Source organism: Acomys russatus, chromosome 10 (assembly GCF_903995435.1).
Source record: "Acomys russatus chromosome 10, mAcoRus1.1, whole genome shotgun sequence".
NCBI lineage: Eukaryota > Metazoa > Chordata > Mammalia > Rodentia > Muridae > Acomys > Acomys russatus.
Genome location: NC_067146.1, coordinates 64,684,837 through 64,812,539, shown reverse-complemented (window position 1 = coordinate 64,812,539; position 127,703 = coordinate 64,684,837). Strand labels below are relative to the sequence as shown.

Sequence of the window (127,703 nt, the reverse complement as noted above, 5' to 3'; positions counted from 1 at the left end):
TTGTTTAGAGACAAGATATTCTCTGTGTCACTTTGGCTGTCCTGGACTTGCTTTGTAGACTAGGCTGGCTTTGAACTCACAGAGATTCGTCTACCTCTGCTTCCCCAAGTGCTGGGATTACATGCATATGCCACCTGCTGGGCTGAAAAGACAGATTTTGGTTGCGCCAAATTCCATGTTCTCACATGGAAACAGTTTCAGGAGGTTTTGCAGTTTTAAAGAACAAATAAAGACATACATCAAGTCAAGTGTAAAATACATTGATGAGTACATCAAAGAGGTACTTACAGCAAGAGAGGGAAAGCTCTTGCTTCTGTCTTTCTTTTTTCTTGTCTTTTCTCTTTTGAGACAGAGTTTCTGTGTGTGATCAGCCCCGCTGTCCTGGACTCACTTTGTAGTTCAGGCTGGCCTCAAACTCACAGAGATTGGCCTGCCTCTGCCTCCCAAGAGTGAAGACTAAAGGCTTGAGCCACCATGCCCAGATGGGGAAGCTTTTCTGCAGAAAATAATTATTCTTCCTATATTAATTAATACAGTAAATTATGATAGCAGCTATTTTAAAAAACAATCTTTCCCCAATGACTGACACAGAGATACTATTATTTATTTATTAAGCTGTAGGCATTATGCTCGGCAGATTCTGAGCTACTCTAATCCTAGTACCTTTAAAAACCTCACAAAAGCCAATCATTTGCCAATCTGATGACCCCTGGAGGGCTTCTGCTTCATCAGTCTGTCCTTACAGCCATGTGCTCATCACCATCTTGTCTCATGGTGACTCTTCTCCCTCCTGCTCCTCTCTGCTCTGCTCCAAGCCCAGGTACCTCAAGCTCTGCCTCCCTCTCTTTTACCCAGTCATAGGCTTCAGCATCTCTACTTAGCCAATCAGGGATGATTAGGGAACATTCCTTATCATCACATGGTAACAGGAGATAGTTCAACATTCCTAACAATGCCCATGGCATGGTGGTAACCAGATCTCAAGGCACTGAAATCAGCATTTGAGAAGACAGTGGGCCTTCCCCCAACACCTTTCTGTAGGCCCAAGATGCTCTCTCCTGACATTCTTACCTTTTGGTTTAGTAGAACCTAGTTCCTTGCTAAGTTACTAGATTCTAAATGTTTTTTATTTATTATCACAAGATGTTAGTTCCCATGCGGAATGAAGGGAAGAATGGGTGTTGCAGAGGCTAAAACTAGACCAAGATAAGTTTAGCGTAAGAACTGACAAGATCCCAGCCTGTCCACAGTACTCATATTTGAATTAGCTATATCAGAAAGGCCAGTTGCAAACGCTGCCAGAAATAAGGAGCTGGGCTTTTGGCACCATTCCTTTGTTCAGACTTTTCTCAGTGAGGAAGGTTGGAAAGGGAAGGGCAGAGGTTTCCCAACTTGGGCAGGGGAGAACAGAGGTTCCAACCAAACACAATTAGCCAGGATTAAAATGTTAATTAAAGAATTTGTATCTTAGTAATAAGAAAGGGGGAAGGATAATACTTTAACGATTTAAAAAATAAGAAGATAAGATGCCAGGCAACAGATATTAGATGGAGAAGTTTTATTGTATGAATATAGGGAGAGAAGGATGGGGGAGTGGTGCCTGAGAGAGAAAGAGGTGGGGAGGAAGAAAGGAAGAGGAGGAGGGAGAGGAAGGGAGAGAGAGAGAGAGAGAGAGAGAGAGTGGAGAGGGGGAGAGGGTAAGAGGGGGGCAAGGTGGGTCTGTTGTTTTATATTACTGGGCAGGGCCACACCCCTCCACCCTGTGGCAGGTGGGCAATGACATCACAGTTGGTGGACTGAAGCAGAGTTGTAACAAAAACTACAGTGATTTCTGCCAAAGTCCCATTTCTAGCCACTTAAATACGTTAGTTCTTAGATTACTAGTAATTATAAATACAGGGAATTATAAAGTCAATGTAGTTATACAAATATGTAAATTTTGGCTTTAGAAATATGTTTGCTTTATTTGTTACTTTCACTCCATTAGGCCAAAGTGTGTTCTTGATTACTTAATTTTAGACATAGTCATCCTAGTTAAAATGCAAATGTTATGCCAGGTAGAGAGAGAATAAAAAATAATTCAGATCTGGATCATGAACTAATGTTTGATATGATGTGAGATTTTGTTTTTCAATGGCTTTAGCAGCATTCCTCTCTCTCCTGAAGGCACTGTCCTGCCCACTATCCAGCCCATCTACATCAGACCCTAGGAATGAACTTCCTAGTTATGAGGGAACTTATGATGTTTAACTGAAAAATATGTGACATCCCCCATGACCAAAATGTGATGCTTTGCAGACAAGGGGAACTGTGACTGAGAATCTGTGAAAGGACTCTGTGTCTGAGGCGGCTGACTGATTAGATCTGCACTGTGGAGAGACTGGAATGTTGCATGTCTAGAGGCTAATCGCCTAGTCCTGGCCTAGTTTTAGTGAGCCACCCTCTTAATAGCCACCCTTTACCCACCTCTGTGTCAGACCTAACATTTTGTGACTAATAGATAAAAACATCTGAAACTTGTTAACTTAGCAGACACCAGCCCAGAAGCTAAAAATGACATCCCTACCTTTCTAAATATATTCTAAATTTTCTAAATTTGATTTGTGACTTTCTTTGTTCTGTAAAATTATGAAGCTGCTTAAGGCACTTTGGGTCATAGGATCTGGGGTAACTTAAATCTGTGCTCCTGAGCCATGGTCACTTGAAACCGCTCAAGAATAAACTCTCTTATTTCCTTTAAGATGAGTGCCGTGGGTCTTTTTACACTGCCATTCTCATTCTCCATGAATTTCATTCTTTGTGTTGGAGAGATAAGTAGCCAGGGGACACTGACTCAGTGGAAGTTTCCTGAGACCATGGATGTCTGGCCCTCTATTCCTGAACTAAAGCCCATCTGAGCAGTGAGAGATAAAGCTTCTGTCAAACTCGAAGACTGGCCACTTTTTCTGCATCAGCACCAAGCATCTTTTAGCCTTTTCTACCTCAGCATGAGAATCCTGGGGGAATCCTGTTTCCTTGGTAACCATTTCTTCAACAGTCTGATAGCTCAAAAATGATGCAAAAGTTTCTCTATAGATGATCTTTGCTCCCACCAGGACTGCCACACTGCTGCATGCTCTCCCAGACAGGAAAGAGGAACAAGAAAGGCTCATTTTTCTTTTGTACTAATGAATTCTGACAGCTTAAAACATTAGTCTGGTGCTCTCTCTCTCTCTCTCTCTCTCTCTCTCTCTCTCTCTCTCTCTCTCTCTCTCTCTTCTCTTCCTTCTTTCTTTCTTTTTAAAAAGTTACATTTTTGTGTATATACGTGTTGGTGTACACATACCAAGATGCCTGAGTGGAGGCAAAAACACCTTGTGGGAGTCAGTTCTCTTTCCACCAATATGGGTTCCAGTTACTGAACTCAGGTCATCAAGCATGGCCACAGGTGACTTTATCCACTGAGCCATCTCATCAGCCACCCACCTTTTAAACCAATTAATGTATTTACCAGTGTGTGGTACACACATTCACGTGCTTGCACCAGTGTAAACATGTCACCGTCCATGGGTTGAGTGAGGTCAGAGTACAACGTTTGGGGATCTTCTTTTACTTTCCTTTTTCTCCTTAGATAGATTCCTCGATTTGTATTAAATTTCTTGTCTGAAAGATTTGAGGTTTGCAATGCAAGGCGGTACTGAGGGAGACCACCCTTTGTGTAAGTGACTTATTAGAAGAGTTATAAATTCCATGAGTAAACAGACGTAACAGCAGCATCGCAGGAGCTCTCAGCAGGTTCTGGCCCCAATGCTGTAGGAGGACACCCAGCACCACCTGGTTTCGGATGAGAGTTCAGATCGACGAAACAGAACAGGAGTTCCTCCTTAGGTCTCAGTGGAAGGGAAAGGTTTCCGTAATATGGTTAGTGAGTCATCCACAGTATGTGATGCCAAGCTGTCCTTGATTCCCAGGTCACCGTGGAGTCAGCCTTGCCTTCTGGGAAACGACTGTGTGACTCTGAGAACGTTGGAGAGGAGAAGGACGTCTAGTTGATATGTATCCACTAGTACCAGTTGTCCTCTCATAGCCGGGGAGTCTGGCAACCCAAGTCTGTAAACTCCCTTGGGGCAGTAAGAATGGCAGGCACTTGCCATTCTCCTGAAAGCCAGGGGGCCTGGGAAGTTTGCTTAGGGATTAGAGAGTTACAGACAGGCTCTTGTTTTCTTGTGATAGTTGCAGCTGGAAGAAAAAGCTTCTGCAAGTAGGCATGGCCTGATTAGCTGGTAGTTGAGAAGCTGATATTGTCTACATGCGGAAGTGATGTTTTTGATACCAAGCAGGTATGTTTCCTTTAGCTGACTTAGTAACCTATGGTGCCATGTTAGAGCCCAACTTCGCAGGCCCTCCTCTCAGAGACACTTCCAGGCACACTACGGGTACTTTTTTGAATCCCTTGCTAGCAGGCTCACCTTGGAGGTGCACGTCCATCAAAGTGGTGCCACATTTGTTCCCCATCCCAAAGCTTGACTGCAGATTCTTGCCATGTAGGCTCTGAGTCTCTATAGAAATTTCGCCGGGAGGTCTTGGTGCTGGGACACAAACTCTTCTGAGAGCCCCTGCCATGCTGCTCCTAACCGTGTGCTTGCCACATCAGTAACTCTCAGAACAAACTCCTCAGACCTCAGTAATCTATCTCAGTGTCCACTGGAATCACCAACCTCAAATCCAAAACCTAATAGTTGTGGATTTAGGGGAAGAGGGGTGGTGGGTTTGTTGCATATATATATATATATGTATATATATATTGTATGTGTGTGTGTGTGTGTGTGTGTGTGTGCGCGCGCGCGCGCGCGCGCTTGTGCGCCATAACATAAAAACTGGCCACAGAAACCTGGTAAGGGCTTATTAACAGTATTGAACATTTTTTCCCTTTGCTTTGGACTATGTATATTTTCATGTAGTGACCTGGGATGCCTGGCAGGAAGGAGAAGTTCTCAAGACACTTGTGCCTTTCCTTTCCTTTTGGCTGCCAGATTATTGAAACAGTGGATCCTAAGAAATAACAATTCACCCAAGAATCTCATGCTGGGAGAAACAAAGACAAGACCCAGCCAGGGAAGGCACTTAGAGCCAGACAAGGCACTGTGCCCCAGAGAGAGAGATTTACAGCTTCTCAGATGACCTTGTAGGAGTGTCTGACCAACAGGAAAGCTTCCCTGAGACAGTGGTGGCTGGACAGTTAAGACCCTGAAGCTTGTCTGGGGGGTGGGAGGGGGGGGGAGGGGGCAGGGTCGGCAGAATCCCTGGATCTCGTTGTCATTTTTTTCATGGTCTGATTCTCTTTTGCATTTTTTCGGTGATTCATTTAATAGACTTACTAAGAATGGGTGGCTGACCCTGGCCTGTTAAGGCAGCCAGAGCACAGGCTCTGGCCCTAGCTCTGGTAACAATGCGAGGCTATATTAAGCAGCTCCGTGTTGTGTTAAATGACCTTTCGCTTTCTGTACCACTGCTATAAAACACTCTCTCAAAATAAATTAAACCGTTATCTCTTTCCACCCTCCACTGTCGGAAGTCTGTAACTTGAGAATTTCAGAATTCTGTCAGCACAGTCTGACCAGCCTTTTTTGGTTTTTGTTTTGGAAAGGACCATGTGGCATCGCACACTCCTAGCGCAGCTTAGCTTGCCTTTCCTCTTAAATCTCTGGTGGGCCTTGCAGTGAAACCTAACTCTGTTTTTGCTTTGGTTTCTTTTTCTTCCTTTTCAAATGTATCTTCTTCCTGCCTGCGGTTTTTTTTTTTTTTTTTTTTTTTTTAAAGACAGAGCCTGGAAAAGGAGAAGCCCCTTTCCAAAGGGCTAAAAGACAGGAAGTTTACACGGGAAGCTGGGTGGGGGCAGCGTTGTTAGTTCGGTTCTGAAGTACAGTTGCTGCTGAGGCTGGGGATGCTGCGGCCAGAGCAGAAGATATAAAAAACGATCTCTCTGGCTGGATTTCCTCCTTTTCCAATCTCCTTGTTAACAACTCTAGGAAAAACGTCCAAGCTGGTTAAGAGGGGTGAGGTTGTCTTCATCTTCAGTTTGAATCCAGTTTCTTTCTGGATTCAAGATAACCAGCCAACAGAGACTCTACTTTGATCCAGAAATTAACTGGAGAACTTTATGATTTTCTTTTTTCTTTCTTTTTTTTTTTTAAAGTCTTGATTTTGCCTGTCACTTGGGGCAACATTTATCAACCTTGGGGATTGATAAGTTTCCCCTGCCCCCTACTTTTTCTCAACTCTCCTGCTAGCAAGAGTGGACACTACTCTTGGGGTGTCTTTTGTCTGTGTGGCTGACAGATACTAGCTGAAGTCATTTCTCCAATGTGGAAATTGCTGGCTCTCACTACCACTGTCCTACTGAGGTTTGGGCTACTTTCCTTTTCACATCTCATCACACAGAACTGAGGTAAGTTGTCATTTTTGTTTTCTACTGACAGAGGGCAACCTTAGGGCCTTGGGCATGCAGTACAAATGATCTACCTCTGAGCTATGCTCACAGACCTATGTTGTTTTATATCTTTATGCTAAGTAGAAACTATTATTCTTTTGACTTGTGCACTGAAAAGTGTGATTAAATCTGCAGCTTTTACACTTTATTATGTGTATAAGTCACTCTGGGATCTTATTAAAATAGGATAAAAGGATAAAAGATGGGGTTTAAGAGCAATCAGAATATGTTGCATGTATGCCTATAATCATTAAAGAACAAATTTAACTAATTACAGGAATAAAAACAGGAACTTGAGTTTGTAGCTCGGTGGTGGGGTGTTGCCTACCATATTTAAGGCCCTGGGTTCTTTCTTGGTGCCACAGGTAGTTGGAAATTTGAAATAGCCCAGCTGTGAGCCTGTTTGTTTTGTTTGAAAGCCCTTCTCTCACTATGTAGCACTGGTTGGCCTACAACTGGCTATGTAGGCCAGGCTGGCTTCACACTCACAGAGGTCTGCCCACCCACATGCCTCCTCACTGCTAGGATGCACCTCTGCATCCTGCCTTGACTGTCTTACTTTTATCACATCTGTAGGTCACTATCCTACCTCTGAACTGTATCCCCAGGTCCTAGATGCTGAATTTTATCAACTGCATTGCTGTGATCTGTATGCCAGCCTTGAGTGACAGGGGCTTAGCTTTCTAGAGATTTTGCTTTGTAAGAAGGGGTTGGAAATACATGGGCAGGATGATGGGATTTGGCTGAGCACTTGATTGACATTGAGCACTGAAGAAAGCAAAATCAGACAGTTTCTCTGCCCTGGTTGCCTATTTTGATGACTTATCTTTAAGTTAGAAGTTTCCGTTAAACAGTTCTAGATGTGGTAAGCCAGGTTAGTCAAGTTAGAGAGGATGTTAATCTTTGAGCAAAGCCCTTTCTTCCCTCTCCACACACTGAACATTTATTTACCCGTCTGTAGCTCCTTTCGTACTGCAAGACCAGAGAGGAGTGGTCAGGACAGAAACTACATGCTGACAAGTTTGAAATGGCTATTGCTGGATCTTTTACAGCGGAAGTTAGCCATCCATCCATGGTGTAGGCAGAGGTGCTGTTTACTCTTCAGTCCAATCGGGCTCTGACCCTGGCACTGTCTTTGGCACTGGCGATAGAGGACTGAAACAGAAATCCCTGCTTGTTTGAAGCTTACCTTATAGATCATGAACAAGAGGAAAATAAATGCGTGATATATCATATAAGGGATTTTCAAGAAGACAAAAGGAGTTTTAACAAAAAATAAAAGTGTTAAGGAGAAATATTTGAAAGAAGTCTGAAGAGACTAGCTGAGAGAAAAGCAGGAGTGGTGAGAGGCATAGGTGGAATCTTCTGGAGAAGCAGCCAGAAGAGCAATGCAGATGGAGTAACCACGTTATGGTTCCCACACCTGTTCATGCGGTTGTTTGCAATAGTTACTGCTGCTTTAAGGCAACTTCTCACATGGCACTGTTCCATGAAGCCAGCTCTTTCGTCACGATACAGGTATATAGTAAATTTTGGCAACAGGTGAGTATTTCCAAAACTCTTTTGCCTGTGGCAAGAAGCAAGGTTACATCAAATACATGCCAATACCCTTGCTCTAAGTTATAAGGCCAAGAAATAATGCACACTTGAGACAATAGTGTCAAGTTCATGAAAATCTGTTGGCTGGCAGGCAGGTCGTGTAAATTTCTACCCAGGGTATGTGATTATCCTTGGAAAGATTAAGCATTGTTTCCTTGGACTGAAAAATTGCATACATTTCCTGAAACTAGGTGACCACCTGGTCATCTTGGGTGATTGTATCACACTGACTGCTTAGCATTGGCTTTGGCTGTTGGTAGATTAGGGACCCTGCAAGAATGAGAGGCAGAGCGCCATGAGAAAAGTGAAAAGCATGTTGTAAGCTCATATGCTTGTATGCTGCTACAGCTGATTTGAGGTGTGGAATCACTGGACGATGCTGAGAAAGCATGGAGAAAAGTGCTATGGACATTCATAGAGTAGCTTGTCGTGGGCATCTGATATTTTAAAGCCTCCATCATTATAGTGTGTTTCAGTGGACATACAAATACCCTTGTATTCTGTGTCCATTCAAAAACTCCCACTCTCTCATCACATTGTTAACAGATTTTTAGTTAGGAAACATTTACTAGGCTACTGACTGCATCGTAGGTAGTAGATGCTGGGTTGTCTATAAGACTATAAATCTTAGTCTTGTGCTGCTTTGGCGACTGACATTTCAACCTGATTTAGGCTATAATAATCTAGTAATTTATCTGTCTTTTGTTCCTTCAAAGGAGATGAGTTAAGTAGGAATTGCAGGGAGGTTGCTGGTAATCCTATTTTTGGTATTGATTGATCTCTGCACTTCTCTTAGGGACACAGTATAGGCTCAGTACCTTTATCTACAATACTTGGGGCCAAAAGTGTTTCAATCTGGGAATACATGCATGTGTTTCTTAAACTCTGAGGACCAGACTCCAATCTAAGTGCAAAACTTATTCATATTTCATTACTCATATACACTTTGCAATATAGCCTGAAGGTGGGTTCGCCATTTTTACCGTAATGTGTCACTTTAGACTACTTGTGGAATTTCCAACTCCTTGTTACTCAAAAAGCTTCGGACTCTGAACTACTTCAGTTTTTGGACTTCTGAGTTTGGGATTCATACTTGTATTGTTCCCGTGTTCTTAGAAGTAGAAGGGCAGGTTCAGCGGAACCCATTTAATGCTTGCTACCATCCCAGCTGCCATGCCACACGGGATGCCACCTACATGCTCATCTACAAAGTTCAATCTTTGAATATTTTCAGGTCAGGTGGATAAGTTCAGAGGTCATATCTGATATCCTCTCTTTGGAGTGGTACTATTCATAGTGTATTTCTAGACCAGCATTAATTGACAAATGTATGACAATTATTACTAAGTAACAATTGCAAATGCAAATCCACAGACATTAGCTTTACCCTATTAAGTCAGAATCCTGGTGTGTGGTCCCATAGTGAATGTATTTTCTTTATGGCTGTGTGAGGGGTGGTGGCACTAGCGCTTGAACTAGGGTTGTTCGGATGTGCCCTTCTGCTGGCCGACACCCTGCCATTGAGCTAATCTACCCTGAGAACTGACATTTACTGAGACTCGCCACATGTAGCTATTGATAAATACTAACTTCTGTTAGTATTGACCAGGGTCAATTGTGATTTTTATGTAGGACTGTCAAATAAAATACACCTTTCAAAGTATATCTCCTGTGTAATAATTTAAATTTAAGAGTTGGCTTTCATCGGTATTTGTTAGTAATTCCACATCCGGGCTCATGCAAGCAAACCTAATTAAATACAGTGGGACACACACAAACACACACATACACACACACACACCAGCCAGGAGGTAGAAAACGAAGGGGATGAAGGGGTTTCGTGGTGGTATAATGAGCAGAAATATAACAAAAGTACATTATATATACACATATGTAGAAAATTGTTTAAAAAAAAAGGAAAAAAAGAAAAGAAAGAAAGAAAGAAGGAAAAATTTCACACATGTGCCCCTCAGAGGGGTTTTCAGTCTCTGAACTGACTCAGGGCTGCATATTAGGTAAAAGGCACACATTGGTCCCCTGGTTTCTTCTGCCTCACAGACCAAGGTATTTTCCTTCTTACATATGTCATGAGACTATCGGTCACTATGATAGGTGTGCTCTTGCCACAGAGCCCAGCAGGTCACAGAAGCTTGGTCCCCCCCCGCCCCCCCCGTCCCCCTAGCTACCCTGGAACTCGCACCACATTCTCTCTGCCCCGGCTGGCCTTGAGCTCACTGTTGTCTTCCTGGGGCTAGAGTGCACAGTGCCACATCAGTCACACCTACCATTCTTCCTGACTTACAGAGTTCTTCAGATTTAAGTCATCAACTTATTATTATGTCTTTTTTGTGTTTGGTTCACCAAAGTATTTCCTGGTTGTAAGTCATAGCCTTTAATAGGTGGGCCATCTCTCTAGCCCTCACCAAACATTTGAAAAATATTTTATTTATTTGTTTATACTTATTGGTATATGTGTCTATGTAAGTGCATGCACACTTATTTGTGAGTGCATACATCTATCTATGTACATGGAGGCCGGAAGAGGGCGTCAGGTATCCTCCGGTATTACTCTCTGCCTACTTTCATTTTCTCTGTAGGCTGGAAGCCAACAATCTCCAATGTCTCTGGCCACTCTCAGAATGGGAGTTACAGGCGTGCGCAAGATGCCAACTTGTTGCATAGATGCTGCAATTTAAACTCTGGTCTTCATGATTACAAAGCAAGCACTCTTAGCAGCTGTGATGACTCTCTAGACTTCAAACACTTACTTCGTGAGGTGTGTGCAAAGATGCCATAGAACCTGTATGGAGGTCAGAGAACAGCGTGCAGGAGTCAATTCTTTCCTTTTGGCCTGTGGGTCCTAGTGATTGATCTCTGGTCATTGGGCTTAGCAGCAACTGTCTTGACTTTCTTTGCCACCTGCTGGTCCTCATCAATGAATTGCTAATGTAGTGATGACAGTACTATCCCAGAGAGTCAAGTTGTAGATGGGATTTAGTACAAGGAGCTGCCCTGGCCTTCACATAGGAAAGTCAACAGCTCCTCTCTTTAGAATAATAAGAAAGGTAGCTAGGGTACTTCTGGCAATCTAAGAGTTCCCTCTTGCTTCAGTTTTCTCAATAAAGCTGCAAGTGACATTATCACAGGGAATCACACACACACACACACATGATCTCACGCATCCAGGTGTGAACACATGAACATACACATGCATGGACATGGGGGGATCACATGATGGACAGTATGAATGAATGACTCAGATGACTATTGAAATAGAAAAATTAGGATGGGGTGGAGACATGTTCCTGTGCTTTCAGCACTTTGGAGGCTGCGGGCACGAGAATCATGCAATTGAGGACAGCCTATTACATAGTAAGACTGTCTCAAACACACACCACACACACACACACACACACACACACACACCAGGAAAGGCTAAGGGTAGCAGCCATACTGTATCAATTGGTAGTTGCCAGTGAGACATTAGGATGAGTCATTATTATGTATTTCCCCAGTTTTACTCAGCTGCAGCATGAAGGCACACAGTAGGGATGTTAGTAAGAGGCAGTGGGTTTTGCCTAGAGTGTGGCTAGGCAAAAGAGGGAGTTTAGGTGTTCTAAAGGGTGGGACAGTAACAAAAGATTGTGGCCTTTCAGCAGGCTGCAAAGGATGAAGCACAGTGAAGCACTGGTGTGCGGGTTCTGGTGGAGTGTTAGGGCTGTTGGAATTGGGTCACTATTGGAACTGGAAGGGATCAGTGCCTATGGAAACTTGAAAGTGAGCCTGGGGGTGGCAAGCCCTAAGACAATACCTGGGAGAACATTGCAGAAGCAGGGAAGGTCATCCGTCTGTGTCCTAAGCTACTGAGACCCGAGGTAAAAGGAGTGCTGCAGAGTGACAAAGATGCAACAGCCACAACAAGCAGCCAGCGAAAAGGATAAAGATGTGATGATGTGGAATTGCCAAGCTGAGATTTGGGTGGATGGTTAGATGGTCCAGTTTGGAATGTGTGTATGTTTTGTGTTGGTTTCTCCTCCACGAGTAAGCAATATCAGAATGTGGACGGGCCGTCCTTATGCTTTGGGGGACACTTATTTGCATAAAGACTTTTCTTGAGTCAACCACAAGAGGGCATCAGAGTCAAGCAAATAATCCTTTTCTTCATACGTGTGTAGACTATATTATATATAGTCTATTGGCCCCCTCCAACCCTTCCAGAACTCCCCCTTAACACATCCTCTCCTCAACTTAATGTTACACACACACACACACACACACGAAACAAATACACTGTTAGTGCTGCCTGTACATCTTTGGGTACTTTTATTTTTCATCTGTGGCGGAGACAATCATAGCTACTTGAAAATGAAAGGAAGCTCTCTCTCTCTCTCTCTCTCTCTCTCCTCTCGCTCTCCTCTCATCTCTCCTCTCTCATCTCCTCTCTCGCTCTCTCTCCATCTCTCTCTCTCTCCTCTCTCTCTCTCGCCTCTCTCTCACGCTCCCTCCGTTCCTCCCTCTCTCTCTCTCTCTCTCTCTCCTCTCTCTCTCTCTCTCTCTCTCTCTCTGTGTGTGTGTGTGTGTGTGTGTGTGTGTGTGTGTAATGGAATTGAGAGTTCAGGGGAGGAGGATGTGTTGAGGGGGAGTTCCGGAAGGGTTGGAAGCAGGCAGTGAAATATGTATGTAATCAAAAGATAGTGTATACATTAATGAAGAGAAGAATAATCAGTTTGTCAACTCTGGCGCCCTCTCGTGATGGAAGGAAATCAACCAAAAGTGCGTGCTCGCTACATTCTCACAGCTTTGGTTACGTTAGCTTTTTGTTTTCTATGGCAATTTTTTTTTTCTGTACTTGTCTTAGTATTAGATTTACCTTTTATGTTAAGTACATTAAAACCCATATGTTCAGACCCTTTTGTAGTGAGGGTGAGTGTGGGAGGGGCACGGAGGTTCCTGCCCTGGCACTTGTGGAGGTCAGATGACAACTCTCAGGTATGGGTTCTTCTTGCCACTTCGTGAGATCCAAGGATCAAACTTAGATTGTCAATCCCAGCACTTCTACTGGCTGAGCTATCTCAGGGCTCCTAATGATTTTTCTATTTAAGTATTTCTGTTCTTTTTTAATCTTTTAGTTAGCCAAAATATTCTCATTCTTAGATACAGAAGAAATCAAATCTTGTTTGTATTATCCCATTGGAACTGCCTGCACACATGTGGGCTGTCTGCGAGCATCCCCCATTGGGGCCATTTTTATTTCTGTATTGTTTTTGCCTTGGTATATCATCCTCTGCCATCCTACCATCACTGGGGTAGACTAACGGGAGCAGTAGATGACAAATGTACATGGAAAGGCAAGGCTACTGGGGAGAATCTTTGAACATAAACTAGAAAGGGCTGGACACAGTGACACACACTTTCAACCCCAGCAATGAGAAGGGTGAGATAGGAGCATTGCCACAATCTGAGACTAGCCTGGGATACAAATTGAGTTTCAGGTCAGCTAAGCTAGAATAAGACCCTGTCTTAAAAACAAAACAAAAACACGCCCCCAAACCCTGAAACCCAAAAGCTCAGCTGTTAAGAGCATGTATGGCTCTTCCAGAGTAGGTGTGGTGTATAACGGCCTGTAACTACAACTACAGGGACTCTAATGCCCTCTTGTGGCTTCTGCAGGTACTGTATTCAACCCAAGGGAATCTGAACACTTTTCTGGACCCTGCAGGTGCTGTATTCACACTCACAAATTTACACAGAGAATCATTTATACACATAACTTTTAAAATGATAATTAATTAAAAATAAACATAAATGAATGGAAAATGAAAGCACCATCCCAAATAAAAGTAAACTAAAAAGATATTTTGTGATTTGTTTTGGTACTCGTCAATAAAATATTATATTATTGATATCTTTTCACCTAATCATATTGTAATGTTTAGTATTGATTGACAAGATCCTCACAGCTTGACAAAATCTTGAATAACTTCAGGGACAAAAGGACTTTCTAGATTGGGATAACTGAGATGGGAAGACCCACCTTAATTGTGGGTGACATCATGCCATGGGCTTATCCCAGATGAATAAGGAGAAAGGGAGCTGAGCACCAGCATCCAATTCTCTCTGCTTCCTGGATGCAGATGCACTGTGCTTAGCTGTCACATGCCCCTGCTTCCAGGACTCTGGACTACAGTCTCAAGCTTTAAGACGCATAAACCCTTTCTTCCTTGTCTCCTTTGTTAAGTATTTTACCATATGGTAAGAAAAGTAACTAATACCCATATTATTATTATTATTATTATTATTATTATTATTATTATTATTATTATTATTATTATTATTAATTCATCTTCCATCCCGGTTGTAACCGCGCTATGCCTGAATCCCACCCTCCCATTCCCACCCTCCCTCTCTTTTCCACTATATTCACCTCTAATAACATTTTTAAATACATTAGAGAATATTTAGTTGCCAGTTTGTGTGTGAATTAGTCTACTAAACTATGAGAACTTCACAAGGTGATGCTCATGAGCACAATGTTTAGGTCTTTGATGTCTCTCAAAAGTAAGTAAAGGATTACCACTAAGGCACAGACACAGGCAACCCTTTCAGGTCTCCTTTCTGTTGTTGTTAAGACTTATTGATTTATGTACATGTGCTTTGTCTTCCTGTACATCTGCATGACCAAAGAGGGCACCAGATCTCATTATAGATGGTTGTGAGCCACCATGTAGTTGCTAAGAATTGAGTTCAGGACCTCTGGAAGAGCAGCGCATGCTTTTAATTACGGAGCCATCTCTCGAGCACCCTTGTAATTCTCCCAAAATTCAGGCAAAAAGTCACCAATAATTAGTGAAAACAGCAAATATCAGAAAAAGTTTCTGCTTGTCTTTAAGCTTTCTGTGACAATGGTATATTCTGTATAGAATTGCTGTATTCTTTCAAATCTAAAAATTCTCTCTCCCATTGCCCCCACTGCATCATCAGAACACTTGCCATTTGCTTGAATAAACTAACTTTGCTTAAAGTTTACTTTTTTAAATCTTTTTTTTTCTCAAAAATTTCTGTGCAAGAATATTATAGGTACTAGAAATACAAAAAGGCAGTGACTCACAGTCTTTCCACAGAATTAGCAGGGATGTGTATCACCGGTTTCTTTCCACATCCTTAAATTTGCTCTTTCTTTCTTTTTTTTTATCTTTTTGTTAATTTTCTATGAGAATTTGTGCATGTATAAAATGAAATATGAAATCTCCCCTCTCCCCCCATTCTCCACCCCACCCCACATATCTCCACCAATGTACCTCCTCCCAATTACAGCTTCCTCCTCCTCCTCCTCTTTTTATATCCCACTAAGGCCACTTAGTGCTACCACCCATGGGTGTGGGACCAACCACTGGAGCATGTGGACTCTTCTGAACTACCTTCATCTTTTCAGTCTGGGTGATTCATCTGAGGTAAGGCTCCAGCCATATAACTTTTCCAGAAGTCTTACCAGTATTTTCAATATTGAAATTGCCAGGTGGAACAGTTGCCATTTCTTTTCAAAGCCTTACATTTACCTGGGTCTTCTGTGAGAGAAATGAGCTTGGTTTAGTAATAGGCTCCTCTACATCCAAACTGTTTGGTGAGTAGCAGTTCTTCTGGAATTAGACGTAGAGGTGATAGGCAGCCTGTCCAACATATCTTCTTGGCTTTGTGATGGTTTGAATGAGAATGTCTCCCCTCAGCTCATGTATTTGAATCCTGGGATTCTAGTTAATGGAACTGTTTAGGAAGAACTAGGAAGTGTGGTGCTGTTGGAGGAGGTGTGTCATTGGGAATCAGCTTTGAAGTTTCAAAACCTCTCATCAGGCCTAGTTTGCTCTCCTTCTCTGGCTCCACCTTGCTGACAAAATGTGAACTCTAGGCTACAGTTCTAGCACCTGCCTGTCTGCCTCTCACTGTGCTTCTGGCCATGATAATCATGGAATAAGTCTTGGAAGTTGTAAGCAGCTCCCCAATTAAAATGCTTCTTTTTATAAGTGGCCTTGGTCATGGTGTCTCTTCAGAGTTTTGGAAAAGTGACTAAGAAAGCTTTTGCACAGAACCTCTGCAGTTCCATGATGACAACAAATAGCTCTGACTGGATGCAAGTTTGCTATGGGCCTCTGAGATGGAGTGAAGGCAAATTTTACTCCTAAAAATACCAACCACAGTAGTTTTAAGAAAGCCTCCTTAGTAGCCCCAGCTGGACTGGAATTTAGTATATATCCTAGACTGGCCTCAAACATTTTATTCTCCTGTCTCAGTCTCCTGAATGCTGGGATTACAGACTTGTACCATCATGACCTGATCATTATTTTATTATTATTTTATATGTGACCACCAACAAAACAACTACCTACTAAATAACAAATAAGCAAACAAAGAAACCGAAACTCTTTTCTCTCACTTAGAATGCTTTTTTAAAAATTTACATAGCTGTAAGCTTTGTGTTTTAAGAAAAAGTCATGTGTGCGTAGCTAAAAAGGAAAACAAAACAAAACAAAAAATTACTTTAATTCAGTGATTAAATTCTTCCTAAAAGTTCATCTTCAGATTCTGGTTCCTTAAGTTGCCTTTGAATCAGTCATGATGATGTTGATATGCTCACAATACTGATTTCTGCCTTTAAGAGTGTTGGGACTACAGTCAGTTAAATAATCCAAAAATGGTATCAGCAGGGCAGCGGGGTAGCTCACTGGCCCAGGGAACTTACAAGCAAGCTGGAATACCTGAGTTTGACCGCCAAGTTTCACGTTGTGAAAGGAGAGAACTGAATCCCATTGGTTGTCATCTGACCCTCACATGTCTATTTTAGCTGACTTTACAGTCACATAGTATTGACCCATATGGCCAATCACCCCAGGAACAGTAAATAGAGTCATATACTGCATCATGTTGTTTTTGTCAAGGACAGTGGTTCCATAAAATTATATTGTCTAGAGATATCTTGTGAATCTTTGTACAAGCCTGCTCCGTGATCTGATGGTGAAATCGCTCAGGGACTGGAGACCTTACTTGCCATACTCCTTCTGGAATCTGTTTGATTTCAAAAGGTGAAAAGTGACAAATATTTTTCCAGCACTTTTCATAGGTAGAGAGAATAGAATTCTCACAGACAAGATGTTACTCTACAAGCGTTCACAATGCCAACTGTGCAGCCCTTGCCCGTCCTCTCCTGAGGTGGAAGGAGAACAGGAGCACAGGTTCAGTTTCTGCCACTCCCTGGCTGCTCTGTCCCAGAGACACTGAGGACAAACATTGGTTTCCTTGCTGCAAAGCAGGGACAATGGTGTTCACTTTCCTAGTGACTGAGAGAGTTATGCTGGCGTTGTGTCCACACTGATTTCTTTTTCTGCACCTGTGTATATTAACTTAGTGTGGATTAAACTCATGACAGCTACTAGGGTAGGTTCTTCACAGGTAACAAATGAACCGATTTGGTGTGGCGTGTTGATAGGATTATGTCGTGCTTAAGGCAAGACAACGAAGGTAAATAGAACTCGTACCTGCTCCAGTTTGCCACAAGCACCAACCAGCAGCCAGACACAACAGTACCTACAGTTCTGGCTAATGAAGAGGCTAGCTAGGTACAGCAAAAAGTCTTTAAAGCAGTGCGGGGACACTGGAGAGCTGACTCAGTTAAGAGCAGTTGATGTTTTTGCAGAGGGCCCAGGCTTAGTTCCCAGCAGGCAGATGACGGCTTGCTGCCAACTGTAACTCCAGGCCCAGGGGATCCAATGCCCTCTTCTGACAGCCTCATGCCCCAAACACACACTTGGCTCACATAATATAAATGGCAAAACACTCCAACACATAAAATAAAATAAATGATTCTAAAACCACATTATTATAAAAAGTCTTTAAAAGGGAAACAAAGAATATTTAATGAGCCATGTGCATGGATTGGTATAAACAATGTGGAGACCAGTAGAACAGAGAAATTAGGTAACAAAAGTTTTGGCCTTCTGATCCTATTCTGCTACCTCCTATGTGTATCACCTTGGCCAGTGCCTTAGTTATCTCTTATGTAAAGAGGAGACACCTGCCTCCAATCTTAGGTTGCTAGGAGGACAAACGATGCCATGTGTTTTGAAAGTAGGCATTCTACGTTCACAATAAGCATTATCTATTTTTATTAATAGTAAAAGATCAACAAATAAATACATTTCATAAGGTAAATCATTTCAAGAGACCAATCTCTTGCCTATAAAGAAAAAAAAAGTAGGCACATTTTTTTCAAAATAGCACAAAGATTAAGCCCTAAGATATAGTGGAAAATATCACTTTGTGACAACATGTGATACATAAGCCAGGTACTCTCTTTTGACAAATTCAAAATAAGGATACTCAATGACACTGCTGTAGATTAAGTGAAAATCATCATACACATACAGAGAGAGAGACACACAGAGAGAGAGAGAGACACAGAGAGAGAGAGAGGGAGGGAGGGAGGGAGGGAGGGAGGGAGGGAGGGAGGGAGGGAGAGAGGGAGAGAGGGAGAGAAAGAGAAATATATGTATGTGGCTCAGGTTGAGGGAGGCAGAGGCTGGTGCCCAACAGCTACAAAGTGACATTCTCTAAATAACTGTCATAAGTTCTCACACTTGTTCAAAGAGGTAGACAGGATAGCTTGAGAGACAAAATGCTTGCAATAGGAACTATTGTTTGAAGCCGAGCCATGTGTTTTTTACTACTGTCTTATTTAGGGTTTCTACTACTGCAATGACACATGGTGGCCAAAGAGCAAGTTGGGGAGGAAAGGGTTTATTTGGCTATATTTCTACATCAGATTGTCACTGAAGGAAGACAGAACAGGAACTCAAACAGACCAGAAGTCTGAAGACAACCTGAAGGCTGATGCAGAGGTTTCCTGCCTTCCTCAGCATGTTTTCTTATAGAACTCAGGATCAGCAGCTCAGGGGATGGCCCCACCCACAATGGCCTAAGTCTTCCCTATCAATCCTCGGTTAACAAAATGCTCTACAGGCTTGCCTATAGCCAGATCTTTTGAGGCACTTCTTAATTGAGGCTTCCTTCGCTCAGATGACTTTAGCTTGTGTCAAGGTGACATAAAACTATCCAGCACAATTGACCCGTTGTCACCTTTACATATAAGACATCACTGTTAAGCCACACCTTCACTTCTTATTCATTCCAGAAGATCTCACATTAAAAACATAAAATTACAAATTTTAACACAGTAAAAGTTTAGCCACTTTAAAATAGCCCATATCTTTTAAAATCCAAAGTCTTTCAAGTATAAGGTTCTGAAAAAAAAAATAGTTTCTTACTTCAAGAGGGAAGAATCAAGATACAGTCACAATCAAATCAAAGCAAAATTAAACTCCAAAATTATAAGTAACTCAACTTCCAATGTCTGGGATTCACTCAAAATCTTCTGGGCTTCTCTAAGGGCCTTGAGCCATTTCTCTGGTCCATCCTCTACAACCTACACAGCTTGTCTTCTAGGCTCCAGCTGTCTCCACTCCATGGTTGCTGCTGTTCTTTTTGGTCATCCCATGGTACTGGCATCTCCAAAGCTCTGTGGTCTTCTGCTGCATTTGGGCTGAACTTTCACCAATAGCCTCTCCTGGGCTCTCTTCATGGTGCCAAGCCACAACTTCTTTGCATGATTTATTCAATCCTGGGCCTTCAGCTGCCACTGAGGCTGCACCTTCACCAGTGGCCTCTCCTGGCCTCTCACAGTGGCAAACCTCAGCTACTTTTCATGATTCACGGCCCATTCATGCCTTCAAAACCAATACCACCTGAGTGACTTTTATAGTACTAAGTTCAGCTGCAAGTGCGAGGGACAACCGTAGTGACCTCTGGAATACAGCTTCTGTGTTCTGACACTCAGGAAACACTTCGCAGAAGATTCCACCTCAATGATGCTGGTCTCTTCTTAATCACAACTAATTTCTTAGCTTTAGCCAACCAGCCATCAAATATCCCAGCAAAACCAAGGTACCGCTTTAGTAGTTCTGATATCTTGTCAATCACAGCTGATGCTTCCATGTCAGCTAAACAGAACTAGAGAATCTTAATTCAAAACAACAAATGGCCCCAATCGAGTCCTTCGACTTCCCTCTGGAACTTCACAATCCAGGCTCCAGCATCTGCATTGCCCTCAACAGTCTTATCTTTCAAGTCCTACAAAACAGCTCAGAAACACTGAATACTCAATGTCTTTCCTTGGCCACAGTTCCAAAGTCCTTCCACAATCCACCATAAAGCAACATGGTCAGGTCTGCCACAGCAGTACCGTTCCAACTTGTCTTACTTAGGGTTACTCTTGCTGCAATGAATCGCTGTGAACAATAAGCAAGTTGGGGAGGAATGGGTTTATTTGGCTTACATTTCCATATCACTGTTCATCATCAAAGAAATTAGGACAGAAGTTCAAATGGGGCAGGACTTTGGAAACAGGAGCTGATACAGAAGCCATGGAGGAGTTTGCTTACTGATTTGCTTCAGCTGGCTTGCTCAGCCATCTTTATTATAGAACACAGGACCACCAGACCAGGGGTGGTATGACCCACAATGGGCTGGGCCTTCCTCCATTAATCCCTAATTAAGGCAATGCCTTCCTGGCTTGCCTACAACCTGGCCTTACAGAAACTTTTGTTTTTTAATTGAAAATAGATTATTCTCTGATACATCTTGAACACACTTTCCTTCCCTCCACTCTTTCAGATTCCCCACCACTTCTCCCCTTGTCCCCCTCCCTCCATCTTCCTTCAGAAAAGAGACAACAACCAAACATGTCAAAACAAGATACGATAAGTCTGTCTTATTGAGAACTACAATGTAAAAGTCCTCACACAGAGGCTAGACAAAGCAACTCAACAGGAGGAAAAGAATCCCAAGAGCACATCTGCTCCCACAGGTAGGAGTCCCACAAAGAAACCAAGCTAACAGCCCACAATAGATACAGAGAGGACCTGGTGCAGACCCTTGCAGACCTCTTGCTTGCTGCCAATGAGTCTCTGTGAGCCTCTATGAACCAACCTTAAGTTGATTTCGTGGGTCACGTTCTGCTGGTATCCTTCACTGCCTCTAACTCCTACAATCTTGAAACTACTCTTCTGTGGGATTCCCCAAGCTCCAAGGGGAGGGACTTGATGGAGACCTCCAATTTAGACTCCCTGAGCATAGTGTCTGACTGTAGCTCTCTGCACCACCTCTCATCTGCTGCCAGAAGAAGCCTCTCTGATGATGACTGGACAAGGTATCAAACTAGGGGGATAGCAGAATATCATTAGGAATCGTTGCGTTGTTTGTTTGTTTTAGATCAGTTGTGTTTGGTTCTACCCTAGTTTCTGGCCACTGAAGCAGTGTCAGACATGGCTGCCTCTCTGTGGAATTGGCCTCAAGTTAAAGCAGACATTGGTTGGCCACTCCCCCACGTTCTGTTTCATCATTGTCCCAGCACATCTTGCAGGCAGGGCAGAGTGTAGGTCATAGGTGTTGTGGCTGGGCTGGAGTTCACATTTCTTCTTTGGTAGCCTGCAGAGTTACCATCCTATATGGAAGGGACTGGAACTTGGGGTGAAGGCTCCATGGAGATAGGAGGTCACTGTCTCCATGTTTAATGAGCTGTGTGGGGGTTGTCCTCAGTAATGTCTATCTGTGTCCTGTCTATGTCATCTGTCCATTAGTGTGTGCTGACCGCCTCACCCCCGGTTTGCATAGAGAAACCCTGGGTGCATTTTGAAATTGAGGCTTCCTCCTCTCATATGACTTTTGCATGTATCAAGTTGACATAAAACTATCCAGCACAATGGTCATTGTGAGATGCCAACGAAACCTCATTATTTTGATTGTGTGTGTGTGTGTGTGTGCGTATGTGTGTGTGTGTGTGTGTGTGTGTGCGTGTGTATGCGTGTATGCACACGCGCATGCATGTGCTTGAATTCTAGAATTTTACAAAGGTTAAAAAAAGAAGAAAAGAAAGAGGAGAGAAAGAGAGAGAGAGAGAGAGAGAGAGAGAGAGGAGAGAGAGAGAGAGAGAGAGAGAGAGGTGGAACAGCTGTCAGTACATGCAGGCCTAAGGGATTTCATGGCTAAGGGCCAGCAGGCCTAACCAGTGATTCTTGTGTCTTGAGATGCTTCAAGAGACAAAGAAATTGAGAATTCACAGAGGAGGATAGGGCTTGGGCTTACGTGATTTTTCCCACATTTCTTAGGACTTGAAAAGGAATCAGTGTTTGATCTCTATCAAATTCCTCCTTTGATACTCATGGATCTGAAAGACCTGCAGAAATGCAGTAGAAATGCTGGCATTCGTGCTCACTCAGGTCTATACTCAAAATCTACATGTTCTTCAAGGTCCACAGTGACCCACGTACACAGTAAATATTGACAAGTATTGACTCTCAAGCTGTCTGCTCACTGCAGTCTTTTGGGTAGTAATCTGATTCAGTTAACAGTTCTATTGTTTGGACATTGAGATGAATGTGTGTGTGTGTGTGTGTGTGTGTGTGTGTGTGTGTGTGTGTGTGTGTGTGTGTTTATTTTATCAATGGGTGAATGTGTATGTGGCACGATGCATATGAATGTCAGAGAACAAATGCTGAGGGTCAGTTTTTCTTGCAACGTGTAGGTGGTGGGATTGAACTCAGGATATGATCCTTGGCATCAAGTAGATTTATCCTTTGAGCCATCTCACTGGCCCCCTATTGAATATTTTTGGCTTTTTTTTTTGTCTTTTGAGAAATGTGTATTTGGGTCATTTGTCCTGTTTTTGATCCAATTACTTTGTTTTAGTTCCTTATGTTCTAATCCTCTGTCCAATGCATAATTTACAAATATTTTTTATTATTTTTTAGATTATCTCTTTGCCTTGCTGATTATATTGTTCATTGTTTTGTTTGGTGTGCAGAGCGTGTTAGTTTGATATAGTCTTACTTGTCGACTTTGCCTGAACTTTAGGAGTCATAGACCTCTCCAAAATCTTTGCTCAGAGTTCTTGCAGCGTTCTCCTACATTTTCCTGTAATAGTTTCAGAGGTTCTGGTCTGATACTTAAGATTTTCATCTATTTCATCTATTTTGAGCTGTGTTTATGTGGTTTCTAGCTTAAGTTCTGAGTTGATAGCTTTCTAGTCTCCCTAGCACCATTTACTGAAGAGAGATTGCTTTGCTCTCTATAGGCTCTAACTGCCTCCTCAAAAATGTCAAAAGGTCGGGACTGAGAATGTGGCTCAGTTGGAGAGCTCTTAGGCAACACAGTGTGCCTGGCTTGACTCCCAGAACCACATAGCCTGGGAGCAGTGACAGATGCAGGTAACCGCAGAAGTAGAGAGGTAGAAGCAGGAGGACCAGAATTTCAAGGCCATCCTTAGCTATATAGCTAGTTGGGGCCATCATGGGATCCATGAGATCTTGTCTCAATAAAATTACATGGCTGTAGACATGTCAGTTTATTTATGAGTCCCCACTGCTTTGAGATTTCTTAAGTATTAAGCTGTTTTGGTCAGTATATCTTTGCTTTGAGATTTTTTTTGTTGTTGTTGCTGTTGTTTGTTTGTTTTATATTTTATTTTATTTTATTTTTTGGCATATACATTTATATTGTTACACATAAGTAGAAAAATTCATACAGCAAGAAGAACCATGAAACAATCAGGGATCATATGAATGTTACATTCAAGGTATTTTGGTTAATACCTTGTAGAAAACATCTTTCCTATTTCAGTGAGTCTAAAATTCTGAATGAGAATCAATATCTATCCTCTATTATCTCTGCCAACTCAAAACCTCTGTCTAGACCTAGAAACATCTTAACCCCTAAGCACCTTAGGTTAATTGTAAGATTAAACTATCAGGTCTTCAACCCCATCAGAGACTTGAGAAGGAATGAAAGTTAATTACTCTGAGTGAACTGGAAGTACTGGTTAGCAGCTTCCAAAATGAGAAAAACAACAACAAAAATGACAAAGACAGTTTACTGCCTGAACAGTCACCCAAAACTCTCTATAACGTTGGAGACTCTTCTTCAGCCTTCTGGCCCAATATAGATGACAGACATGTTTGTGAGACAGGAACTCTTGAGGCCTTGCTTATCCTGTCTTGACAAAGTTTGGCCATCGACTCAGCCTGCATCCACGCTTGCCCTTTTTTAGGCAGAATTCTGTCTGTGGTAGAAATGAGGGCATCTTGTTTATTTTATTTCATTTTTAATTTATTCAATTTACATCCCAATTAGAGCCCCCTCCCTCATCTCCTCCAGGCTCTACCTTCCCTTCCTCATACCTCCTTCCCTCCTCTCCTAGTCCTCAGAAATGGGAAGCCCTCCTCCCTTATCATCTGACCCCAGCCTATCTGCCTATTAAAGATGACATGTGGTATTGATTTTCTTAGTCTAGGTTAGCTCTAGTTATATTGTTTCATAGAATTATTTGGTTAATGGGGTTAATCAATTATTCAATTAATATATCATTAATGTAATATATATATATATATATATATCCAGTCAAATCCATTTTCCTGAAACTTTACTTATTGTTTATAATTGAATAAATTTTCATTGTACAAGTGCCAAATTTTTGTCCTCCAGTCTATAGTTAGTTGCCTAGACTTCTCATGCTATTATGAATAAAGTTACATAATTTTAAGATGGCTGGAAAGGAAGACTTATCCATAATGCACATTTTAAGGACTCAACTTTTTGTTATATTTGTGTTTTTTAGTATTAGTTTTCAAAATTATGAGTGATTGCGTGCTCAGATGTAGTCAATAGGCAGCGTAGCTTCCTTGTGGGTCCCATAATATGGGGAATAGGAGCTATCTGTGACATGGACTCTGGTGCTCACTTGTTGATCATGTCCCCCTGGTGGGGTGACCTTTCCAGGCCACATAGGAAGAGGATGCAAGCTGTCCAGACGAGATTTTTAAAAAATGACTACAGACTATTTAAAATTATTCTTTAGCTCAAAGAGCGTGATAGAAAACTGTGTCTACTTTCCTCTGCAAATTTGATAGGTTAGATTTGAAGATATGCTTATTTTAATAGTAGTATTTAAATTTGGAAGAATGGAGAAGTTTTTATGGAAATAAATTTGAAGCCAAGTCCCAAGTTGCTGCAGTATGTGCCAGTTAAATGAAAAACATTATTTTAAGTTCCCTGAAAACAGGAAGATGGGTCGGACTTGAACAATGTTGGAGGGTCATTGAAGGTACTGCCAATACTTGGTGTGGGCTTTGCTTTCTCAAAGGTGCTTCCTCCTTGGCCAGAAGCTCTTTGCTTTTTCCTGAAGCACATCCACTTGCAGGGCCAGAAAAGGAAATGCCCAAAGAATAGTTCTATTTTCTTTAGCGTCTACTGACAGGAAACTTGAGAACCTTCTCACTTCTCTGAAGTATAACCACCAAAGATGTTTCTATGTGATTTGTTTGAAAATCACTGAAAAGTCTTCCTCCAACACTAGTAAGTACAATGTATCACTTCATCAAGATGCTCTGGGTATTTGAATTCTTGGCTCTCTAAAGATTCTAATCTTAACCATTAAATGAAAATTATTCAATTACATTTCTAGATATCCTATCTTTTAACTTCTCAGTTAATACTCAGACTTTTAACTTCTCTTCCTCTTCTGCACACTGATTCCAATATAGTTGATCACAGCAATAAAATATAAAAAATATAAATAACCCATAGATGCACACTCTTTTTAAAAACCACATCTCTTCTACTTGCATAAAGATAATCCTGTTTTGTATGTGATCAATACTCTCATCATTCTTTCTCTACAATATTCAAGAGGACCCAGTGTCTGCTAAGAATATTCTTTACCCACAACTGACTATAGGGTACCAAGCCAGCACATCTACAATCCACACATAAGGTTCAAGGAAAATTATGAAAGAAAAAGTCTGATAGGAGACTGCATTTTCTGTATATTACAGCAGTGGTTCTCAACCTATGGGTCACAAACCCCTTTGGGGATCAAATTACCCTTTCATAAGAGTCGCCTAAGAGTATCTACATTACAATTTATAACAGCAAAATGACAGTTAGGAAGTAGCAACAAAAGTAATTTTATGGTTGGGGGGGGGTTACCACTACTGTTAACTGCAACAATAGGAAAGTTGAGAACCATTGTTCTAGATATGCCAAGAACCTTGAAACAGAGCTTACTAAGTAAAATGGTCTCACACAAACCTGCTTGACTAATTTGTTCCTTCACTCTAAGGTACTTCCATTTTCTAATTTAAAATCAAGCTTTTTTCAAGTATTCAAATAACCATACAAGGTAAATAAATCAAAATTATACCACTGTGGTGGCACACACCTCTATTCCCATATTTAAGAAATGGAGGCAGGAGTACCAGGAGTTCAAGGTTATCCATGGCCAGCTTGGGCCAAAGACCAAATCAAAATAAACTAATAAATTACTTAATTAACTAAAACTAAAATAAATAAGTTATAAATATGACTAATCTTAGTTCTCAATGTCCTACTACTATATATAATACTATTCCTGGATAGAAGTGGACAAGTGGCTATGCACTCCGGATAGGGAGCTAATGATAGACCAAAGTGAAGATACCACCAAAATTCAACTTGGTGAACCATGGGGTTTTATTGAGGTTATAAATATAGGAATATGGAATATGGATGAGGGATTACTTACAGGGCAGGAATGAGTCAAAGATAGACATTGCTCTAAAATATCATCCCACATGGGTGACAGCTTATGAAATGTGGAATGCACTGTATAGCCTAAAAGCACCCCAACTGTCAGAGAGTATTCTTTCCTGTTAGTTCAGTTGCTCTGAGCCTCTTCCAGGTGGCTCAGTTTATATGAGAGTCGCCTAAGCTGCTTAGCTGGTCTCTGTCTCTTTCAGGTGATCTGGCTGGTCCCAGAGTGTCACTCAGCAGTTTTTAGTGGTTATATTTGTTTCTGGAGGGAGGGACCTTGTGTGTCTAGTTGGTTTCAGGGACTTCCTGAAACATATAAATTGTTTACTTCCTGGGCTTAATGAGCTTTTCTGCAGGCTGGAAGGTTTCACCTACCTTGAGAATATCTGTGTCTTAATGAGTTTCCTTTTCAGATGGAGGGTTATCTCAGGGGAAATTGCTACACAGTACTTACTTATTATTTTATTTAAACTTGTGATACTCCAACACAAAACTCCAAATCAATTATTTAATTTTACATGTAAAAGTGCCTATTCCCCCTTCCTGTAAATCCTAGGCTGGCCTTGAACTTTTGATTCTTCTCCTTCAGCCTTCTGAGACACAGTCTCATGTGTAATAGACTCAATTCCAATAAATAACATAAACATACAACAAACAAGTAAAAATTCTTCAGACAGCTTGTGCACAGGTATCTGTGTCTGAATATTTGTGTATAGTGTTAGGAATTTATCACAGGGTCTTATATATATTGGAAAATCATTCTACCACTAAACTATATCCCCAGCAAGAATTATCTAATGTAAAAGTATTAAATGTGTGTTTAATTATTGTAAACCTTTCTGTGATTAATGATACATCTTAGAGTGAAAATTGTTTTTTCCACTTCAGAAACTGTAAGTCACCATGAAGACTATTGGCAGATTGGAAGCTAACTGAGCTAGCATGACTTTTCTTGCTCTGACCTCAACATGTGCTTGTAGGTACTGCAATAATGCTATGTTTATTGTATCTGTCACCTAAGTGTGATTGCTGAGCAAAGCCTATAATTTATTCTATATTCAGTTATTATTAAAGTCTCATTTTCCCCATGAGAGAAGAAATTATACTCTCATTTTGTCTAAATGTTGATCCTCTCCCCCAACAGATTTATCACTTATTTTGTAATTTTTATTTCAGAATTTTTATTTGCTATATTCTACAAATATCAAAAGCTGTTGTGTGGTTCTCCCCCAAATCCTTAACCCTGCCAAGACTGGCTCTAACACCTAAGGTTCCTTCAGGATCTCAGGCTTAGAGACGATAAGAACAATCTGAGTCACCAAGGGCAAGAAACCAGGTTAATACTCTAGTCTCTATAAACCACCCACTGATCTTCTAGAGCTGGTTGATGAAGATTCTTGTTACCAAGTGCAAAGAAAATTCCAGAGCAATACATGTAGTGGTTCTTTCCTGATGAGGAGTGCTGGGGTAGTCTTCCCCAGCTCCGGGAAGAGATGAGAAATCGTATTCTTCTGAGCCCGTGGCAGCGCTGCATTCCCTTGCTCATTCTCATCACCATGCTGAATGTAAGGATTCCAGGCAAAGTTCTGGCTGCTTGGTGGTGCCACAGCTTGACTCAGGGTTTAGCCTCTGAACAGGCGCCTGCCCCAGCTGGTGAAGCCACAGTGCTGGGAGCAAATGTGCACAGTGCATGGCCGATGTGTCCTTAAAGCCAGCTGAGATCTGCTGGAGACCAGGCCTTTTCTTCTCCAGAAATCATTGTACCTGTGTGTGTATGGGGGCGGGGGTGGCAGGGATCCCCACAAGGGACCTAAAGCAAAGGCAGATATCCCCCATATGTACCCAACAAGTTGCCTCAGCACAACTCTGTATGAAACTTTTATCCAGTTTTCCCTGTACTCTTTTTTTTTTTTTTTTTTTTCTTGCCACCAAAGTACATGGAAACTAACTTCCTAGAATCTAAAGACCTGAAACTTGGCATTTCCTCTGACAAACACTACCTTCTTCCTGGCCAAAGAGTAGACTTTGAGAGCCAGTGGTAAGCCTTCCATCTCTCCTTTCCTTCATTCTTTTGTGGTCTTGCCAGTTGTTCATGTTACACAACTTTTGGACATAAAATGCTGATTCCCGCAGTCGGGATTTAGGAGTCTGGGAGAGGTGTTTAGGTCTTTAAGTCAGGGAGAGTTGGTATGATGAGACTGGGATTCCCTTCCTGAAGAGGAGACAGGTGAAAGGGAGGCCGAAGGCAGGTGCAGGGCACGTGGTCCTTTGGTGAGTGGCAGGCGGTGAGTGGAGTTGCTAGCATGTGTTAGCATCTGTTCGTGCAGTAGGGCAGGCCTCCAGGTACAGCAGTGGGCCAACTTGATGAGAGTGGATGGAGTTGAGGTGGGAATCTGAACTTCCCAGCTACAGATGGGACAAGGGTCCTAGGTAGGGGTGGACGGGATTAATGGCTCCCCTGCCTAAAGGGGAGGCAAAAGGGGGCTTAGGAAGGTAGGTGAGCTGAGTGCTCCTGAGGCAGATTGCAGGCATGGGAAGAGCTGCTGCTGTGATTCTAGTAAACCTTCCCTGGAGAGGAGCAGACCTCAGATAGCGAGGGTGGGCAGCATGAGTCTGGTAGTTGGCTAGAGAAGGTAGCAAGTTCCTGCAGAGGGGATGAGTTGGTGGGGGGTCAATGGGTTTGAGTGTAGGGGGCATCTCGGTGCCTTGGTTAGGGATGGGACAAGCTGTGCTCTTTATGGAAGTATATATGAAAAAAATTACAAAACTAAAATTATATTATATATTAAATAAGAGAAATAAAAAAAACTGAGTGGGTGTGCAGTGTCTGTGTGTGTGGACCTTCACCTTGGCATGTGTTCCAGTATCCTGCCTCAGTATGGTCCTTCTCACAGGTGCAAGGGATGCACTTGTCTCTATGCCATCCCAGGGATTGAACTCAGGTCTCCAGGCTTGGCAGCAAGCACTTTCCCCCACTGAGCCATCTCACCCACCTGTTCTATGCTTTTTGGTCCAGTGCTTCATCATGTATCCCAGGCTTGTTGTATATCCTAGATGAGCTTGAACTCTTTGTCCCTCTGGCTCTGTCGGCCAAGTGATGCTATCACAGGCATGTGCTACCACACTCAGTTTATGCAGTGCTTGGGGTTGAACTCATGCTACGCAAGTACTATGTCATGTAGATATACCCTTAGCCTTCCCTGGAGTTTTTAAATCCTGATTTCTATCATCAGCAGAGCAGGAAGACATTTATTTCTGATGTCTAAGTCAATTGCTGAATGATGAGTTGCTGATTAATCAGAAGTACTTTGTACTTGATACAACACTTAAAAATCAATCAAGGTACAAGGGTGGACCGCACAAACGGAGGTCCAGGAAATGATCTTTTAAGTATACATGGGCTAAGTTCATGGTTGCCAACTGGTAATAACTAATGTCATAAGAAATTAAGGTATGAATCAGAGTGGTAATTAATCAGTTTCATGTGGGACACTCCTAAGAGACACTCAAATGTGCTCTACATAAGCACTTCCTGAGTAAAACAGAGTGGATGTGATTAAGAGCTCTTTCATCCAGGTAGTGAGAAAAATATTTGAATTATCTATCTCTCCCTATGAAAAACGTCTTTAGTTCCTGGAAATACCATAGTTCACCAGTCCAGTGTCGAAACTATGGCTAAGAATCTCAAACACTGGCAACTGGGATTGATAATAATAGATACCATCAATAAGGTGATTGTTTTTTTATAGTTGTACGCTAGGTTGTTACTCTCACAAAATACTTGGAAATGAATACCTTGATAGGATAGAAAGGTTGAGTAACTTAGTTATAGTCATCTCCACATTAGTAAAACCCAAAGGAGGAATCAAACAGCGAGGTCTTTGAGCTGGGCACACACAATCTCAACTCTGTAGTCTCTATATAGACCAAGCAAACCCTTTTGTGTTAGCACATTCGTTTAAACAATATTTGTTATTTTTTATTATTATTGTTATATTTATTACTTTTAGTATTAAATTGTGTGTCTCTGTGTAGGTATGGGTATGTACTAAGGAGTGGGGTGTGACCACAGAGGGCAGAGGCATCAGATCCCCCTGGAGCTGGAGTTGCAGATGGTTGTAAACATCCCAATGTGTGTGCTGGAAACTAAACTAGGCTACTTTGCAAGAGCCCCAAGTATACACTTTTGTTTGTTTGTTTTCGAGACAGAGTTTCTCTGTATAACCTTGGATGTCCTGGATTCACTTTGTAGACCAGACTGGCCTCAAACTCACAGAGCTGCCTGCCTCTGCCTCCCTGAGTGCCAGGATTACAGGTAGGCACCACTTGGCCAGCTCCAAATATATTTTTTATTCAGATAGGTTCTTGTAGTATAACTGTAACCCTTTTGAGACCAGCTAATAAAAGTGACTGATACTTTTCAATAAGATGTTATCATGTGAATAATATATATATATGTACATGTATATATCAGAGATTATTGTAACAAATATATGGATTTTTATTTTTATTGTCTTTTGGAGACAGTATCTCCTTATAAGGACCACATTGTCCTGGAATTTACTATGTAGCCCAGACTGGCCCCAAACTCAGGAATCGGCGTGCCTCTGCCTTCTGAGTGCTGGAATTAGAGGTGTATGCCACCATGCCTAGCTTGTATCAGGATTTATATAAGGGCATGGGAACCTAGAGATGGAGGTGTCTATGGGATGCCAGGGATCAATCCTCCATGAGTCCTGGGTGGGGTTGAGTGCCTGTACTATTCCATAGTTTCTAGAATTCTAACTTCTACTTTGTTGCTTTGAACAAAGAACATTCATTCCATGTTCCTGATAATCTTGGTTGTCAACTTGACTACATATGTAATAAACTAGAACCCAAGAAGCTAGCCATGCCTATGAAGTATTTCCTTGATTGGATTGTTTAAGGTGGGGAGAAGTAGAACTAGTCACCCTAAATCTGGACCATGCCATCATCACATGGCAGAGAAAAATTTTTGCTTTTTGCTTGCTTGCCCTCACTCTTGCTGGTAAGTTTTTCTAACCTGTTGCTGAGGTTTTTTTTTTTTTTTTTTTTTTTGCTGTAATTTGTAGTAGGATTTTAGCAGTATGAAGCGATGGCACCTAAGCTTTTGTCAATGATTGTTATCTGAGACTTTATGGGGTTGGTTTTGTTTTTTGTTTTTTTTTTCAGGAATTCTCAGAGCCTTTGCTTACCTGGGACAGGCCTTGCAAACCAGGAAGTGTCCTATGGCTGAGAATTTCTTAGGTGATGGGTCTTTCCATATAACTACTAGATCAGATAAGAAGTTCAGGTATGTGTACATTGACTTGCTAAAAGTGCCTTTTGTGTAACAGTGAAAAAAGCTTCTTGGAAACTGTCAGTATTCAGTCCTTTAGAGCTGATCCCTCTGCTGTTTGAGACACCTACATTTATCCTGCAGTGTCTCTTCTTCAATCGCTTTTACCCAGAACACTAACAGTTATTAAAGCCCATTGCCTCATGATTCCAGGGTGGACTTAAGGCCAGTAGCTCTCTGAGTATCCTCTTGCACTGCAGCACCATACTGGAACTATTGAGCCATCCAGTCTCATGGACTGAACTACTACTGGATTCTTGACCTTTCCATTGGGAGACAGCCATTGATAGAATACCCAGATCCCAGCCTTTAAACTACCCCAATAAATCATATATTAATTCTATAAATTCTGTTCCATGGAGGAACCCTAACTAGCACATTAATATACTACTATGAAATAACAGATAAAAGAATAAACATGACATTTATCTACTGCCTTCATAACAGCCTTATGGCATATTAATAAGATATTCTCTTTATCTGAAGTTGCTTTTATCAGCTCACTAGTAGAGATGTTGAGTTTGAATTGAGACATTTTGAGTTTGGCAGTAGAACCCACCCCCTAGGTCCCGCCGCCCACGCACCACATTTTAACGTAAAACTAATTGCAATGCAATATTTGAAAAACTATAATTATTGACTGTTATGTGGTCCATTTAGATCCAACATAACTCAAACACCTGGTCATTGTAGATGAAAAAATTTATTGTAATCAAATTGCTACTGGTCAGCCAGGGCCATAGAACAGACTCGGGAGCTGAGCTTCAACCCTGAGCTGGAGATATTTAGCTTGCAAACCACAAGCATCTATTCTAAGTTACCACCACTCAGGATAGAAGTTGGTTCCTAGGCCCAAGAACATGTACTAGTTTGACCCTGTCAGCAAGATGGAGAAGTTGTCCTTGGGATGGCTGAACTCAAACAGGGGTGTCCTTACAAGACAAGCTGCACAGCCATTCGGAAATCCCCAGCTCCTTTACATGTTGGTTTTGCTTGTTCCCAACATTCGCTGTTAGAGGTTGGCCTGATGTATTTTGAGGCTAATTACTGCTTGCTGTCTTTTAATGTACCCCTAAATTTTGTTGTGTAATCTTACCTAAAAACGTACTCCTGTTTGACCAAGAAAAAGCTGATACAAAAGCTGGGATAGGCGTGGCTAAGGTTCACAGACTTTTGAAAGACAGGATCTTGGGGGAGAAAAAAGGAGAGATGGGATGGAAGAAGAAAGGAGAGAATTGCCATGGGATAGGAAAAGATCCACGTGGGCCCAGAGAAGGAACTCTGAAGTTCCTCATGGGAATAGATGGAGAACATTAGCAAGTATTTTGGGATTATGGACAGGAGGTAAACCAAATAGAACATATTAGAAGCAAGGGAATGGGATGGAGACTGAAAGCTATTGGAGGATAGCTTGGGAGGTAATATCTGCCTTTCTCTGGATAAAGGCTTATTCTAAAACACATCAGGTATCTGTGTTTTCATTGGTTGATAGTGGGTTAGAAAACATCACCATAATAATAAGCTGGGCATGGTGGCACACACCTTTAATCCCAGCACTTGGGAGGCAGAGGCAGGCAGATCACTGTCAGTTCGAAGCCAGCCTGGTCTACAAAGTGAGTTGAGGACAGCCAAGGCTACCCAGAGAAACCTTGTCTTGAAAAACAAACAAAAATTGCTATAATAATAATAATAAACATTTCTTAGGCCATACTTCTAAATTAACCACAACAACTCCACAGCTCCCCATCTTTGTACTGTATTCAAATCCTTGATTATCTGTTTCTAAGTATAAAGAGTTGCATTGGGTTCTTAGGACCATGAGAATAATTGATTTGATTCTTGACTGAATAAATTTAACTAAAAGCATGGAGAATGCAAGGCCCTATGAGGAGTGGGAGGACGAGGAGGCCCAATCGTCCTGGTGAGCAATGTGATTAACCAAAGGGACCAATCAGAGATTTCTAGAACTATTGACATGTCTTCCTTGTTCCTCTTGATCTAAAAAGCTTTGTTTTATTTTTACTGAAGTATTTTGGACTATTCCTGAATGGATGGCATAAAAATAACAAAATTTCTCCAAAAGGAACTTATTTTTGACTTATCATTTCATCCTGTTAAAGGGTAGAGACAATGTACTCTTCTTTTGTAACTGCTTCCAGCTAAAGTTGGCCCTGGGGAGGCTGAAAGGCTAGACAAACAGCTGGGCAGTGGACCATTTTTTAGAGGCATCTGAATAGCTGAACCAGTTGAAGAGACGGGGAGAAATCACATTGCCTGGGCTGATCTATACCAGCTTTCAGCAAGTCCAGAGCTCAACAGCTTGTAGTTCACAGGTGCTCCCTGGATGGCGTCTGTCAGCCAAGTAGGAATCTGTTGAGACAAATATAGGCTAGGGACAGAAGTTGAAATTTCCTAGTAATTAGGGAGGGGGAGGAATCCCAAGACCATGGGAAGCTATCGTTCTCAAGAGCAGACAGGTGCAGAAACTTAGGGTGTATTTATTGGAGTCCATTTGATTTGTGGCAGGTGGATCTAAGTCTTAGGATTTTTTTGATTCCCAGATGCTTATATATGAATTGTTAGTTTACAGGTGTTACAGATTTTTAACCATACCCAATTAATTTATAAGCCAATAGTCTCTACCCAAAACATACAGAACTTAGTAAACTCATATATTTAGACTAATCAGAAGCAAACATGTAGTGTCTGGTCTGGGCTCCTAGCCAAGGGTGTGGCATTCCAAGGGTGGGGCCAGTTTATCAGGTTTGGTTTTGCGTTTTGTTTTTTCCCCAATTCATCACTTTTTTATTGGAAACTCTGACGTGAGTTAAAATGAAGTCAATGGGTGAATGGCCAGCAGATGAAGTTCATCCCATTTCTCCAAATATGAAATACAGAGCAACAATCAGGCAAATAAATAAAACTGCTGACACACTGGAGTGCCAAGGACAACCAGTAGAGTTGAGGAGGAGATGAAAGAGAACTGGATGTCCTACCAGTGGGACCCAGATGTCCAATTAGTTGAACCCAGATATCCTAACAGCAGGATCCAGAACCAGAACAAGGTGTTACCTCTTCAGTAGGAACCAGAGAAGAAGAGGAACAGTTTCCCAACTCTCCCGATCCTAGGTAACACAGCATCTGCTGTCTCCTTTGTTGGGTCCCAAATAGGCACCAACGTGAAAACAGAAGACAGGCTTACCTTCAGATATTTTGTACTGAAAAATGAAATTAAGAATGCATATGACTACAACCCATGGACCTGGGTAGGGGGATTCGAATCCCAGCCAGTGCATCAAATGTTTTGGGGTCTGCTTAGATCCAACATAACTCAAACATCAGGTCAATGCAGATGGAAAAATTTTATTGTAATCAAACCTCTATTGATTGATCAGGTTAGAAGAACTGAATCAAGCTCTGAACTGCAACTCTGAGCCAGAATATCACAGAATATTTAAGTTGGTAAACCACAAGCATCTGTGTCAAGTTACTGTTACATTTTTTCACCAAACAGCATAGGAGTTGGTTCCTAAGCCTGGAAATGTCAGCTTAGTTTGACTCTGCCAGCAAGATGGAGAAGTTGTCCCTGAAATGGCTGGACTCAAACAAGTGCCTCCTTACAACCGAAGCTGTTCAGCTATTGGGAAATCCGTAGCTCCCCTAGGGCCTGGGGCTTTCAATTTAGTTTCCCCCATGGTTAAATGGAGTCTGAAAACAAAATGCCAGTACTTACAACAAGTTTCTTTTGCTCATTCCCAACATGGACAAAAATACGTTGCCTCTTAAGAATTAATATATATATGTCATCTACTAATATATATTAATTAACATATATTCCTAAGAAGTTAATCAATGAAAATTGAGGTATTTGTGGGTTTTTTGTTTTGTTTTCATTTGTTTGTTTGTTATTTTGTTTTGTTTTGGTTTCTTTTTTAAAGGCAGGGTTTCTCTATGTGTAGCCTTGGCAGTCCTGGTCTCACTCTGTAGTCCAGGTTGGCCTTGAACTCAGGGAGATTTGCTTGCATCTGCCTCCCAACTGCTGAGATTACAGTTGTGTGCCACCATGCCAGGCTAAAATGGAATATTTTTGATGAGTGTAAAAGGGTTGTGGAATGAACTTGTGAGCTAGAGTTTATAGTAAAGCTCTAAATAAAGTTTAAAATAAGTTTACTTCTGCCTTTCTTTGGATATTGAGAAGTTTAATTCATGGCACAGCATTCAGAAATGGTTTCAGATTTTTGCTTGTTTTTCCTGTTTTATAATTCTCTATGGTTCTTAGGTTGAATAGAGATGACCGGAGATTATTTATTCAGAGACACAAACAAAAATATCACAAGCTAGCATAGGTTTCCAATAGGTTACACATATGTGTACATGTATATATTATACTATTAAATATGTTAAATAGGTTCCCTTCTGCCCGGCTGTTCTCCTGCACGGGAGGCAGCCATGGCGCCCAGCAGGAATGGAATGACCCAGAAGCCGCACTTCCACAAGGATTGGCAGCAGTGAATGGACACTTGTTCAACCAGCTGGCATGCAAGATCTGCAGATGCAAGGCCCGGCAGGCGAAAGTGCGCCGCATTGCCCCTCGTCCGGTTTCCAGTCCCATCAGGCCCATAGTGAGGTGCCCTACAGATAGATACCACACTAAGGTCCGAGTTGGCAAGGGCTTCAGCCACTCCGGGTGGCTGATATCTATAAGAAAATGGTGTGCACTGTTGGCATCTCTGTGGACCCGATGAGGCCAAACAAACCCACCGAGTCACCACAGGCCAGTGTGCAGCACATGAAGGAGTACCGATCCAAGCCCATACTTTCCCTCAGGAAGCCTTCTTTCTGCTCTGAAGAAGGGACATAGTTCTGCTGAAGAACTTAAACTGGCCACTCAGCTAAGAGGACCTGTGATGCTCATCCGGAATGTCTACACAAAAGAGAAAGCCAGAGCCATCACAGAAGAAGAGAAGAATTTCAAGGGTTTTGCTGGTCTTTGCATGACTCGTGCCAATGGCCGGCTCTTTGGCATCTGAGCAAAAAGGGCGAAGGAAGCTGCAGAGCAAGATGTTGAAAAACAAAAAGTAACCCGCTGTTGGAATGTTGCAGTAAATTTCCCATAAAGGAAAAAATATGTTAAATATGTTTTGACAGCTTCCAGTAAATAGCAAATACATATGTATATATTTAGAAGATACATATTTTTTGATTATTGGATTATATATGACTATTGAAATTTAGATCCCATACTTTTTTTTTTTTGCCTTTGTATGTTTTTTTGTTGTTGGTGGTGGTGCTACTGACTGTAACCAAGGCCCTTTGTACACTGTGCTGTAGGCTTTGCCACCGAGCCACACACTTCAAGTATTTCGTCTATTTTAGGTGTACAATCCAATATTACTAAAATACAGATGTTTACTGGGTACGTTAATTGTATAACAATGTCCATACATTAGAAAAACCTCAATTTTAAGACATTTCTTTCAGCTTACAAAGACTCTCTATTCTTATTGGAAGTCCCTTTTCTATCCAAGAATCAATGTAACTATAAATGTTTGCTTTCCTAAGAATTTCATAAGTGAAATACCAGAGCCTTTTGTGGGATCTTAATTTCCTTGGCGTATTCTGGGGTTTGCCTACTGTGTAGAATGACTTGGTATTTCTTTATTATTGCTGTTGTTGTTATTTAGCAGTTTTCCACTCTGGAGCTACACTACATTTTATTTATCTACCTCTGATCTGAGGAACTTTTTGATTTTTCCTAATTTAGGGCTATTATTAATAATGCTACTATAGCCAATTTATTGTAGAAATTTACTATGAACATGTTTTACTCTGAGATTTCTAACAGCATGTATGCAGAATCATGTTATAATTATATTCTACTTTTAAAAGAAAACCCCGAGCCATGTTACATACCCATCAGCTATGTGTGAATACTGCAGATCTATTCTCTCCTCTACCTTGCTACTGACTGTGTATTTTACTTTAGCAAGTTTAGTGAATATGAAGTGATAGCTTAGTGGAATTTCAATTTGTATTTGCCAATGACTGATGCATATATCCTTCAAATAGCTGTTTAGATCATTACCCTGACCTTTATTTCTTAATATCATGTTGCAACTGTTCTATATATTTTATGTATAAAAGTTGTTCTATCTTTTGTGCTAAAAAAATACAATACTTGCATTTTAATTTAGTTTATATAACAAAGCAAAACTTCAAGACAAACTAAATATATATGTGTAAATATATATATTTGTTGATATATGTCCTAGTTTGCTTTCTGTTGCTGTGATAAAACACTATAGCCAAAAGCACCCTGGGGAAGGAAAGAGCTGATTTCACTTATCCTTCCATGTCTCAGTCCATCAGTAATGGATGCCGAGGAATGAACTCAGGGCAAGAACCTAGAGAACTGAAGCAGAGAGCACGGAGGATGGAGGAGTGCTGCTCGTTGGCTTGCCTTCAGGCTCCTATTTCACTATTTTCCTTATACATTCTAGGATGACTTTCTCGGAGGTGGTACCACCCACAGTGGGCTATCATATATATTTACTTGAGCAAACACATACAAACACATGTTGCTCCCATTTGGCAGGAAATATGATGATATGGATTCAAGTTGTGTATCCTCCATTTATCTGGATAAATTCTCCTAGTTGCTGATGTGTTTTCATTTTAGAATGTTTAGCATGTGTTCAGAAATGATATGCACACAAAAAGTGTGCAGTCCCTTGAGCTTTGATGTAGTGTCCTGGAATTATTACACTACAGTGTGACATCTATTGCAAATGAGAATTTATTTCACTGATATTTAAATTCAGCATGACTTGGGGGATTACCTCGATTGTGTTAATTGATGTGCAGAGACCCCTATTGACTTCGGACAGGACAATTTCCCTCTGTAGAGTATATTGCATAATATAAAGTGGGAAAATGAAGGTGAGCACTTAAAGCTGGTTCTTGAAGGTAGATACCATGTGAGCAGGTGCTTCAAACTCCTGCTGCTTTCTTTCTTTCTTTCTTTTTGGTAGGGGGGGTGGTTAGGGTGTTTTACCACAGCAACAAGAAGAGAAACTAAGCCAGAAATAAGGATTTAAAATATTCTTCTTTGTGGGTGATGTGACACTATAATAAAGAGATCCTAAAGATTCCACCGGGCCACTCTTGGAGCTGCAAAACACTTCCCGCAAACTGTCAGTATATTTTCTATATCCCAATAACAAATACATTGAAAAAGAAAACTAGGCAATACTATAAGAAAGAGAATCATGGAGCAATATCTTTTATAAACATTGACACAAAAGCTCTTAACAACACACAAGCAAATAAAATCTAATAACATATTAAAAGGACCACACACAGTGACCAGGTGGGGTTTAACTATGCAAGGGGAGAATGGTATTTCTGTCTGTATGCTTGTTTTGGTAAAACTAGAATGCAATCAGACTTCATATAAATATTAAATGACTTTGTACAGGTAATGCAGTATTTTAAAAAATGCAAAATGATCTCAAAAGTTTTAATTTTAAATTTACTACAAAACCAACATAATGGAAACATAATGAAATTTATGGATCAATATTTTTGCTTCTCATCTCCCAAACATTTTATTATAACTTCCTTTAATTAGCTGGGATTTGTCACCAAGTAACTTTTTTTGGACTAATATTCTTTTTTTTGGCATGGCCAAGAATATTTACAATAATTTGATATGGTTTGTGCTTTTTTGTATGGTATTAAGACTCAAATCTAGGGTCTCTCACAAACTGGGCAAGTGCTGTTCTATTGAGCTACCCTCCAGTTCCCAAGTTTCCAGATTCATTACATTAAATGCTGACTAATGGAAGACAGAAGAATCTGGTGGTGACATTATGGAGAATGAATGATAAAGAAAACAGTAATCTAATTGCTTGTTAAATAAATTACAGATCTACTTTCTGGGGCATCCATGGCAAAATGCATACATAGACTGGGTGAAAAAGAATAGGAATTTATTTTCTTAAAGTGTAGGTCTAGAAGTTCCTCAAAATCAATGCGATTAGATCTGGTTTCTAGTATTTGCTCATCCAAAACTATCTGTGTTTTATCCTCACATGATCTTTATGTGCGCAAGCATCACTGGTGTCTCTGTAAATTCAAATTTCCTCTTATAAGGACATGTTAGACTGGATTACGACTCACACTATAAGCCTCCTTTTAATTTAACCTTTTCTTCAAAGACCCTGTGTCTAAATTTAGTCTCCTTCTAAGGTGTTGGAGTTGGTAGTGAACAATGGAAATTATGAGCAACACAGTTTAGCCCAAGACCAATTGCAAGGGCGTAATAGAGTATGAGCTTAAGAGATATCAGGCAGATGTAATGTGGACATTGTCTGGGCAATGACTTGAAAGCATGAAACATGAGACAGTATTGGAAATCTGAACAATGACTGGGTATTTCATGATGTTCAGGAGTTCCCAGGCTTTAGGTACAATCTTGTCTGGCATTCATGAGGCAGGGGTTCTCCTAAACAAAGAGCTCATCTGCTGTTGTTTAAGTGTGATACTGGTGTCACCAGAGCCTTTAGGTACAAACGCTGCCGCCTGTGCTTGATAGGCCAATTAAAAAGACAGGTAATAGAAAAGGTAGAGGCAGATTTACTCAGTGTGGCCTCATTGGGAAGAGAACGAAATAAAGTTGCCCAGTGCCACCCCTCCCATTTCTATCTTTGACATTCTGTCCTGAGGTTTAGTTCAAATGGAGGGCAGTAGATATGGCTAAGTAATCAGTCTGGGTTAAAGTGTAATCCTGGCTGTTGCTGACTTACCTCCTGGTTTCCAGTTGGTCCTGAAAGTTGTCTGTACTGTGTGAGATGCATTTTTGTAAGAAACAGGCTTCTCCTTTGGCTATTATCAGGGCCTAACTCTTTCCTTCCCCAGCGTGAGACCTCTGAGGCAAACTCTGGTACCCTGAAATCTGACAGCGAAAGAAAGGGTGTTGTAGTCTCTTTTCTGTTTCTGTGATAAAATACCATGAGCAAGGCCATCTTAGAGAGGGGTTCCTTCGTGCTTAGGGTTCTAGAGGGATAAGAGTCCATCATGGTGGAAAGTCATGGCAATGGATAGGCATGCTGATCTGAGGAGGAAGCTGAGAGAACACTTGCCGTCCACAGGCATGAGACAGAGAGAATGAAGCAGAAGTCTTTCAACTTCCGCAGCTCACCTCTAGTGACATACTTACTGTGGCAAAGCCACGCCCCCCAAAGCTCCCCAAGCACCACTACCTGGGGACCAGGGATTACATGTCTGAGTCTATGGGGGAACATTTCACATTTGCATCACCACAGAAAGGATTCAAGTGTTTCTTTGTAGACTGTCTTCTCTCCTGTCAAGATGGTTACATTAGTATCAAGATTTTGCTTGGAAGATGCAGTCGTCTTTTTTTATAGATATAGCTGTAACTGTTTGTGAATAAAATCGGCTCTTTGAAATATCTTTAAAAATAATTTATGGCAAAGGGAGAAGCCAAAGGAGTATCAGTGAAATTGGTTGACCACTAGTTGCTGATATTCACAAAGTGGTTTGGTTTTCTCTACTCTTTACTCTTGGGGGTTTTCATAATAAGGAAAAAAATGAAAAGGATGACAGATACATTCTGAGTACTCTCCTTAACAGGAACCTCAGTCATAAAAACAAAGGGAACTCAATTCCACTAGTACTAGGGCTCTGTTTGGAAACAGATGACTCACATGAGAACCTCCAGCTATGAGTCTGGCTGGCCAATACTTGGATTTGGCCTTATAGTACCCTGAGCAGAGCATAATCTCTTGTGAAATCCCGACTGTCAGACTCAAGAAATAGGTGTTGTTTTAAGATACTACCCTGTTATTTGTAAATAGAAAACCAACACACCTGTCTTCCATTTCTGTTATCCAAGTCCTGAGTTCAAAGATGAGTCTTGTCAATCCTGCAATACCAGTAATCTCCCTTTCCACTTGTCTATCCCTGGCTTTACTTCTTCAGGTAAACAAACCACATTCCTCATTCATTTCCCTTGCTCAGTTCCTCTACTGCCTTACTTATCGGAAGAACCACATTGTCTCTGGATTTCTTCTTCTGTGATTATAATATAAAGGCCAGGAGCAACTTAGGGAGGAAAGGGTTAATTCAGCTTATACTTTCCCAGCAAGGTCATCAAAGGAAGTCAGGGCAGGAACTCAATCTTAGAATAGGACCCTAGAGGCAGGAACTGAACAGAGGCCATGGAGCAGTGCTGCTTATAAGCAGACTTGTTCCATCTGTTTCATTACACCAACCAAGATCACTTGGCCAGGGTTGGAACCACCCACAGTGAGTTCCAGTCTCAATCATCAACCAAGAAAATGCTCCACATGTTTTCCCACAGGTCAAACTGGTGGAAACATAACCTCAATTGGAATTCACTCTTCCCAAGTGACTTTAGCTTGTGAAGTTGACAAAAAAAAAAAAAAAAAAAAAAAAAAAAAAAAAAAAAAAAAAAAAAAAAAAAAAAAAAAAAAAAAAAAAAAAAAAAACCTGGCCAATGTGTACATCCTGGAGTTTATCTAATCTTCTTTACTGACACATCTTTGTGAAAGAGAAATCTATTTTCAATGTGGCTTTCATGGCATTATACTTATATTGTTCAGTCCTAGGGCACTCTGGGAGGCTCTGTAGTCTTCCTATGTAATTTATTGGTGTTAAGAGGAAAACTTTTTTTTTTTCAGACAATTTAAGACTCATGTTTGGGAACCTACAAATACTCCTGTAGTAGACAGATTAAATAATAGGCAGGTAATGAATATTTATCTACATGCATATTTTGCCTGCCTCTGCCTCCCAGGTTCTGGGATTAAATGGGTCACCACCATGCCCAGCTATATTAACTCACTATCTTACTATTCACTGGGCAATAAACTGAGTTTGTTCTCTGTTTCCACTGAACAATAATCAACACAGATTTCTGTGACCTTGCAGACATATGGGTTCTGTCTAGGAGTAAGATAGATACATTCTTCAGCAGACATGAGCAGGATTTCTTGTATTTAGGGTATCTTTTAGCTCTGACACTCAATATGCCATCACTCAGTTTCCACAGGCTGAGGACTCAGTCTTCTGGGTGGATTCTACTTCTGATTAAGTTGAGAGTTCATCGCTTAGAAACTGTTGACTGAAGGGCTAAAAGTTCCCATGACTCCATTCCCAAGTTCCATCCATTTGTTACAGTGGCTAAGCTGAGTTGAGGAAATGGACATTTTAAAGACTACAAGTACGCACCCAGGTGAAGAGATACATATCAAGTGATGTCTGGAAGGACCCAGGGCACAGGGCTTCAAGGCTATTATCTTTATGAAGAGGAGGAAGAGAATGACAGATAAAAGATGTGAGAGACGTGAAACATGAACAGAGAGATGCTGTGTTGTAGCTTTGAAGACGGAGGGATGATCTCATAGATTTCAAAAGGAACAAATATACTGATGACTTTATCCTGGTCTGGAATATTGCCTACTGTTGGGCTGATGATTTACACGTGTAAGAGGATAATATTGTGTTGCTTTACGTCACTAGAGGCTTCTGTCCCTGTGGAGTTGGGGTACATCACTCATTTATCACAGTTGAGTTGTCTATGTGTGCAGCAGTGTCTTGTGCCCTCTCTCCTTCTGTATTTCTGTGGAGACTTCAATTGCATAGGCACAACTGAAGCATGAACAACTGTGTGGAAATCTAAGTGACTGGATAAACAGGGCATGACTCAAAGCTAGCCGCCTAAGGCGAGGAGACCAAGTAAGGCCCATGTGCCCAGCTCCTTCTGGGTGCCTTTGTAGCTTGGTATGGTATGGGATTATTTTTGAAATATGTTTTAGAAATATGGAGGTGTAGGTCAGTAGTAGAGCATGTTTGTCTATGTGCATGAGGTCTCAGGCTCTACTTCCTGCACTGCAAACCAAACCAAACCCACCAACCAACCAACCAAAAAACAAAATGAGAAGACACATTCCCACCTCCCTAGCCCCTTTCTAGAGCCTGCAACAGAGGCTGGCAAAGACATGCCAAATATGTGATTTGTGAAGAAAATGAGACTTTTCTTTTACATACTTGCTGACAAGACATCAGGAAAAAAATGAGATTATAATTTCTAATAATTAGCATTGTGGGTGTGGAAAGGGGACAGAAGGTGTGTGTGTGTGTGTGTGTGTGTGTGTGTGTACAAGAGAAAGAGAGGGGCAGACAGGCAGACACATTTTCTAAGGCCTGCTTCTGAGGCCTAAATCACTAGCATTGCTCTATTCCTTAAATGTGAGCCAGACACCATGGATGAAAAACAAACAATAATTGCACTTTCAGCAGATGCTTCAACTTCAGGGAAAACTGTTAATTACCATCCATTCATTTCAACTTTCTCTTTTGCCTAATTTAAACACTTACTTTGGGCCACCAAGATGGCCTGGCAGCTCTTACTATCAACCTTAATAATCTAAATTCAATTCCCTGGGCCCACATGGTGGAAGGGAAGAACCAATTCCTGTAGGTCGTCTTTTGACCCTCTCTCTATCTATGCATTGTGGCACAAGTGTATGTTCACATGTGTATGTGCACACACACACACACAATTTAACTGAAAACAAAAACTCCGCTTATCTCTAGCTGAGAATATAGCTCAGCTGGTAGAATGCCTGCCCAGCATGCACAGGACAGTGAGCTCTATTGCCAGTGCCACACAAAACTGGATGTGATGTGTGCCTATACACTAAACACTTGGAAGGTAACAGAGAACAATCAGAAGTTCAAAATAATCCTTTGGCAACATAACAGATTTGAGGCCAACCTGGGCTATGTGAGACCCATCTCAAAAAGGAAGGAAGGAAGGAAGGAAGGAAGGAAGGAAGGAAGGAAGGAAGGAAGGGTTTAAATAGCTCAGTGGTAAAAGTGGTCCTCAAGCCTGGCTTTAACTTGATTTTAGGACCACTGTGGAAGCAAAGTACAGATTCCTAAACATTGTCCTCTGATCTTCTTGCAAGTGTCCCCTGCCCCTGTCTTGTACAGTATAATAAAATTGAACTAAAAAATGCATACCACTTAACTTTCTGAAGAAACAACCTGACTCATCTGCTTTCTGCCACAGTGTAAGTCTAGCCAGCCAGGTGCTGTGACAAACATATGTAGACTCAGGTACACAAGAGACTGAGGGAATAGGTCACTGGTAGAGATATTGGTATGCTAAGGCCATGGATTTGAGCCTCATCAACACACACACACACACACACACACACACACACACACACACAGTTTTTTAAAAAAATTCTTATTCTTTTGAATTCCATTTCTATCATGAATTCTAAATGTATTAGTCATTTCCCAATAGTATAATGAAATACCGAGGGTAACATCAGTATCTAAAGAAGAAAGGCTCCTGGTTTAAGAGTTTCCAGTCCAAGGATGCTTGGTCTTGGCACCTATTGCCCTGTCATGAGATGGAAGATCATCGTGGAAGGGCATTGTAGAAGAGAGGGTTTTCTTATGGCATCTGTAAATCAAAGAAGCAGGGAGGGGCTGGGTCCCAATAGCTTCTTTAAGGACATGTCCTGATAATCTAAGTGTATTCTCATAGTCGCACACCTTAAAAGTTTTCACTACACTTGAAAAACCAAACTGAGGCCCAAGCCTTTATTAACACATGGGCCACATTCCTGATTCCACACAGTAGCACTAAGAACTTGAGGAGAGTGCCCTGCTTTTTTTTTTTTTTTTTTTGCTTGACCTCTTCGCCTGCTCACACATTATGGAATCTCTATGTCAAACCAAATAAATATGTTCTTTGAATCCCAGGAAAACTTCTAAATATGCATTACTCTCTCCTGTATTCCTTTTAACAGTGAAACTTTTAGGAGGATTTTTAAATCACCTCCATTCCTTATTTGCCACCACTTAGACCATTATAGAAAACTTTACCAAGTATATCAGGAGTCTGGTAGCTGTAAAGAGAACCATGGGAGCAAGAGTGTACATATAGCTGGCCCTCCGGTGTTTGATTTCTTTAAGTTGGAGTGATACTGAACAGAAGCGTGCTTGCATACAATGTGAATGTCAAGCCAAATGCTCTGGTCATGTGAGAATCCCCACTGGAAAAGCTGACCCTTGGAAGTCAGACGCCACAGTGAGCACCAAGCAGTGAAATGGAATTTCCCCCCAGCTCTTTGCAACTGCTGTTTACACACTGCAGCAATAGTCTCCATGCTGTGATCATCGGCTTCTCAGTAGAGGGTGGAGGGCTATGACCTGAGAGACTGACAGTCTTCTTAACTTGGCCTTGCAAACCCAGAACAGGAAGAACAGGCCATCTGTAGGCGGCTGGGACAGGTGAATATTCATGCCATCTTTCTCTGCTACAAATATCATGACCCATGGCCATAAAACCCTTTGTGATGTGGACAGCAGGTGCCTCCACTCCCTTTGGAATATATGAACAGTGTCCTGTTGATATCTTCTGATACAAAGAGTGTGGTTGGTGATCTGTTTCCTCCTTATCAACATCCTCTGATGCACTTGGTGATCTGTAGCTCCTTTTACAAGGAGCTTGGTCAGTGCTTGATGGCATCCTTGTTTATAGGCAGCAGGGGCTTCCCTCGCCTAGAGAGAGCTGAGATTGCCTGTAACAAGAACCTCCCAGTTATGGTCTCAACAGCAGCATACTGACAAAAGGTGAAAATTATACTGTTCCTGAGCACAGGATTAAAAGAAAAAAAAAAAAAAAAGGAATCTCTATGCTTCTAAGATATACACCAGAGCCTCTCAGTCAATGTGCTTGCTTTCATGCTGACTGGTCAGGCCAGCAGTCCTCTTTACACATAGTTTGGTCAACATTTGATGATATTCTTTTGATGCAGATAAAGGCATTTCACTTGCCTAACCTGACCCTCTGTTTTCTGAGTTAGGCTCCCTTTCTGAGTTCCAACTCAGAAAACTAACTTTATCTCTTCCCCACTCCTAAATTTTTGACTTATTTTTTTTACTTTATGTGTCTGAATGTTTTGCATGTATGTATGTATGTATGTATGTATGTATGTATGTATGTATGTATACCAGGTGCACATGCCTAGTGCCTTGAGCTATCAGGTTCTCTGGAGTTACAGATAGCTGTTAGCCTCCATGTTGACACTAGGAACCAAACCCATATCTACTGTAAGAGCAACAAGTGTTCTTAACTGTGGAGCCATTTCTCCAGCCCCTCCCTCTCCCACTGTTTCTGCTCCTTATAACCTAGACCTAGAGGAAATCTTAAGTCTGCTTGTTAGTAGAATTATTAGGGCCAGAGACTTGTTCCTGGTGCCCCAACAGGCCAGGGTGGGTCAATAAGCAGTGAAAGAAGCAAGTAAGAGTGAAAATCAGAAAAAGGAAATTTATTTAATATGTCCACAAAGGATAGATGCAGAAAAAAACAAACAAACAAAAAAAACAGGTACAGTGACCCATACGCATACACCCTGACATAAACACTAGTTCCACTTTTTGGGTCCTAATATGATGTTTAGGTGTGACTGCAAGGGGAAAGGGTTAAGTAAAACTAGTCTGGGTCAGATGAAGTCCTGTGCATTACTGACTCACAACTGTCTGAGATACAGGCTCTTGTAGGGTCTGACAAGGAACAACACTGGTACTAGGCTTCAGACTTTTCCTACTCCAAGAATGAGATTCCTGAGACCAATTCCAGTTTCTTGGGGACCACAGTTTCAACTGTCTGACCACTAGAAGGAGGGTCACTAGCATCTCTTTAGAACCTCTTCATTCCTTCCAGGATGCTCACATGCTTGCCCTGATATCTAGGAAACACCCGTTCTCTCTGAGTTCTTCCTCTCCCCTACGCAGGGATATGTAGATATCCAATGAAGAGTCTAACATTTCCACTTCTCTCCTAATAGGTGTAGAGCTCTCCAGCTTGCTTGGACTGTTATTTCCTCTAACTCCAATGCTGTCACCCTTGAGCTCCCTCCTGAGTCCATTTTTAAATTATTTTATTAACAAAGCCAAGATGTGGAAAGAGTACTCTTGGCCTGTTGTAGTACAAGAATTGCCACACAAACCACTGAAGCATCAGTCTTAATGATATATTGATGGTTAATTTGAGTGCTACACCCCATGACTGACCATGGCCAGGGATACAGTAGACCCAGGAGCCAAACTGTGACATTGATCTGCTTCTAAGGCAAGCTTTTTATAAGGAAAACTGTAACCAAGCAACAACCAGGTAACAAAATCATAAGCAGGTAACAACCAACAAAACCATAACTAGGTAATAACCAGGTAATAAACTATAACCTGGTAACAACCAAGTATCAGGTGTAGGAAGCAACACTACATTATTTTGACTAGCTAGACAAAATGTTTCTAACTGAACTTTAATTTGATCTGTTCTGTAGTTGGGGGACTTGACCAAATGTCAAAGAGACATAATCACTGGATGGCAGAGCCTGAAAAACTTGAACTTAATTTCACCTTATAATTAAGATGGAGACTAAAAAATAAAGTGTCTATAATTGTGTAAAGGATAAAGCAGGTCTCAACATACCCCAGTGACAAAAAAAAAAAAAAAAAAAAAAAATGTAGTGTGTGTACCCAGCTATAGTAGCTGTTGATTTCCAAAGGACAGAAACCCAGATTTATCACTGATCAGTGATAAAGATTATATAAACGTGTTTCTTAACCCAAACTATCATTTCTCCTGTTTAAAATAGTTCACCCCTAATATTTTACCCTTGTAGAAGTCAATCATGCCTTTCTTTTCCTCAAGTAAAAATTTTAAAATTTCTGAGGACAGCTGAAAGGGGAGGCAGAGATGACTCAGCAGTTAAGAGTGCTTACTGTTCCTGGAAAAGACTGGATGGATTCCCAGCACCCAGGAGAAGGGCAAAACCAGCTCCAGGGGATCAGGGACTGGAACTCCTCAGGCACTGTACTAACAGGCACATATCCCATCCCACCTACACAAACACTCATTAAAAATTAAGTGAAAAAACATATCTAAGATATCCAATATCAGTTTGGGATGTTCAGTTTCAGCACAAAAGAACACAGTGTTTAAAATCAAGACAACAAAAATGAAAACAGAAAGGAAAATTTCCACCTGTATAATTGGCCCTGAGATGAGGGACACAGTATGGAGAACTCCTGCTTTGCTACATCCTGCATCAGCTTTGTTACTCCTAGGAATTTAAAATGGGGTATGAAGAGGTGGAGGTGTCAGGGTTTTGTTTCAGGCCATGGAGGCAAAGCTATTTCTTCTTGGTCAAAAGAATGAGGTGGAAATGTGACATTCTGATCTGCTCCAAAGATTAGATGGTTACACACTATTATCTCCTCCCGTGAAAGTTAATCCAGGTGGGCTGCTCAATTACCCCCCTAGGTACCCTAGGCTCTGCCATGGCGATGGGAGGAATAATTGTTCTCTTAAGAAGACAACGCATGTGCCTTTTCCAGAATGTTCTCTCCCTACCTCCCTGAACAGTACCTTACAGAGCTTCTCCCTTGGAAACATTGAACTTTCCCCCCTTTCTTCATTTTTTTTTTCTTTCAGATAGTGGCAAAATCCAAGCATACTTTTCCAGACACCTTGGGTCTCACTCCACCCCCTGCCTCTGGGATCATGGCTGTTTGGTGACCTCCAGTGCAAAAAAGGGTGGCTTTTCCTCCTTCTCTTCCTCATCTCCCTCCTCTCAACAGATGTCAAAGTTTCAGCTGCCTACCCACTGTTTTTCTTCTCAAATTCCTTGAGCTTCCTTGAGTCTAGCTTTAGTTTTTTGTTTTGTTTTCTTTGTTTTTCCTAAATTTTATTTACATTGGTGTTCTGCCTCCGTGCATGTCTGTATGAGGGTGTCAGATATCCTGGAACTAGAATTACAGACAGTTGTGAGCTGCCACGTGGGTTCTTAGATTTGAACCCAGGTCCTTTGGATGAGCAGCCAATGCTCTTAACTGCTAAGCCACTAAGCCATCTCTCCAGTCCTTTGTGTGTGTGGTATTTTTTTTTTTTTTGGTTGTTGTTGTTTTGTAGACAGGGTCTCTCTGTGTAGCCTTGGCTGTCCTGGACTCGCTTTGTAGACCAGGCTAGTCTTGAACTCACAATGATTCGCCTGCTTCTGCCTCCTGAGTGCTGGGATTAAAGGTGTGTGCCACCAAGCCAAGGAAATTAAGCATCCAAAAAAGGACTGACAAGTTTCTTGGTAACATTGTCAGCAGCTATCCTGGCTGGATAGAGTCATAGCTTGTGAAGTTCAGAGAGAAATTTAAAGCCTGTTGGGGCCATTTGCTATTTTGAATTAAGAATCTGTGGTGTGCTAAGATTAAAGGCATGTGCCACAGCAGAGGCAGGAGGATCACTGTGAGTTCGAAGCCAGCCTGGTTTACAAAGCAACTCCAGGACAGCCAAGGATAACAAAGAGAGACCCTGTCTTGGGGGGGGGAAGAAAGAAAGAAAAGAAAAGAATCTGTGGTGCTGGTCAGCTGGGCTGAAGAATCAGCTGTATCAACAAGATAGCACAACCACTGAAGGACATCTTTGCTTTGCAGAGACAGTTGATGCTAGTTAGTGGGAACTGAGAAATTAGCGAAGGTTGTACCCAGTGTTGGCTGGTTTTTAAGGCATGAAAGGTTGGTGGAGAGCGGCTGAGGCTTGGCACTGTGTGTGTCTGGTCTGGTGTTCTAGAAAAGAGCCTGGAGAAGCTTTTGGTGAAAGTGCAGCCTAGTTACAGCAGAAGACCCCAGCAGTTTTGAGACACCAGTACCATGGGATGACTGCTAAGGACAGCAGCAGCCCTAGAGTGGAAAAGGCCTGAGCCCACTAGTCAAGCTGTGTGTGCTACGGCAAGCCCTTTGGAGCCCAGGAGATCGTGAATCTCAGAAGTCTGGCCCTGACCTTTACATGGCTGGACTTTGGTTTTGCTTTGATCTGACTGTGACTGTGCCTGGTTCTTTCTTCTTGCAATAAGAAAGGATTGAATTTATTTTGATTTTATAGGAGCCCACACAGGTAGAGACTTTGGATTTCAGAAGAGACTTTGGATTTTTTTTTTTTTAAGAAAGAATGAATAAACTTTTCAATTGTTTGAATTTGTAAAGAGTGCCTGACTTTTAAGTTTATGTTTTATATTGGAATATGCATTAATATGTAAGACCTTGGGGTTGTTAATTACAACAACAACAGTAGCAGCAGCAACAAATGGTTATTGTTTAATAGTGTTGGCCAGTCAAGTTCACAATGGGCCAACTGTCTGGGCTATTTTTTGGGGGGGTCAACTTACTGTAAACTAGAGTCATCTAAGAAGAGGGAAATCTTGGGGGGGGAGAAGGGAAGGATGCTCCTTAAGTTCTGGCTGTCGGTATTTTCTTAATTAGTGACTTCTGGGTGAGGGTCCAGCCCATTTTAAGTGGGGACACTCTTGAGCTGGTGGTCCTGGGTTCTATGTATTAAAACAAATAATAATAAACTGAGCAAGCCAGTAAGCAGCACTCTTCATGGCCTCTGCATCAGCTCCTGCCTCCAGATTCTTGCCCTGAATGCTTTTAATGATTGACTGTGGTGGGGAAATATAAACAGAACAAACTCTTTCTTCCTCAAGTTGCTTTTGGTCATGGTGCTTAGGAAGTTTCACTGTCAGGAGAGATGAGTTTGGTGTCTTCCAGTTTTTATGTCCTTTTTCTAAGGTGTTGAATTACTCCTTTTCTAGTCTGTAAGAGAGGTTCCCCAACTTCTAGCATAGGATCCTTCCATTCTTGGCAGCTGCCTGGTAAAGTCCCCAAACAAGAAAGGAATCAGGTAACTTCAGGAGAGCAGAGCCCCATCTCTCACCAGGATGCTGTCTACCCCACTTCCACACCTCCATAAATCCCGGCAAAGTCCACACAAGGTCCAGCCTGTCACAGTTATAACAGTACATTGCCAAACTGCGGTATCTTGTGGTTCTTCCAAGCTCACAAGGGTGAAGGAACTAGGGTGACCCCAGGGAAGTGCCTTGCCTTTTCCGCTGTGACCCGGTCTCTCGGCCCTAAGCCTGTGCCTCAGCAGTGCAGGAAGCCCCCGACCCACGTGTGTCCAGCGGCTTGTGGGTCCAGCTTCACTTGCGCGCGATCGGCCAGGCGGCGCAAGCTGACGTCACCGCGGCGGAGTTTTAGGCGCCTTGGGAGGCGGGCAGAAGCTCTGGGCCAGCGGGCGGGCGTGTGCCGGATGCAGAGTCTGGGCGGCTGGGCTTCTTCTCCTCAGCTGGGGACAGCCAGGTGTCGCGAGCACGGGAGCCAGGTGAGTGCGTGCTCGGCGCCGCGTGGGGGTGGCGGGACTGCGGGTCGCGCTGTGAGGGCCAGGGGACTGCGTCCCAGGTGTGGGTTTTGAAAGTGAATAGGAAACACGGACAGTTCAGTCATTTCTCTTCCAGACACTTGGGCAGCATGGTGATACTGGTCAGGACTAGAGGATAAAGTCCAACCCTGTTTGCTCCAAATGTTTAGATAACTGCTCTTGGATGCGTAGATTACACTGGCTCAGCGAAGTCAGTACTCTAAGTAGAGGAGTTTTCAAAGGGGACTGAACAACCTCTTCCTAAGACCCCACCCAGCACGTGGGGTCTAAAGTTTGTCAATTTTAGGTGTCTTGTTACTGGGCTCCCTCTGAAACCTGTCTGTGGAGAGTTGAGTTTTACTTTTATTGTCTATATTTTGTTCTTTGACAGTTTCATATGTGGACATAAAGCGTTCTGATTACTTTTTGCAGTTGTCTGCCTTTACTGTTCTTTGTTTTGTTTTTCTCGGGGGTGGGGTGGGGTCCTTCTATGATTCCCAGGCTAGCGAGGATCTCTAGAGCTTATATAATTCTCCTGCCTCAGCCATAGCAGAACAGGGACTATTTCAGGGCAGCGTCACACCAAGCTATTGCTGTTGCGTTTTAATAATTGACTTTTAAAAATTAACCTGTTTATTATAGTAGTTCCTAAAATAATACTGAAAAAGCTTTTTCTTTGGTTGTTTGTTTGGTTTGGTTTACAGTCGTTAACCCATTGGCTGGGAAGTCGTTGAGAGATTTTAAGCTCATAATTAACTTGCTTATAAAGACAAATGAAGTATTTAGGGAATCATTTCAAAGGCGGCAGTACACCAGCCATTTAAAGCATAGCTGAATGGGTATGGACAGACCAAGTTATTTCTCCAGCTCCACTCATGACTAATCTCAACGAAGGTGTCCATTTTCCCAGGAAGGGCCAACACCATCGATGAGATTAGAGACCCAAGGAGTCTGGGTTGATCCTCGGCATCTCTGACTATTGAGCCTGGGGAGAGGCTAGACAGTAAGCTCAGGTAGCATCTGCTAACTACTTGGCTCCAAATTCTTCAAGTTCTCCCACAGGGTAAAGAGTAACTTTCTAGAAAGTACTGTGGCTTCCCTCAGAAGGCATTCCAGGAGAATGTCTTAGAAAGAGGAAGAGTCCCTCAGGGCTCAATGACACCAACGGTCCATACCCAGGAGAGCTGTCCTGGTCCCTGGGCCACTGTGCTTATACAGGAGAAAAGATGGGCTAGAATGTAGGGGACAACAGTTCTAGAAGAAGAAAGCAGTTCACTTTACATGAACCGGTCGGCTAGTTTGACTTAAAATCTTCATATCCTTGGAACAATTACAGGGCGTGGACTTTAGCAAGCATATTTTACAGCCACTGTCATGCTTGCTCTCAGGCACCTAGGTAGGGTTTTAACCACCTAGTCATAGTGAAGGGAAGCTAGAGCTCCCAGGAAAAAAGGACTACTGAACTTTTATCAGTGTTCACCATGTGTGTCTGTCTCTCATTTTATCTACTCTTTCCCCTCATCCTCTTTCTCTGCCTAACCTAAGCACATTGTGGGAGGGCAGAAAACAGCCACTGGTGTCCTTCCTCAGGCTACCCACCATGTCACCTTGCTTTTTGAGAGGGCCTCACATCTGGAGCTCACCAAGCTAGCCCCAGGGATTCACCTGTCTGTCTCCTGCTGTCTCACCAGCACTGGGATAACAACTCAGGCCTAATTGTTTGTGAGTACTGTGCTGACTGAGCTAGCTTCTTGGTCCCTGAATGTGTCTTTTCTGTATATCCTGATAGTTTTTACAGCACGCACTATAAAGGCCTGCAGGAAGGAGAAGAGAACATGAGTTGACGGGGAAATGCGGAGTGAACTTGTGTCTACAGACTGTGCCCTTCCTTTCCTGTCATTAAATCAACCACTCCACATCTGTAAGACAGTTTCTTCTTCAGATCAGGGAACTGGGGAGTGTGTTAGCATGATCCGTATTTCATTTAAGGGACCCTGAACGGTTCCCTTATGGGTCAGTTGAGGGTCCAGGGAAGTAGAAGGCTGGGCCGTGGACATTTAGCATTTTTGTCTGACTTTAGTAGAAATGCTACATCATTTAGTTGTTCAAGCTTTTATACTGTGTAAGTGTTAAACAAGTGGAGTCATGACCTGGAAAAAGTTTAAAGTGCTCAAGACCCAATTCTAGCTCATGTTTTCTTGCCAGGCTAAGACTATAGTTGTGAGGCTCAAAGAAGACTTTAAGATATTGTAAGTAACAGTGTGTAAAATACTATGTTAAGTGTAATTTAACATTTCAGTCAATATGATACTGTGGAGATGGCTTTTCGATAATAATTAAAATGCGCTGTATATCTTATATCTTGTGCGACACATCTTAGTTCATACTACCCACATTTTAAGACACATAGAGTGAGTGGGTCCTGTTTTAGATAACATAGCCCTAGGGACATTAAATTGATATACTGATAGATGTTAATCTAGGCTGCCTTTTTATCTTAAATTGCATTTGTAGTTGTAACCTCTTGCTTTAAATAACTACAGAATTGCTTCTAACAAGTCTTTGTAATAAACACAGAAAGAAAATAGCTGTAGGAAGAATAGATGTTGAGGAAATGAGATTTGCTTACTATGTCAATGTGTACCTACAGTGGTAAGGAAACTTAGTTTTGTAACCTTGTGATCTGACTTATATTAATAATCTCTCTGACCCTTTGCTCCTGTTCCATAACATGGATGATGTTACTGTATTTGATCTTTGCCCCTTCCCAGTCAGAGGTCTCCCCAAATCTTTAGTGTCTTCTGAGACTTTATCTTTTCTTGTTCTTAATGAGGTTAAGCTTCATCACCAAGTTACACCCCAACCCCAACCAGAGGGCCAAGTTTTTCACGCCCCAGTTTGTATGAGTGAGGTTGCCCAGGGTGGGGCTCCTGGATAGCCGGAAGGTGGGCATGGTCTCAGAAAGGTCTAGTAATGACAGAGTTAAGACTTTTAGCTCCACCTGTGGACCGCTGGAAAGGGAGGAAGGGGAGTGGTGGTTCAGCTCTATAAAACTTAAGCTGCAATATCTGAACAGAAAGATTTACTTGGCTGTTTACATGCATTGGTGCCCAAGGAAGAGGCCATCTCTCAGGTCTGTGGGATAAAAGCTAGAAGCTTTCTTTCTGAGGACCCTAACTGAAGTCTCTGTGAGTAGGTATTTTTCTTGACATTCACCCATGTCCTTTATAACAACTCTCTTTTGTTTGAGTTTGTGCTCTGGAGAGGAGGGTCTCACCATGTAGCTGTTGTTGGCCTAGAACTTGCTATGTAGAGCAGGCTGGCCTTGAACCTGCAGTCATCCCCATTCTCTGCCTCCCAATTGCTGGGATTATATTTATACACTGCCATGCTTGGCTAGCAATATCCCATGTTGAAATCTGGTAAACTAAGCACAGTGTCCCTGCATTCTGTGAACCTATTTTTATTCAACCCAAGGGAGGCTGTGGGAACATGAATTATTACCAATCATTTAGAAGTACAGATGAGAGCCTACTACTTGGATTAATGTCTGAAATAGAGGCTGTCTAATGGGACTGAGCCCTTAGCTGATGACCAAGTAGACAGAGGTGAAATACACTTGAATTATTGGATACTGAAGCTGATGTTCACTGGAAAGTTACTCATTGTATTTGTCTGTCTCCAATCCAGCTGCAGCAATGTTCATTTTGTGAGTGTAGTAGAAGAGAAACACTGTGTATTCTAGATATCCAATATACCTCCTATGATAATACTTCAAGTTAAATGTATATTTCAGAAGCAATGAGCTACAATCTAGAAGTATAGCTTCTCATGACTAAATCTAGCAGTTCAGTCTTAGTTCACACCAGCCCACTCAATCACCTTCACCTTCAAATCCAAGCTACAAATGGAATTTATTTGGCATGTGTGGAACTGATTTACACTGTGAGTAAGTAGCCACCTTAGGCAGTGGGTTCATTCCAGTACAGATTTTTTTTTTTTTGCTACTTAATTTCTCTAAATATACATTATATCTTGAATTCCAGGTACATATGCAGATCTCCCCCGCCCCAGGAGAATGTGCTCAGTCTTCTTCCGGTTCCCCCATGGAAACAGAGTTGTTATCCCCATGGGTCATAAATAGTTACCACTAACAACTGCTTTATTCTAAGAGATTGCCCAAGTGCCTTGTGTTTTCAACAAAAGACAATTGCTACTATTCCCTTCATTCTTTCACTACAAATGTGAAAAGATACCACAGACTGCCAGGTTTGACCCTTCTTCATAGGTCACAGGTATTCCCCGAAGCTTGGGTTATAGGAGGGACTTCATCTCAGCTTCGACTAATTATAAACTATGAGTCTCAAGACATTTTTCGTGTTTCTTAAAATAAAATAATACATTACAAAAATGTCAATCACCTAGACTGAGTTCTACAGATTTGGGTTTAAAATATCTTCAAGACCGAAGATTACACTTTCAATATCAACACTGAAAATGTTGTTCATTTTCTTATTTGTCCTAATTTTGAAGAATTTGTTGACTTGCTACCAAGTTGAAGATAAACAGCACAGCAATCTAGTCCAGAGCAGTTGGTGGTGCCTTGCACAACTAACACAGCTGAGGGAGCTAATCATCTAATCTTAGCGCAGTGCTGTAGCACTGGTCACTTGATTTCACTTGCTTTTGCCTTTCCAGTGTTTTTTTTTTTTTTTAAATCAGGGATTCATCTTAATTTCCCACATTATAGTTGACTGTTATCTATTTAGTTTCTTCCAACATATATAACAGTTTCAAATATATAAAGATAGCCTTATTTTGTTCATGATCTTGTGTATAGTGCATCTCCTGTATATTTGATACTTTTTCTTTATTTTTAAATTTTTTAATCAATTTATTCATATTACATCTCAATTGTTATCCCATCCCTTGTATCCTCCCGTTCCTCCCTCCCTCCCGCTCTCACCCTATTCCCCTCCCCTATGTCTGTGACTGAGGGAGACCTCCTCCCCCTGTATATGATCATAGGGTATCAAGTCTCTTCTTGGTAGCCTGCTATCCTTCCTCTGAGTGCCACCAGGCCTCCCCATCAAGGGGATGTGGTCAAATATGGGGCACCAGAGTTCGTGTGAAAGTCAGTCCCTGCTCTCCACTCAACTGTGGAGAATGTCCTGTCCATTAGCTAGATCATATTTGATACTTTTTCATGACTGGGGTGATAATGTGTTTTGGGGAAACAATATCACGAAAGTAATGTACCTATCTAAGTACATCCTGTCAGTATTCTGGTGCGTGAGAAGCTCATCTGTCTTCTCACTGATGAGCATCACCTTGATGATTCACTTTTGCCTTTGTGAATGAGGTGTGTCTTAGGAGATATACTTGTACTGTGTACATCCTGTTTCTCTTTAAACTGTTGTTCAGTGATTTTTGTCACCTGCTTGTGCAATATGTTGTACTTTATAATTGTTTTAATGATATATTTTAAAGAAGTTTCAGTCTTGTATTTCTAATTTTTTTTCTCTTTGGAACAATTAGCTGTACCTTCCTACACTTATCTAACTATTTGTGTCGGTACTGACTCATGGTATTTTATTATTCTTTGGGTCACAACCCAATGTTATCCCTATTTTATTTGTTGCTGAAATTGTCTCAGCTTTTGACACAGGGTTGATAGTGATATATTATTTATATCCCACTACCATCACTTTTTAGATCATTTCCTTTTTCTATAGTATCACAAACATAGGCTCATTGTCAAACTTGGCACTCAGGTTATGGTTATATAGAATGATATGAAAACTCAACTTATTTTCCTTACCAGCTGTCCTCTGAGCCTCTGCTTTATGCTGTGCATAGAATCCAGAGCCTTGTGCATCTGTGCATGCCAGTAGACACCCTCTTAGTACATGTGATTTCCACCTACACTACTACTACACTTAGCTTCTTACACAGGTAAGACCTGATTATTGTCCTAAATGTGGAGTCTTTCCTTTTATGAGAAAGAGATAAAATTGGCAAGATTTATGTGTTTAAGTGAATGGCCAGTTTTTACAAATCAAATATTTACGTTATAAGTATTATAATATAAACACTGGATTCACACTAGCTTCTGTTTATTAGGCTATGGTAAGGAACCAGGAATATTTTATTAGCTTAGTAGCTTCATCAAGCCCGAATGTTTGTGAGAGGAAGTTGTGTAGAGCCTCTGAAATTTTCAGTGTCCTTGCATCAATTGTGAAGCCTTTCCTTTTTAGTGTTATCTTTGGGCAAGACTTTAAACTTGCTTCTTCCTTCTCAAAATAAACAAAAGTCCTTAGAAATATTTTTCTTTCCTCTGCTTTTTTGAAGTTCAGAACACAATGTAATATGCACAGAATTTGAGACATTCTCACTCTATGGTTTTTTTAAAGCATTGGTTGAATTTATGGTGGTGAAGTGTTCAGTTACATTTCAAATAAATGTTGATGCTATTCCTGTTAGCAGTGGTGCAACAGTGCAGGGATGCGTTGCAGAGGGCACAGATTTCAGAAAGCACTAGAAACCAGAATTGTTAAACATGCAGATTTTCTTCTTCAGAGGAAGGAGATGGCCCCTGTTTACCTGGAAGGCTGGAGTGGGTGCTGTCTGACAGCCTGGTGCCTTTTACTATTCTATGGAGCCAGCCTTCAATGGAATCCCCCGATATCCCAAGCAATCCTCTCAGTCAGTAGAACTATCTTCATGTTATGTAAATCTTTGCTCTCTAGGCCCTTATCCAGAACACTGTTTATTACTTAATGTAACTCATTCTGTGGTAAAGGTCACAGGTGCTTTGCCAAAGAGATGCACTTTGAACTGCTCTCTGTGTAGCTGATGCTTGGCCTTAAACGTCTGTGGGCCACCATCTCTAGCTCAGAAATACAACTTTTAGAAATTGTGCTTTTATGGAAACTTTAGTACATTTATTATTACTTAATTTGTGTGTGTGTGTGTGTGTGTGTGTGTGTGTGTGTGTGTGTGTGTGTGTGTGTGTGTGTCCCCAGAGAATGAACTTGGGCATTTGGCTTGGTGACAAGTGCACTTTGCTGGCTGAGCCTGACTTCTAGAAATTGTAAGTTTGCAATATAATCTAAAGAATTACAAATATGAGCAGGAATCTTGCATTTACAGATATGTAATGAGAGATAGCTGAAGGTAAAGAACTTAGAAGGTAAAGAAAGTTCTAGTACTTTGACCTGATCTAAGTTGTTAAAGCTGTAACTTAATTTTTATTCATAATTGGTGACCTTGCACACTGGTAAGGAGAGCTTTAGGAGATGATTTGAAGGGTTATAGCTATCTAACGTGATCTTCTTTTTTTTTCTTTCTTCTTTTGGTATTTGGAATACTGACCAAAATAGTATGAAACTTTCTTTAGTAATAAATATGGTGCCTCATAAAGTTTAATAGTTTCTCTTTAGAGATCAGGCCTAACTCTTTGTGATTCACCTCATTTTGTTTTACGTGAGGAAAAAGATTGACTTCAGCAAATACTAGACAGTTGTGAAAACAGAAGTATTTTCTTTAGGCTCTACCAACTTTGCTTAAGTTGCAGATTTGTTACTTTCCGCTGGAAGAATCTAGCAGTTAACTAGGTGATTCCTACTTTAAATTTTATTTTACGCACTTGATAATGTTGAAAGAAGTGTGATACAAAAAATTTCAAACATCTGTGTGTATGTGCATGCATGTGTGAACATGTGTATGCATGTGTGAGCATGTGCATGCATGTGTGAGCATGTGTATGCATGTGTGAGCATGTGCATGCATGTGTGAGCATGTGCATGCATGTGTGAGCATGTGCATGCATGTGTGAGCATGTGCATGCGTGTGTGAACATGTACATGCATGTGTGAACATCACAGTGAGCATGGGGAGGTCAAATGGAGTTGGTTCTTTCCCAGAAACATGTGGGTTCTGGGGATCAATCTTAGGCAGCAGCTACCCTGTTTTCTACTGTTTAGAAACTCAAGAATGAATTGATTTGGTATAACATATAGAAAAATCTTATGGCTTTATAAAATCGTTTACAAATATTCAATAATAAAATATTTCCTAAAACAAGAAACAATATAGACTTGTATTATCCAGTTGAATATTGTATGTAGACATTGAATTGAAGTCAAGTAAGTCTGAACTTGTCAGTCACACTCTCTATTTCAGATGCTACACGTGCACCAGGTGAGTGTGTCTGGTGGACAGTGTTTGATTCTCCCGTACAGAATCTGTCTCCTGGTTGTTTCTGAGGGAAGGAGAATGATGCACAGGCAGTTTTTAAAATTAAAAATAGATTTTAAAACATACAATATGTTCTGATTATAGTTTCATCTCACACAACTGCTACCTATCCACCTACCCAGATCCACAATCGTTCTTTCTCTTATTAGATACTAATGGACATCTAAAGAATAATAATAATAATAATAATAATAATAATAAGATAAAGTTGGATAATATGAAAAAAATCAGAATAGGGCAAAACCAGCAAACACAAGAAACAGAGCCAAAGGAAAAACTCAAGAAACACAAATAGACACACACATTTACACATGCAAAAATCCCATAAAAACACAAAACTGGAAACCGTAATATACACAAAAAGGGCCTGTAAGGTTTAAAAAAAAATCACTCATAAACCATTCTGAGACAAATAACCTCCAAAAATGCCATTGAGTTCATTTTCTGTTGGGCATCTACTACTGGGCACAGGGCCTGGCCTTAAAAGTGGTTTGTACCACAGTGAGACTAAGTTTTCCTTTGTGACCAGTTATGTATAGGAGGCAGCTGCTGGGTTAGGATGGGGCGTGGCCACTGTCCCTCTCAGCTCTGAGGCACAGGTAGCTTTTAAACTGATTTTCTTGTGTTTAGCTGCAACACTAAAGACAAATTAAAGACTTCTGTTTGTGGGGTCTTTTATGTATCGAGAATCAGGTTTTTGGTAAGTCATTTCATATATAATTTGCTGGCTCACAGCTGCTAATTTTAGCTTTGGCCAGCATGTGCCAGTAGCTGGTGCTCCCTGATCTTAGTGTAAGACATGGCATCACGACTCAGCCCCGGAACGTCACTGCCTACGGTATAGACAAGGAAAAACTCTTTTCCTTTCTCTGGTTGACTATCTGGAGACATGTGAACTGAATCGAGAAGAACCAGACTAATAAGGGAAATGAAGGCTGCACATTGATAGAAAACTATAAATCAAAGTGCAAGGATGGAGTTGGGGCCTATTTATTTACCTGTTTATTATTTGAGACAGGGTCTCACCATGCCCAACCTGGCCTTGAATTCCTGAAATCCTGCTGCCTAAGCCTGCTGAGTGCTAGATCACAGACCCATGCTTCACCTTTCCTGGCCACCATTTTCATTGTGAAATGGCAGATGAGGAGGGACCGTTATAAGGAGGGAAACACTTTAATATAATTAGGTCTTGGGCCTACACAATGTTTTGGTGCATAAAACCATTTGTCCTCATGCTTGAAAACCTGAGTACAATTCCCATGCCCCACATGGTGGAAGGAGAGAACTGACTCCCAGAAGCTATTCTTTGGCCTCCCACATGAGTGGGTGTGCGTGCACACATGTACAGTATATATCGAGGTAGTTCTGTGACAGTGTGTGCAATTGGAGTGGACATCCCCAACTGAGTCTCTAGAAAGGATTTAGGAACAAACTTCTTTTTGGAGGCTTTTCTTTCAGGCAGATAAGGGAGTGGGGGAATTTGAATGTCTTAGGCTCAAAGTTATAATCTTCTTCCTTACTCTGGCCTTAGGACTTAATTCCCCATGAATGTATGTGGGCCTTTCCTGTATACTCTATCCCATTTGACAATCTATTTTATATCTGCTGAGTGTTTGCCAAGGCATTTCATTGATTGAGAATCCTAAACAGAGTAAGTTGGTCAGATCGTCTAACTGGAAGGAGTGAGCTGTCAAGATAGGAGTGAAAGAAAAATGTCTTTATTCTCATATTGGTAACTTGGTACAGTGCTTGACTGGGTCGGTGAGGAAGGCAAGAAGATCACATAGATGAAAGAAGAATTAGAGAGAGAGAGAGAGAGAGAGAGAGAGAGAGAGAGAGAGAGAGAGAGAGAGATAGGAAGGGAGGGGGGGAGAATGTTTCTCCTATGAACTATGAAATTGTTCTAGGTACCAAGGCATTAAACTTTAAAACTGAGTTCATTGATAATTCTGTGCAAAACAGCTCTTATTTGTACGATCTATTCATTAAATCTAGAGCTGTTGCATAGGCTTCCAGAAAACACCACACCAAAATATAGTTCTTATAGTATTTGAATTGATTATAAGCCTGTTACAAGTCTGTGGATAGTGGTGAAAAATCAATACTTTCCCTACAACTACATATGGAGAGTGTAGATGGATGTAGATGGATATTTTTGTAGGGCAAGTTTACATTTATAAAAGCAGTTTCTATTTTGGTAGGTGTTTGTCTATTACAGGTGGTTCTTGGAAATATAGCTTTTACCTGCTTTAGTTCCTCCGCTTCGCTTCCCAAACTGACAACCAGAAGCCTGAACTCTTCCCTTTAACCCAAGGAGAGAGAAAGTCCTCAACCATCTGGCCCCTCTTAGAGTATCAGTGGCTTGTGTGTGAAATTTCTATGCAGAGTAAATCAAGCCTTAAAGCCTTAAACTTTTCCCACTCAGCCCTATTTTATCCGAGAGACTTTTTCATGTAAAACCTGGTAGGGAATGTGGCTGTACATGTATGCAAATAAACATTTACTGATAATAAGACATTAATAAGCTATTTTTTAATATTATAGATTTTTTGAGAATTTCATACAGCAGTGCTGTGCATTGTTTCCACTCCTGTTTCTCCGCCTCCAGCTCCTTTGTGTTCCCTCCCCCTCAAATTATTATCTTCTTTAATTGTGTGTGTGTGTGTGTGTGTGTGTGTGTGTGTGTGTGTAAAACCTGCTGAATCCATTGAGTATTGCTGCTATGTATGTGCGTCTAGAGGTGACCACTGCAGATTAGACAACCTATTTCTCAGAGGCCTTTTCCCTTGAGTAAACTGATTCTCCCTCTCTCAGCCGCCATTAATGACCCAGAGTTCTTCATCTAGATGTGGTTGCCTTGTGAGATTTTCCCAATCTACGTTGGCAGGTGTTGTCATATAGATCTTGTTTAGGTTACCATGTGGTCCAGGTTTCATGGGTACGCTTACCTGTCATATATAGAAGACACTATTTCATGTCAGACATCCTAGTGCTCTGACTCTTATAATCCATCTATCCCATCATTTGGCATGATCTCTGGATGTTAGGTCTTCAAGAAAGAAACAATACACACTGTAGAAAGACAGTATCGTCAACAAATGATGTTGGAAATCAGGTTGTCCACATGTAGAAGAATGTGATTAAGCTAGTACCTATTGCCATGCACAAAAATCTGTTCTAAGTGGATGACAGGCACTAATGTGAAACCTGAAATGTTGAAACCACTAGACCAAAAGACAGGCAATACCCTCTAATATATACATGTACGGGAGGACTTTTTTTTTTTTTTTTTTTTTCTTGAGACAGGATTTCTCTGTGTAGCCTTGGCTGTCCTGGACTCGCTTTGTAGACCAGGCTGGCCTCGAACTCAGGTTGATCCACCTGCCTCGGCCTCCCGAGTGCTGGTATTAAAGGTGTGCACCACCATGCCTGGTGAGAGGACTTTCTTAATAAAGGTCCCATTTGCTCAGGACTTCAGGCCAACAATCGACAAATAGGACCCTGAATCACAGACCTTAATGTGAAACCCGAAATGCTGAGTCAGCGAGAAGAGAATAAAGGCAGTCTTCTCCAGGATGCTGGTGAATGCATGGACTTTATGAAAAAGAGTCCATTTTCTCACGAATTAAGGCCAACAGTTGACAGATAAGAAGACCCTATGAAATTTAAAAAGCATTTGTACAGCAAAAGAAACAGTCAGTTGAGTGAAGTAGAATCCCAGTATAGAAAGAATCTTTGTCAGCTGTACTTTTTTTATAAAGGATTAATACCAAGAATATGTAAAGAAGTCCAAAAACAAAAATAAAGGAAGCAACCTAATTAAAAACATGCTATGGAATGAGAATTTTCAAAAGAAAAATGACAAATGACCAAGAAGTAGCTATAGCAGTGTTCAACACCCTTATCAACTGGGGAGAATATAAGTTAGCAGTACTTTAAGATTTCATCTTGCCCTACACAGAATGGCTACTATCAAGAAATGCTGTGGAAAATGTGGGTAAGTGAGATCACTTGATATTGGTGCTATTGCAAAAAGGTGGAAATAATCAATTTCAGAACAATTCTTTGATATACATAGAACATTATCATTTCTCATATATACATAAGCATATTTGCACATGTAATGGGATAGATGTACTTGTTTATTTTCACACAAATTAAATGTTATCTGGGACGTTCAATGCTTTGACTTTGTAACCCTCGGTGCTGTGAATGGCGCTTTACATAGACATATACAAAATAGCAGTCACATGCTCATGGCTACTTCATAAATTGTTGCAAATTCTGTTATAATCTCAAGCCAAAATTCATGTAATGATTTTTTTTTAAATTAAGATCAAGTCAACACCTCAAACAGCATTTTAAAAAGTCAAACATTTTAAGACAAAGATATATTTAACAGAAGATATCTTAACTAGATATTTGAGGAATAATGATATGAAAACATGGCTTTATTTTATATAATGAAACCATTATGCTTCTTCTTCTTCTTCTTAAGATTCATTTATTTTTATTTCATGTATGTGGGTATTTTTTTTTTTCGAGACAGGGTTTCTCTGCGTAGCCTTGGCCGTCCTGGACTCACTTTGTAGACCAGGCTGGCCTCGAACTCACAGCAATCTACCTGCCTCTGCCTCCCGAGTGCTGGGATTAAAGGCGTGCGCCACCACGCCCAGCGTATGTGGGTATTTTTGTACCATAGGTGTGTATTTGTTGCTTCAGGACACCAGAAGAGTGTGTTACATCCCCTGGAACTAGAGTTACAGATAATTGTGAGCCTCTGTATGGGTGCTGGGAATCAAACTCATGTCTTCTGGAAGAGTAACAAGTACTTTTAACCTATAGGACATCTTTCCAGTTCACCTTTATGTTTCTTTCCGAGTAGAAAATGTTGCGCAGTAGTAAAATTGCACATTTTTTGCAATTCATAACACATAATAGTCAAATCTCAGACAAAGTATTTCAGGTATCACTTATTGCTGTTGTATGGTGGCATATGCAATGCCGAGGGCACACATTATATGATGAGACATGGGTGAGCTCTGCCAGAAAAACCATAATTTCATCGTGTGTTTGATTTTAAAACTGTATTTACTTTTGATCATTTATTCAGATACTTTTTACAGTTGCCACCTTTTCTGTGACCCCCACCCCCCTCATTTAGTTCCAGGGCTATATATGGAGCTGAGACCCATAGTAGGAGATACGCGCAAATAATAAACCCTTTTCTCTTGTTAACTGGGTCTTTAGTTTGTTGTTTTATACAGACCCATGTTCATATGTGTGCTTACACACATGCAGGTATATGTGTGGAGCCCAAAGGTCGATGTTGGATCTTGCTCAATTGTTCTTAGATTTTGAGACCGAGTCTTTCACAGAACTTGGAGTTTGCTGATTTGGCTAGACTGTCTGGCTGGAAAGCCCTGGGGGTCCTCCTGTCTCCACCCCTAACACTGAGTTATAGGCATCCCTGACATTCTTACACAGTTGGTGGGAACTGAACTCAGCTCCTCATGAGTTAACAGCAAACACTTTACTCACTGAGCTGTATCCACAGTTCTCGTTTGGTTTGCCCACTTTTGCCAGTTTTTTTTTTTTTTTTTTATTTGCCCACTTTTGCAGTTATTTTGTGTGTGTGTGTGTGTGTGTGTGTGTGTGTGTGTGTGTGTGTGTGTGTGTGTGTATCACAATACACCTGTGAAGGTCAGAGAACAACTTGTAGTAGGTGGTAGTTCTTTCCTTCTTCCGTGTGGGATGAGGGTATTGAACTCAGATTTCCAAGCTTGCGGCAAGTATACTTACCCACCGGAGCATCTTCCCGGCCCATTTTGCTTTTTTAAAAGTCTCAGAATGTTTATGCTGAAGCTCTACCACTGAATCACATCCTCAGCCTATTGTAGGGTTTAGTTCCTGAATTTTAGCAACAGGGAGAAGTGCGGGGAAAGGATTTTACTTTTCCTAAAACAGCATTTAAGAAAACCTAAGGCAGAGGTGTGGGTACTGGGGGAGGGGGTTGTGGCTCCATGGTTAAGAGCACGCATTTCCCCTTCAGGAGACCTTCCCAGCACCCATATGACCGTTCATAACCACTTATAACTCCGGTTCTAGGGGATCCTGCACCATTTACTGTCTGTTTCTGGTACTAGATGCTTATGTGGTACACAGAATTTACAAGCCAACTGTCACACACAAAATAAAATAAAGGTTGAAGAAAACTTAAGGAACCAGAGAGCTGGCTTAGCAGGTTAAATATAGTTGCTGCTGTCCTGGAAGACCTAAGTTTGGTTCCTGGCACCCATCTTGGGCAGCTTGACCACCTTTAACTCCAGCTCCAGAGGATCCAGTGCCTACTTTTTGCCTCTTTGGGCACCTACACACAAATGGCATGCACAGAGGGTGACATATAAAAGGTTAAAATCTTTTTAAAAAATAATTTATTTAGATTACATCCTGATTGTTCTCCCCTCACTTGTATCTTCCTGTCCCCTACCCCACTACGCCCTTTTGCCCTATTCCCCGCCCTTAGACCTCTGACAGAAGGGAACTAACTTCCGCATCATATGATCACAGCCTACTAGGTCTCATCTCATGTGGACAATCTGCTTCCTCTTCTTCTGAGTGCCTCTACGCATCCCCACCAAGGGGAAGTGGTCAAATTGAGGGCACCACAGTTCATGTCAGAGGCAATCCCCACTCTCCCCACAGCTGAGGAGAACGAGCTGTCCATTGGCTAGATCTCAACAGGGGGTCTAGGTTTATTGCTTGCATTGACCTTGGTTGGTACAGCAGTTTGTGTAGGACCCCCTGGGTCCAGATCCTCCAGCCTTGGTTGTTTTCTTGTGGGGCCCAGGGACCCTCTGTATCCCCATTCTTCCACACCAATCTCACCTCGAGTACAGTACCAAGTCCCAGTATCTGTCCCGATTCCCTGATGAGTGGAGACTCTCGGAGGACATGCTCCACCACACAACAAGGACATTTGCTTAACTATGTTCATGGCAACATTATTTGTAATAGTCCAAATATGGAAACAGCCTAGATGTCCCTCAACCAAAGAATCAATAAAGAAACTGTTATCTATTTACACAGTGGAATACTACTCAGCTATTAAAAACAAGGAAATCTTGAAATTTGCACGCACATGGATCGAACTAGAAATGATCCTGAGTGAGATAACCCAGACCCAGAAAGACATGCATGGCACATACTCACTTATATGTGGATATTAGCCCAATGTGGATGTCCTCTAAAATGTTAAAATCTTAAAGAAAATAAAAGCTCAAGGGAAATATATTTTTTGCAAAAGTACTAAAGAGGACAAGGCAGTGGCCATCTAGGAGGGTGTTCTTTGTGTTTAGTTGGTTTTAGAAAAAGTTCATGTCTCTGAGCCCAAGAACCTAAACTCCTTTCAGGTAATACTCATTTCACCCCACACCCTTTTGCAAGAATATCTACCTTAGTTTTCTATGCTAACTGGACCTTATTTCTGCACATAATTCCTAAGCTTTTCCCAGCATTCGCCATATAAGACCACAATTAGTATTATGAGCCTCTGGCACATTTATTGAATATGTATATGATCTTAGTCACAGTTTCTATTGCTGTGATAAAACCCCATGACCAAGAGCAAGTTGCCGGGGAGATTAATTTTCCTTTACAGCTTATAAATACAGCCCTGAGGGAATCCAGGGTAAGAACCTGCAGGCTGTAACTGAAGCAGCATCCACAGAGAAGTGTAGCATCTCCAGGCTTGCTCAGTTTTCTTTCTTATACATCTCAGAAAAGAGGAGCCCCTGCCTTCCCATACACTCTAGCTCATCAAGCTGTATCAGGAATGAGTGTATCCTCCTCCCTTGTGGCCTGGCAAGGTAGTCCTGCCAAGGGAGAGTAATCGAAAAGCTGGCAAGAGAGTCCATGTCAGAGAGAGCCCCCACTCTCACTACTAGAGGACCCACATGAAGCCTGAGCTGTGTAGGGGACCTATGTCCAGTCCAGGCAAGGCCATTGTTTGGTGTTGCAGTCTTATCAAGCCCCTCTGGGCCCTGGTCAGGTGGCTCTGTTGGTCTTCTTGTGAGGCTCTTGTCACCTCCAGGTCCTTTTCTCCTTCCCCTCACTTTTCCACAAGGCCCCCTATGCAGAAGACCTGGGATAGAGAAATGAGAAAATTCCTCTCGATGGGTGGTTCTCTGGAAGCCAGGAAACAAGAAGGTGGGATGCTGAATTTTGTCACAGGAAAGTCTGCATATGGTTTGATTTGTTTTCCTTTGTGTTAAAAAAAAAAAAAGTGCCAATCTACTAAGCAGTACACATGACAGGAAGGTGCCACCACAAGGAAAGATTACTGTGACTGTAGGAGTGGTGGACACTTTTATGAGTCGTCTCAGTTAACGAGAGATTACTTGTTGTGGTATGGTATGGGAGTTTTATACCTTCTTTGATATTAATCCTGAGTGGACTTTTTTGTTTCAACTTAGGGTAATGCATTTTCCTATGAGAACTCTAGAATTTGTTCCTGTTATCCCTCCCTTCATCTACGTCTTCCTCACCTCTGCTGAGCGATATTCCAGAGTTAGACCTGTCTAATGCACTGCGCTATAATTCTTGAGAGAGTCTGTAGAACTCCTTAGGAATTATGTGGCTGCTCAGCAGTGAGGATGCAAGACACAGCCTAGCTACGGGGACAACAACCAACTCCACACACTTCTAACGCCCTTACTAGTCTATCGGTTCTAGATCACCGTCTGCTGGCATGGGTGATCTTTCTTTGGTTCTTCAGCTCCAATTGTAGCCTTTTATTAGTGAAAATTTTTTTTAAAAATCTCATTTTCATCTTGAGCCAATGACTAATTTAAGTCCAGTGATATGTTCTTGATTCTTACTGTGTTTTGGGAGGATACAAAGTGGCCATTGTGGCTGGTCACAGTGAAGTTGTCAGTAGGAAACTTGACTGGAGACATACATAACTTGTTTTCTGAAGATGTGGAGATATTTAACAAAATATTTACAGTAAAGCTCCTACCTCACTTGTGCCTTTTTTTTTTTTTTTTTGATTGCCCCACGAGACAAGAACTTTGGCTAGTTGCTATGGTTCCTTGTACTACTGCATTAAAAAAATAAAGTAGTAAATGCCAAGTTTAGGACATAAAAATTATTCAGAAATTTATGAGTTTTGCCCATTTTGCCTAGGCACACCTTTGAATTCCTTTGTATGTATCCTGCCTGTTGCTTTTCGAACTTCATTCTGAGACTTGAAACTCTCATCTATTTGGGAGAATACTGCCCAGAATTTCTTAAACATTGGTTCTACTCTATTCCCCCTTCCCAGGCCTCTAGTTACAGGTATGAGAGATTATATTAATCCTCTCTCCCTCCTTTTTTTAAAAAATGAAGTTCTCCTTAAGTTTGGAGGCTCTCTTTCATCCATGGAGGCACTTCTCCCCCCCCCCCCCCCCCCCGTTTTCAAAATTTAATCCTATATGTTTCCTGCATAAGTTTCATATAAACCAAAATCCTAGGAAGGAGGGGACAGAAATTAAGGACCTCCAGCCCCCTGAGCCCTTTCTCTCCTGTGTCTGCACATATAAATCTCACACACAGGAAACATAACTCATGAAAAATAGGCAAGAGAAAGCTCTTCACAGATGGATGACATTTAAACATTAAAACTAATTTGCTGAATGTGACATGTTAAGTCTAGTTCATAAGCTCAGATTACCTTATGTTCTTGGTCTAATCAGATTTGTAAGGGGTTTTTTTTTTTTAATAGTGTTCATTGTGAAGCATTTTAAACTTGATCTGTAAATTTAATTCTCAGGGTTTAAAGTTCTGAATTAGTTAATTACTCATTTGAAGTAGTTAATACGTTTTATACTTATTTGATTCTAAAATTTAAATATATTTCCCTGTTAAGGTTTTGTCATTGGAGACAGTTTGGGAGTTTATCTTCTTGAAGGGGAAAATAGACAGAGGTGTACAATCTGGCAATCAGAGAATCCTCCTTAGCTAAGCCCATTTTCTAATAGCAATGTCACAAACTCTAAGATCACAAAATGATACGATGAACTGACAGGGTCTTTATCCTGTAGTCTGAATTTAAGTTTTATTATATGCACTTCAAGCTAGACAAGATGAGAACTTTTTCATCTTCAGTTAGTTTTGAGGGCTTTGTGCATTGGTTGATTAATTATGGTCCTGTTTTGTAGACATTTGAGAGCAAATGTGAGCAGAGGACTCAGTTATGGCTCTTCCATGTTACCTGATTGAGGTGGTTCTTAAGCCAGTGATGTGAGAAGAATGGTCATTTGGAATGAATCTACAGATTAACAGAACACTTTAAAAACTTGCTTTAAAAGTACTATAATCTTGGGTTGGAGACATGGCTCAGTGTCGCTAAAGGCTGGGCTCGCAACCAAAAGGAACAGTATTGTTACTGTGCTGTGCTGACGGTCTCTTTTATTCATATTAATAATTTACTGTTGGTTTTCTCTCTGTAGAAGAAATCCTAAAGATGTCTTCCAGTAATGACCACGTTTTAGTACAAATGTCACAGAGAAACACCAACGGCCTTCCTGGAATGAACTCCAATGACTCAAAGACGCTTACAGGAGATGTGCTAAGTTTTTGTAACATCACTTATCGAGTGAAAGTGAAAAGTGGGTTTTTAGTCCGGAAAGCAGTTGAGAAAGAAATACTCTCGGATATCAAGTAAGTGTATGAACTCTTTAAAAGATTGCTTTATTTATCTACAGTGACCTTTACAGAATTTTTATTAACAAGTTGCTGTGAATACTTCACTTCATGTCTTTGTATATGTGTGTGTAGACACATGTTTTTATTTCTTTAGTCTAAACTAGGAAATCCATTACCTGATCTCTTGTTAGGCATATATTTTACTTGCACAAGAACTGTCAAAACTTTTAAAAAATGGTCTCATCCTTTTGAGAAATTGACCATTTTAATATACCATTTTGTTAAGACTGGTAAGTCTTTTCATTAGAGATATAGGTCTGACTTTGCAATTTATGGTGTGTTCATTATAAAGCTGTAATTGTAACCTCATATTTAGTTTTCCAGTTTTTAAAATAGAAGTTCTGCTAATATACTTTTTTATACATGTGTGCGTTTATTTCATCTATTATATTCTAATAGAAATAAAGGAGGTAGAAATGTGGTATAACTTGAAAGTCATTTGATTTTTCAACTATGCCTGTTTTATTAAATGACTTATTTATGGTAAGCTGATTGTAATGGTTCTGAGACTGGGTTGGCCTGAGGCATTGCACTATTACAACTATCCATGGGGCCAAACCTGCTGTCATGCCTCCCTTTTCTTTAATCCTAACTAAGAATAGGAGAGGTCTGCTAACTGCAAAGCTGTTACCTTTTGTACATGCTTAGGTAGAACAGACTTATGAAAAAATGCTACTCTTGTGAAGCATAATAATCTAGGAATTAGGATGTAGTTTAGTGTTAGGTGACTTGTCTGTCATATACAAGGCTGTGGGTTCAGTCCCCAGTACCACACGCAGAGACAGCCTGCCACTTTACTTTTGTATTGGAAGATAAAGAAGGTGATATCACCTGAATAAATACTCTTTGAATAGATTTACAGGACACACTGGGAGGTGGTACTCTGTGTGTACGCATATGTCCTGGTGTGATGTCAAGGATTCAGTTCAGAGCTTCGTACACGTTAGAAGTAGTAGCTCCGTACTCTGAGTGCCATGTGCCCCACACTGCACTATAAGCATGGTGTAGTGGCATGTTAGTAGAAGAGGAATTATATTGCTTGTTATTAGCAAAGAAGGAATTGCCGTAGTATCTGCAAGACTAACAAAATCTAGACAGATCTTGTTTTTTTTTTCCTCGTCTTTATTTGAGTTTTTACACTTAAAATGACAGCCAGGATTAGTATTCTTGCTCACTCATGTCTAGTTTGGGTATGTATGAGAAAGGTCATTCCTGTTTTTGCTTGCAGGGTTTCTGTCCGCTGGCTTCAAACAAGTGGAGTGTGGTACAGAAAAGATTGCGTCCGTTTCCTTATTTTTACTTTCGTTTCCTTATTTTTTCCACCAATTCAGAATGGTGATTATATCCCCAAAAGGGCACATGAGAATCAATTTTTCTTTGGATGTTTGTTTTTTCTTTTCCTGTGTGAGAATAAAACGAGACAAAAATCTGCCTGTCCATGGGAATGCCAGAGATTTTCCTCTTTGGTGTACAATCTTTCTCTTTCACTCACTTTGTCTCTGTATTCACACCTGAGTTCCCTTTCCCAGTGCTGAAGTGGTCTGGAAGCAGTCAACATCACAGTACATGGTGTGTCTTTCAAGTAACTGGGGTGGGGGTGGGGGTGGGGGATTCATTATACTCTTGGGAAGATTATTAAGCAACTTATTTTGAAATAATTTCATAATTAAATTTATAGGAACACAACACTTCAGCCAGGTTCTGTTAGCTCCTCACTGACTTTGATGTTAGTGTCTCTTCTTGTACCCACGGTCAGCGGTGGTTTATGGGATCCTTTTAAACTGGACTCTCCACTTGGCACTCTTGTATCTCCAATTACTCCAGTGCAAGTTTTCTAGAAAGAAGGACCTTCTCTCGTGTAATCGCCCAGTTGACTGGCAGCCTCGTGACAAGGGCAGTTGGGCCTCTGAACATTGTTCACAGTTGACTGGCTGCCACATCCTGTACTGTTATTCTTCAACTTGATCTTTGTTTCATCCAGCCTGATATCAGTTCCATCCTCTTGAGATACTAAATTCGATTACCTGGTAATACTATTGTCAGTGTAGCTATACCGTAATGTCACAATTTGACGCTGTACTTGACTGGTACTATGTGGAAGAGTCTCCTGGCATTCTTCCAGCCCCTATTCCTCACTAAACAGAAACTTGTGAGTTGGAGACTCTGTCATGACTCCTTCTGGGTCCAGCTGCCACTGTGATAGTTGCCTAAGGGGTATTTTCTATGTTCACCATCTCACAGTTTGCATTTCACTTGGGAAAAGCTGTGTCTTTCATTTACTGTTGTGAATGAGAAGTGTGCCCTGCAGGCTCATACATCTGAACACTTAGTCCCGAGTTGACAGTAATGTTTGGAGAGGTTATGGAACCTTTAGGAGGCGGAGCCTTGTTGGAGGAAGCAGGCTGGCTTTGAGAGGTTTATAGTCTTATTTCACTTGTTACAGTCTCTGCTTTCTATCAGCTGCTGAGATTTTGAGCTCTCAGTGTCCCACGTCTGCTGGCATGCCCTCCCGGCTTCTGTGGACATCTAGCCCTCTGGAACCATAAGCCAAAATGAACTCTTAAGTTGCTTCTGGTCATGGTAGTATACTACAGCAACAGAAGAATAATTAGCACAACTGTATATTCTCCCAGGTTTCTGTTCTCCTCACTAGCATTCAGCAGTAATACATCGTCGGTATTTGTGTTAGTACTCCTTTTCTTCCTGATTTGGTTGCAAGAAAACCTTCAGGGTAATTTTCAGTTCTCCTTTGCTACTTTGATTTATTCCTCATTCTTTTTTTTTTTTTTTTTTTTTAAGGATTTCTTTGGTACAGGAAGAAGTTCTAACGTCACTGAGTAACTTACCCTGCCTTGTGACCTGCACTCAGCTGATGTTTGTTTTTGTAGAAGATGGTTTTTATAACCAGGATCTGGGTACTTAGCACTTTCATTGCTATTGCAGTGTGATTGCCTCTGCTTTCTGAATGAGACGAGCTAGGGTGTGTGTGTGTGTGTGTGTGTGTGTGTGTGTGTGTGCGCGCGTGCGTGTGCATGTGTGTGTATGTATGTATATATATGCATATATAGACAGACACATACTTTTCTTTGAAAAAGTCTCTCATGTTCAAATGCACATAGATCTCGTTATTCTGAATAAGAGAAGTTAGTAATGGATAAAGCTCTGGGGAAGGGGCAGTTAGTGGGCATCCATTCTCATGCATTCTAGGAGTTTCCTAGCTGGGCTTTTCTATAGCTATCTGTTTATAGATAATATATAATTTCTTATTAACATATCAAATATAATTGAATATTTTACATTTGTTCTGAATTTGCATGTTTTCTTTCCCCTCAATGTGTATAAAACTCGGCTATCATTTTCTCTCCCTCCCTCTTCTATCCTAGGGATTAAATCCAGGGCTCTGGACATGCTAGACAGATATTTTACTACCAACATACATCTCCAGTTTTTGTTATTCTTAGTGTACTTGCTAATCAGCTTAGTTTTTTATTCTGTCAGTAGTAGTAATAATAGTAATAGCAGCAGGAGCAGCAGCAGCAACACAGAGAAGAAAAAGTCTAATAAAAGTGATCAGGTGTTGTTGTTGTTGCTATTTATGTTGTGGGTTTTTTGGTTTTGAAATCAAGATGTAATGAATCCTAAATTGACCTAAAATTCACCATGAAAGCAAGGATGACTTGAATTTCTGATCTTCTTGTCTCTCTGTCCCAGATTCTGGATTACAGATGTGACCACCACATCCCTCTAATAGGAAGGATTAATACATTATTTGTGTACGAAATAATAAAGGAGAATATGAAACTAAGTTTTCTGGATGTTTACTTATATTCACTAAGTTGTTTCCTATTCCTTATTTTATTAATAGAATTAGCTTTAAGTGATACATCATAACATAAAAATGACATTTAGTAATAGGATGAATTCCTGGCTTGTTTTGCTTTAAAAGTTTTTCCCTTAAAAGTCACAGACTGTAATCTCATCAGTCAGGTGACTGAGCAGGAAGATTTCTGTGCTATGGAAATCCATCAGGGCTACATAGTTCTAGGCTAGACTGGACTAGAGTGTGAGGAACTGTCTTCAGACACAAGTCTCAATCATAAAAATGCAGGTGCCTTTATTTGATAAATTTTGAATGCCTGCTAAGTTACTGATATTACACAGATTTTTTTTCAGAGACTTTATATTTCACATAGGAATTCAGAAACTGGAATACATTCACTGTGCTATTTTCTGCTGTGACATAGGGTGAAAAGGCACAACAGAAGCAGCTCGCTGGGAGTTGGAGGAGCAGGGTGTCAGAACGGAGGAAGTGTGCGTGTTGCTGAGTTGTCCGTGTGTGGGGAAATGGGCCTCCTTCCAAACTGCCAGCAAGCAAAATAGGACAAAAGGATTGACTGTTATCCACTAAATGCAATCAACGTGACAGGGATGCCCAATATTTCATCCTCTGTATTCAGAAAAGTGGGCAAAGTCTTCATGTGTTACAGTTCTTCCCAGAGGGAGAACCACAAGTGCAAAGGCTGTGAAGCAATAAACAGAGTAGGAAATGCCTTGAGAGGGATGGTAGAAGGGTGGAGGGTAGGGTGGGGTGCTTAGGAAATTGTAGGGCACAGAGTAGAACAGAGGTCATCAGCAGATGGTAAAGGGGCAGCTCATCAATTTTGAGCTGTATAAGCCATACAGCAGTGTTGAAACTGAGCTCTGGCTTCATGGCATGAAAGCTGATACGGCTCTGAAAACATAGTTCTTTTATTCAAATCACACTATTGGTGAAAACAGGGAGTAGGTGGCCAGCTGGACTGTGCTGATCCAGGAGGATCCAGCCATTAGTTTTTCATGTGAGTATCTGCTTCTTCTTTTAGCTTATTCCTTGTCCTAAACGAGAGTCTCTGTGTCCAGAGCATACGTACAGTAATGATGAGTGAGTAGAGTCAAAATTAACCACTGCCCCAGATTCAAACACTTGGAGTCCAACTTCATTATTTTCTTTAATGGTAGAATTTAGTATAAATATAAGCCAACTTCAGGGACCTATCATAACACAGTATTGTTCAGTTTCTGCTTGAATCATTCTGGATTTCTTAGCCTTTATATAAGTAGATATTTTTATTTATTTATTTATTTATTTATTCTGAAATTTTTTATTAATTTATTCAGATTATAACTCAATTGTTCTCCCATCACTCATATCGTCCCGTTACCCCTACCCTCCCACCCCCACCCTACTACTCTCCCTTAGGTCGATGTCCCAGGGGGATCTCCTCCCCCACTTTATGGCTGCAGGCTATCAAGTCTCCTCTTGGTAGTCTGCCTATTCTTTCTTTGAGTGCCACCAGGGCTCTCTACCAAGGGGAGGTCATCAAATATGGGGCACCAGAGCTCATGTCAGAGATAGTAGATATTTTTAAATACCCAAAGAGTTTTGTGGCAGTGGAGTCTCACTGGAAAAAGGTTCTATTCATTTTCAAAGCAGGTGGCTAGGTAGCTACTGGCATAGGAGATACATCAAGAGGTATAAATACATGCACACTGAAAGTTTACCCTGGCATTTCTGTGTCTGTGTGTTGGACGGTGTCTGTGTCTGTATGCTGGAGGGGTAGCACACTGGAAGAATAAGAGATTCTTCTGTGTTACAGCTTGATTGAGCCTTAATGGCCCGATATTATATTTGTCTGATATTTTACTGAGAGGTACATACATCAGTCAACAAACACCAGCCATTGTATCGTTGTGATACATCAGGTACAGGAGGCAATAAATGGTGAGTTTCTCTGGGGTGTAAGTGCAGGGTGACAGATGCACTGGACCTTTTATTGCTCATGGCAAAGTGTAATCATAAGAAATGAATGAGGTAGTTGGCAGCTTTGGCTTTGGGCACCCGATGTAAAAGTAACTTTTATTCTCCTGGCTTAATTGCTATTTGGGAGGCCAACTGCCTCCTTCTGCTAACCTAGGCCTAGTTCTGGAAGGTCCAGCCTCCATACAATCACATCTAGGTTTAGAATGTTTTAGCCTTTGAAACTTAACTGCTTAGTAAGTTCACCCTTACTTGTTCTTTCTGAGCTCTGGGCTGGCTGGTTCAACTCAGCTGTTCTGGCTCAAACGTTTCTCCCATCTGACTTCTCTCTTTACCCCATAATTGCTCTGCTTGGCCTCAAACTAACTCAGCGATCTGCTCTAATCTTTTGGCTTCTTCTCATTTTCTGGTCTGTTCTGTCTTCACCTGAGTTCTCTCTCTGCAGCCCATCTCTCTATTACTGTCCTGGTAAAACACTGCCTCCTTGCTCTGAAAACTGCCTCTTAAGTAGCTCCCTTTCCACTCTTCTTCTGATGAGAGTTGCATGTATCCTATTCTGTGAAATATTCTCTGAATCATCACCTTTCCTGCCACTCAATTAGAGATCACTTTCAAACCTGGTGCTTCCTTCTACAGCCTAACTTTACCTTTATTTGAGATTAGAGGCATGCATGTATCACCATGCCTGGACCTAAGTTTTTCTTTATCTGCTACTTGCTCTATACTAGGCTGGTCTTGAACCCAGATGTGTTTGCCTCTGTCTCCTGGATTAAAGACATGTTTGTATTTCAGCCAGACCACACAGACCTAGAAGGTCTTTGGATGTGATATCTTACCAGAACAGCTATATTCTGAATTAACTCCACAATGTTCACTGTGGAAAAGTTATAACTATTGACCAGTTCTAGGGATTAACATGACACCAGGGTATTGGCTGAGCCAACTTGGGCCACTCTTCACCATTCCTATGCACTTCTTCTTCTCCTTCCTGTTGTTTATTTTCTTTAACCATCCCACTTGTCACTATTATGATAAAACTCATGCTTTCTTAGATATAATCAGAGTCAACATTACTGCAGTGTTTCCTTCTTACTCAATGTAAATATCCATTTAATTTGTTGAAACAGACAGTTGTGTGTTGTGTGCCTATAATGTCATTATTAAACACTTCACAGGAAAGGAGACAGTGTCTTCCAAGTCTGTGCTTTTCTCTATCAAATTAGTAACACTGTTTTCTTTGTTTCAAATCTCTCTCTCTCTCTCTCTCTCTCTCTCTCTCTCTCTCTCTCTCTGTGTGTGTGTGTGTGTGTGTGTGTATGTGTGTGTGTTTTATGAGAGAGAAAGAGAGACAGACAAACAGACTGGGACACACATATGGCGGTCAGAGGACAACTTTGGGACATCAGTCTCTCCTTCTACCTTGGCTTCTAGGGGTCAAACTCCAGTCTTCAGACATCCATAGGCAGAGTTTTACCCACTTAGCCACCATGTCTTCCTGACATGCTTTACTTTGGTGTTAAGTACTGGTGATGCTTCCGTCCTAACACTGAGCTTTAATATACTTTGACTTTTCAGTCTGATTAAATCTTAGCGATGAAAACATAACCCACTGCTATTCTTCAAGTATTGATTGTGCTAGGTAGTAAGTAAAAACCATTTAAAGATGCTGATCATTATTTTTACTCAAAATGTGTTCTGCATTTTATATTTGTTAAAAGGTATAGTTGTAAAGGATCTCAAAGATCCTTTTAGAATCTCCCTTACCCCTTTCAGGAATCTGTTATTTTAAGAATGCTATGCTAGAACTTTCTTACTTAAAAGACCTTCAGTTGCTGCTGCTGGGATTGAGCCCAGGCTCATGCATTTTTGGCACAGGCTCTACCACTGAGTTGCAGCCCCAACTTAACATCAGGGAAACTGGAACATTGGCCATGCCATTTTCAAAGGATTAAGTTGTTTCAAGGTGAAGTTACAAAAACAATAGTAAAAGAGAGGAATGGAGAAGGCCAGACTTCTAGTATCAGCGATTCTTTATCTTCAAGAGGTTGTGTTGGTTCGCAGTTTCATCCTCCTTTATTAATGTGTTTAGTGCATATGGTAAATATAAGAAATTTCATGTAAAGTTCAACATTAAAGTAGTATGGTTTTGTTTCTAGCGGGATCATGAAACCTGGCCTCAATGCCATTCTGGGACCCACGGGCGGAGGCAAGTCTTCGTGAGTATAACATAAAAATAAGCCTTTCTGTTCATTAAGTGTCACATTCACGTGAACAGGTGTTGGCTGATTATTTGAAGTATGTATGTAGTCTGTGTTGTAGATAATATGGGGTTGAACTTTCTCAAGGTTTTGTCCCAAGGACCAGAAAGACATACTAGGTTGAAGAGGGCTCCCCATTTCTAAGGACTAGGGGAGGGAGGGGAGAGGGGATGAGGGAAGGAGGATAGGACCAGGGGGCAATGAAGGAGGAGACTACAATCAGGATGAAAAGTGAGCAAATTAAAAATAAAAAATCAAAATGTGTAAAGGTTGATCAGGACCTATAGGTACTAAAGTTTTCCTTTCCTAAATTAAACAACAGTTAGACTCCCTTGTAGAAATAGTCCTATGAAATTGGAGACTTAAATTTGCTTCTCATGAGATAAGGGAGACTGTGTATGGCTTTGGGGGAAAATGCTGTTTCTATGTTAATCAGGAGTAATTTAAAAAAGAATCTTGCCATGGTTGGAGAAAACCTGAGAGAAAGGGAGAGAGAGAGAGAGACAGACAGACAGAGAGACAGAGACAGAGACAGAGACAGACAGACAGACAGACAGACAGACAGACAGAGACAGAGAGGAGAATCAGATAATTGGTACCAGTCTCTGTCTTTTAGTTCCTCCTGGCTAACTACTAGTCTATCAACACTGGCTCTGCCTTCTTTCTCATTCTGAATGATTATCATCAGGGCCATGTATCTTGGCCAGTATGTATCAGTTTGGGCAATTATGTGTCAATTTAATAGAACTAGAACAAAATGAGTCCATAATTTGACTCATTTAAAAAGACGAGTGAGAAATGTAATAGCGCCCCACACCTCAGCAGGCCTCCAGATATTAGCACCACTGACTCGTGATGGAAGTACCATTCAGGCTGTAAAACTCAGCATGTAGACAGGACTACCTGCCAAAACAAAAATAAAGACCTAATCTATCAAAGTACGTAGTTCTGGGAAAGCCTCTAAATGTACTGACCTTGATTATTGGCATCTGTATTTAAGACATGTTAGGTCAGGCTTAGTAATAACATATAATGAAGTGATTGGCATATTGTAGTAGACCATATTGTATACTAGTGAGGAGGTAATGGAATGAAGTCATGTTAAAAATAAAGGCATGTAGAGAAGGTATAACCGAAATCATGAGAACTCATTAAACAGGAGGTTGCCTAGGTTGTGGTCTCCAAGGTTCATTAACCAAGTAGGTCACTTGGGAGAAGTCTTGCTTTTTAAGTCACTGTTTTCTTGCTTTTATATTTTGAGGTTTGCTGTACCACATTAAAAAAAAAAAAAAAAGAAGCCGAGGATTGAAAACACGTAAACGTGGATTTTGTTTTGTCTTTCTTATTTGGTTTTGAGACAGGATCTCAGCTATGTAGCCCTGTCTAGGCTAGAACTCGCTATTTAGACTACCATGGACTTGAATTTACATAGATTCTCCTGCCTCTGCCTTCTGAGCACTGGGGTGAAATGGGTGTGTTACCATGTTCAGCCTATACATTTGTCTTCAAAATATTAACTTATCAATCAATTAAGTATGGACATTGGCAGATTTTGCATTTAGAGCAGCAAAGCAATATGGCCCCTGTTGAAAGAGAAAAATCCTTATAACATAAATGTCCCTTGCAGGTTGCTAGATGTCTTAGCAGCAAGGAAGGATCCACGAGGATTATCTGGAGACGTTTTGATAAATGGGGCACCTCAACCTGCCAATTTCAAATGCAGTTCAGGATATGTGGTTCAAGTGAGTATAAGCATATTTGGGCAATATATGTACAAGTGCATTAGATTATAGTTTAGTTTGCTTCCAATTGGCTATATAACATGTCCATAGAATCAATGCATTTGCATCAGATTTTCATAAACTTTCATTGTTCTGGGGGTGATATCAAAGGGAATTACAGAGTGGACCTGGACTATGACTCTGTAGGGCAGTGGTATCAGATCTGACGTCTATACAATTAAAAAAAAAGTTTACTCTTCCTTCACTTTCTCCCTATTGTAGATAGATGTCTTTGCCAAATCCTTCCACCAGGCAGCCTTGAGTGTCTAGTAGTAGTTTCACATGTGTTCTCTTCGGGTGTACAGCTGGGTGGTGAAAATGATGCCATTGAACTTTGCAGGTGTCTATATGTGCTGTTGCTGCAGCTTAAGAGAACTTGCGGTTTACCAATAGCCAGAATGTTACCTTGGATGTGTTATGTGTATGGATTGAACTATATATGCTCAAGTGAGTCATAGAAAAGACTCACATACCTCACTAAAATGCCACCTTGCCTTAAGGACGACGTTGTGATGGGCACCCTGACAGTGAGAGAAAACCTACAGTTCTCAGCAGCTCTTCGCCTCCCAACGACTATGAGGAATCATGAAAAAAATGAGCGGATTAACACGATCATTAAAGAGTTAGGTCTGGACAAAGTAGCAGATTCTAAGGTATGAAAACCTCCCCTAATATCATGGCCAGGAAATAGCCTCGTGTAAGCAATATAAGCTTATGTGAAAGTTTCCTATAATTTCTGTGGCCAAAAGTAATTGCTTTCTGTATGATGAGACAGGAGCTGGCTATATTAAAAAAAAAAAGATAGAAATTAAGGTTAAAACAAACAAACAAAGAGAAAACAGTAATAATAGCTGATTCCTGGAAATGGAGTTTGGTCCCCCAGGGAAATATGCCTCATATAGCTTTTCCTATATAACTTCAACTACCCTCTTCTTTCAGGTCTCAGCTTGTTATATATCTGCACTAACTGCTCTGCTACTTGTTTAATAGTTCTGAAGTGAGAAAGACCAGAATCCAAAGGGTCTTGCTCTGCATGCATCATTATGCTGTGACTGGGCTTCCGATATTGTATTTGGTCACATTAAGATTTACTTACAATTTGTCGAATGTTCAAGTTTCTTATCTGTACTCTCTCTTTTTTTTTTTTTTTTGACAGTTTTATTTCTCCTCCTTTCCTCATAACTCTCCTTTCTTCCTTACCTACTGTCAGCATTTGTTTCCAGACTCCTACACTCAAGGGTTTAGCGGATAAAAGAAAAATGAAGAAGGTGCTTCTCCTTTTGAATGTTTGTCAGGATCAGGAAGGGGAATCAGGCAGTGGATGAACTTTATAAATGTCCAGTCCATGTAGTTTTGGCTGAGCAGACCTTTGTGCTTTGGGTGAAAATGCAATGGCTGTAATTTAACCCTCTTCTGTCCATAACCATTTTCATCCTCAGAGGCTACGGATAATGGTGATGGGGAACTGTTGCTTCTCTTGGTACTTGCTAGCCATCTTTCATGTGCTGCGTACTTTGCTGAGAAAAATAACCTTGGGATGATGATGCCATTTGACTTTATTTCTGAGTTACTGTGCTTGCTTTGCTTTGGTCCCATTTAGAAGATTGATTTTTGTCTTTCTAGAATGATCTTTTTTTTTTGACTCTTGTTTTCTTTCTTTCTTTCTTTCTTTCCAATGTATATACCACTTGGGCTTCATTCATGTTAGGCAAGTGCTGTATTATTGGACTTTATGTCCATATTATTCTTTACCTTTAAGCAGTCATTGCTATAAGTTGGTTGTTTAGATTTCCAGGAGAAATACTGAAAGATACTTACTGAATTCTTAGAATTAATATAATCTAAAGTATTATTTTATAAAACATTAAATATAACAGGGAAATTGTTAGATAAAATAATGATATAACTGGTAATACTATTTGTATAGAGTTCTCAGTTGTTAACATCTTATGCCATAGTCTCTTCAGCTGTTTGTTACTGGAGTGTTTTAAAGAAAACTTTACAGTCCTTTAACCCTCAATACTTGTTATGTACCTGTATAAGACATGAGACTGGGTGTGTAACTTTGTGATAGAGCATGTGCTTAGTCTGTGCAAAGCCCTAGATTCTATCAGTAGCCTTGAATAAATGAATAAAGAAACATATAGAGGAGGACATTTACCTACTTTCTGCAATATCATTATTAGCTAACAAAACAAATAACATTATATCATATTCTTTCAGCCTCGCCAATTTGTTTGCAAAAGTCTCTTGTAATTAGATTGTGTTAGGGCTCTGTCAAGGGACATGAGTAACATTAGATTGTAAGCCCTTGGAGCTGTTTGGTTTCACACTCATTTATTACTTTCTGCCTCTCCCAATCCTTCCTACTGCCCTCCCACAATGACAATGAGTGGTTGAAAAGACTGAGCCAGATTTATTGTGGAATATCTTACCTTCTGGATTTGTTTGGAAGGATGAATAAGAAGTTCTACAGTGACTTAGTGTTCAGACAGCATCAAACTGAATACTGAAAAATGTTTATAAAAGGTGTGGTAGGATGTGACGTTTCTGTGTCCTGTCACCTCCCCCTGGCATATGTGACCCACCCCTTGGACCACTGGGAGAGATACAGGGGTTCAGGTTCTGGATGTTTAATAGATTATGGTTAGAGTGCTCCCTTTTCCTCTTGATTGTCTGTTTCAGGCTGAAATTTTACTGTATCTTTTAGTGTTCTCATCCATTCACTACCTTAAAATAAAGCATGTCATCTGAAGGAATAGCTCAGTTGGTCACCTGCTTACAAGCATGAGGACCTGACTTCAGTCCCCAGAGGCCAAGTAAAACAAGCCTCATGTGGTGCACACTTGTGATCTTAGTACTGGGGAGGCAGGGATGGGGCTTCCTGAAACCTAGCCAAGTTGGTGAGAAACACTGTCTGAAAAAAGAAGTTGCAGCCTTCTGAGGAATAAGGAACTGTTAAGAGCAAGGACTTCGTTTCAGATCAGGCCTCCTTGCAGCTCTAACCAGAACCTTAGTTTACTCATCTGGTAAAAAGAAACCACCTTCTCCTGGGTATTTTGTTGTTTGTGAACCAATAGTCTTCAGAGTGATGACAATAAATTGTCTCCACAAGAGACAAGTGGTAGGGTATACACTTACAAGAGACTTGTGGGGACAATCAGGTCTGCATATGTCTGTCTACCAAATGATGGCGACTATGTTCACTCTTGTTGGTAAAGATGACACTTGTTTTAGGTTGGAACTCAGTTTATTCGCGGTGTCTCTGGAGGAGAAAGAAAAAGGACAAGCATCGGAATGGAGCTGATCACTGACCCTTCCATCCTCTTCCTGGATGAGCCTACAACTGGTTTGGATTCAAGCACGGCCAATGCTGTCCTTTTGCTCCTAAAAAGGTACACACTACAAGAGCACTGGTTTTTTATTTATTTAATACCTTGTCACTTCTGTGTGGCAGTTATTCTTTGTGCAGGAGACTCAGGAGTAAACAACAGACTTTCTTCCTAGTTTGTTCAAGGAAAAGAAGAGCTACTAAGAGTGATGAAACAAGAACATAGGGCACAATGGCTGTGGTGGGGCTGACTTGCTGTGTTAAATAGCAGGAGCGTCACGGAGGATCTCACTCATGGACAGGGGACCTGGGGGTGACGGAGTGTGACCTGGTTGTATCTGGCAACAGAATCTGAATGGAGGGAACAACAGCCAGTGGCCCCAAGGCAGATCATGTCAGTATATGTCTGGACCATCAAATAGACACAAGAACCCAGTTACCTTAGGGTATTACAAAGATAGTGTACAGTTACAACAAAAGCCCACAGAGTAGGTGGCTTAACAACAGAAATCTGCCTTTTCAAGCACTGCTGTGCAAACTAACTACCTGAAGTGCAGTAAACATCCAGATTTTGCTTCTGTAGGTCTGGAGTCTGGGAGTCTCCAATGGGGACTCTTAGAGGATATGTTCATTCTGATGTCCCCAGTCCTCAGACCCACTCTGAGCATCAACCTCACCCAGGTCTGCTTCCTCCTGGAAGCTCCCTGTTTTCTTCCAGATCTCACAGGTCCTGCGTGAATGCTCATCATGTATCTGTTAGATCAGTCGTCTTCCTCCGTTTGAGTTGTACATGTTATTGTATGTGGTCATTGTACCAATGTGCTGTGTTTCATGAGGGTATTTTCACATTAATATATGCTGCATCCTTACTCCCTCACTCCTCAGTTTACATTTCTGCTCCTGTAACTTTTTGCCCATTAGGAAGTTGTACTACTAGTTTTATGTCATAGATGCAGTCATGATTTTCTGTTTCTAAAGTTTAGGAACCCCAGATGAGAGAAGACATAGGATAATTGTCTTTATGAGGCTTACTTCACTCAATGTGTTTTCTCTAGTTCCATCTACTGTCTTGCAAATGCCATGTCTTAGATCACCTTTTATTTACCCTCTCTCTCTGTTGTTGAATACCTAGCTTGGTTCCTTAATTTTTACCGCATTCCCTTTACTTAGCTTTGTCAGCTATTTTTTTTTTATTGTGTGTATAAAGTTATTTTATTTTTTTTATTTAAAATTTTAAAATGTTTTATTAATTTATTCATATTACATCTCAATTGTTATCCCATCCCTTGTATCCTTCCATTCCTCCCTCCCTCCCTCCCATTTTCTCCTTACTCCCCTCCCCTATGACTGTGACTGAGGGGGACCTCCTCCCCCTGTATATGCTCATAGGGTATCAAGTCTCTCCTTGGTAGCCTGCTATCCTTCCTCTGAGTGTCACCAGGCCTCCCTATCCAGGGGACGTGGCCATATATGGGACATCAGAGTTAGTGTTATTGTCACAGCAGACACACGCGCGCACACACAACACACACACACACACACACACACACACACACACACACACACAGGGATGCCTGCTATGTAACACTGAACTATACATTGCTGAGTAGAACATCTTATGTTCTACTTTGTTCAATGTCTTCTTCCTCCTTCAGTGTCTTTTCTTCCTTATATCATTCCTGTAAGTTCCTTGATATTATACATGATAAACTTCAGACTGAGCTTTCCATTTTCTCTTTGGTGTACAAGAATCTCCTAGATGCATCTATTCCATATTCTAACCTTTTAAAAAGATTTATTTATTTATCATTATGTATACAGTATTCTGCCTGCATGTACACCTGCAGGTCAGAAGAGGGCACCAGATCTTGTTATAGATGGTTGTGAGTCACCATGTGGTTGCTGGGAATTGAACTCAGGACCTCTGGAGGAGCAGGCAGTGCTCTGAGCTTCTGAGCCAACTCTCCAGCCCTCCATATTCTATCTTAGTTAGTGATAATCTACCTTGGTGGGTTTTTGCTGTTGTTATTTGTTTGTTTTTGGTTTTTGAGACAGGGTCTGTGTAGCCCTCGTTGTCCTGGAACTCACTTTGTAGACGAAGCTGGCCTCAAACTCACACAAATCCACATGCCTCTGCCTCCCGAGTGCTGGGATTAAAGGCATGTGCTATCATCGCTTGACTCTGGCTTGTTTATTAAACCTTTGGGCACATGGACACATTGCTTGTGTATCATTGAATTTGTGTTTCTCAAAACGCATGTCCCAAGAGCAGGTTCAAGCAGTGATTTTTGCCCTCTAGGTTTCCTCTGTAAGGGATAGCTTCTCTGGATAGGAATTCAGCATTGTTTCTGGCTGAGATCAGATGCTACTCTTTCTTCTTATTAACTCTGACACAGTGACCAATTTGTTGACCTTTAAGCCTTGTTAGTAAATGAATAAAATAATGGCACTGGACGTGCTTAGAACACTAAAAGTGAAGTTGTCTGGAAAGCATCATCAAGGATGTGGTATGCACTCATACATTTCTTTACTACCAGAGTAAAGAATGAAAAGCAATTCATAACAAGCTAGAGGGCTTAAATGATCAGTGAAAATAGCTTATTACCATTGCTTCATATTTGATCACAGTTATTTCTCAAACCTGAATTCCTCACAGGTTACCTACACTGTTGTTAAAAACATGGGCTAAGGCCTTTTGGATAGTTTTCTTGAACGCCCTCTTCCTCTAATAATGGTAAAACTGCACCAAACTGTTTCCATACTGGACTCTTGGTAGATATTTTGTAGTACTAACACTCTGACCTTTTAGGCATTACAGATGCTACTTCACTCACAGAGCCTCTTCCAAGGGTGCATGCCGTCATCACAGAGCTGCCCAATGTTCTGGATCTTTGTCATCGGTTAAGCTTTATTATGGTCCCTTATAGCAGTCTTAACTGCTTCTCCTTCTACATCACCCTTTTTGCCAGTTGTAAAACATTTAAAGCAGTATGTACCTCAGAGCCTGTGACAGGTGTTAGGGTGACCTCTGAACGGAAAAATGAGGGACAAGAAGTCAGATTCTCTGGTAGACAGACACAGGGACAGAGACAGGAATAGATAGTAAACATAGTGATCATCCCAGATGGCCAGTATCTTCTCACTCTCCTTACCTTTAGACAGAATGCTCACACCTCAAGACAAAGGCTGCCAGGGTTTTATTTCCACCAATAGTGCTCCTGCCTCTCCCTGCCTGTGGACCATTCTGACGAGTTCAGGACCAAACCAGGTTTGGTTTACCCTGAAATTGTGGATCTATTTGTTTCCCAGTCTTTGTTAAAACTGACCAACCCTAAATTGGGGGGAGAACAGTCCCCTCAAGCATCCTTTAAAACTCCCCGTTCTCAGTGAGAGACCAGGCTTTGGCTTCTCTATTCACAAGTAGAGCATCCTTTCTTCTGTGTGCCTTGCTGTATGTCTATGTGTCTCCTCACTCAATAAAAGCCTTTCTTTATACACACACATACACACACACGTGTGTGTGTACATATATTCATATATGTGTACATATATGTGTATATATATATATATATATATATATATATATATATATATATATATATCTCAGAGGATTCTTGGTGTGGTATCTGTAAAGACTGTCCCAGTGTCTGCACTTGACAGTCAAAACTCTAGTGCATCTAGTTCTGCCTCTGCTCCTTTCTTAAGAAATCCTGGTTTGTCTTGAGTTTTTGTTGTTTCTCTGGACCAAGTCCAATGCCTCTCACATGCTAGACACTTTATTTACAACTGATCCTCCTGGCTGCCCTAGTTTTTCATGAAAGCATCATGTTTCATCTCCAGAGGGAGTAAGCAGATGCCTTGAGATGAGCTGACAGATTATGTATGTAAGAGAAAATCAAGTTGAGATTGGGACAGATGTTTTCACAGCAGGATTAAAAGACTCTTCCAAAATAATAGTGAGGGTCAGAGTCCTAATGACGCATTGTTTTTCTTGTATCCTAGGATGTCTAAACGGGGTCGAACAATCATCTTCTCTATTCATCAGCCTCGGTATTCCATCTTTAAGTTGTTTGACACCCTCACCTTATTGGCCTCCGGGAAACTCGTGTTCCATGGACCAGCACAGGAGGCCTTGCAGTACTTTGCATCAGCAGGTATGGTTGATTGTTTCCCATGTGGTTGGTCCTTTCTTCACAGAACTGTGGGTAGGGCAGAGGGTGCACAGGAGTGCTGTTTAGTCTCCATGAAGACTTACTATGGTTCCTCCATTCTAAAGAACCTCTGCTCAGTTTTGTGTTTGTATTTTTCTACATTTTGTACTCACTTGCTTAGACGTTTAACATTTCTTGTACTATTTGAATATTTGTGTTGTTTGTGTTTAAGTGTACCTAGCTATCCACCGGGTCTGTGCTACTTTGGTTGCCCAGTCATGGTGGCCTTTCTCTGAGGGGTCAATAGTTATGAGTGGACTCTCACCTATAAGTTTTGCCCCTTGAACAGTTTTGGAAAGACCTAGGATTCTTGTCACTTTAACCACATAGCAGGTCTGGGTTTTTCAGTTTTCCCCAGGCCACCAGGTTTAAGATCTTGCCATGCTTTAATGAGGGCTCGTGGAAATGATGCTTAACTTTTCAGTAACATTAGGTTGATAATTCAGCCTGACAGTTGGCCTGGGTGACCTATTATTGGAATAACTAGTTCAAATGTCACTTTGATGAGCCTGCGTTTTCAACATTTCTGAATTACTTTCTTCCTTCAAATTAAATTATGTGATTTTTTTAAAAGAATGATTTACTTTATTTTTTATGTGTGTGAATGTCTTGTGTCTTTCTCCACACACACACACACACACACACACACACACACACAGTGCCAGTGCCCTCAGAGGTCAGAACAGGGTATTGGCTCCCAATAGAACTGGAGTTACACACAGTTCTGAGCTGTGATGTGGGTTCTGGAACCAACCTTGGGTCCTGTACAAGAACAAGGGCTCTTAACTGTTGAGCCATCTTTCCAGCCCTGGGGTTTCTTTTTCAATGCAGTATATATAATCTTTTTCCTTTTAGAGATTCCTGGCTATGATTGTAGATGATTCTTCATGACTTCATGTACAATTTTAAATATTCATTATCTATCATTCTTCATTTTAACAGACTTTATCATTTAAAATAATTGAGCATACCTCTGTGGAGACCCCTGGCTTCATTTCTCAGGGACCCGGCTTTGATTCCCAGCACTCACACGATGGCTCACAGCTATCTTTAACTCCAGTCCCCAGAGATCCTCCATCTCCTGGCTCTTCAGCCACCAGGCCCACATACGATACAGAGACATATGTGCAAGCAAAGCACCCATATACATAAAAAATAATTTTTGAAGAAAAAGCAAAACAATTGAGCCTAAATGGGTGGGGGAGTTCAGTAGCAATGAGTTTGAGACAGATTTCAGGCAAGTTTGAAAGGACTGTAAGGTTGAGGTCAGAGTTGTTCCTAGTTAATGCTGACCCAAACTCGCTCTCTTTGCAACTGTGGCTGGTTGACAGATGAGCATTATAACCTCTCCAGTCAGTAGCCGAAGAGGCAGTATTGATGGGCAGATCTTGAAGTCAGGAGCACAAGGACAGTTAAGTTTTTCTTTTTTGACCTGGATTTGGGTCTTGGACTGAAGACTAGTAAGCCACAGTGCATATCGGTAGCCTTTGCAGGTCATAATTTATGGTACACACCAATGCCAGACCGTCTCACCTACCCAAAAATTCCTTTTGAGTTATTGGACTATTTATTAAATATGCATGTGAAAAAGATGTTCTAGGGAAGGGAAAAGAGAGTGAGAAGAAGGAGAACTTGCTAGAGTCTGTCTTCCCAAGCCTCCCCGCCAACCCTCTGCACACAAGTTCTCTGTTTCCCAAGACCATCAGGTTTGTGTCCTTGCATTGTGTTTTCTTGTAGGTCACCACTGTGAGGCCTACAATAACCCTGCAGATTTCTTCCTTGATGTCATCAATGGAGATTCTTCTGCTGTAATGTTAAATAGAGAGGAAGAAGACTATGAAGGTATGTGAATCTTGTAAATTCATGCGTCAGTGTCTAATTGATTTGATTAAGGACAGTAATGTGCTCATTAAAATATGTTTTGTAGTGAGACCCTGCCTCAAAACAAAACAAAATCTATGATTTTTAAATCCAGGTTAATTCACTGTTGTAAAAATAGTCTGTAAGTACTATGGTTTTCTGTTTGTTTGTTTAAACTTGTGAATCGCTGTTTTCTGAAAGTGTCAGTTGTAAGGTAAATTTCCAATTTAAAAATGGTAATTTTTTAACAGTATTGTATTAGTGAAGGTTCTGTAGAGGACAGAACTGATTGGCTCTGTGTGTGTGAATGTGTGTATATGTGTGTGTGTGTGTGTGTGTGTGTGTGTGAATGTATGTATGCATGCATGTATGTTTGAATGAGAGCATCTTACTGGCTGTGGTCCCACTTGTTCAACATGGCTGTCTACTGACAGAAAGTCCAGGAATCCAGTAGTTGTTCAATTGGAGGCTGGATGTCTCAGCTGGTCTTCAGTGTATATTGCAATCCTGAAGAGGTATATGCATGGCAGTGCATGTGTGCCTCAGCAGCAGGATAGATGAACTTGCCAGGGAGAGTGGGGACAAGCGGGCAAGAAGCAAAGGCCTCCTTCTTCCATGCCCTTATATAGGCTGCCACCAGAAGTTATGTCCCAGATTTAAGGTGACTCTTCCCACCTTAAAAGATCCAGATTTGAGGTTGATCTTAACCCCCCTCAAATGAGTCAATCAAGAAAAATCCCTCACAGGTATATCCAGCCACTTGCATTTTAGTTAATTCCAGATGTGTTCAAGTTGACAACCAGTGTTAGCTATCACGAGTGTTTTATAAACAAGCCTACATGATGGCTCATGCTTTTAATCCCAGCACTTGAGAAGCAGAGGCAAGCAGGTAACTATGAGTTGGAGGCCAACCTGGTCTACAGAGCAAGTTTCAGGCACGCCAGGGCTACATAGTGAGATACTATCTGAAATAAAAAACCCCAAGAAACAGCACTTTATGCATACATGCATAGTAGAAGACAAAGGCCAGAACTCTTTAAAAACAGGAATTCTAACTCTGTCTAGTATACTGTCTATTTTAATAATTAGGGTCTAAATTGATTAAAAAAAAAAAAAAAACAAGGTCAGGGAGTTTTCTGTATCCATAAGATGTGGCTGTGTATAGATCAATTAGCTACTTTTATGCTATGTAAATCAATGACAGTGAGTTAGTTTATTCTTTTGAGAAGGCTTTACTATGTAGCCCTGACTTCTGTGGAACTCATTATGTTACTCAAAGTGGCCTGATTTAGAGATCCATTTGCTACTGCCTGCTGAATGCTGGGACTACTGGCATGTGCCACCATGGTCACTGCAGAGGTAGTGGGACCTGCGAGAATACAGCTTATAAATGGGGTGCACTAAAGTCTTGTGCAATAGCCAACATTATTCAGAGCTTTGGACAATTCAAGCTCTGAGATTTAAAAAAGATCACCCGAGTAAAGTTCTCATGAGTTCAAGCTGTATACAATCACAAGGACAAGCCCCACATGGCAAAAGCATGTTTTTCCATAGAGGCATACAAAGGATAGTTTAACCATTTAATTGTGTAACAGCAGCAAGAAATAATGAGTAATCTGAAGTAAACTCACTCCTATCTACTACACCTGAGAGAAGCACAAAAACACATTCCAAGTCAATACCACATTTTGAAGAAATGGGGTCACAAGAATCTTGTCTTGTTTTCTTAGAGTGTTCTCACAAATGCTCAGAATTACAACACATGCCTAGGTGTGTGTGTGTGTGTGTGTGTGTGTGTGTGTGTGTGTGTGTGTGTGTGTGTGTATACATTCTACATTATCACAAATGTAGAATTATGCATTATAAAATTATGGAGCCATAGAAAAATGAGTTAAATCAGTTGTTGAGTGTTAATATTTCACTTCTTTACTCACATTTATCCAAAGCAAACAAGACTGAAGAACCTTGCAAGATGGAGAAGCCAATTACAGAAAACTTAGTTGAGTTTTATGCCAACTCTTCAATCTGTAGAGAAACAAAAGCTGAATTAGATCAGCTTCCAGAGGCTCAGAAAAAGAAAAGAATAGCAACCTTCAAAGAGCCCATATATGTTACCTCCTTCTGTCATCAGCTCAGATGGATTGCCAGGCGTTCATTCAAGAACTTGATCGGGAATCCTCAAGCCTCTATAGCTCAGGTAACATTGCCAGCTGTGCTATGAAATGTTCAGGGGGAAGAGCTTGGTTTCTGGTTTTTCTTCTCTACTGTTTCCCTTCTTCTACCACTATTATATATATTATATATGGTTGAGGGATTTATTTATTTTTTACTTATCCTTCTATTTCCCTGTTTTTTTTTTTCTCTTTTTTTTTCTCTTTTTTTTTCTTTTTTTTTCTCTTTTTTTTTTCTTTTTCCCTGTTATCACCACTCTATCTCTACTAAGAGACACTGAAGTTTCAGTATCAAATTGTAAACAATACTCTCTTCCTGGTTCTCTCCTCTAAGTAGTTAAATTTGGTGAAAATAATTCTTAATTCATGAGCTTACAAAATTATACAGTTGGCCCTATTTGTCACTTGTGCCACAGCTCATTGACCTTTGTGCTGGGAGCAATTGCATGCTAGACTGGCAGCCCACTAATTTTTTTTTTTTTTTGCAAGGCGGATGTGGGTGTACCCCTGGCTTAGGCAAGGCCCCATGGATTTTGTCTCCAGACTGCTTATTGTTGCTATACTGCTTCTCCATGCTTGTCTCATGTATCTGGCAAGTCACCTCAATACCTACTGCTTCACCTTTGCTTACTCTGTGTGCAGGAGCTGGTCTCCGGCACCTTTGGTAGGGAATGCATGTATGTATATGGATATATCATTTATGGTTTTTATTTCTGTAAGTATTGATTTGATGCACTGTTTTATGGGTTATGATGATAAATACGTCTTTTGTTTGCAATAGCTGAACTTTGGTTTGAACTAGTTAGTTATTTACAGAATTTAGACTTGGCATGTAATCAGATGTGATTACATTTGGAAGATCTTAGAATAAATGTGCTATCTGTATTTAAATTTTTAGTCTACTTAATGGCCTAACATTTTATTGATAAAAACCATTTGGGAGAGGTAGTAGTGTCATTGGTAACTAACTATGAACTCATGATTTTTAACTTCAGTCACTGAGAAGTCACTTTGAAAAAATGGATAAATACATTTGAATAAAGATACGATAACATCTTTGAAGAATTTATTTATTATGTATCTACCCTTTTGTTCAAAACTACAGAAATCAGAACTACAGTGTTTGTAGGAGGGAGCGTTAGAGGTTATCATCCATTATGGAAGGTCTGAAGCAGAGACCGTGAAGGACCACTGCTTGCTGACTTGTCTCCCCTGGCTTTCTTGTATAGCTCAGGCTCAGCAGCCCAGGATTGGCATTGCCAGCAGTGGTATTATCCCTCCTACATAAGTTAGAAATAAAGAAAATGCCCCTCAGACATGTCCACAAGCCACTCTGATGTAGGCAGTTTCTCAGTGGAGTTTCTATCCTCCCAGCTGTGTCACCAGACTAGCCACCATAACAGGTTCACCTAGTAAAAGACTGACAGGATCATGGGAGTTCATCACCTTGACAGTGTGTTTCAAAGATGGCTAGAATTGGCTTTAGAACCTGGAAGCCTTTAGGAAAGGCTTCCTGAACATCCAAAGCATCACCACTTGCAGTGTGAGTATAGCGAGTTTGAGTGCAAAAGAAAATGCAAAGTGTGTGGTTTGGAGTGGTGAGTATTCCTATTGGAAGGCCAGATCTATTTATATATGTTCAAACTACATATTGATAGAGCTGTCAGAATTTATTTTATTGGCTTGGCCTGCTTCAAAAAGTAGAACAGTTATAAAATATGCCAAGGGAATGTGTTTTCTGCATCCTAGATTTCTATTTTAATAGCAAAGAGATTTGTGATTCTCTCCAGAATGTGGTCTTCCAAGCTGTCCTTCACAGTTCGTGCTTCTCTTGTTCTGCTTTACCTTGCTTCTTGCCAGAAATGGACCCTACAAACTACTTTATGTCAGGCTGGAGAGACAGTTCAGGGCTTAAGCGCACATGCTTCTCCTGCAGGGGACTAAGGTTCGTTTACATCACCCTCAACAGAGAAATCACAGCCACCTGCCACTAAGACACACACACACACACACACACACACACACACACACACGCACGCACGCACGCACGCATGCACGCATGCACGCACGTGCACACACACACACACACACACACACACACACACACATGCTCTCTCTCTCTCTCTCTCTCTCTCTGTCTCTTCATGTTTTGAATAAGAAGATTTGGCTTTTTTTCATACACACAAATGTGTATGTATCATTGCAACTATATAGAACATTAAATATGTGCTTATAGCTGGTTTTAGTTCTCTTCATACTGTACTTTATGTTTTGAAACTGTTAAAGTACTAATAATTTTTTGAGCTTTGAAATCCCGAGGTATATAAATGAATATTTCATTTTCATTAGATGAACATTTATTTCATTCCAAAAGTTATCTGTGAATGATATATTAATAAACAGAATCCTTTAGATAAATAGTAGCATTATGTAACACTTCACCCTTTGCTCTTTGAATCATCCTTTGGCACAGCCTCCTTGGGAGCAGTCTGCAGAGATTTAGATGGTGAAGATGGGTGTGTATGTGAGGATGTAGAGGAGTTAGCAACTCAGTGTGTTGTTGACCACAGGCCTAGCTTGTTAAGGTTGATGGAGAAGCAGTGAGAGAGGAGACAGATAATGAAAGCACTTGGGTACCTCCACAGAACGCAAGATAGATTTTTTTTCTTTTTTCTTTTTTTTTTATTTTTTGTGGCAGGGGCACTGCACATTCCCTTGCAGGCAGACACTCTGGAGGTTACATAGGTGGGGCCCAGGTCATTCTTCCTTCCTTAGATGCAAAATTCCATTGTCAGACTCTGTGGGTGTGTGCTTTAATTTTGTTTTTATTTTAACATTTAAAAAGAAAAGACATCCTGTTTTCACTTGAACCTCTTGTGTAAAACTGTTTTGTTCATTGGCATGAAAGCTTAGTTCACTTTAGTTCAAAACTCTTAGGCACTTGGACTTCAGTTTGTTCCCTAAACAACCCCTTGAGGCTGCCCTAGGCGCCATGCAGGGGTCCTGCATCTCGGCTGGGACTGCACCAGCCATGACTGGTGGAGCAGTGCAAGGATCTTTAGTCTGCTCTACTCACTTGTCAGTTCCCTGGCAGTAAGTGCGTTGATTTTCATCTTAATCCAGAAAGCAAGAGAGTAACATATACAGCTCCACACTTTCCCAGGAAACCTACCACAACCATTGTCTCAAGGGCTTATGAGGTCGGATTTTGTACATATGTCTTAAATAATAAGTACTATGCAACCATTTGAAATTCCTTTATTTCCCTTTTTCTTTTTGAAAAGATAATCGTCACAGTCATACTGGGACTGGTTATTGGGGCCATTTACTTTGACCTGAAAAATGATCGGGCTGGCATCCAGAACAGGTAAGTAAATTTGAACACACACAGCCCCTCTCATTCTGTAGGATAAACAATAGCCTGGGTTAGTTCTGAACAAACGTAAAGTAGAAAGTATATTTTAGAAAAGAGCTACAGAAGTCTACTCCAGAGGCAAAGCCACCAAGTTTGGGTCTTGGTTTTGATAAGATACTCTTACTTTCTTTAAGCTTATGAATAGTGATTAAAGATTTAACCTTAATGAATGTTCAGAGTAAATGTGACTGCTTCTTTGTGGGTAGGAATGAATTGGTAAATTAATAACTGGAAGAGTTGGCTTTTTCATACACACAGATCATACAAATGTGTATGTATTGATGTACCCATATAAATACATATATCCTTTTAGCCAATTTCAAGTATGTGGTTCAGTGGCATCAATGACATTCACACTGTCCTGTCTATTGACAACTGCAACTCCAGATGAGTATTTGTTAAGTGGATCCACCATACTCATTAAGTAATTACTCAGTGCCCACTTCCTCTCACCCCCCCTGGGAAGCACCATCCAACTTTGTGTCTCTAAATTTCACCACTCTAGAAGCTTGTGGTATGGGGTGTCATAAATATTTGTGCTTTGATGGCTGACTTATTTCCCTTAGTGTGATGGTATGGTGTCTTAATTGTTCTTCCCTTTTTCAGCTTAGGCAGAATTACTTCCCTTTGTAAGGCTAATTTGCGCTCTCTCTCTCTCTCTGTCTCTCTGTCTCTGTCTCTGTCTCTGTCTGTCTCTCTCTCTCTCTCTCTCTCTCTCTCTCTCTCTCTCTCTCTCTCTCTCTCTCTCTCTCTCTCCACACACACACACACACACACACACACACACACACACATGAGTTTGTATATCCAATTACCTGTTCCTAAAGAATTGTGTGGCTTCCACCCATTGGTTGTTATAAATAATATTGTGATCTACAAGTTCATTTTACATCTGTGCTTTCAGTTCCCAGGAACCTTACCAGTAGACCTGCTAGGGTATGATAATTTTCTAGGAAATGCAGTTATGTCTTCCATGACAGCTGTACCATTTTACATCCTTGGCTGCTGCAAACAAGTGTTTCAGTTTTTCTACATCATGAGTCATTGTTGTTTATTTTTTTAATAATAAAGACCAGCTTAATCTTTGAAAAATACTTATTTTAGTCTTTTGTCTATTTTTTAAAATTTCTTGTTGGGTTTTACGAATCCTTCATTTTTCTTGGCTATTTTTCCTTTTTAGATAAATATTCTAGAGCTCTTTTCTGTAGTTCTATAGCATGTATTATCTTTGTATTAGTAGGATCTCTTAATGTATGCACAATTTTGATTTTTGATAATTTTTGCTTTTTTCTATTGCTTATGAGACAGCGTCCCTCTATAGGTGTTGATTTGTTTTACTTGAAAGTCGAGTACATGTGTGGGACTCAATTTATGTTATCTCTATTGTGGTAATGTGTAAAATCAGTCATAATTGTGTTCTTGACTGTGTGTGTGTGTGTGTGTGTGTGTGTGTGTGTGTGTGTGTGTGAAGATTTGGGTGGTTGTTACCATATGTGTTTGTCTGTCATGGTGTGTACCTGAGGGTGTCAGATTGCTTAGAACTGGAATTCCATATGTTTGTGGCTGGCCATGTGGGTGCTTAGTACTAAATCCAGGTTCTCTGGAAGATTAGACTATGCTCTTAATTACTAAGCTATTTATCCAGCATATCCTTGAAAAAAATTTTAAGCAACCTGACTCTTTTTTAAAGATTTATTTATTTGTTATGCATATAATGCTCTGCCTGCATGACAGAAGAGGGCATTAGATCACATTATAGATGATTATGAGCCACCATGCGGTTGCTGGGAATTCAACTCAGGACCTCTGCAAGATCAGTCAGTGTTCTTAACCCCTGAGCCTTCTCTCCAGCCCGAAAATTTTGTTTTCATTGTGACTTTTTCCCCTTTTTTGATACGGGGTCAACCAGGTTTCCCAGTCTGGATTAAACTCCTCACTTGAAATTATTGCTCTCCTTGCCTCAGCCTCCTGAGGAGCTGAGACTAAAAGTACATGTCAGAGTTGTATCACTGTTTTTACCTTCCTTGAAGGTTGAGACAGCAAGACTGTTTCCAAAGTCACTAGTAATTGGTGTTTCTGTGGGTGCCATTTCTTAGGCGAAGGCAGCATGTACACGGAGCTAGAGGCTGTGGACATTGTGCAGTGTGTAATATTTGGGAAGAAATTTGAGGGCTCAGCAGTGGCTCAGAGGTTAAGGAGCACCTGCCTCTCCTTTAGGGCCCTATATTCCATTCCCAGTTTTAAGGAAATTTACAGTTTTAAGTTACGCTGCATCCTAGTCTCATTTTTTTATTGCTGTGAGAAAATACCCTGACCAAAAAGCAGCCTAGAGAAGAGAGATTTATTTCAGTTCTAGTTAAAGTCTATTAGCGGGAAGTCAAAGCCAGAACTTAAAGCCTCACATCAGCTGTCAAAGGCAGGGAGAGAGTAAGCAGAGGTCCAGGCCTGCTCAGCTCAGCAGGTGTTCTCCTTTCTTACAAGTGCCAGGGCCCAGCCCACGGAGTGCTGCTGCCCACATCCAGAGTGAGTTCCCACTTCAGTATCAGTCAAGACGGTCCCCACAAACATGCCCAGAGGCCAGCTGATCTGGATGGCTCCTCATTAAGATGCTTCCCAGGTGACTCTAGGGTGTATCAAGATGACAGGTCAAGCTAAATAGTACAGGCTGCACTGATAGCCATCTTCTGCTGTGTGCAGGACAGAGTCAGACATGGCTGAAAGGATTTGTTTCCCAATACCATCATATTGGGAGTCGCTCCTTCAACAGGAATTTCATGGCAACAATGCAATTCCATTCACAGCAATCCAAGACCAAGAGTGTCAGTATGTGCTATAGCATGGAGTCACATAGTCACCACCTCAGGGAAACTGACACAGTGGAGAGATCTGATGATGACAGTGGTAGTGTCGTTCTTCCTTCTCTGTGTATATGTGTGTATGCACATGTATGTGTATGTGCCATGGAGCACCTGGAGGGACCAGCTCTCTCATGGTGGTCCTTAGGATCGAGCTTAGGTTTCCACCTATACCTGCTGAGCATCTGCCTGGGCCCCATCTTTGGTTTAACCAAAACAGATTGCCTTTTTAAAAACATCTGTGAATGGTACATCATTTGTAGAGCTAGGAACACAGAGTTGACTGGTGCTAATGTTCCCATTCTGTCCTGGCAGGGCTGGGGTACTCTTTTTTCTGACTACCAACCAGTGTTTCTCCAGTGTGTCAGCTGTGGAGCTCTTCGTAGTGGAGAAGAAACTCTTCATGTGAGTAGGGTGCTATTCCAGCTGTGTGTCAAACTGGTCACATCAACAATTGGGTGAAAATACCATCCTGATTATCAATATTTTTGATTTATTTGTTTAACTTGGAAATATAAATTGCATGTGCATATATGTATGTCATAAAATACAAATTGTTGTAAATGCATAGGATTACAATATTAAGAAGAGCCAAGAGAAGGGTGGAGAAATAAGAACATATGGTGCCTGCTAGCCAGAGAGATGGGAGTTTCAAGTTTGGGTTGTGTTTAGGAAACCCCAGTGCTCTGAGAGAAAGCAGCAACAGTTGGCCTGAAAGTATCTTGCTTTGATCACTCACAGGTCAGTAACTCCAGCAAAGGCAGTTTCTGGGCCTTCAGAACAGTTAGGTAGTTCAGCAGCTGGAATTGCTAAGGTCAGGATGGCAGAGGAGGAGCAAGTACAAGCCTTGGTGGCTGCCTGCCTGCAAAGAGCCAGCTCCACAGTAGGGAGCTGGCTGTAATTTCTCCTGTGTTCCTCAAAGGGTGGAGAGGTTTGCCCACCTCCATTTCCCAAAAAAAGGAATCAACAGAGAGCAAAGGAACAGATGGTGGTGGGAGAGTTTGGAATAACTGGAGAGAGAGCTCAGGGAGAGGAGGGATTAGATTTGGTATCTGGCAGGCTCCAAGGTTGTCAGGTGTGGCTAGTGAAGGAGGATGTTTTGTTCTTTAAAAAACTGAGAGTAGCGCAGCTAAAGCATAGCGAGCTAAGCTGCACTGGGCGCCTTGGAGAAAAAGAGCTTTATGTGTTTTGGCATGAGTGGCATGACCCCTGAGGTACGGTTCTCCAGAAGGACCCAGCATCAAAGCAGCAGTCTCTGAGCAGAACAAGGACGCATGGACTCTGTCTCCCCAGAGTGCTGTGAGAAGAGAGGGTCATGAGTTGGGAGCTTCCTGAAGCTGACACCTAAGGTGGAAGGCATGGGGTTCAGCCTGGAGTATGTGGGGTGCTGCCCTACAAGATCTCTAGTGGTGCAGCAGCTACACATCATCTGTTCTGTGCCCTCAGGACTAACCTGGGATCTGTGCTCTCTGTTCTTATAGACATGAATATATCAGTGGATATTACAGAGTCTCTTCGTACTTCTTTGGAAAGCTGATCTCTGATTTACTACCCATGAGGTTCTTGCCAAGTGTTATTTACACTTGTATAGTATACTTCATGTTAGGTGAGTAACAGGCCAAACGGAAGTGCCTTTAGTCTTGGATGTGAAGGGAAGCTAACTTCTCTGTGTATATTTTTATTTACCTTTTTCTGTGTGTCTATGAAGATATCTAGAATTTTTAGTAAGTATATATACTGTTACATATTCTCTAATAAGAAATGACGTTGAGTTTGGGGATTTATTTATTTACTAAAGAAAAAAAAAGGACTGATAGAGACAGATTATTTTATATTATGCCCAGGCTTTGACATTAGGATAGGTACATCAAAATTTCCATATTTTTCACTAATGCATGCCCACATACATGTGGTAATTCTATATTTACAGGGCACTATTATATGAGAACCACTCATAGAGCTTAAAACTTCTATTATATATATGAAGTTTATCATAAAAAATATGACATGGGATCTAGACCCTTAGATTGCTGATCTATTTTCCTGTCACTGTTTCAAAATCATCAGATTGTATGACATATATATATATATATATGTATATATATATATTCACAAACAAATTATTATGTCACTATAGTTTATAAAGTAGTTTTAGACCTTTGCTCTACTTTTTTATGTTTGGGGAAACAGAGCTAGAAGAACCCTCCCTCCTTTCTATATTCTCTCTCTATATATAACCTTGAGGTCATGTAACTTTGAGCCATGTTTCTTTACTACATAATTACAGCAACCACTTAGAGACATGGAGATGCATTGTAAATATAATAATATCTAATAATGTTTATTATTAAATACCTGTAATTATTATGGTGGTATTATTTAACCCACTATTACAATCAATTAAAGACATAGACACCAGTTGTATTTTACCTTGGGCTGGGAAGATATTAACCCCCTAAACTACATTCTGTTATCTCCCAGCGCCCTTCCCAAGCCATCTGGTTCAATCATTTCTACCTGGGCTCTTTCCCATCCATAACCCAAAAATACTCGCTTAAGCTGTTCATCGGGGCCGCTTCTCTCCATGCAGAACTTCAGAGTTCTTCCTTCTGGGCCACATGGTTCTTTCTGATGCCATGGCGGTTCTGCTTTTTCCTTCTCTTCCTGCACCTGTCTTCTCTCTCCCAAGATCCTCCTCTGTCCAAATCCCGGAACTTTCATTCTGCCCCTCCCTTTTGGCCTGCCTAGGGGTAGGCCTTTTTTTATTACCCAATGAATTTTAAATAGGTAGAGCAAGGTTTACAAAGCATGGGCATGTGTATGTGAGAGTATGCTTGTCTGAGTAACAACTAGATCTTGGGGGCCGGTAACTGGCATCAGAATACATAGCACCAGACCAACCCCCAGCATGGAGATGTCTGGGTAAAAGAGTGTTTTATGTTGGTGGGTTTCCTGTGGTGGGAGAAGGCAATAAGTTAGAGCTCAGAATTATTCTTGGTTACATGTAAAGAAAGCCACATTTTATCTGAAATAGTGCTCTTAAAATAAGCGTGGGAAAGGAAATTGTTAGTTGGTGGAGTTAATGCAGAGTAAAACAGTGACCCAGAGTACTTGGATAATGGGTGACCTTTTCTCATTAATTCTGATGATCATTTCTACAGAGTTATTTACACAACAAACTAACCAACCAAATAGACACAGCTGCACTGACTGCTTCCACTTCTTTTCTTTCTTAGGATTGAAAAAGGAGGTGGAGGCTTTTTTCATCATGATGTTCACCCTTATAATGGTGGCTTACACAGCAAGTTCCATGGCCCTGGCCATAGCAGCAGGCCAAAGTGTGGTGTCTGTGGCCACACTTTTAATGACAATCTCATTTGTATTTATGATGGTGAGTACTCCTCTGAGAAGACACCTCTTGCCTTGTTTGTATATGTATTTCATATATATATTTCACTCAGAGATGGTGTGCCATACAGTCAGTACATGCACACGCAGCCCAGCAGCATTGTCATGTCATGCATATTCCCAGCTTTCTTAGTGGGATAGAACACGTTCCATGAGATCCTCATTCTCCGTAGTTTTCTTCTCGAACACTCAATTCCTGGCATCTCCACCGTGATTCTGCTTTGGAAGCAGTCTTTTTTTTTTTTTTTTTCGTAAGATTTATTTTTATTTTTAAATTATGTGCACGTATGTGTTCCCTCAAAGGCCAGAAGACCATGCCAGATACTCTGGAGCTAGAGATTTAGGTGGTTGTGAGCCATCTAATATGAGTTCTGTGAACCCAACTCAGGTCCTCTGCTAAAGCAGTAAGTTCTCCTGACTACTGAGCCATCCCTAGCACCATGAGGAGGTTTGCATGGAGATACTAGCAATATTTTCTACTGTAGATTATCACATCATGCTCTAAAGAGCTCTAATTTGGGGATTATTTTATACCTACATTCTGAACCCAAACTTATTCCTAAAGCCATGACGATAGGATGTAAACTGTTGTAAGTAGCAAATCTTGTCTGGATGTACAGCAACAAGCCGGCCCTGAATTGTTCTAGTGTGGTCTATATTTCCAGGATTATTAGAGGGGGCACATGTGAGTGACATAATTGCAGTCATCAGTATAGTCTACCCGCACGTCCATATCAAAAGATTCAACTAGTTTCTTAAAGAACAGTGTATTCCAGTAATGACAGCATATACCTGAAATCCTAACTTTTCAGAGGCAGAAACCAGAGGATTATAGCAAGTTAAAGGCTAGCCTGCTCTATATCAGAAATTCTAGACCACCCAGGACTACATGAAGATCCCCTATCTCATCTGTTCATTCCTTTATTCATAAATAATAGAGTACAGTGACTGTTCACTTAGCATTTGTGTTTTGCTAGATGTTTGAATCACTTTGCAGTTAATCTTTGAACATTCGTGAGGTAGCTACTTGAAGTATAAAGGCTGGGCTAGAGAGATGGCTTTGCAGTTAAAAGCACTGGCTGCTGCTTTTGAGGATCTAGGTTTGATTCCCCAGCACCCACATAGAGGATCACACCTGTTGATAATTCCAACTCCAGGGTATCTAATACCTTTTCTGTCATCCATGGGTATCAGGCATGCACATGGTATACTTACATACATGCAGTCAAAACACTAATGCATACAAAATAAAAATGAATAAATATTAAAAAGTAAGGGATAAAGGCTGTGTGAGGGTTATATTAAAGTACCGTGCCATTGTAAAAATAAGAGGATTGTGTATCTGCAGTGTTTGCATGTTGGAGGCCTGGACTCAACATGTACCCTTGAGAGAGCAGTTACACAGGAAGTTGAAGACATATTTTAAATCATTAAGGATCTTCAAATAACTTGAATCTGTAATATTAATATACATGTATTATCCTCCCTTTAATGCCATCAATGCCACTGCTGAAGTACTTGCATGCCAAGCAAGACTATTGGTGGCTAAAACAAATAAGTAATGCCACCTTGGTCTTAGCAGAGATGTTTAGCAGGTGCAGGTTATCTGTGGGGGAGTTGTTTTTGTTTGTTTTGTTTTGATTTGATTTTGAGATAGTCATGGTAGGTATTTTTGAACCCATGGTCCCTCTGCCTCAGCCTCCCTAGGTTTCAGTGCAGGCATATACCATCACACTTGTCCACTTGTAGCGCCCTTGCCGGAGGTCTTGACTAGAGTCCTGAAGTCACTGGACAGGTTCTGACTTACAGGTTTTACATCTTACAGCTTTTTTCGGGTCTTTTGGTGAATCTCGGGACCATTGGGCCTTGGCTGTCCTGGCTTCAGTACTTCAGCATTCCTCTATACGGCTTCTCGGTAAGTTGTCATTTTTTCTCATTGTAACTGGGTTCCTGAGCTAGGAACCATGGAATAAAGCCTAATTGTGTCAGCCACAAGTGTGAACATGTCCCATTTGGTTTCCTTCCAGAAACAGCAAGTGATAATTTTCTATCAGTCTTTGTTGTTGGAGGGTCAAAGGGTCATCTGGGGTTTCCCTCCATTATTGGAGGGACATGAAGAGTGGAGAGAAATCACTTAAAGGAGAAAGGTTGATTAATTGATGAAAAATATTTGTTTTGGTTCAGTAAGGAAATTAATGAGGATAGGGGACTATAATACGTAGTTTATATTAAAACAGAGATCCAAAGAGAAATGGACTGTTATACACGGCAACCATGTTGGCTTTAGCAACTAATCAAATACAAAGGAAGCAGCTGTGTCTTAATTCAGTATAATGATGTTTCTGATTTTCATAATTATAGACAAGAAAAGATTGCCACTATAAATCAAAATATTCATTGAGCACCATTATATCATTTTAATTATAGATTTTATGGGTTATAAAATCATGAAGCAGGTGCCATGGGGTAATCGTTGGTCTTCCTTCTCTGCCAGTTGGAAGCAACATGCCAACCCTAAGTTTCTTGATTGCCAGGGGAAAAAAAACTTCAGCTATTTTACTTTTAAAAAGAAAGACTGTGCATAAGAAGCTCGGCATACCTCTAGGAAAAAAAAAAAAAAAAAAACAAAGTAAAATTGTGCATAAAATTGTGACAAATCTTTGGAAACATTTTGGAATTAACACTGTTACCACTGTTCTGATCTTGTGTGTATTCTAGGCTTTGCAGCATAATGAATTCTCGGGACAAGACTTCTGTCCAGGACTCAATACAACTGTCAACAGCACCTGTGATAGCAGCTACACAATGTAAGCTGTGTTCAGTGTCAGGGTGTGTTTGAGTCTCACAGCACTGCGCTGAGCTCTAAAGGGCTGCTGGGCTGAGAGGAGCCGTGAGTCAAACTTTTGAGCCTTAAATTTTCAGTCTGTGAAGGGAGGCTTCATAAATAATTCAAGTAAACACAGTGAATAGCTCCTGTAATATATTACAGACAAAGCCATGTGATATTTCTGTGTGTTGGTTGAGACATTTTAAAAGTCCTCTTTGTTAATTTTTTTTTCTTTCTCTACCATTTATTTTTTATTTATGTATTTATTTTTGTTTTGTTTTGTTTTGTTTTGAGACATGGTTTGCTTGGCTATCCTGGACTCACTTTGTAAAACAGAGATTGATCTGTTTCTGCTTCCCAGAGTGCTGGGATTACAAGTGTGTGCCACCATGCCTAGCTCTTGATTATTATTTTTTTTAGTGTGGGTTTGAATTCTTTTCCGAACTCCTGGGTTACAGATGTGATGCCTTGCTAGCTTAGGAGGGACGTGTGGTCTCTGGACTGGACTGGATGATAACCCAGAGCGCAGGGAGAAAGACACTCATAAACACAAGGACAGTGAGAGCAAGAGGGGTCACTGATCACTGTGACACTGTCACCTCTATCTGCCTCACCGCATTGGTAACATCATGAAACCCAAGGCTGTGTGTGTGTGTGTGTGCGTGCGCGCATGAGCGCGTGCTGTGTGTGTGTGTGTGTGTGTGTGTGTGTGTGTGTGTGTGTGTGTATGTCTAAGTCTGTGTGTGGTGCCTCTGTCTGTGTGTGTGTGCACGAGCACTTGCTGTATGTGTGTGTGTGTGGTGTCTCAGTGTGTGTGTGCACGAGTGCGTGCCGTGTGTGTGTGTGTGTGTGTGTGTGTGTCTAAGTCTGTGTGTGGTCTCTGTGTGTGCACAAGCGCATGCCGTGTGTGTGTGTGTATGTGTGTATGTGTGTTTAAACAAAACTGAAGCTCGCCCTATAAAAAGATCCATTATTACAAGAATTAAAGTAGAATTCACGTTCTAATAAATTAGATGACTTTATTTTAAAGAGCTAATAATTTTTATGGTAATTAGTAATGCTTTCATTTTTAATACAGAAATTAATGAACAAAATGAATGCTGGTCTACCACATCTCTCCTGAATGTTCACTCATAGAAACAATTGCTGGTAATAGGATGACAGGGAAACTTCTGAAGAGAGGTTTTCCTTTGAGAGCTTTTCTTTGCATGCCCACTTCATTTTGGCTCTGTCTGAGTGTGGCATCTTTCTAACACAAAGTCCCTAACTGCTCTTCAGAAAGGAGTGGACAAGAAAAGTAGTACCAGAGGAGGAGGACCCATGGTGGGCTACAGGCTCAAGTAAGGTTCATCCTTGCAAGGAGAGACCTCTTAAAGCAAAGAGAAGAACGGCTGTGTTGGCAGCTGCTGGATCCCACCATGCACTGGAGCAGCAGCCACATCCAGTGGACTCCTGCCAGGGTCCCTCTGTCCTTCTCAGCGCTGCTTGCTGTCTAAGGCTGTCACAGTGTCTTGTAGCTGAGTGTCTGCAGAGTGAGAGCTGACAGACATGACTCTGGCTGGAAGCCCTGGCTCTCCTCTCACCAGGTGTAGGGTTCTGACCTGTTTCCTTCCCTTTGTAGGTGAGCAAAGCTACTAGTGAAAGACTGAATCTGGCAGAGCTGCAGCTGAGGTCTTCACCTTAGAGGCACTTGATAAGTGTTTCTGCCCTTTGTAGGCAGCAGCATGATAACCTTAAAATTAGTAAATCTGAGGAGGCACAAGACTCAGTTCATAGAGCGACTATGCTAACTTTGTCAAATGTGTCAAACTATTTAACAGTTATACTCATTTAGATTATTTTGGGAATTAATGAAACTTAACTAGGTATAAGTTTAGCATAGTATGTAATAAATTATATGAAAAAGTATTCATTTGGCCCAGTAATAGGTTTCTGTAGCAAAGAAATGCTGAATATATTCAATAATATTTGACAGGTTCTAGGAATCAAGTTAATTGATTTTATGTATTTTAAATTTTAGATGTACTGGTGATGACTACTTGATAAGCCAAGGCATCGATCTGTCACCTTGGGGACTGTGGAAGAATCATGTCGCAATGGCTTGTATGATTATTATCTTCCTCACAATTGCCTACCTAAAATTGCTATTTCTTAAAAAGTATTCTTAATTTCCCCTTTAACATACTATTGGCTGTACTCCCATTAAATATGGATGCTTTGATCAACATATCCAGTGTTCTTTTGTTTTCTTCATTAATATTTTGATGTACATAAAATAACCAACACTGAAAACTAAGGACATTATGTGCCACAAATTGAGCTCATCAAATTGTAATCATGGGCAGAAAATCCAGTCAGATTTACTGATTTAAAAAGGGAGACCTGAATTCTCGATAGTGCTGATATGTCACTAGTATATTCTTCATCCTGTTTAAAACTGCTATTCATAAGCCAGGCATGGTGACATATCCTAGTAATCCTGGCACTTGGCAGGCAAAAGCAGAATTACAGCTCAAGGCTGGTTTGGATCCTGTATTAAAATAGCAGTTAGAGAGGCAATCAAGTAGATGAGTGGCACTACAATAGTCTGGATTTATAGTCTGCTGTTATTTGACAACTAATAAATATGTTAAAGCTGTGTGAGAGGATCGAAATCTGTGTCGGGTTAAAAAAACAATGATCATAAAAATAATGTGTTTCAAACATATTTATAGTACTTACTATTATCTTTCTTGGTTGGGGACTTTGGGCTGTAGGGGTAGAAGGCTTAGGGTCTTATGATATAGCTCTAATACCATTTCTGAAACATTTTAGTTCCAGTCACTTATGCTCTTTGGCATGGCTCAGGGGTATGTAATCTGGGCATCAGAGTCTTCTGAGAAACATGATCAAGATGCAGATGTCTGGGTCTTACATCTGCACTGCCTCATAAAAAGTCTTACCACTTAGGGATCTGCAAATTCCCAGTCTCTTTGGGCCCATGAAATTATAGACTGTGATTCAGTAACTGTTTAGATACATGTTCCTGTACATGTTTGTCCCACTTGTTCATCTCATATCCATACACTCTCTCCACTCTAGCTCTCTTAACTCTAAGATTACCAGTAACAAGTTAAGTATTTACCAGTTAATATGAGAGTGTTTGTTACCTGCCTGTTCATTAAAAGGAAAGGTAACACAAGGCACAGTTCAGGGCGTCACTGCAAGCTGAAGACTGTTGTGCAGCCACTGTTGCTGCTCAGGAAATGGAACACAGTGTGCAACAGTCCCCCTTGCCCCTCTGTGAGCCACACCTCACCTGTCTCCATGCCTTGTCACTGCGTCAACATTTGTATACTCCTTCATGTGGCATTACCAAAGTGTCCTTGGGCCTCAGTTTTACATTCTTGTACACACACATGTACTCATATATGCGTTCATACATGCACAGGGAACTCCCCTTCTTACTTAGTTTTTATTTTTAAAAATATTTTATTATTATGATACAGTTTGCACATTAAATAAATAATAGAGTGATTTGATGTAATTTTAAGCAGAATACTAAAGGAAAAACCTAAGTTACAAAACACTTACCCCAGAACTTCCCTCTCAATTTCATGACCTCTAAAAGAATTAACACACATAAATATAACCTGCTGAATGTATTTAGTGTTGCTCATATGTATTTATATTTAGGGAAGACCACCTATCAGGGGACTTCTCCCTGGAGAAGGCTGATTCTCCATCTCTTAGCAGCCATTAGCTGCCTGTAGTCCTTCATGTAGAAGTGGGGCCTTGTAAGAGTCCCCTATCCATGCTGGTGTCATTGTGCAGGTTGCACTGGGGCAACCACATTGCTGAGATTTGAAGGGTGAAGCTTCCCTGTCATATATAAAGGATATTATCACATATCAGACATCATGGTCCTCTGGCTATTACAATCTTTCCACCCTCTTCTCTCGAGAATTATCCATTCATTTCATTAGTCTATTTGTTGGTTGTCAGTTTTGTTTCCGCAGTGTTAATTTTGTAGTTCTTTGTAAATTCTAGCTATTAATCTCCTGTTTGAAGCATAGCTGGTATAGATTTTCTACTAGTTAGTGGACTGTTTTGTTGTACAGAAACGTTTAAAATCCCATGTAGTCCATCCATTAACCATGGAGCTGGTTACTGTACTCTTGGAGTTCTGTTTAGAATGGTCTTGCCCACCGTAAGATCTTGAAAAGTTTCCTTACATCCCCAGCAGTCTCAGAGTTTGCGTTTTTTAATTAAGTTCTTACAGTCCACTTTTAGTTGACTTTTGTACAAGATGACAGTATGGATCTAATTCTATTCTTCTTCAGATGACCAACACTGTTTGTTGACTGGGCTCTATTTTCCACTGCATGACTTTGTCCCCCTTGATGTAATTCCCTATCTTGCCAGTTTATTTACAAGCCTCTGATCTGTACAGTATCAGGCTGTCTTTGTCCTTGTGGGTCTGTAGTTTAATTTGAGGTAGGGTACTTTAATACCTCCACCTGTTTTCCCCTCCTTAGGATGACTTTGACTGCTCATGGTCTTTTTGCTTATGTGTGAAGTTGTGGATTTTTAAACAAGGTTTGTTTATTATATATACAGTGTTCTGCCTGTGTATAACCCTGCAGGCCAGAAGAGGGCATTCGATAACATTATAGATGGTTGTAAGCCACTATGTGGTTGCTGGGAATTGAACTCAGGACCTCTGGAAGAGCAGCCAGCATTCGTAACCTCTGAGCCATCTCTCCAGCCCCCAAGTTGTGGATTTTTTTCTCATTCCAGGAAGTACAGCACTGTATGGAAGAATGGAAGTATAATGTGTATTTCATTGAATCTGTAGATTATTTTTGGTTGTCCAGACATTTTCACAATACTAATAATGCCAATCCATATGCATGGAAAGTATTTCTGTTATCTATTGCATTCTGTGGTTTTTTTTTTATGCCTTGAATTTTCATTGTAGACCTTTTATTTTTGGCTAACTTTATTCCCAGATACTTTATTTTTCTTAGAACTACTATGAATGAGATATGTTCCCTATTTTTTCCCCTGAGAGTTCATTGCTGGCATATTTTTTTTATATTGATTTTTGTAATGATGCTGCAACTTTATTATAACTATTATTTAGATAAAGAGTGTTCTAGCAGATTCTACACAATATGTTAGTAATAAAGGCAAGTCATGTGCAAATAAGGATAGTTTGACTTCCCTTACTATTTTTATGACTAGTCTTTCATGCGTCTAATTGTTATAGCTAAGAATTGGAGCAGTGTAGTCAATAGCAGTGGGGAGAGTGGGCATCCTTGTCTCTTTTAAATGATCCAATGAAAAATGAGCCAGAAATCTGAACAGAAAATTCTCAAGAAAATAAAAAATGGCTATGAAGTCCCTTTAAATTTCATTATCCTTGTCAATTAGATAAATGTTATCAAAACTGGTACAGACACTCAGGAAATCAACACGAAGAACTCTCAAAAATCTACTATATGACCCAGCTATACTGCTCCTTGGCAAAGGCCTAAAGGCTTTAACATCTGACTCCATAGATATATGTTTAGACACATACATTGCTGCTCAGTTGACAACTAGGAAATGGAAACAACCTAAATGTCCTTCAATTGATGAGTTGATAATGAAATTGTGATATGTATGCACTATGGGATATTATTCAGCTGTAAAGAAGAGAGAAATCATGAAATTGACAGGTAAATGCAAATATAAGGGAGGTAACCCAGATGCCATCTCTGTCACCCACCCACCCTCTGCAAAATACCACATGCTCTTTCTCAACTGTGGTTCCTAACTCTAAACCTTCAGATGTGTTTATTTTACATGGAGTAACCACAAAAACAAGTAAAGGAAAAAATGGCTGTGGATGGGGGGGGGCGAGGAAAGTGCTATGGAGATGATAAGGGTGATGATATACAGAAGATAATGAAAAAAAGGGCGATGGTCTTTCATTGGGGAGAGGGGGAGGAAGTTCAATACAGAAGAAAATATTACATTTAACCATATTGCATATAATACAAATAAGTGTATATGCATACATATGAACAGAGTTTAAGTGAAGTTATCCCATTTGAGTTGACAATGCTCCCACAAGCGTTACAGAGGAACAAATCCCCCAGCACTGGACATAAGAACACTTCTTTCAAGTCATTGGTCCGAGTGCAGGAGACTCCCCAAACAGTGTAACCTACTGCTATTGCCCTTTGCCGACTTCCAGAATGTGAAGACGAGTCCTATTGCTGAAGACACCATGTACTTCAGACACAGGACTTGCAGACACCAAGCTGGACCTGTGCTGAAAGTCTCTTTCCTGGGAAACAGCTTTCATAGTACTAGAAACTACTGTGTGTGCTGCCAATGGAGGGAAGCAGTCAGCATTCCTACTCATCAGAGATACCTACCAACTATAGCCGTGACCGGCAGGAAAAGATATCCCTAAATCTTTATGGGGTGAAGTCTATTGAACTTCATGCGCAGTCAAGAGGAGTAAAATCATGCCTGGTACCACCAACCTAGTGGTGCTGGTTACTTTTTGTCAAAAACCTAGACATATCTGGGAAGATGGAATCTCATGTGAGGATTTCCTCCACCAGATGGCCCATTGATAAATCATTGGGCATTTTCATGATTAAGGGCTGATGTGAGAGAGTCCAGCCCACTGTGAGCAGGGCCACTGGTACACAGGTGTTCCTGGGTAGGGTGAGAAAGCAGGCTGAACAAGCCATGATGAGTAAGCCAGTAAGCAGCACTCCTCCATGGCTTCCCCATTGGTTTCTGCCTTGAATTCCTGCCATGATTTCCCTCAGCGACAGAAAGTGACCTAAGGATTTTAAGATGAAATAAGCCCTTTCTTCACTAAGTTGCATTTAGCCGTACTGTTTTATCCCAGTTACAGAAACTATAACTTAGACCCTAGCCTAATATGTGAGGCTAGCGAGGCCATGGATCTTAGAGGACAACCTACTACTACTGCTCTACCAAGCGAAAACACTTGCTAACTGAATTCTAAATCATCATCTTTATACCAACAGGAAGTGTATCTTTCATCCTTCATCAAAGAAGCTTCTCTTGGCAGCAGATGGAGTCCATTACAGCTTGTCAATAAGCAGAGAACAACTGATCATCCGGTGCCCAGCCCAAGTGATACATACACAGACAACCCCCACAGTTAAGGCTCAGGGAGCATCATGGAAGACAGGGTGGAAAAAGTCTAAGAAAACAACAACAACAAAACAGAAAGACTGACTTATCAATACCTAACGAAGTATAATATTAATAGACACAATGTAGAAGGTGTTAGAATCATTTTTATATAACCGTTTGTTTCTCTTAGTTTATGTCTTAACCTGTTATCACACAAGTAATTGAGACACTTATATATTCATTTATGAGGCTTTACAACACAATCGTGAGCAGTTTAAATCTGTTCTTAACCCTTTATGTTATCCTGACTCCATATATGCCAAAATCCCCAAGTTACTTGCTTTTTAGCTCTTTCTTTGCTCCAGCTGAATCTTCTTCATTTCTCTTGCACCTCTACTCATGGCTGAATCCCCTACTTCCTCTTCTAATGCCTCCTCCCCTACCTGTCAGGACGTCTAGCCATATTCTCTCCCTTCCTCAGTAATGGGCTATAAGCTACTTTATTGACACATCAGGGGCATGTTTGGGGAGCAGTGTTTAAAGAACATTGGGATAAGAGATTCTTAGAACAAGGATAACAACCAGACATTGGGGGAGGGTATTTGAATTACATAATAACCTTATGCCTACAGGAATGGATAATCACCCCTAGATGAGGCGCTAAAGACAATTAAGGATTGTGAGAGAGGGAGAATTAGTCTTCCCCAGGGATGAGCCCCCTAACAGAGTATTCAGTAATATAAAAGGTCATCCCTGAAAATATGTACATACAAGCAATACTAAGCTGACCCAACAGAGTGTATTTATATATTTATAAATAAATATAACAATAATAATGATAGGATATTAATTTGAGAGAGAAGATAGTTACATGGGAGTGGTTGGAGGGAGGAGCAAATGGAAAATAATAGAATTATAATTTAATTTTTAAAATGGGCATGTAAAATTTATTAAGAATAATAATTATAATGGTATGTGGTTGGATTTATAGTTTATGCCAGTGGATACCTCGAACTTGAGAAGAGAGAGAAGAGATGGTTAGGAATAAGGCATTTCATCTCAGTACAAATGTCATTACTATAAATCTGAAGCAGTGTCCTGTTGATTAATTAATGTCCTAAGCCATATAGTAACCACTAAAAACAACTAAAGTACTTTAATAGTAATTTTAAAGGGGAGCTAGGTATAAAGCTTAGTTGGTAGAGTGCTTCCCAGCATGCACAAAGCTGTATGTTTGATTCCCAACACCACAAAATCTGGTGTGGTGTGACAGCACATACCTGCTATCTCAGTACTCAGCAAACAGAGAGAGGATCAAAAGTGCAAATTCATCATAGGCTACACAGCTGAAAGCTAGCCTGGGGTATATAGTATCCTGTTCTCGCTAAAAAAAAAAAAAAAAAAAAAAAAAAAAAAAAAAAAAAAAGAATCAAAATGTTATACTAGAAAAATATTCACTTAATGTCAAAGCAACAAAGAAACAGAAAAACAAGAGAGATGTCAATTATGAAAAGCAAAAAGTAAAGTTGCAGAGACATAGATTTAACTTTATCTAGGATAACTTTAAATGTCAATGGACCAAGTAATCTAATCACAAAGCAGTAGCTGAGGGCCAGCAAAGTGGTTCAATGGGCTGATGGCCAAGAGTGATGACCTGAGTTCAACTCAGGCTCCCTGTGAAAAACGGAGCCAGATTCCCAGCCAAAGGTGAAGCTGGGGCTGCCCTGGACAAAATAAAGGAAACTCGTAGTTAAATGGAGTGCGGGGAGTGTGTGTGACAGTGACTTCTTTTGTAACAGCCTAGAGAAGGAATCCATTTGGTCATTTTCCATAAGTCAACCGGCTGCTGTCTTGAGTAAAGAAGAGTTAGAAGGACACAGGTAGATTAGGAAAACAAAAGTAGGAGTCCTGGATTGGTGCTTCTTGTTCTCAGAGATTTTGTTAGGGGAAACAGCTGGAAGGCATCTGGGCAGGTATCTAGTCAGGGCCAATAGCAAGAAGGGGGGAGGAAACCAAAAGCCCTTTAAAAAGAAAAACCCCAAGACATTGTGTAGAGGACTTTCAGCATTTGACTTCTCCTATCACAGATGCATAAATTGTGTTAATTTTCTTTTTTCTGTGGTCTGGTCTCCTGACCTGCCTTTCCTGGTCACTCAATTCTTTGTTCTTGCCAAGGAATGAATTCAGTAAACTCCTAGAAACTGTCTTCACTGCCTCCTCCACTCCATGACGTTTCCTGGGTCCTCACCTGGTGTTTAAACAGACTGCTACCCAAAGTTGTACGCCTGACTGAAAATCTTGGAGAATGACTGAGAAGTGGTCATGACCTATTCAGAACCCCGGGGGCCATTTCTGATCAAGGGGACATTCCACCCTTTAGTATCAGGGTGGGAAGCTCAGTCAGCCCCCATCCCCATCCCCGCTGGGAGTAGGGGCAGAGTGATCTTGGGCTCTGATAGAGCAGATCAGGGTGATTTGATCTGTAAAGGCTGGAGGGTTTCTCTCTTGAGAACCAAAGTGGAAGCTTAGGCTACCATCCCTAACTCAAGAGAAAGGACAAGCTGGACCCTAAGAACATGCCTTAAAGGAATCAATCATCTTTCCTGAGAGGAAGTACAGGATCACACACTTCCACTCAACACACCTGGGCAAGAACCAAGTAGAAGGCCATTCCTCTGCCTGGAAGCTTCCTTACTGACACCCGAGCCTTCAACTGTAACTAGCTAGGTGTAGACATCTGGGGATAGACTGTGTCAGGGAAGGGAAGACTTGTTCATCTTTGTTTCTTGAGCTATTCTAGCATCCAGGCAAACCCCTAAAGGTCTTTCTATGTAGAGCAAAGGAAGTGATGCCAAGCTTGCTCTGAGTTCAAGATGGCACAAACTTAAATGGAGGCGGCTATGAATGAGCTGGATGGGAAGCTTCTGTCTCTGAACAGGGCAGCTTCCTTGAGGGTTGGCATTAGTGGAGAGCTCCAGCTGTTTATGTAGAACCTACACGGCTACTAGAAGCTTGTTCTTGCTCTTCCTTGAAGCACTCAAGAGGAGATGTATGAAGGTTCTGCCTCAAAGAGTTGTTACCATATGTGAAATCCGAAGCAGGAGTCTCCCTTAGGAGGACAAATCCCCCTATTTGCACACTCCTTCTCCGTTTTGGTCTCTCCATTGTCCCTGCTGTATCTGCAAAGCACTCAGCTGGAGACTCTTAGGAGATACTGGCCTCTGAGGATTTCCAAAATGATGGGGTGAGGGAATGCGGACAGTGTGGCTGTGGGTGGGACTCAGGAGTAAAAAAGCTTTCCTAAACAGGTAAGAGGTGCTGGGTTCTGTCCCTGAAACTGAATCTGTGTGTCCATGGGTCAGGTACCAGACAATGTTCTGACAGTACTAGCTGAAGTCATCACGGGAGGATCATCCTGCTCGCCTGAGATGCTGGAAATGAGGGCTTTGCTGAGTGTGGAAGCCTGTTCTTTCTGCCCAGCGTCTCCTCACCTGTTGTTCTCTAGTTTTTCCTCCCTCTGATTTCGATCTTTTCCCAGTGTACCCTGGGCATGGCCACTTTTATTTTTACTTTCCTCTTGCTATGACATAAGCAGGCTTAGGTGAGAGGTCATCCTATATTCTCCATGAGTAGGTACATACAAGTGCATGTGGTAATTACTCACTCTTAGCACTTATCCTGGTTGCTTATATATTTGAGGAAAAGGGTCAAAGGGCACATTTACTCCAGAGGCTTTTTTGAATGGTGGAGATTAGATAAGCAAGATAAGATTCAGAGTTTATTACAGTCACAGGGTAGTAATAGTCATGTAAAGCAATATCCTGACCAGGCCTCTCCTGTTTTCATGGGCACTGATGAGAAAGGAGAGGACACAGTGCCCATGCCCATCTCGGCAGCTCTCCAGAGGATGCTCTGGAGAGGGAGACAGAAGGTTTTGAAGATGTTCTAATATATTTTCTGCTGTCTTAAAAATGGTGTGGATCTTTTAGCCACAGGCCTTAAAAAGGAATGCCTGACCTAAACGTGAACCGGAGTGTTTACAAAGTGGCCTTTCGTGAAAATATTCATTAGAGGTAGAATGTCTTCTCATCTCTGATCAGATTCTACTCTGATTGAGAGTCAGATGGACTGGCTTCTTGTTGGCGCAGGCCTCTGTGTTTCCCCAACACTTGCCAACTTCTATCAAGTATTGTTAATAAAGAAATCACTTTTTGTGAAGCTTCCAGAGGCAACAAAGGGGGACATTAGGTATAGAAAGTCATAGTGCTGTGCTGTGAATACCCGATTAATTCATTTTTTAGGTTCTCTCATATTAAGGTTGGGGAGGGTGTGACATCTGGTTCTATGGTTGCTTGTTGTAACCTTAAAACTTTGGCCTCATAATTGTCTGGTAGGATGTAATAGGAAAGGTGAATATCAATCGCCAATTTCTGTTGAAAACCAGGCAGAGTGGATGAAGGTAAACAGTGACATAAATGCTGGCCTAGACCAAAAGGACACAGGAACCAGTTTCATTTGGGTGATAATAGACACATAGACAGGCCACAAGTATGCCAGAAACTGTCTCCTCTGGAGGCCTTTAGCCTGCTCATCAATCCTTTTGCCCCAGAGTCTATGGAATGTGGTGGGCACAAGTGGCAAACCTATGAGGGAGGAACAACCTTGCCACTTTGCTGTGGTTAGTAGTAATGGGCTGGTAGGCCTGGCTGTGTGGAGTTTCAGAGGAAAGTTTGAGAGTCTCTTAAAGACTATAGAGCCATTCATGTCATCCATTGTTATGGTCATCTGGGTTGAAGAGTTGCCTGTAATTAAGTAGAGAGCACAGCCACTAAAGTGAAACCTTTGCTTTACTGGGGCAATAAGTTCTGGTCAATTGGTGCTAAAGAACCAATCAGCTGCGATTATAAGAGACCAATGTCCTTGTGATGAATCTTCTGGGAATCATTTCCTTAGAGTCAGCACGCAGAGGGTATGGTCCAGAGCAGGCCATGGGTGGCAAGTTGTGCTGGTAGCTGAGTATGGTACTCTGTAAATTCCCCCACGTGGCAGTGACTTGGGTGGCTTACAAGCTTCAGGATATGTCAGGACTTCAGAATGACTGCCAAGGACAGCATCAGTTATGGGGCAGAGCTGACCTGACTCTATGAGACAAGCTTTGTGTACTGTGGAGGGCAGAGCCAGAGAAGGAGAGTTGCCCACACCTTTAAGAGCCATAAGATTGTGAGTGACTCCCTAATATTAAAAATGGTTTTTCTGCAATCAGACTGTAATTGTACCCTGGGTCCAACTCTAGGCCAGTTTCTGAAAATGGCAGTTTCTGAATTGGTACGTGGATGGGTCCCAGAATGAGGCAGGTGACTCTTGGCTCCGGGGCCTTCCCCTACTACAGTAGCTAACAGGCTGGTTCTAGCCATCTTTTTCTGTATCTGTATCCAGTTCTGTGACTGATGACTAGATCACATGATGGTGAACAGAGCAGCACCCACCTCATAGGTACATGGAGCTAGCTCCTGGCTTGCTCAGAAGCATATGGTTTATGATTTAAGAAAGGAGGAAATTGGGAGCAATCGGGTCCTGAGCCGTGGGTAAGGTGTGGATTCCACTACTGAGTACAGTCACTTCTTGGAACAAACTACAGTGTCCTGGCTGTCTCCCATTGACAGACTGGAAATTCCCATCTGGACTAGGGGATAAGGGTAGGGAAAAGGCCATCCTGACTCAGAACTTCAGCCTTCACTCTTCCATCTTGTTGCAGATGGAAACTGACTGACTTCAAGATAATGTGAAAGTCACCACTCAGTTGCCTTCTCAGACGCTGGGAAACCCTGATTTTCTTCTGTTAGGATCCAAGGCCCTAGTATCTCCTGGAGTGCTTCCTTGCAGGAATTTGCACAAACCTATAGTCACAGAGCCTTCTTGTTTGCTAAAGAGAATTCAATTGAGGATAGTAAGTTTTTCAGGATGTGTGTCTCCACTTGCAGTCAAATATGAGCTGATTTAGGATAAAGGCTTTCAAGCAATTGGTCACTTCAAGTCTCAGGTTAGACCGTAGAAAGACAGATGTATCTGTTGGCTTATTCTAGATCACACACCCACAAACTTACAAAGTTTAAATGCTCTAAAAGAAAAGCCTGTAAGACCCAGAGGGATCGAGGATACCCCACAAGCAAAACCTATAGAATCAAGTAAGCAAAACTGAAACAATGACCCTGTATGGGACCTAGCTAGGTCCTTTGGATGTAAGTTATGGTTGTGTAGCTTGGTGCTTTTGTGAGACTCCCAAAAGTGGGAGTGGTGGGTGTCTCTGACTCTTTTACTTAAGTTTGGGAACCTTTTCCTCTTACTGGTTTGTCTTGTCCAGCCTTGACATAGGGGTTTGTGCCTAGTCTTATTGTAACTTGTTAAGCAGTGTTTGATTGATAGCCTTGGGTATGAACAAATAGGCTTGATATATATATATATATATATATATATATATATATATATATAATATATATATATTTTTTTTTTTTTTTTTTTTTTTTTTAAGGAAAAAAGAGGAGTTTTTGGATCTGGGGCAAAGCTCAAGTGGAAAGACAGAATAAGAGAAGTGGAGGGATAGGAAATTATGATGGGATATAATGTATGAGTGATGAATAAAAAGTATGGGCAAAAGAAAAGGAGGAGAAAGAGAGAGAGAGAGAGAGAGAGAGAGAGAGAGAGAGAGAGAGAGCTTTGTCAACCTGTTCTCGTGCATGACCCAACAGAAAAGACTCATCTGTAGAGATCTGTATTGGTAACAAGAGAGGCAGGTGCTTTGGGTCCAGCCTGTAGTCACTGAACTGAACAGCAGGTCTCGTGGTCACTGTAAACTATCAGCTTCATATTTATATTGATAGAAGAGTAAATGTCTTTTGCATGCACATTAAATTGCCATGTACTATTTGAGTTCATGGAGTATCTGGCTCTGGAGATAGAATTTGGCCCTCACACTTCAGAACCAGGCATATGTTGTCTCCATATATCCCCCAGAGCCACCTTTCTTGAATCATGTTGGACTCCTGATTCTGTGAGAGGCAGAAATAACAACAGAGCAGCCAAAGAGGAAAGTTGCTATGACTACTATTTATCTCATGATAGATATAAAAATCCAACTCTATCTGCTACTCACACTCAAAAGCAAAAGAATGGTTCTGTTAGATCATTCTATGTACTCTCTTATGTTTCCTATGGGGTCGTCCTGGGTACTTACTTCCCAAGCCCCACTGTGTTAACTGTATATACACAGGCATATTAATTCATGTGTGCAGTTTGGGTTCAACTTTCTGTTATTAAGGTGGTGTTGTATACTGTGTTCCAAGTCAAACAAGTGCCATGCCATTAGTAGTGTTGACTTTTGAAAGATCATCACCAATAGGTTTGTTTACTTTTCACTTGTCAACATTATGGCTTTGTAAGATGGCTAGGTGTTTTATCAGAATGAAGAAGAAAACTGGAAAACTTAAGGAAATCACAAGGGTCTGAGCACTTATAAGGTATGTAAAAGGTAAAAATTCACTATGTTGATGTCAAATGAGTTATGGGTTTTATCATAATAATTACAAGGCCTGGCATAAAGAACAACAATCTATGCCAAATCAAAGTTTATTTAAGTGTTTTTATTTAAATATACACAGTACTTTAAAATACCAGACTGATAAAACTGCCCTTCTGTGTATTCCATGCACAGATGTTTATGTACTACTGTGCTCAGAAGGATTAAAAAGAAATTTATTTTCCCTGAGGCTAAGCAGGTCCCAAAGGATTATGGGGGCATCTCTCAAAACTGTTCTGTAACTGTCACCTATTCTCCAGTGTAGGGAGGCCATGGAGAGGCCACCAGGTAAGCTCTCGCCAGTGTCTAACTTACAAAGACAGGAGAAGTTTCTCTTTGCTCAGAAGTGAAGCTATGGTCAGGCAAGGCCTTTGGCTTGTCCCCACATAGATGGAAGAGTTGGTAAAAGGAAGACTAAGGAGTGAGCTGTTCCTGTCGAGCCCAAGTGTCACCCAAGAACAAGTTCTGACAGGAGCCATAGGACCTTGCCTGACCTGCCCCAGTGGCTGAGAGGCCCTGCTGGCTGAAAGCCACAGCTGTCTGCATACTTGAGATAATTATTCTGCCTGGAAACCACAAAGATCCAGCCTGACCTTGAGAAATGAACATTTGGTGTATCGCGACTTCTGTATAATCGCCCCACTCCACACCTGCTGTCCTTGGGCCTGGCCCAGAAGATTTTGTAACTTTCCACTGCATTCCTTCCTACCCCCGCCCTTTCAGAAGCTCACTTTAAATTTGGCTACCCCCTTACAATAAACGGCCCTCGATAAGCAAAGTTTTCCTGGGCCCGTGCCTCTCTTTCGCCCAATTCTTTATTCACAGGTCGCGACCCTCCTCGCCACTCCACGAATAACTGAACCCACAGGTTGGGGACAAAGTTCCACAAGGGACTTTGTAGCAAAACATGAGTGATTAATTATGGCCATGAGTATGGTCTTAAACACTCAGCAGGAAAGTGTAGGGAAGGAATTAAGGTGATGGTGTGTTTCTCTGAGAGTTTAATGGATCATAGTCCATAAATATTGGCCTCCATCTATATGAGATGTTGTGTACAAAATCATTCTGTACTTATGACTTTTTTTCATGATAAGAAAAATGCTGCCCAAACATAAGACACCATGATCTTGGCTCAATTCTACACTGCAGTGCCTACCTGCAGCCAAGAAGTACAGGCCCAATACTGTTATGAAGTAATAGTTAAAGTTCTTTCCCTCCCGCTACCCCCCTTCTCTGGAAAGTACTTCACGCTGATTTCTATCCATCCACCTCAATAGTTCCCAAATTGCCTTAAAGCAGATCCTGGATTCATCATTTTCAAGGCCAGCCATGTGGGGAACTTTCCTAGCAATGGTGGCCCTATTTGGGTTAAATGGTACTGGCCTCTGGCATTCTCCTCCCCTCTCCTTCTACCCTTCTCCTTCTGTAGATGATCCTGCTGAGGTATTCCCAGATGCACTGGCCACCAGAAGTTACTGCATCATCCTTGTCTATCCCCAGGAGCCCACATCATAAGAGTCCCCTCTCTTTGAAACAACAGCCCCTAGACTCTGCTCCCTCTCAATAGGAAGTAGCTAGAGCAGTCACACACCCTGAGCAGCAGGTGGGTTCCACCTAAAAGGGTAAAGTGAAGGAGAGTTAGAAGGACAAAGGTACATTAGGGATGCAAAAGCAAGCTTTCTGAAATGAGGGAATTATGATTTCCTGTTTCTGGCAGACACTTACAGGGGAAACATCTGTAAGACATGGGGGTGAGTTAATTTATTCAGATTACAGCTCAATTGTTATCCCATCACTTGTATCCTTCCATTCCTCCCTCCCTCCCACTTTCACCCTATGCCCCTCTCCTAGGTCTATGACCAACGGGGACCTCCTACCCCACTTTATGGTCATAGGCTATCAAGTCTCATCTTGTTATCCTGCTTATTCTTTCTTTGAGTGACACCAGGCCTCCCCACCAAGGGGAGGTGGTCAATATGGGGCACCAGAGTTCATGTCAGAGTTATTCCCTGCTCCCACATAACTGTAGAGAATGTCCTGTCCATTGGCTAGATCAGAGTAGGGGTTTGATGTTGACTACTTGTACTGTCCTTGGTTAGTTCAATAGTTTTAGCAGACACCACCCCCCCCCCACTGGGCCCTGATTCACGCATTATGATGTTCTTCTTGTAGGTTTCTAACTGAAGGATATGTCATTGAAACAGAAACTAAGCCAAGAAATGACATCATTAACCAACGTCATGAATCAAATGGATCTAACAGATATTTACAGAACTTTTCACCCAAACACAGAGGATTATACCTTCTTCTCAGCACCCCATGGAACCTTCTCCAAAACCGAACACATAGTAGGTCACAAAGCTTCTTTCATACAATACATTCCAACTGCATCCTTTAAATTTCAGCCTTCCCATTTAAAGTGGCTTTTAAAATTAAATCACTGTAATTCCTATGTTCCTGTGCCTGTTTCCCAAGTGTTGGGATCAAAGTTATGTGCTTTCCAGGTGCTGGGATTAGCAGTGTGAACCTCATATCTGGATCTAAGTTTTTCTCTACTTGGAACTTTATTTGTATCAGCCTGGCCTTAATCTCAGAGACATGCATGCTTCTGTCTCCTAAGTGTTGAGATTAAAGGCATATTTCTCACAAGGGCTGGAGTTAAAGTTATGAACCACCACTGCCCTGTTCATTGTAACTCTAGAAGTTAGAAAGCAACTAATTTATAGGGATCTGTCTGTCTCTGTTTTTAAAAACAGCCATTGAATCTTTTAATTGCTCTGTGGATGAGTTTCTCCTATGCTGACAGAGAAAACTATCTACCATGAACAAGTTGACTTTTTTTAAGGAAAAGAAAAACAAAGATATGGATTTATTACCTATATTTAACATGGTAACAGCAACAAAACCAGCCAAACAAAACAACAACAGCAAAAGTCAGATAAATCCAATGTATAGCAGTTACTCTGTACAATATCCCCAACACACTAAACTTGAGTGATAGAATTCTTTCAAATTTTCTTCTCCCTTCCTTTGAACTTAGTGGAAATTTTACACTATAAAAGCCCCATTACAACAATCTATCACCATAAAGAATTACAATTTGCCAAGATTTTAATGTGCTTTGAGAGAAATCCTATTTAAAAAACTGTGTCATTTTCCATTAAATATGGAGGGAAAGTAATTTTTGCACCAATCTGACACATGATCTTGCTTTTGGGGCCACAACTGCAGGAACTACCCTAGACATCCAAAGAATGCCCATGAAAGTCAGCCACTGTCAACCACAGCAGAGTGTATGCTTATCATAGTTCATGACATTTTTTCATAAGATCTCTCTAGTAATTGGTAGCATGGCTTCCAACAAGCATGTTTCACTGGTATAATATTTCATGCTTGGTTAGTCTTATCCTCCTTGTCTTTGTCTGAATCCTATATCAAGTGCAGCAATGGCCTATGCCTCCTTATAAACAAGGTGGAAGGTACAGTGCAAATCTCATCCTGGTCTATCTTTGCATCCCTGTTCATATCTCAGGAATGTTAGGAATAGAAGGTCTCCATTTCTGACAAAACCCAATCCTGGACAGAACCATTGTTTCATAAGGAAACATATTCATGATGTACTCATCTTGGTTCACAAGCCTAACCTAGTTCTCTTCAATGCCCTCCAGTGTTTCCAAAATAGTAATCTCCTTCATTTGCTCAAACTCCTCAGGGTTCAGAAAAGCAGTGAGTTCCTTCCAGTGCCTGTCCAGTCCATGTCAAGCTCTGTAGCCTTAAAGCTTTCTCTAATAATTTGGCAGCTTCTTTATAAAGGTAAGATCATTGGAACTATCTTGGAACTGGGCAGTTTCTTAGGTAGTAACTGTAGATGGCCAGCTTGGATTCTTTGAGGAAATTTTATCATCTTTGCCCCCATCATAATCATTGCAGACCTTAACAACATATCTATATCTATCTATCTATCTATCTATCTATCTATCTATCTATCTATCTAACATATAATATATGTATATAATATCATACATATTATATATTTTTTCTGTACCTGTTTGGCACAAACTTTCAGTTTCTCAGTGGTGCTAAAGCCATTGTCCATTATTGTCAGCTCAGTCAACATCTTCTCTAGTCTCTCCTTGCTCTTAAATCGGCTGAGCTTATTAAAGATTTTGGGGTCTTCCTTTCCAAGGAAGCACTCCTTATCTTATAGGAATAAGGATATTTATATAGCTATTGTCAGATGGCTGCTAGCTTAGCTCCCAGCAGGGCTACAATACGTTCTTGTAATACAGTGGGCTTGGATGCTGGCACTAGCACTCGCAGCAGGACCAGCACCAGCTTCAGAATGACTCCCAGGATGCCACTGGGGCAAATGCATCCTATGTTTTGGAGGAGAAGGAAGACCAGGCACCAGGCACCAGGGTAGTGGTGATGGTCAGCAAGTGAGCTTTCTGTTCTTCAATTAAGTGTAAGCCTCCATTGAGTCAGGATGCTGCCTTCTTATATACCATTGACCAAGGAGCACTGGAGATGCCAAGTCACAAGCAGTCAGCTTTATCCAGAAGATGCAGTGATAGTTCAAAATATGCAAGTCAGTAAATTTAGTAAACCACATATATGGATTTAAAGAAAAAAAAATCACTTTATCATCTTAATAGATGCAGATAAATCCTTTGACAAAATTCAACATACTCTCAAGATAAAAGTGATAGAGAGTAGAACTATAGAGAGCATGCCTTAATAAAATAAAGGGTACATGTGACAAGCCCACAGGGGACAATCTCAGTGAATTCAGGATCCACACAGGGATTCCCCTATCCTCACTCATTTTCAACACTGTGCTCAGAGCACTACCTGGAGTAGGAAGGGGGAAAAAGGGAACTAAAGGGACACAAAGAGGAAAATAAATAGTAAAATGATTTTTCTTTTTTTGTTTGTTCTTTGCTGTTGTCATTGTTTGGGGTTTGGTTTTTCTTTTTGTTTGTTTGTTTGTTTGGTTGGTTTTTGGTTTTTCAAGACAAGGTTTCTCTGTGTAGCTTTGGCTGTTCTGGACTCACTTTGTAGACCAGGCTGGCCTCAAACTCACAGAGATCCACCTGCCTCTCTGAGTACTGGGATTACAGATGTGTGCCACTTCTCCTGGCTATAATATTATTCTTATTTGCAGATAATATGATAATATTCATAAGAGAATACAAGAATTCTGCCAGAAAACTAAAAACAATGAACAATTTCAGCAAAGTGACAGTATATATACCCAACTTGCAAAAACCAATAGCTTTTTTATATAGCAAATAAGGAACAACAAAACAATGCTGAAGAAGAGGTGAAGGGTGCACTTCTATTCATAATAGGCTCAAAGAAAGTGAAATATTTTGTAATAAATCTAAATAAGGGCATGAAGAACCTATAAAATTAAAAATTTACATTTATGAAGAAAGAGATTGAAGATGGTTTGGCAGAATTAACGTTGTGAAAATGTTCATTCTACTAACAACTATTTACAAATTCAATGTAATCCCAATAATTATACACATCTCATGCTTCACACACAGAAAAGAAAAAGATCCTAAAATTCATTTGGAGCCAGAAAGGACCCCCCCAATACCCAAAGCAGTCCTGAGCAAAAAGAGCAAAGGTATAGAAATTACCATTCTAGACTTCAAGATATTACAGAGCCATAGAAATAAAAACAATATAGCACTAGCACAAAAGCAAATATGTAGAGAAATAGAACAGATCCAAAGACCCCAAAATGAGTACACACATAACTTCATCTTTCTAATATTTGACAGGAATGGCAAAAATATACCCTTGAGAAAAGAGAGAATTTTCAACAAGTCAAGCTGGGGAAACTGGATTTCCACATTCAGAAAAGGGAAATTGAACCTGTATTTATCACAGCAAAACAATAACTCCAAAAGTATCAAAGACTTAAACGTGAAATTGGAACCCCTGAAACTGGTAGAAGAAAGCCTACATAGTACCCTATAGGATACAGGCGAAGGAAAGGACTTTCTGAGTAGGATTCCATTTTTTCCAGGAATTATGGCCAATAACTAATGAATTTAACACCATAGAACTGAAAAGCTTCTTCATAGCCCAGGAAACAATCAACTGGGTGAAAGAGAAAGCCCGAAATATAGAAGAACATCTTTTTAAGCTATACATCAGCCAGAAGACTAATATATAGAATATATAAAGAATTTTAAAACTACTCAAAATAACCAAACAATCCATTTAAAATGGGATATGGACTTGAATAGAGAGTTCTCAAAAGGGTAGATAAAAATATTAAAATGAGTAGGATATGGGGAAGGCAATTCTAAATGGTGCTTTATAGCAATGAGTCCCTACATTTAAAAAATCACAAATAACTCAAATTCAAAAATATAATGGTATACCTCAAATTCTAAGAAAAATAACAAACCAAACCCAAAACTAGTAAAAGAAATAATAATGCATCAAAGCTAAAATTAGTGAAATAGAACCAAAAATAACAACAGACCAGTGAAAGATTTGGTTCATTGAAAAGATAAACAAAGAAAAACTCCTAGTCAGACCAGCCAAATAAAAGGACTCTAGGCAAGTGGCACATGACTATGACTTCATTTTTATATAGGCTGAAAAGACTGTCATGAAGGGGGGGGGGGTGACCTGGGCTATACAGCAACCCGGGAAAGAATCCTCATCTAGACACATTAAAGAAGTGGATACCTCATTTTGCTATGGACGGAGTCCTGACAGCCTAGTATGGACATCAAAAAACTAATAGGCAACTATCACAAGGGGTTCAGCTTAACTTCATTCTCACTGCTGATGCACTCCACTTGGATTCATATCTGTCCATCTATTTGTCCATCCAGACCTAGTCTCACACTTTGCCTACAGCCCTTTGACCTTACACTTCCTCTCTATGACTTCGAGAGTTCTGCATTTTGCCTTTCCAGTTTGTCTCAAGCCTAAAGCCAGGCTCAACCCTGACCCTGTAGCCTGGCTCTGTTTTGAAGCAGCTTACTAAGTGGGTTTCCTAACATCAGGAACATATTTAACCTTTGTAACTTTTCTGCATCTGCACGTACACATATTTACAGATATGGTTGCTATGTGTTGTTTAGTGTGTGATCTGAATGTTAAAATTAGTAACTAATATTTGGATAAAAGGAACATGTGGTTTCCAACAGCCAGTTATCAAGGGAAACTATAACTACTTTGATAAATTACAGCCAATGAAACAATGTAGATCTGATTTTATTCTTATTCAATTAATTCGAACATTGTGGACTAGCACAAACATGTCTATCTATGATTTGACATAACAAACTCATATAAAGACAGATGAGTTAATGTTTGTACGTGTTCCAAACCAAACAGAGAGACAGCAAAAGAAAGATTGCTGCAGAGGGACCAGTCCTCTGCTTACAGCATGCTCCAGAAAGACACTATCTTTCAAAACAAGAAATATACCAAGAATCCACCTTTGGAAGTAGGAAGTTTCCAGGGCCTCAGGAAGTGTGGCACCCGGTGAATTCTTGTGGAAATCCATGAAATTTTAACCTTGGACCTTCTTGTTTCAAACTCTCTTCATTAGCATCTACACTATTTTTTTTCTGTTTGTTTTCAGCAAAGCTCTATAATTTATGACCTAA

General features: G+C 40.9%; 1 protein-coding gene and 1 pseudogene across 1 annotated transcript; both read left to right on the top strand.

Annotated features, from left to right (window-relative positions):
• Window positions 1-6,181: 6,181 nt before the first annotated feature.
• LOC127194729 (broad substrate specificity ATP-binding cassette transporter ABCG2) lies at window positions 6,182-107,582 on the top strand. The gene is made up of 16 exons (XM_051152295.1): window positions 6,182-6,427; window positions 71,166-71,376; window positions 79,375-79,434; window positions 81,104-81,218; window positions 81,758-81,910; window positions 84,495-84,652; window positions 88,591-88,742; window positions 90,537-90,641; window positions 92,606-92,856; window positions 96,115-96,197; window positions 99,416-99,505; window positions 100,582-100,706; window positions 102,337-102,491; window positions 104,334-104,423; window positions 105,227-105,315; window positions 107,356-107,582. Exons 2-16 carry the CDS (start codon window positions 71,180-71,182, stop codon window positions 107,501-107,503), a joined length of 1,971 nt encoding a protein of 656 aa, XP_051008252.1. The 5' UTR covers window positions 6,182-6,427; window positions 71,166-71,179; the 3' UTR covers window positions 107,504-107,582.
• On the top strand, window positions 36,543-37,210 carry LOC127194165 (60S ribosomal protein L13-like; annotated as a pseudogene).
• Window positions 107,583-127,703: the final 20,121 nt, after the last annotated feature.

Bases quoted from the DNA above. Each gene is read 5' to 3' on its own strand.
- LOC127194729 (XM_051152295.1), top strand. From the start codon at position 71,180: ATGTCTTCCAGTAATGACCACGTTTTAGTACAAATGTCACAGAGAAAC. The intron at 88,743-90,536 runs GTATGGTTGATT...GTTTTCTTGTAG, and splicing joins GCAGTACTTTGCATCAGCAG to GTCACCACTGTGAGGCCTAC. The intron at 96,198-99,415 runs GTAAGTAAATTT...CTGTCCTGGCAG, and splicing joins CGGGCTGGCATCCAGAACAG to GGCTGGGGTACTCTTTTTTC.